At 52.6% G+C, this 143,799-nt stretch overlaps 2 protein-coding genes and 2 long non-coding RNA genes across 4 annotated transcripts; all 4 read right to left on the bottom strand.

The window, feature by feature from the left end:
• Nucleotides 1–567: 567 nt before the first annotated feature.
• Nucleotides 568–5,755, bottom strand: LOC129206113 (uncharacterized). The gene is made up of 5 exons (XR_008577001.1): nucleotides 5,619–5,755; nucleotides 4,529–4,612; nucleotides 4,156–4,335; nucleotides 3,733–3,858; nucleotides 568–854 (listed from the first exon to the last, which is right to left on the bottom strand). It is a non-coding gene; the product is annotated as an uncharacterized LOC129206113 (long non-coding RNA).
• A 3,333-nt stretch (nucleotides 5,756–9,088) lies between these two features.
• Nucleotides 9,089–11,644, bottom strand: LOC129205565 (uncharacterized). Its single transcript, XR_008576777.1, has 3 exons — nucleotides 11,556–11,644; nucleotides 9,399–9,568; nucleotides 9,089–9,152 (listed from the first exon to the last, which is right to left on the bottom strand). It is a non-coding gene; the product is annotated as an uncharacterized LOC129205565 (long non-coding RNA).
• A 45,588-nt stretch (nucleotides 11,645–57,232) lies between these two features.
• Nucleotides 57,233–66,031, bottom strand: BMP3 (bone morphogenetic protein 3). The gene is given in 4 exon segments (XM_054825308.1): nucleotides 57,233–57,423; nucleotides 58,444–59,352; nucleotides 65,745–65,791; nucleotides 65,793–66,031. Coding segments are annotated over 4 exon segments (1,386 nt in total).
• A 16,714-nt stretch (nucleotides 66,032–82,745) lies between these two features.
• Nucleotides 82,746–141,202, bottom strand: CFAP299 (cilia and flagella associated protein 299). The gene is given in 6 exon segments (XM_054825307.1): nucleotides 82,746–82,795; nucleotides 84,966–85,066; nucleotides 138,597–138,703; nucleotides 138,705–138,725; nucleotides 140,615–140,872; nucleotides 141,113–141,202. Coding segments are annotated over 6 exon segments (627 nt in total).
• Nucleotides 141,203–143,799: the final 2,597 nt, after the last annotated feature.

The raw sequence follows: 143,799 nt of genomic DNA, 5'->3' as shown, positions 1-143,799 counted from the left end.
TAACCCTAACCCTAACCCAACCCTAACCCCTAACCCTAAACCCTAACCCTAACCCAACCCTAACCCCAACCCCAACCCTAACCCCAACCCTAACCCCAACCCCAACCCCTAACCCTAACCCCTAACCCTAACCCCTAACCCCTAACCCCTAACCCTAACCCCTAACCCCTAACCCTAACCCTAACCCTAAACCCTAACGGCCCTAACCCTAACGGCCCTAACCCTAACCCCTATGACCCTAACCCCTAACCTCCCAACCCCTAACCTCCCAACCCCCTAACCCTCAACTGTAAACCCTAATAGCTGCTGTAACCCTAACTCTAGACTGTAATGGGTGCTGTAACCCTAGGCCCTGCTCTAGGGTCCTCCCCTAACCCTGGGCCCCGCCTAGGGGTCTGGTCGCAACCCTAGGCTCCGCGCTGTAAGGTCAGTTTTTCAAAATGGCCGACTTCCGGGTTATGGCGGGGGCTTCCCGTCGCTGGGCGGGCTGTTTCTAGGCGGAATTGGCGGACTTCCGGTGTGTCTGGAGGACTTTCGGTGGCGGGGAGTGGTTTTATTGGGGTTTTGGGGCACTTCCGGGTTCTCGGGACAATGTTTCCCGTCGGAGTTGGCGGACTTCAGTGGTCCGTTGGAGGACTTCCGGTCATGGAGACGGGGGTTCCGGCGGATTTGGAGGACTTCCTGGTGCCCTGGAGGACTTCCGGCCATAGAGTTGCCCTTCCGGTCATGGAGATTTTCAAAATGGAGGGCTTGGAGGACCGGGGATCATCGAGACTGCGAGGGGATTGCTGGACGGGACGGGTTTTAGTTCCTGTGTGTGGTGGCTGCCGGTAAGTCGATGGTAGTTTTAGGTCCTGGAAGAGAGGTATATGGTACAAGTTTTAATAAAAATTTTATCTTGAAAATTATATAGTTTCTTTACAGACAAACAATATATTTTATTGCTGTATAGGATGCCATTATTTTCTATATTTTTATTTATAAATAAAAAGTTAAAAATAATAAGTCTGGTGCAGCAGTAGAAATTTTTTGTTTGCTCCCTGGGAGTAATTTCTTTTTTTTTTTTTCTTATTTATATATTTATTTTTATTTTTTTATTTGGAAATTTAATGGGAATTACTCCCAGGGAGCAATTTTTTTTTTTCCATTGCTGCTAGATTCAAAACCAGCACACAACAAAACCAAAGACAAAAAACCCACAAGGAACAAACACACAACAGGCACACCAAACACACCCTCCCCACACACACACACACCGTGACAGACAACTAAAAGAAAACACAGAACGCAGCAAAGTAACAAAACACAAACACGCTACACACCTAAACAAAGACCAGACATTCAGAGCCTAAAGGACAACACCGGCAAGAACAGAATCACATCCCATAACCAATAAACCTACTCCACACAAGCCCAAATACACAAACACAAGACAAACGCAGACTAGACACACTACATGCCCGCAAATACAATACACTAACAGAAAACACACCCCACAACAAACTAAAGCGTCTCGCACCGAGCACACCACACACCCAACGCACAGACACCAAATTGCACCCTACAACACAAACATAGCCCACACACACCCCAATACTCACACTCACACACACACAGATACACATACCCCTAGAACACTACGCACCCAAACACGCTACATATCCAAACCTCAAAGACGTAGACACACCCAACACACGGGCCCAAACACACACCACACGAGCAACAAATCGCACCGAACAGGTACAGACAACGCTCACACACCCCAAACTCACCACAAAAACTCAAAGCCAAACAGGCATGTAACAAACCACACCCCCAAAACAAATGAACGCAAGACAAACGCACACAAGACACACTAGACACCCACAATACACAAACACTGAACAAATGCTCCCCTCAAACTACCTCAACGTAAACACCATGCTACACACCCGAACACCCACCCAAGACGCACAAAAACCAAATGGCACCCCACAACACCAACACACCCCCACATGGACCCACACACAGAAAACCAAAGACATGCACGTACACACAAATGCGCTACACACCCAAACAAACCGCAAAGACACAGACACGCCCAACACTCAAGCCCGAAGACAGACACACCACACGACACCAGATCGCAGCTAACAGCATTTACACAAGACACACTACACTCCGACCCAACCACAACATAAACAGACCCTGCCACGCAGTAACGCAACACAAACTTCCCGATGACACACTACACAGAACCAAACGCAAAGACGACACACACAACATAAACCCCACAACACAGACCTCAGAAACACTCAGACCCACACATACACTGCACGCACCCCACAACAAACACGATACACTCACGCACCCGAGACCACACCCGAGCACACGCTGAAAACACACCCCACGAGAAACGCAAAGACAACCTCACAACAAACACAACACCAAGACACAACACACCCAAACGCAAAACACGGACCCAGATGCACAATTACACACAAATCGAGGCACGCTCCACAACACACAAACACTAGTCACACACACCGCAAACAGACACCTCCCACGAGGGACACACACACAAAACAGACAGGCACGACAAGAAATAAACACTGCAGAAACACACACACCAAACACGCACCCCACAAAAAACAAAGACCCCCCACCACCACCACACACAAGACAAACAACCCGCACACGAAAGCCTAGACAAACCACACACAGACACACACCAAACCACATGACGTGCCCAACCACACACACAAACTCCCCCCACAACTGCAAACCTAACACGCTCCCAACCAGACACCCCTCAGAAAACAGAACAGAAAACTCTACCTGCAACCAATAACCAACCAACACATTTAACACACACACACACACACCCCCCCCCCCAAACACACACCACCACACCTAACACACCCAACACTCACACCCCCCCCGACAGACCCAACACACATAGAAAACAAACACATCCCACAACAAACACAAAACAGAGGACACACACACCCAACACCCCACCCAAAAACCTCACACAAAACACACAGATAAAACACAAGACACACACATACATACACTTCACACCCAAACACACACCATACCGACCCACAGATGCAACAAAAAAAAAAAAAAACACCCAACACAACCCCCACAACAAATGAACAGGATGGAAACGTGCTACCCCAACACACACCCCACATGAACTGCAGAAGACACACGCACACCACACGACAAACACACGGCACCCACGCCCAACACCAAACCCACACCAGGCACACACACCACCCACAGAAAACTAAACACACGGACCCCCCCAAACACAAACGCGGACCAAACACACCCCCCCCAAAAAACAAGAGGCAAACACACACACCCCCCCCCCCACACCAACCCCCCCACCTCTCCAAAAACACTCAAATACACACGCACTCTCTACAAAACGCTCTGCCACACAGGTGTGCAGCCTCAAATGCTCTCGGACACGCGCACGCTCCCAAGGACGCGCATACGCACGTTCTCAGACACTCTCCGCCGTACTCTCTCTCGCCAAACAGTAATAAATAACTCCATGACCCAAAAAAACCCCACACTGCACACAAGAGAGCAAAACCATTCTTTATTACTGTCCATGAAATGGTTGTTGTTGGGATTGTCAGGTCTAGCCATACCCTTGTTAATAAAGGTTTAATAAACTCACATGTGAAACAAATGATTAGGAATCGCCACGCCATCAGTCCCATGCTCTGTGCTCACCTTGATGATGTTCAGAGGATGCTACTCCGACATATCTGAGGCATACCATCCTGTTAACGTGCTCGTTGGCCTTAACTATCCTTGAGGCTCGATTAGTTATCTGGATTTATTCAGGATGACTGCGACCTATTAAAAAAAGAAAAAGAAGGTTGACAGAACTGCTACACATGGCCTGAGGACGCAACGAGAAACATGCTCCGTTTCACCCCCTACAGACATTCCTCTGCCTAGCTGAAACCACACCTCTCCCAACTACAGAGAACAGAAACCTTATTTTAGTACCGACAAGAGTTACTGTGGTTTGTACACCACATCTAAAAGCTACAACACTTTTAACCTGGAGGGGTTTTGTTTTTTTTTTTTTTCTTTGTTTCAACAGCTACGTACACCAACTGACACAACCTACGCCGGCTCGTGGCTTACCATCACGTCGGGGAGGACTTTCTGTGGCGATCCTGCCAGAGCTGTGATGTCGCTCGAGGATTTTAACAACGGTTCTGATGCAAAAAAAGCTCTGTCGTTCGCTTACGGAACGCATCCTTGCGCTGTTAGCGACGCTCCCGTTACGAGCTGTGCTCCCGCTATGACCTTAGGGACATATTACTGCCAAATAGAACAAACGCGCTGAGCCTGTAAGGAGCTCCCCTTTTCAAATGACACAGATTACAAACATGTAATTGCTGAAACCCCCTGGCTACCTTAAGAGGAAATACAACCACACTGCACGTGGCACACGCCACGGGGCACCGGACCTCTCGACAATGTCCCTCACCGACCTTATGTACGTGGTACGTACCATGAATGAATAAGGTTTCCTCGCAGACCGGACGTCCGGTTGTCGGGGCAGCAAGCTCCGCTCAATGCCCGCCTTGTTCGCAGGCTGAAAAACAAGATTAAAACATGGGATTTAGTATAACATCAAAAACCGCAACGGCCACAATACAAACATGGGGATCCCACCACAAAAGAGGAGAATCAGGCACACCTCCTTCACCAGCAGATCCCGGTCAACAATGGCAACAAACTGCAAGATCACCTACTGTCTTCCAAAAACCAGGCACTAAAAAAAAATACATGTCCCCACCAGGAAAAAACCCCACGGACCCAGAAATTCACCGAGTCTGAGCAAACCGAGGCCCTACCTGAGGTCCTTCCTAAAGACAGCAGATGAACATCAGCTATGGCAACTGTTCCAACTGCATAATCACCACAAAAGGGTCCAGCACCAATCTCTAGCAGAGGTGTTCATTTTGATGACAGTGTTTGGGATTTCCTGTGTCATTTTTCTTCTTCTTTTTTCTTTGAAAATACCTACATGTTACTGCAAATGACCTGAAAGGTACCAACATCAACTCCACACAGATGCATCCGTACAAAACACCTAGAACTAGCTGATACCAGGCCAAGATCTGTCATACCACGCCTCCCGTTCACATGCCACGGATCCACACATCGGCTCTGCTCGCACACGTTCCCCCGCGCCAGCGCCCCAACGGGCCGCGGTCCCCAATCCGCAGCGTTCCTCGGGAGCGCTTCGAATGGGTGCCGCGAAAAAAACGCTGTCCCTGCGAAAACCCCGGCCCTAGGCCGTCCCGGTCCAAACCTTGGCGATGAATGTCGCCTCACGGACCGGCCGGGACCGGGGAAAAAAAAACCCAGCCAGGGGAAAAAAAAAAAAAACCCCCGGCTGGGATTTTTTTATTATATTTTAAAAAAATTTATTCTATCTGAGCTGAAAGAAAATTTCACACACACGGTTAGATGCAATCAAACCTAACATTTGCCCAACACTCGCTCCCCCCACCCCCGCCCAAAACATGCCCAGCGCTGAACACACATGCCATGTGAATGCACACCTCACCCCAACTAATAAAAAATCCGCTCACCTTCAGCGACCGTCGGTCCTGGCGGGCTGGGGGTCCTGGGTTCTGACGAACCGCCCTCTGGAACAGGGTCCAGAAGTGCAATCTACACGCTGCACCTGCAAAATTCAATGAAACGACACTGCACCCTTGGGTCTGTACTTAACGGCCACCCCCAAAGCGGACATGGATGACCGTCACCTAAAAACATAGCCACCAGGGTAAAAGCGGCGGCGCCTCCTCTGATAGCATCTCCCCAAGTGGAATAGCCATACACCAGGAAGGCGTCCACATTGCCTTAAGGCTCTGCACACACGTACAGATTACCGAGACAGGCTGAGCGCTACCACGGCTAACCATCACCCCACGCTCAAGTGCGGGACCGGTCCGAGCTGAGCGCGGAGATGCAGCCAGACGTGCTGACAAATGGAACGTGGGACGCCATGCATGCCGATGCTCAAAAACGAGAGAAAAAGCTCTCGGCTACAATGAACGGCTTCCACAGCCAAAGGGCTGTCAGGACCCAGGCCTGCATTGCCAGGACATAGAGGCATAAAAGCTCTACTGCGGCCCCAAAAAAGACCAGAACATCCCATTAGAAAGACGTGCTGACGCATCGGAGACGACAGCCACCCAACGAGCCGGGCTCACACACCTAACAACGTGTCAACAGAAGGAATAACATCAGGCACATTGAAACATACAAGTAGACACCGAGCCACAACGTTGCCTGTAATGACAACACAAAAGATGACCAACTGAACATTTCCAAGATAAAAGACCGATGCACACCTGACAGGTGAAAGGTGAGTAAAGCAGCACCCCACTGGCAGCACTGGAACTACCAAGGGCCTTCCAAACAGTAAGGATGACGCCCACCACTCTCCTAGAGACCGAGGAAGGAGTAAGAGGGGCGACACCTACCGATGGTGCCGGACGGGGAACGCTCCGAGCATGGAACCTGGAACCGCCTCACCCACGCCAGACACGGGTCACACTGTGCAAAAAAAACTATGGACCGTCCTGGTAACAATCGACGCGTCTGCAACGGCGCTTCCCAGCGCCGCCTGTCCTTGCCATACAATGTTCCCGAAGACACGGTCTGGGCCACCTGGCTGGTGCTACTGCACCTAAGGTGACTCAGCAGGGTGTCAGGAAACACTCTAACAAGATGAACCTGCATATGGTGCGATCTTATGATCTGCTCCACCCACCCAAAACTCTGTACCGCCGAGCAGAGGGGCTCCGAGCCCGAGGCGTCCCTACGGGAAGCCAAGTAACAAAGCAACCGACAGGTTGACGCCAAGTGACACGAGAAGACTAGCGGCAAAGAGTATCGCTCCTACACGGCACAGGCCATCGCATCACGTAACCATAAAATGCCCGAGTATTACGCACCACCGCCGCACCTTCTCTGACCGCTCGGGAGCGCGTAGCTACGCCCCTAGAAATGCACGAGACTTGGCCCCCCCCACGACTCCCGGCATCTCCGGAGAACCCGCCAGAAACAACCGTTCACAGAGGCGGACTGCTTGATCTGCAGTGACTCTACAACAATTTCCTGAAAGGTGAGGGACAATAGACAGGGGAATGCCAAACGGCTACTGTACACAGCAAAAACCTCAGGTGCTACACATCCTGGCACAGCAGCTCCACACCAATCACGGAGACAGCAAAACACTGATGCTGAGTAAGACGCTGCAAACAGGCCCACTCCACACCACGACTAACGAAGGCTCTCAGAACAACGAACGTCTCCCACGCAACATAAGCCTTCAAAGACAGCAGCGTACATGGCTGCGACAGTGACGAGGCCTGACAGCAGCCCCAGAAAGAGACCCAAACGCAACCGCCCTTGATAAGAAGGAACCGTTGAGACAGAGATGATGGAGGCGCAAGACGACTGGTTTCCAGACCGGAAAACGTGAGAACGCAAGCGGCAAGTCCCACTCAGATGAAGCAGAGTAAGACAGAGCACAGCCGCCGATACGGCCCGGAACGACAATGCAAGATGCGATGGACCAAAAGCCTCCGACACGCGAGACCGAACCGTACTCGATGCTTCCAACTCGACGCAAGAAGCGCCCCGTCGCCCCATGCGGGCAAGTACGTGAATGCAAAAACCCTACCGACGGCAAGCGACACGCACGACACGCTCCGAGACGAATAAAGTCCAGCCACCTCAATATCCTAACACGATCCAACACGGAGGACGCCCCGAACAACGACACACACAGACACTGGCACTGCTCTGCCCGTACTAGACTCCTGCAGAAAGGTAAATATCTCCCTGGACCTGCCCAAAGTGGACCGCTCGTCGACAGGCCTCTCCCCAACATAAATTTGAAAAAGCCTCCTGGCCGTGCCCAACCTGATCCCCCTCAACCCCGCTTGTCCCCAGCACAATTCATTGAACTTAACTTTTACAGAGGGGCAAGTCCAAATTCATCCTCATCTAAAGACACTGGAACAGCAGTGGGGCCAGTAGGGTAGTCACCAAGTTCCTCGTCATCATCTACAATTAGTACAACTGCAACCAAGAAGGCAGAATGAGAACCCACCATACACCAGGGCAATGCAGAACGCCTCCCACAACACACCCCTCCCTCAGAAAAAACTATGGCAAGCAGCTCTCCTGCCTATTGCAAAAACCAAAGCCGTGGCCCTCGCGGCTGCACCGGCACCTAAGCCAAAGGCAATAAAGGGGCCAGAAGACTTAGGACACCTCAGGGGTGCTTTATTCCCACACCGTCTAGCCCAGGCACACCTAGACTGCACATCCCCTTGGCCCACAGGGCCCACGCACAGCCTGAAAAATCCAAGCGTAATTGCTCGACGAAGTTGGCATTTTCTACTTCGGAACTACGCTGCGAACGCTGGTCCTTAGCGAACCGCTCCCGGGCACGGGGCTTCGCTTCCCATGGACTAGCCAAAACCTTCTGTCAGTCACTTAGCTCTTCTTTATCACAGAGAAATGAAGAGACCCAAAAAGCAAAACACACCCACAAATGAGCCACCTGTGAGCATCTCACAGGTCAGAGGGGACCTCTGCCACAACACTCCCCTCCTCTGAAAGGCTGGGGCATTCCACTCACCTGCCCCTGCTCCGCACAGACCACGGTGACATCATGGGGGGGGGGGACACGACCGGACGGGACCACACAATGTTAATACAATGCAAGTGAAATGGCCCCAGCCCTGCGAGCCTCCTGACTTACCGCCCCAGCTCACCTCAGATGCTCGTCCGCACCCAAAAGGTCTCCCACAGCACCTGGTAAGACCAAAGGGCGCTCAATGGTCCAAGGGGCCATATCATACTTGCATATTAGACACAGGCAAGGCCACCGCACCTTCTCTCATCCCTCATCCATAGGCAGCTCGCAAGCTCCAAGGCGGGGGCCAAAAAGTGCAAAACGCTAAGCGAAACATGGGTTTTCCAAACCCTCCCCAGAGGGCAGGCAGTCTGCCAACATACCTAGCACCAGCTCCTTTACAGCAAGTGCTCTCTCACACGGACCCGGTGATTTAAGGCTGTGACAACCAAGCCTTGCTCACCCCCTAGAAAACACAAACAAGGGGCACCGGTAACTTCCACCATGTCTCCACACCTAAAAAGGTAACTAGGGCCACCGATCACCACTCACCTTGCCAGAGTCCGCTCGACAGCAACCCCCCCCCCCACCCCGAAGGTGCTCACTAGACAACTTCAACTTACCAATACCAACCACCACAAGGCAACCAGCCCTCAGGTTGTGGTACGGCCAAATAGATACATCTCGCCTCCGACAGGGCTGGGCGACCCACCTTGTCAGGGTTCCGCGCTTGCCGCCTCCATGGGTCCGTACTACACGTCCGGTCTCGCCGCACCTCAGCAGAAATCATCAAACCTGTCGGCTGGACCCACGGGGACACCTCGAGAACCCACAGGGGCTGTCTCTTCCATTTATGTACAGCACCCAGAAACCCATGGCACGCTGCCACAGAAAATACAAAGAACAAAACCAAGACACAACTGATTATTATCATGCAACACAGGCAAAGCTGCACCCCCTTTGCGATTCCATCACCCCCACCGCAACTGGACCGCACCACACACCCGGTGCCTCCTGACATTTCCAGAGAACCCGCTGGAAATGACCTTCTGTGCAGCCTTACCGTGGCCGGTCCATCTGAAGTCCCTCTACAACTTGTCCCCAAACACTCAGGCATCATCAAGCAATCAATGCCACACTCTTAGCATCTAAGCCACCCACCCCTGACACTACACCCCCGGGCTAAGCAGCTCCACGCCAAAAACCAACACAACAGGAACACAGCAAGAGTGAACAAAACACCACAAACGGGTCAACTCAATGACAAGACTAATAGAGACTCTCAGACTGCCCGACATGTCCCGGACAATATAAGCCATCCAATAAGACGGAGAACGCAACAGCGACGGGGCGCAACGGTAGCCCCAGAAAGACAGCCAAACACGACCGCTCATGTTAAAAATCAACCGGCAACACAGATATGACGGCGAGGCAAGACGACTGCATTCCAGACCAGAAAATGTCAGAAGGCTGGCATCAAGTCCCGCTCCCAGGAGGCGGAGGAAGACAGAGCAGAGCCAGCAATACGGCCCAGAACAACTATGCAAGATGCAATAGACCAAAAGCTTCCGAGATCTTAGACCCATCCACGCTCGACGCTTCCAATGCAACACAAGACACACCCTGACGCCCCTACGCCGGCAAGTAGGTGAATTCAAAAACCCTACCGACAGCACGCAACACGCGCAACACGCTGCGAGAGCAATAAAGTCCAAGCACCTCAATAGCCTAACACGATCCAACACGGAGAACACCCCAAACAAATACACAGATGGAGGCTGTAACTGCTCTGCCCATACTAGACTCCTTCAAAACGGTAAATATCGCCCTAGACCTGGTCAAATGTGAACACTCCTGGACAGTCCACGCCCCAACAGAAATTCAAAAACCACTCCCTGAGATGCCCAGCCTTATCCCCCTCTACCCTGCTGGTCCCCAGCACGAGCCACTGAACTTCACTTCTACAGACAGGCAGGTCTACATCCATCTTCATCTAAAGACACCGGAGCAGCAGTAGGGCCACTAGGGTAGTCACCAAGTTCCTCTTCTTCATCACCAAATCAGTACAACTGCAAACAAGAATTCAGACTGAGAAGCAAGAACAGAGGAGGCCCATGGGGTACCACGCCCACAAGACCCCCCCTCCTCAGAAACACTAGGGCAGGCTACGGACCCACCCCTTGCAGAAACCCGAGCTGCAGTCCTCATCCCTACGGGAGCACCTAAAAAGCCAAAAGACATAAAGGCAGCACAAAGCTTAGGACAACTGGGAGGACCGTTATTCACACGCCGTGTCACCCTGGCTCATCTCCACTGCTCATCCTTTGGCAAACGGGGCCCGCACAGCACCTGAAAAGTCAATGGCTACATACTGAACCAAGTCGCCATTTTGCGCTTTGGAACTAGACACCAAACACCACTCCTTCATGAACCGCTGCCAGTCACGGTGCTTCACTGCGCATGGGCTACCGGCAAGCTCTCTGCCATCACCTAGTTCGTCGTCATCACTACCAACTGAACAAACCTAAAGGCAAACACAGCCAGGAATGAGCAGAGCATATGTCAACGGCTGCCTCAACCTGTAACTCCCCGTCCTCACAAAGGCTGTACCAGTGCACCCACATGACCGTGACCTAGACAGCCTTCGCAGCCATCCGAGCTTCTGCACAAAATAGACCGATGGAGGAAGAAGTTACTGTTATGCTCCGGAGCATCCAACAACCTTCTATTCCTCCCATGTACTGCCCCAGCTCACCTCAAATGTGGATCCTGGTCCAAACGTGACCTCAGGGAACCTCAAAAAACCCCAATAGGACATCTGAACCAACTTCCCAATTAACACTTTGTAATGACAAAAGCACAGCCTCACCTTCTCAGGCGGCTCGTGAGCACGCCGCTCGGCCCCTCGCAGGCTAACTGGAATGGTCCCCGAGTCGCCGGGTTCCTCTTCATCACTGACAATAAACCCGAGAAACAGAAGACGAGACAGAGCCAGCAGCGAGCATCGCCCGGGTCAACGGCAGACTCCAGGACAACACCGCCCTCCGTCAGAAAGGCCCGAGCAGGTCGCTCACCCGCCCCTTGCAGAAACCCTAACCCGCGGCCCTCAGAGCTTGCGGGACCGCACCAGCCCGGACAGACAAAGCCGCTCTTACGCTCCTGACAGCTCACTCGTCCCTTCGGGGATCCTCCGTAGCGTCCCAGCTACGCCTCAAGTGTCCGTCCAAAGGGCAAACGGAAGTCAGACTTACCTTAAAAAAAAAAAAAAAAGAAAACCCAAAAATATTAACTCCTGAACCAGGTCGCCATTTAATACTGGCCTCCTCAGCACCAACAACTCACCTGGACAAACAGCTAACAGGCACAGGGCTGCGCCCCTCAAGGGCCGCCTGAGACATGCCTGTGGTCCCCGGGTTCCCCTTCATCAGCAGGAACTGAAAAAGACCCAACAAAACCCAGGAGCAGGCATCACACAGGGCAAGGGTGCCCTCTACCACAACACCCCCTCCGCAGAAAGACCTTACCAATCCACTCACCTCTGCCTTCTAGACACTGACGCCGCAGGCATCATCGCTTCGGGCACCTCGGAAGCCTAAACAGACAAAGCTCCAGTTAAGCTAGTGAAAAGGCACCAGCCCCACGATCCTACTGGGTACCGCCCCACCTCGCCTCCGGGGTTCCTCCCGAGCCAAAAGGAGCATCGCACCACCTAAAAAAAACACACCCCAAAACTGAAACTGGATGACCAGACTTATAATATTGGCTATTACACACCACCACCAGCACCACCCCACCTGATCAGACTTCGGGTGGTTATGTACCTTCACCCCACCCAGACTAACAGGGAGCTTCCTGTAGTCACCAGGTGCCCCTTCATCAGCACCAATTACAACACAAACTAGCCAACCACAGCCACCTGTGAGCATCTCACAGGTCAGAGGGGACCTCTGCCACAACACTCCCCTCCTCTGAAAGGCTGGGGCATTCCACTCACCTGCCCCTGCTCCGCACAGACCCTGGTGACATCATGGGGGGGGGGGGACACGACGGGGGACACCTAAGAAGGCAAGAACACAAAGTTAATACAATGCAAGTGAAATGGCCCCAGCCCTGCGAGCCTCCTGACTTACCGCCCCAGCTCACCTCAGATGCTCGTCCGCACCCAAAAGGTCTCCCACAGCACCTGGTAAAACCAAAGGGCACTTGATGAACCAAGGGGCCACACCATTCTTTCCTAGCAGGCACCAACAAGGCCACCTCACCTTCTCACACCCCTCGTCCACGGTCGGCTGGCACTCTCCAAGTGGGGGGCCGGAAACTGCAAAACACAAAGCCGAACGCTGGTTTGAGAAACCTCCCCAAAGGACAGGCAGTCTGCAGGCATTGCCGTATCCCCCTCTACCTCAACCGCTCTCTCCCCAAACCCTGGTTGTTTCAGGAGGCCAGGGCCAATGATTAGGCTCACCACCCATAAAACACAAACAAAGGACAGCAGTCACCACCCCTGTGACTACACACCAGGAAAAAATAACCACGGATCACCCCTCACCTTGCCCGAGTCCGCTCCGACGGCGACGTCCGCCAGAGCTGCTCGCTTCACAGCTTCAAGTGGACAATACAAACCGCCACAACGCAACCAAGCCTCACGTTGCCACAAAGCCAAATGCGCGCCTCTGGACTCCGACGGGGCTTCCCGACCCACCTGCCGGGGCTCTCGGCTCGCCTCCTCCGGGGGTCTCTAGTACGCGTCCGGTCTCGCCGCATCTCAGCGGAAGTGATCCGACCCGTCGGCCGCACCCACGACGACACCTCGAGAATCTCCGAGGGCTTTCTCTTCCCTTTAGGTATAGCACCCGCAATCCGATGGCGCGCCGCCACTGAAAAAAAAAAAAAAAACCACAAACAACAAAACCCAAGACGCAACTGAGCATCACAGTCCCACACGTACCAACCTCCAACCCCTTAGAGATTCAGTCTGCTGCACCCCCCACTTAATAGCACCATGCCCAGGGGACCCCCCCGGCATCTCCGGACAACCCGCCGGACATGACCGCCTATGCGGCCTGACCACGGCCATTCCGTCAAAGTCGCTCTACAAGCTGTCCCCGAACACTTGGACATCATCAACTTATTAATGCCAGACTCTTAGCGTACATGCCACGCACCCCGGACCCTATGCCCCCGGGCGGAGCGGCTCCACGCCAAAAGCACAAAGACACGAGAACACCAACGGCGCACACAACCTCACGAAAGGGTCGACTCATGGACGAGAGGAGCAAAGCCTCTCGGAAGAAGGAACATCTCCCAGACAAGATCAACCATCAAGTAACACGGCGGACGGAACGGCGACGAGGCTCGACGGCAGCCCCGGAAAGACGTGCGACCGCCCGAGATCAGAAGGAGCCGACGAGACCGAGAAGAGGGATGCGGAGGAAGCCTGGCTCCAAGACCCAAGAACATAAGGATGCAGGGATTAAGTCCTGCAGGGTGGAAGCAGAGGGGCAGAAGAACCCCTGACACCGCCAGAAGCGATCCTGCAAGACAGCACGGACCGAAAGCTTCCCACATGCGAGACCGACGGGCGCTCCACGGTCGTAACGCAAGACGAGAGCGCTGTCGCCGCTACGCCCGCAAATAGGGGCATTTCGGACCCTACAGACGATGGCCGAGAGGCACGACGCATTGCCTGAGAGCAAAGAAGCACGACAGAGACCCTAACGGGACGCGACGCTCAGACGACGCCCCGGACAAGGACACAGACCCGGGCCGGAACCGCTCCGCCCGTACCGGACTCTTGCAAAAGGGGAAACAGCTCCCCCGACCTGCCCAAAGGGGACCCGTCCTGGACAGGCCTCTCCCCAACACAGAGTTTATAACCACTCCCTGCGACGCCCAACCTTCTCCCCCTCTAGCCTGCTAGTTCCTAGCACTGGTCACCGCACTTAACTTCTACAGAGGTGCACGTCCAAATCCATCCTCGTCCAAAATCATCACGGCAGCTTTTCGGTGGTGCCCGTAGTCACCAGGTTCTTCACCGTCGATAAACACTACAACTGCAAACAAGAAAACCGAGTGAGAAGCGAGCATCGCACAGGTTGACGGGATCCCCTCCCCAGAAAGACTACAGCAGAACACTGACTTGCCCCTGGCAGAAACCAAAACCGTGGCCCTAATCGCTGCTGGCACCAAAGACGAGGAGAGAGACAAAGTGGCCAGGACAATTGGGAAGAACTCAGCTGAGCCTTATTTCTCCCCTGGACCGCCCCAGCTCACCTCAAACAAACACCCGGGTCCAAAGGTGACCTCACGGAACCTCAAAAAACCCACAGACGAGCGCTGAACCAACTGGCCGGTAAGACTTTGCTAATGCAAAGCCACCGCCTTACCTTCTCAGGCGGCTCGTGAGCACGCCGCTCGGCCCCTCGCAGGCTAACTGGAACGGTCCCCGAGTCGCCGGGTTCCTCTTCATCACTGACAATAAACCCGAGAAACAGAAGACGAGACAGAGCCAGCAGCGAGCATCGCCCGGGTCAACGGCAGACTCCAGGACAACACCGCCCTCCGTCAGAAAGGCCCGAGCAGGTCGCTCACCCGCCCCTTGCAGAAACCCTAACCCGCGGCCCTCAGAGCTTGCGGGACCGCACCAGCCCGGACAGACAAAGCCGCTCTTACGCTCCTGACAGCTCACTCGTCCCTTCGGGGATCCTCCGTAGCGTCCCAGCTACGCCTCAAGTGTCCGTCCAAAGGGCAAACGGAAGTCAGACTTACCTTAAAAAAAAAAAAAAAGAAAACCCGAAAATATTAACTCCTGAACCAGGTCGCCATTTAATACTGGCCTCCTCAGCACCAACAACTCACCTGGACAAACAGCTAACAGGCACAGGGCTGCGCCCCTCAAGGGCCGCCTGAGACATGCCTGTGGTCCCCGGGTTCCCCTTCATCAGCAGGAACTGAAAAAGACCCAACAAAAGCCAGGAGCAGGCATCACACAGGGCAAGGGTGCCCTCTACCACAACACCCCCTCCGCAGAAAGACCTTACCAATCCACTCACCTCTGCCTTCTAGACACTGACGCCGCAGGCATCATCGCTTCGGGCACCTCGGAAGCCTAAACAGACAAAGCTCCAGTTAAGCTAGTGAAAAGGCACCAGCCCCACGATCCTACTGGGTACCGCCCCACCTCGCCTCCGGGGTTCCTCCCGAGCCAAAAGGAGCATCGCACCACCTAAAAAAAACACACCCCAAAACTGAAACTGGATGACCAGACTTATAATATTGGCTATTACACACCACCACCAGCACCACCCCACCTGATCAGACTTCGGGTGGTTATGTACCTTCACCCCACCCAGACTAACAGGGAGCTTCCTGTAGTCACCAGGTGCCCCTTCATCAGCACCAATTACAACACTAACTAGCCAACCAGAGCCACCTGTGAGCATCTCACAGGTCAGAGGGGACCTCTGCCACAACACTCCCCTCCTCTGAAAGGCTGGGGCATTCCACTCACCTGCCCCTGCTCCGCACAGACCCTGGTGACATCATGGGGGGGGGGGACACGACGGGGGACACCTAAGAAGGCAAGAACACAAAGTTAATACAATGCAAGTGAAATGGCCCCAGCCCTGCGAGCCTCCTGACTTACCGCCCCAGCTCACCTCAGATGCTCGTCCGCACCCAAAAGGTCTCCCACAGCACCTGGTAAAACCAAAGGGCACTTGATGAACCAAGGGGCCACACCATTCTTTCCTAGCAGGCACCAACAAGGCCACCTCACCTTCTCACACCCCTCGTCCACGGTCGGCTGGCACTCTCCAAGTGGGGGGCCGGAAACTGCAAAACACAAAGCCGAACGCTGGTTTGAGAAACCTCCCCAAAGGACAGGCAGTCTGCAGGCATTGCCGTATCCCCCTCTACCTCAACCGCTCTCTCCCCAAACCCTGGTTGTTTCAGGAGGCCAGGGCCAATGATTAGGCTCACCACCCATAAAACACAAACAAAGGACAGCAGTCACCACCCCTGTGACTACACACCAGGAAAAAATAACCACGGATCACCCCTCACCTTGCCCGAGTCCGCTCCGACGGCGACGTCCGCCAGAGCTGCTCGCTTCACAGCTTCAAGTGGACAATACAAACCGCCACAACGCAACCAAGCCTCACGTTGCCACAAAGCCAAATGCGCGCCTCTGGACTCCGACGGGGCTTCCCGACCCACCTGCCGGGGCTCTCGGCTCGCCTCCTCCGGGGGTCTCTAGTACGCGTCCGGTCTCGCCGCATCTCAGCGGAAGTGATCCGACCCGTCGGCCGCACCCACGACGACACCTCGAGAATCTCCGAGGGCTTTCTCTTCCCTTTAGGTATAGCACCCGCAATCCGATGGCGCGCCGCCACTGAAAAAAAAAACAAAAAACCACAAACAACAAAACCCAAGACGCAACTGAGCATCACAGTCCCACACGTACCAACCTCCAACCCCTTAGAGATTCAGTCTGCTGCACCCCCACTTAATAGCACCATGCCCAGGGGACCCCCCCGGCATCTCCGGACAACCCGCCGGACATGACCGCCTATGCGGCCTGACCACGGCCATTCCGTCAAAGTCGCTCTACAAGCTGTCCCCGAACACTTGGACATCATCAACTTATTAATGCCAGACTCTTAGCGTACATGCCACGCACCCCGGACCCTATGCCCCCGGGCGGAGCGGCTCCACGCCAAAAGCACAAAGACACGAGAACACCAACGGCGCACACAACCTCACGAAAGGGTCGACTCATGGACGAGAGGAGCAAAGCCTCTCGGAAGAGGGAACATCTCCCAGACAAGATCAACCATCAAGTAACACGGCGGACGGAACGGCGACGAGGCTCGACGGCAGCCCCGGAAAGACGTGCGACCGCCCGAGATCAGAAGGAGCCGACGAGACCGAGAAGAGGGATGCGGAGGAAGCCTGGCTCCAAGACCCAAGAACATAAGGATGCAGGGATTAAGTCCTGCAGGGTGGAAGCAGAGGGGCAGAAGAACCCCTGACACCGCCAGAAGCGATCCTGCAAGACAGCACGGACCGAAAGCTTCCCACATGCGAGACCGACGGGCGCTCCACGGTCGTAACGCAAGACGAGAGCGCTGTCGCCGCTACGCCCGCAAATAGGGGCATTTCGGACCCTACAGACGATGGCCGAGAGGCACGACGCATTGCCTGAGAGCAAAGAAGCACGACAGAGACCCTAACGGGACGCGACGCTCAGACGACGCCCCGGACAAGGACACAGACCCGGGCCGGAACCGCTCCGCCCGTACCGGACTCTTGCAAAAGGGGAAACAGCTCCCCCGACCTGCCCAAAGGGGACCCGTCCTGGACAGGCCTCTCCCCAACACAGAGTTTATAACCACTCCCTGCGACGCCCAACCTTCTCCCCCTCTAGCCTGCTAGTTCCTAGCACTGGTCACCGCACTTAACTTCTACAGAGGTGCACGTCCAAATCCATCCTCGTCCAAAATCATCACGGCAGCTTTTCGGTGGTGCCCGTAGTCACCAGGTTCTTCACCGTCGATAAACACTACAACTGCAAACAAGAAAACCGAGTGAGAAGCGAGCATCGCACAGGTTGACGGGATCCCCTCCCCAGAAAGACTACAGCAGAACACTGACTTGCCCCTGGCAGAAACCAAAACCGTGGCCCTAATCGCTGCTGGCACCAAAGACGAGGAGAGAGACAAAGTGGCCAGGACAATTGGGAAGAACTCAGCTGAGCCTTATTTCTCCCCTGGACCGCCCCAGCTCACCTCAAACAAACACCCGGGTCCAAAGGTGACCTCACGGAACCTCAAAAAACCCACAGACGAGCGCTGAACCAACTGGCCGGTAAGACTTTGCTAATGCAAAGCCACCGCCTTACCTTCTCAGGCGGCTCGTCAGCACGCCGCTCGGCCCCTCGCAGGCTAACTGGAACGGTCCCCGAGTCGCCGGGTTCCTCTTCATCACTGACAATAAACCCGAGAAACAAAAGACGAGACAGAGCCAGCAGCGAGCATCGCCCGGGTCAACGGCAGACTCCAGGACAACACCGCCCTCCGTCAGAAAGGCCCGAGCAGGTCGCTCACCCGCCCCTTGCAGAAACCCTAACCCGCGGCCCTCAGAGCTTGCGGGACCGCACCAGCCCGGACAGACAAAGCCGCTCTTACGCTCCTGACAGCTCACTCGTCCCTTCGGGGATCCTCCGTAGCGTCCCAGCTACGCCTCAAGTGCCCGTCCAAAGGGCAAACGGAAGTCAGACTTACCTTAAAAAAAAAAAAAAAGAAAACCCGAAAATATTAACTCCTGAACCAGGTCGCCATTTAATACTGGCCTCCTCAGCACCAACAACTCACCTGGACAAACAGCTAACAGGCACAGGGCTGCGCCCCTCAAGGGCCGCCTGAGACATGCCTGTGGTCCCCGGGTTCCCCTTCATCAGCAGGAACTGAAAAAGACCCAACAAAAGCCAGGAGCAGGCATCACACAGGGCAAGGGTGCCCTCTACCACAACACCCCCTCCGCAGAAAGACCTTACCAATCCACTCACCTCTGCCTTCTAGACACTGACGCCGCAGGCATCATCGCTTCGGGCACCTCGGAAGCCTAAACAGACAAAGCTCCAGTTAAGCTAGTGAAAAGGCACCAGCCCCACGATCCTACTGGGTACCGCCCCACCTCGCCTCCGGGGTTCCTCCCGAGCCAAAAGGAGCATCGCACCACCTAAAAAAAACACACCCCAAAACTGAAACTGGATGACCAGACTTATAATATTGGCTATTACACACCACCACCAGCACCACCCCACCTGATCAGACTTCGGGTGGTTATGTACCTTCACCCCACCCAGACTAACAGGGAGCTTCCTGTAGTCACCAGGTGCCCCTTCATCAGCACCAATTACAACACTAACTAGCCAACCAGAGCCACCTGTGAGCATCTCACAGGTCAGAGGGGACCTCTGCCACAACACTCCCCTCCTCTGAAAGGCTGGGGCATTCCACTCACCTGCCCCTGCTCCGCACAGACCCTGGTGACATCATGGGGGGGGGGGACACGACGGGGGACACCTAAGAAGGCAAGAACACAAAGTTAATACAATGCAAGTGAAATGGCCCCAGCCCTGCGAGCCTCCTGACTTACCGCCCCAGCTCACCTCAGATGCTCGTCCGCACCCAAAAGGTCTCCCACAGCACCTGGTAAAACCAAAGGGCACTTGATGAACCAAGGGGCCACACCATTCTTTCCTAGCAGGCACCAACAAGGCCACCTCACCTTCTCACACCCCTCGTCCACGGTCGGCTGGCACTCTCCAAGTGGGGGGCCGGAAACTGCAAAACACAAAGCCGAACGCTGGTTTGAGAAACCTCCCCAAAGGACAGGCAGTCTGCAGGCATTGCCGTATCCCCCTCTACCTCAACCGCTCTCTCCCCAAACCCTGGTTGTTTCAGGAGGCCAGGGCCAATGATTAGGCTCACCACCCATAAAACACAAACAAAGGACAGCAGTCACCACCCCTGTGACTACACACCAGGAAAAAATAACCACGGATCACCCCTCACCTTGCCCGAGTCCGCTCCGACGGCGACGTCCGCCAGAGCTGCTCGCTTCACAGCTTCAAGTGGACAATACAAACCGCCACAACGCAACCAAGCCTCACGTTGCCACAAAGCCAAATGCGCGCCTCTGGACTCCGACGGGGCTTCCCGACCCACCTGCCGGGGCTCTCGGCTCGCCTCCTCCGGGGGTCTCTAGTACGCGTCCGGTCTCGCCGCATCTCAGCGGAAGTGATCCGACCCGTCGGCCGCACCCACGACGACACCTCGAGAATCTCCGAGGGCTTTCTCTTCCCTTTAGGTATAGCACCCGCAATCCGATGGCGCGCCGCCACTGAAAAAAAAAAAAAAACCACAAACAACAAAACCCAAGACGCAACTGAGCATCACAGTCCCACACGTACCAACCTCCAACCCCTTAGAGATTCAGTCTGCTGCACCCCCCACTTAATAGCACCATGCCCAGGGGACCCCCCCGGCATCTCCGGACAACCCGCCGGACATGACCGCCTATGCGGCCTGACCACGGCCATTCCGTCAAAGTCGCTCTACAAGCTGTCCCCGAACACTTGGACATCATCAACTTATTAATGCCAGACTCTTAGCGTACATGCCACGCACCCCGGACCCTATGCCCCCGGGCGGAGCGGCTCCACGCCAAAAGCACAAAGACACGAGAACACCAACGGCGCACACAACCTCACGAAAGGGTCGACTCATGGACGAGAGGAGCAAAGCCTCTCGGAAGAAGGAACATCTCCCAGACAAGATCAACCATCAAGTAACACGGCGGACGGAACGGCGACGAGGCTCGACGGCAGCCCCGGAAAGACGTGCGACCGCCCGAGATCAGAAGGAGCCGACGAGACCGAGAAGAGGGATGCGGAGGAAGCCTGGCTCCAAGACCCAAGAACATAAGGATGCAGGGATTAAGTCCTGCAGCGTGGAAGCAGAGGGGCAGAAGAACCCCTGACACCGCCAGAAGCGATCCTGCAAGACAGCACGGACCGAAAGCTTCCCACATGCGAGACCGACGGGCGCTCCACGGTCGTAACGCAAGACGAGAGCGCTGTCGCCGCTACGCCCGCAAATAGGGGCATTTCGGACCCTACAGACGATGGCCGAGAGGCACGACGCATTGCCTGAGAGCAAAGAAGCACGACAGAGACCCTAACGGGACGCGACGCTCAGACGACGCCCCGGACAAGGACACAGACCCGGGCCGGAACCGCTCCGCCCGTACCGGACTCTTGCAAAAGGGGAAACAGCTCCCCCGACCTGCCCAAAGGGGACCCGTCCTGGACAGGCCTCTCCCCAACACAGAGTTTATAACCACTCCCTGCGACGCCCAACCTTCTCCCCCTCTAGCCTGCTAGTTCCTAGCACTGGTCACCGCACTTAACTTCTACAGAGGTGCACGTCCAAATCCATCCTCGTCCAAAATCATCACGGCAGCTTTTCGGTGGTGCCCGTAGTCACCAGGTTCTTCACCGTCGATAAACACTACAACTGCAAACAAGAAAACCGAGTGAGAAGCGAGCATCGCACAGGTTGACGGGATCCCCTCCCCAGAAAGACTACAGCAGAACACTGACTTGCCCCTGGCAGAAACCAAAACCGTGGCCCTAATCGCTGCTGGCACCAAAGACGAGGAGAGAGACAAAGTGGCCAGGACAATTGGGAAGAACTCAGCTGAGCCTTATTTCTCCCCTGGACCGCCCCAGCTCACCTCAAACAAACACCCGGGTCCAAAGGTGACCTCACGGAACCTCAAAAAACCCACAGACGAGCGCTGAACCAACTGGCCGGTAAGACTTTGCTAATGCAAAGCCACCGCCTTACCTTCTCAGGCGGCTCGTGAGCACGCCGCTCGGCCCCTCGCAGGCTAACTGGAACGGTCCCCGAGTCGCCGGGTTCCTCTTCATCACTGACAATAAACCCGAGAAACAAAAGACGAGACAGAGCCAGCAGCGAGCATCGCCCGGGTCAACGGCAGACTCCAGGACAACACCGCCCTCCGTCAGAAAGGCCCGAGCAGGTCGCTCACCCGCCCCTTGCAGAAACCCTAACCCGCGGCCCTCAGAGCTTGCGGGACCGCACCAGCCCGGACAGACAAAGCCGCTCTTACGCTCCTGACAGCTCACTCGTCCCTTCGGGGATCCTCCGTAGCGTCCCAGCTACGCCTCAAGTGTCCGTCCAAAGGGCAAACGGAAGTCAGACTTACCTTAAAAAAAAAAAAAAAGAAAACCCGAAAATATTAACTCCTGAACCAGGTTGCCATTTAATACTGGCCTCCTCAGCACCAACAACTCACCTGGACAAACAGCTAACAGGCACAGGGCTGCGCCCCTCAAGGGCCGCCTGAGACATGCCTGTGGTCCCCGGGTTCCCCTTCATCAGCAGGAACTGAAAAAGACCCAACAAAAGCCAGGAGCAGGCATCACACAGGGCAAGGGTGCCCTCTACCACAACACCCCCTCCGCAGAAAGACCTTACCAATCCACTCACCTCTGCCTTCTAGACACTGACGCCGCAGGCATCATCGCTTCGGGCACCTCGGAAGCCTAAACAGACAAAGCTCCAGTTAAGCTAGTGAAAAGGCACCAGCCCCACGATCCTACTGGGTACCGCCCCACCTCGCCTCCGGGGTTCCTCCCGAGCCAAAAGGAGCATCGCACCACCTAAAAAAAACACACCCCAAAACTGAAACTGGATGACCAGACTTATAATATTGGCTATTACACACCACCACCAGCACCACCCCACCTGATCAGACTTCGGGTGGTTATGTACCTTCACCCCACCCAGACTAACAGGGAGCTTCCTGTAGTCACCAGGTGCCCCTTCATCAGCACCAATTACAACACTAACTAGCCAACCAGAGCCACCTGTGAGCATCTCACAGGTCAGAGGGGACCTCTGCCACAACACTCCCCTCCTCTGAAAGGCTGGGGCATTCCACTCACCTGCCCCTGCTCCGCACAGACCCTGGTGACATCATGGGGGGGGGGGACACGACGGGGGACACCTAAGAAGGCAAGAACACAAAGTTAATACAATGCAAGTGAAATGGCCCCAGCCCTGCGAGCCTCCTGACTTACCGCCCCAGCTCACCTCAGATGCTCGTCCGCACCCAAAAGGTCTCCCACAGCACCTGGTAAAACCAAAGGGCACTTGATGAACCAAGGGGCCACACCATTCTTTCCTAGCAGGCACCAACAAGGCCACCTCACCTTCTCACACCCCTCGTCCACGGTCGGCTGGCACTCTCCAAGTGGGGGGCCGGAAACTGCAAAACACAAAGCCGAACGCTGGTTTGAGAAACCTCCCCAAAGGACAGGCAGTCTGCAGGCATTGCCGTATCCCCCTCTACCTCAACCGCTCTCTCCCCAAACCCTGGTTGTTTCAGGAGGCCAGGGCCAATGATTAGGCTCACCACCCATAAAACACAAACAAAGGACAGCAGTCACCACCCCTGTGACTACACACCAGGAAAAAATAACCACGGATCACCCCTCACCTTGCCCGAGTCCGCTCCGACGGCGACGTCCGCCAGAGCTGCTCGCTTCACAGCTTCAAGTGGACAATACAAACCGCCACAACGCAACCAAGCCTCACGTTGCCACAAAGCCAAATGCGCGCCTCTGGACTCCGACGGGGCTTCCCGACCCACCTGCCGGGGCTCTCGGCTCGCCTCCTCCGGGGGTCTCTAGTACGCGTCCGGTCTCGCCGCATCTCAGCGGAAGTGATCCGACCCGTCGGCCGCACCCACGACGACACCTCGAGAATCTCCGAGGGCTTTCTCTTCCCTTTAGGTATAGCACCCGCAATCCGATGGCGCGCCGCCACTGAAAAAAAAAAAAAAACCACAAACAACAAAACCCAAGACGCAACTGAGCATCACAGTCCCACACGTACCAACCTCCAACCCCTTAGAGATTCAGTCTGCTGCACCCCCCACTTAATAGCACCATGCCCAGGGGACCCCCCCGGCATCTCCGGACAACCCGCCGGACATGACCGCCTATGCGGCCTGACCACGGCCATTCCGTCAAAGTCGCTCTACAAGCTGTCCCCGAACACTTGGACATCATCAACTTATTAATGCCAGACTCTTAGCGTACATGCCACGCACCCCGGACCCTATGCCCCCGGGCGGAGCGGCTCCACGCCAAAAGCACAAAGACACGAGAACACCAACGGCGCACACAACCTCACGAAAGGGTCGACTCATGGACGAGAGGAGCAAAGCCTCTCGGAAGAGGGAACATCTCCCAGACAAGATCAACCATCAAGTAACACGGCGGACGGAACGGCGACGAGGCTCGACGGCAGCCCCGGAAAGACGTGCGACCGCCCGAGATCAGAAGGAGCCGACGAGACCGAGAAGAGGGATGCGGAGGAAGCCTGGCTCCAAGACCCAAGAACATAAGGATGCAGGGATTAAGTCCTGCAGCGTGGAAGCAGAGGGGCAGAAGAACCCCTGACACCGCCAGAAGCGATCCTGCAAGACAGCACGGACCGAAAGCTTCCCACATGCGAGACCGACGGGCGCTCCACGGTCGTAACGCAAGACGAGAGCGCTGTCGCCGCTACGCCCGCAAATAGGGGCATTTCGGACCCTACAGACGATGGCCGAGAGGCACGACGCATTGCCTGAGAGCAAAGAAGCACGACAGAGACCCTAACGGGACGCGACGCTCAGACGACGCCCCGGACAAGGACACAGACCCGGGCCGGAACCGCTCCGCCCGTACCGGACTCTTGCAAAAGGGGAAACAGCTCCCCCGACCTGCCCAAAGGGGACCCGTCCTGGACAGGCCTCTCCCCAACACAGAGTTTATAACCACTCCCTGCGACGCCCAACCTTCTCCCCCTCTAGCCTGCTAGTTCCTAGCACTGGTCACCGCACTTAACTTCTACAGAGGTGCACGTCCAAATCCATCCTCGTCCAAAATCATCACGGCAGCTTTTCGGTGGTGCCCGTAGTCACCAGGTTCTTCACCGTCGATAAACACTACAACTGCAAACAAGAAAACCGAGTGAGAAGCGAGCATCGCACAGGTTGACGGGATCCCCTCCCCAGAAAGACTACAGCAGAACACTGACTTGCCCCTGGCAGAAACCAAAACCGTGGCCCTAATCGCTGCTGGCACCAAAGACGAGGAGAGAGACAAAGTGGCCAGGACAATTGGGAAGAACTCAGCTGAGCCTTATTTCTCCCCTGGACCGCCCCAGCTCACCTCAAACAAACACCCGGGTCCAAAGGTGACCTCACGGAACCTCAAAAAACCCACAGACGAGCGCTGAACCAACTGGCCGGTAAGACTTTGCTAATGCAAAGCCACCGCCTTACCTTCTCAGGCGGCTCGTGAGCACGCCGCTCGGCCCCTCGCAGGCTAACTGGAACGGTCCCCGAGTCGCCGGGTTCCTCTTCATCACTGACAATAAACCCGAGAAACAAAAGACGAGACAGAGCCAGCAGCGAGCATCGCCCGGGTCAACGGCAGACTCCAGGACAACACCGCCCTCCGTCAGAAAGGCCCGAGCAGGTCGCTCACCCGCCCCTTGCAGAAACCCTAACCCGCGGCCCTCAGAGCTTGCGGGACCGCACCAGCCCGGACAGACAAAGCCGCTCTTACGCTCCTGACAGCTCACTCGTCCCTTCGGGGATCCTCCGTAGCGTCCCAGCTACGCCTCAAGTGCCCGTCCAAAGGGCAAACGGAAGTCAGACTTACCTTAAAAAAAAAAAAAAAGAAAACCCGAAAATATTAACTCCTGAACCAGGTCGCCATTTAATACTGGCCTCCTCAGCACCAACAACTCACCTGGACAAACAGCTAACAGGCACAGGGCTGCGCCCCTCAAGGGCCGCCTGAGACATGCCTGTGGTCCCCGGGTTCCCCTTCATCAGCAGGAACTGAAAAAGACCCAACAAAAGCCAGGAGCAGGCATCACACAGGGCAAGGGTGCCCTCTACCACAACACCCCCTCCGCAGAAAGACCTTACCAATCCACTCACCTCTGCCTTCTAGACACTGACGCCGCAGGCATCATCGCTTCGGGCACCTCGGAAGCCTAAACAGACAAAGCTCCAGTTAAGCTAGTGAAAAGGCACCAGCCCCACGATCCTACTGGGTACCGCCCCACCTCGCCTCCGGGGTTCCTCCCGAGCCAAAAGGAGCATCGCACCACCTAAAAAAAACACACCCCAAAACTGAAACTGGATGACCAGACTTATAATATTGGCTATTACACACCACCACCAGCACCACCCCACCTGATCAGACTTCGGGTGGTTATGTACCTTCACCCCACCCAGACTAACAGGGAGCTTCCTGTAGTCACCAGGTGCCCCTTCATCAGCACCAATTACAACACTAACTAGCCAACCAGAGCCACCTGTGAGCATCTCACAGGTCAGAGGGGACCTCTGCCACAACACTCCCCTCCTCTGAAAGGCTGGGGCATTCCACTCACCTGCCCCTGCTCCGCACAGACCCTGGTGACATCATGGGGGGGGGGGACACGACGGGGGACACCTAAGAAGGCAAGAACACAAAGTTAATACAATGCAAGTGAAATGGCCCCAGCCCTGCGAGCCTCCTGACTTACCGCCCCAGCTCACCTCAGATGCTCGTCCGCACCCAAAAGGTCTCCCACAGCACCTGGTAAAACCAAAGGGCACTTGATGAACCAAGGGGCCACACCATTCTTTCCTAGCAGGCACCAACAAGGCCACCTCACCTTCTCACACCCCTCGTCCACGGTCGGCTGGCACTCTCCAAGTGGGGGGCCGGAAACTGCAAAACACAAAGCCGAACGCTGGTTTGAGAAACCTCCCCAAAGGACAGGCAGTCTGCAGGCATTGCCGTATCCCCCTCTACCTCAACCGCTCTCTCCCCAAACCCTGGTTGTTTCAGGAGGCCAGGGCCAATGATTAGGCTCACCACCCATAAAACACAAACAAAGGACAGCAGTCACCACCCCTGTGACTACACACCAGGAAAAAATAACCACGGATCACCCCTCACCTTGCCCGAGTCCGCTCCGACGGCGACGTCCGCCAGAGCTGCTCGCTTCACAGCTTCAAGTGGACAATACAAACCGCCACAACGCAACCAAGCCTCACGTTGCCACAAAGCCAAATGCGCGCCTCTGGACTCCGACGGGGCTTCCCGACCCACCTGCCGGGGCTCTCGGCTCGCCTCCTCCGGGGGTCTCTAGTACGCGTCCGGTCTCGCCGCATCTCAGCGGAAGTGATCCGACCCGTCGGCCGCACCCACGACGACACCTCGAGAATCTCCGAGGGCTTTCTCTTCCCTTTAGGTATAGCACCCGCAATCCGATGGCGCGCCGCCACTGAAAAAAAAAAAAAAAACCACAAACAACAAAACCCAAGACGCAACTGAGCATCACAGTCCCACACGTACCAACCTCCAACCCCTTAGAGATTCAGTCTGCTGCACCCCCCACTTAATAGCACCATGCCCAGGGGACCCCCCCGGCATCTCCGGACAACCCGCCGGACATGACCGCCTATGCGGCCTGACCACGGCCATTCCGTCAAAGTCGCTCTACAAGCTGTCCCCGAACACTTGGACATCATCAACTTATTAATGCCAGACTCTTAGCGTACATGCCACGCACCCCGGACCCTATGCCCCCGGGCGGAGCGGCTCCACGCCAAAAGCACAAAGACACGAGAACACCAACGGCGCACACAACCTCACGAAAGGGTCGACTCATGGACGAGAGGAGCAAAGCCTCTCGGAAGAGGGAACATCTCCCAGACAAGATCAACCATCAAGTAACACGGCGGACGGAACGGCGACGAGGCTCGACGGCAGCCCCGGAAAGACGTGCGACCGCCCGAGATCAGAAGGAGCCGACGAGACCGAGAAGAGGGATGCGGAGGAAGCCTGGCTCCAAGACCCAAGAACATAAGGATGCAGGGATTAAGTCCTGCAGCGTGGAAGCAGAGGGGCAGAAGAACCCCTGACACCGCCAGAAGCGATCCTGCAAGACAGCACGGACCGAAAGCTTCCCACATGCGAGACCGACGGGCGCTCCACGGTCGTAACGCAAGACGAGAGCGCTGTCGCCGCTACGCCCGCAAATAGGGGCATTTCGGACCCTACAGACGATGGCCGAGAGGCACGACGCATTGCCTGAGAGCAAAGAAGCACGACAGAGACCCTAACGGGACGCGACGCTCAGACGACGCCCCGGACAAGGACACAGACCCGGGCCGGAACCGCTCCGCCCGTACCGGACTCTTGCAAAAGGGGAAACAGCTCCCCCGACCTGCCCAAAGGGGACCCGTCCTGGACAGGCCTCTCCCCAACACAGAGTTTATAACCACTCCCTGCGACGCCCAACCTTCTCCCCCTCTAGCCTGCTAGTTCCTAGCACTGGTCACCGCACTTAACTTCTACAGAGGTGCACGTCCAAATCCATCCTCGTCCAAAATCATCACGGCAGCTTTTCGGTGGTGCCCGTAGTCACCAGGTTCTTCACCGTCGATAAACACTACAACTGCAAACAAGAAAACCGAGTGAGAAGCGAGCATCGCACAGGTTGACGGGATCCCCTCCCCAGAAAGACTACAGCAGAACACTGACTTGCCCCTGGCAGAAACCAAAACCGTGGCCCTAATCGCTGCTGGCACCAAAGACGAGGAGAGAGACAAAGTGGCCAGGACAATTGGGAAGAACTCAGCTGAGCCTTATTTCTCCCCTGGACCGCCCCAGCTCACCTCAAACAAACACCCGGGTCCAAAGGTGACCTCACGGAACCTCAAAAAACCCACAGACGAGCGCTGAACCAACTGGCCGGTAAGACTTTGCTAATGCAAAGCCACCGCCTTACCTTCTCAGGCGGCTCGTCAGCACGCCGCTCGGCCCCTCGCAGGCTAACTGGAACGGTCCCCGAGTCGCCGGGTTCCTCTTCATCACTGACAATAAACCCGAGAAACAGAAGACGAGACAGAGCCAGCAGCGAGCATCGCCCGGGTCAACGGCAGACTCCAGGACAACACCGCCCTCCGTCAGAAAGGCCCGAGCAGGTCGCTCACCCGCCCCTTGCAGAAACCCTAACCCGCGGCCCTCAGAGCTTGCGGGACCGCACCAGCCCGGACAGACAAAGCCGCTCTTACGCTCCTGACAGCTCACTCGTCCCTTCGGGGATCCTCCGTAGCGTCCCAGCTACGCCTCAAGTGTCCATCCAAAGGGCAAACGGAAGTCAGACTTACCTTAAAAAAAAAAAAAAAGAAAACCCGAAAATATTAACTCCTGAACCAGGTCGCCATTTAATACTGGCCTCCTCAGCACCAACAACTCACCTGGACAAACAGCTAACAGGCACAGGGCTGCGCCCCTCAAGGGCCGCCTGAGACATGCCTGTGGTCCCCGGGTTCCCCTTCATCAGCAGGAACTGAAAAAGACCCAACAAAAGCCAGGAGCAGGCATCACACAGGGCAAGGGTGCCCTCTACCACAACACCCCCTCCGCAGAAAGACCTTACCAATCCACTCACCTCTGCCTTCTAGACACTGACGCCGCAGGCATCATCGCTTCGGGCACCTCGGAAGCCTAAACAGACAAAGCTCCAGTTAAGCTAGTGAAAAGGCACCAGCCCCACGATCCTACTGGGTACCGCCCCACCTCGCCTCCGGGGTTCCTCCCGAGCCAAAAGGAGCATCGCAGCACCTAAAAAAAACACACCCCAAAACTGAAACTGGATGACCAGACTTATAATATTGGCTATTACACACCACCACCAGCACCACCCCACCTGATCAGACTTCGGGTGGTTATGTACCTTCACCCCACCCAGACTAACAGGGAGCTTCCTGTAGTCACCAGGTGCCCCTTCATCAGCACCAATTACAACACTAACTAGCCAACCAGAGCCACCTGTGAGCATCTCACAGGTCAGAGGGGACCTCTGCCACAACACTCCCCTCCTCTGAAAGGCTGGGGCATTCCACTCACCTGCCCCTGCTCCGCACAGACCCTGGTGACATCATGGGGGGGGGGGACACGACGGGGGACACCTAAGAAGGCAAGAACACAAAGTTAATACAATGCAAGTGAAATGGCCCCAGCCCTGCGAGCCTCCTGACTTACCGCCCCAGCTCACCTCAGATGCTCGTCCGCACCCAAAAGGTCTCCCACAGCACCTGGTAAAACCAAAGGGCACTTGATGAACCAAGGGGCCACACCATTCTTTCCTAGCAGGCACCAACAAGGCCACCTCACCTTCTCACACCCCTCGTCCACGGTCGGCTGGCACTCTCCAAGTGGGGGGCCGGAAACTGCAAAACACAAAGCCGAACGCTGGTTTGAGAAACCTCCCCAAAGGACAGGCAGTCTGCAGGCATTGCCGTATCCCCCTCTACCTCAACCGCTCTCTCCCCAAACCCTGGTTGTTTCAGGAGGCCAGGGCCAATGATTAGGCTCACCACCCATAAAACACAAACAAAGGACAGCAGTCACCACCCCTGTGACTACACACCAGGAAAAAATAACCACGGATCACCCCTCACCTTGCCCGAGTCCGCTCCGACGGCGACGTCCGCCAGAGCTGCTCGCTTCACAGCTTCAAGTGGACAATACAAACCGCCACAACGCAACCAAGCCTCACGTTGCCACAAAGCCAAATGCGCGCCTCTGGACTCCGACGGGGCTTCCCGACCCACCTGCCGGGGCTCTCGGCTCGCCTCCTCCGGGGGTCTCTAGTACGCGTCCGGTCTCGCCGCATCTCAGCGGAAGTGATCCGACCCGTCGGCCGCACCCACGACGACACCTCGAGAATCTCCGAGGGCTTTCTCTTCCCTTTAGGTATAGCACCCGCAATCCGATGGCGCGCCGCCACTGAAAAAAAAAAAAAAACCACAAACAACAAAACCCAAGACGCAACTGAGCATCACAGTCCCACACGTACCAACCTCCAACCCCTTAGAGATTCAGTCTGCTGCACCCCCCACTTAATAGCACCATGCCCAGGGGACCCCCCCGGCATCTCCGGACAACCCGCCGGACATGACCGCCTATGCGGCCTGACCACGGCCATTCCGTCAAAGTCGCTCTACAAGCTGTCCCCGAACACTTGGACATCATCAACTTATTAATGCCAGACTCTTAGCGTACATGCCACGCACCCCGGACCCTATGCCCCCGGGCGGAGCGGCTCCACGCCAAAAGCACAAAGACACGAGAACACCAACGGCGCACACAACCTCACGAAAGGGTCGACTCATGGACGAGAGGAGCAAAGCCTCTCGGAAGAGGGAACATCTCCCAGACAAGATCAACCATCAAGTAACACGGCGGACGGAACGGCGACGAGGCTCGACGGCAGCCCCGGAAAGACGTGCGACCGCCCGAGATCAGAAGGAGCCGACGAGACCGAGAAGAGGGATGCGGAGGAAGCCTGGCTCCAAGACCCAAGAACATAAGGATGCAGGGATTAAGTCCTGCAGCGTGGAAGCAGAGGGGCAGAAGAACCCCTGACACCGCCAGAAGCGATCCTGCAAGACAGCACGGACCGAAAGCTTCCCACATGCGAGACCGACGGGCGCTCCACGGTCGTAACGCAAGACGAGAGCGCTGTCGCCGCTACGCCCGCAAATAGGGGCATTTCGGACCCTACAGACGATGGCCGAGAGGCACGACGCATTGCCTGAGAGCAAAGAAGCACGACAGAGACCCTAACGGGACGCGACGCTCAGACGACGCCCCGGACAAGGACACAGACCCGGGCCGGAACCGCTCCGCCCGTACCGGACTCTTGCAAAAGGGGAAACAGCTCCCCCGACCTGCCCAAAGGGGACCCGTCCTGGACAGGCCTCTCCCCAACACAGAGTTTATAACCACTCCCTGCGACGCCCAACCTTCTCCCCCTCTAGCCTGCTAGTTCCTAGCACTGGTCACCGCACTTAACTTCTACAGAGGTGCACGTCCAAATCCATCCTCGTCCAAAATCATCACGGCAGCTTTTCGGTGGTGCCCGTAGTCACCAGGTTCTTCACCGTCGATAAACACTACAACTGCAAACAAGAAAACCGAGTGAGAAGCGAGCATCGCACAGGTTGACGGGATCCCCTCCCCAGAAAGACTACAGCAGAACACTGACTTGCCCCTGGCAGAAACCAAAACCGTGGCCCTAATCGCTGCTGGCACCAAAGACGAGGAGAGAGACAAAGTGGCCAGGACAATTGGGAAGAACTCAGCTGAGCCTTATTTCTCCCCTGGACCGCCCCAGCTCACCTCAAACAAACACCCGGGTCCAAAGGTGACCTCACGGAACCTCAAAAAACCCACAGACGAGCGCTGAACCAACTGGCCGGTAAGACTTTGCTAATGCAAAGCCACCGCCTTACCTTCTCAGGCGGCTCGTCAGCACGCCGCTCGGCCCCTCGCAGGCTAACTGGAACGGTCCCCGAGTCGCCGGGTTCCTCTTCATCACTGACAATAAACCCGAGAAACAAAAGACGAGACAGAGCCAGCAGCGAGCATCGCCCGGGTCAACGGCAGACTCCAGGACAACACCGCCCTCCGTCAGAAAGGCCCGAGCAGGTCGCTCACCCGCCCCTTGCAGAAACCCTAACCCGCGGCCCTCAGAGCTTGCGGGACCGCACCAGCCCGGACAGACAAAGCCGCTCTTACGCTCCTGACAGCTCACTCGTCCCTTCGGGGATCCTCCGTAGCGTCCCAGCTACGCCTCAAGTGCCCGTCCAAAGGGCAAACGGAAGTCAGACTTACCTTAAAAAAAAAAAAAAAGAAAACCCGAAAATATTAACTCCTGAACCAGGTCGCCATTTAATACTGGCCTCCTCAGCACCAACAACTCACCTGGACAAACAGCTAACAGGCACAGGGCTGCGCCCCTCAAGGGCCGCCTGAGACATGCCTGTGGTCCCCGGGTTCCCCTTCATCAGCAGGAACTGAAAAAGACCCAACAAAAGCCAGGAGCAGGCATCACACAGGGCAAGGGTGCCCTCTACCACAACACCCCCTCCGCAGAAAGACCTTACCAATCCACTCACCTCTGCCTTCTAGACACTGACGCCGCAGGCATCATCGCTTCGGGCACCTCGGAAGCCTAAACAGACAAAGCTCCAGTTAAGCTAGTGAAAAGGCACCAGCCCCACGATCCTACTGGGTACCGCCCCACCTCGCCTCCGGGGTTCCTCCCGAGCCAAAAGGAGCATCGCACCACCTAAAAAAAACACACCCCAAAACTGAAACTGGATAACCAGACTTATAATATTGGCTATTACACACCACCACCAGCACCACCCCACCTGATCAGACTTCGGGTGGTTATGTACCTTCACCCCACCCAGACTAACAGGGAGCTTCCTGTAGTCACCAGGTGCCCCTTCATCAGCACCAATTACAACACAAACTAGCCAACCAGAGCCACCTGTGAGCATCTCACAGGTCAGAGGGGACCTCTGCCACAACACTCCCCTCCTCTGAAAGGCTGGGGCATTCCACTCACCTGCCCCTGCTCCGCACAGACCCTGGTGACATCATGGGGGGGGGGGACACGACGGGGGACACCTAAGAAGGCAAGAACACAAAGTTAATACAATGCAAGTGAAATGGCCCCAGCCCTGCGAGCCTCCTGACTTACCGCCCCAGCTCACCTCAGATGCTCGTCCGCACCCAAAAGGTCTCCCACAGCACCTAGTAAAACCAAAGGGCACTTGATGAACCAAGGGGCCACACCATTCTTTCCTAGCAGGCACCAACAAGGCCACCTCACCTTCTCACACCCCTCGTCCACGGTCGGCTGGCACTCTCCAAGTGGGGGGCCGGAAACTGCAAAACACAAAGCCGAACGCTGGTTTGAGAAACCTCCCCAAAGGACAGGCAGTCTGCAGGCATTGCCGTATCCCCCTCTACCTCAACCGCTCTCTCCCCAAACCCTGGTTGTTTCAGGAGGCCAGGGCCAATGATTAGGCTCACCACCCATAAAACACAAACAAAGGACAGCAGTCACCACCCCTGTGACTACACACCAGGAAAAAATAACCACGGATCACCCCTCACCTTGCCCGAGTCCGCTCCGACGGCGACGTCCGCCAGAGCTGCTCGCTTCACAGCTTCAAGTGGACAATACAAACCGCCACAACGCAACCAAGCCTCACGTTGCCACAAAGCCAAATGCGCGCCTCTGGACTCCGACGGGGCTTCCCGACCCACCTGCCGGGGCTCTCGGCTCGCCTCCTCCGGGGGTCTCTAGTACGCGTCCGGTCTCGCCGCATCTCAGCGGAAGTGATCCGACCCGTCGGCCGCACCCACGACGACACCTCGAGAATCTCCGAGGGCTTTCTCTTCCCTTTAGGTATAGCACCCGCAATCCGATGGCGCGCCGCCATCTAAAAAAAAAAAAAAAAACACACAACAAAACCCAAGACGCAACTGAGCATCACAGTCCCACACGTACCAACCTCCAACCCCTTAGAGATTCAGTCTGCTGCACCCCCCACTTAATAGCACCATGCCCAGGGGACCCCCCCGGCATCTCCGGACAACCCGCCGGACATGACCGCCTATGCGGCCTGACCACGGCCATTCCGTCAAAGTCGCTCTACAAGCTGTCCCCGAACACTTGGACATCATCAACTTATTAATGCCAGACTCTTAGCGTACATGCCACGCACCCCGGACCCTATGCCCCCGGGCGGAGCGGCTCCACGCCAAAAGCACAAAGACACGAGAACACCAACGGCGCACACACCCTCACGAAAGGGTCGACTCATGGACGAGAGGAGCAAAGCCTCTCGGAAGAAGGAACATCTCCCAGACAAGATCAACCATCAAGTAACACGGCGGACGGAACGGCGACGAGGCTCGACGGCAGCCCCGGAAAGACGTGCGACCGCCCGAGATCAGAAGGAGCCGACGAGACCGAGAAGAGGGATGCGGAGGAAGCCTGGCTCCAAGACCCAAGAACATAAGGATGCAGGGATTAAGTCCTGCAGCGTGGAAGCAGAGGGGCAGAAGAACCCCTGACACCGCCAGAAGCGATCCTGCAAGACAGCACGGACCGAAAGCTTCCCACATGCGAGACCGACGGGCGCTCCACGGTCGTAACGCAAGACGAGAGCGCTGTCGCCGCTACGCCCGCAAATAGGGGCATTTCGGACCCTACAGACGATGGCCGAGAGGCACGACGCATTGCCTGAGAGCAAAGAAGCACGACAGAGACCCTAACGGGACGCGACGCTCAGACGACGCCCCGGACAAGGACACAGACCCGGGCCGGAACCGCTCCGCCCGTACCGGACTCTTGCAAAAGGGGAAACAGCTCCCCCGACCTGCCCAAAGGGGACCCGTCCTGGACAGGCCTCTCTCCAACACAGAGTTTATAACCACTCCCTGCGACGCCCAACCTTCTCCCCCTCTAGCCTGCTAGTTCCTAGCACTGGTCACCGCACTTAACTTCTACAGAGGTGCACGTCCAAATCCATCCTCGTCCAAAATCATCACGGCAGCTTTTCGGTGGTGCCCGTAGTCACCAGGTTCTTCACCGTCGATAAACACTACAACTGCAAACAAGAAAACCGAGTGAGAAGCGAGCATCGCACAGGTTGACGGGATCCCCTCCCCAGAAAGACTACAGCAGAACACTGACTTGCCCCTGGCAGAAACCAAAACCGTGGCCCTAATCGCTGCTGGCACCAAAGACGAGGAGAGAGACAAAGTGGCCAGGACAATTGGGAAGAACTCAGCTGAGCCTTATTTCTCCCCTGGACCGCCCCAGCTCACCTCAAACAAACACCCGGGTCCAAAGGTGACCTCACGGAACCTCAAAAAACCCACAGACGAGCGCTGAACCAACTGGCCGGTAAGACTTTGCTAATGCAAAGCCACCGCCTTACCTTCTCAGGCGGCTCGTCAGCACGCCGCTCGGCCCCTCGCAGGCTAACTGGAACGGTCCCCGAGTCGCCGGGTTCCTCTTCATCACTGACAATAAACCCGAGAAACAGAAGACGAGACAGAGCCAGCAGCGAGCATCGCCCGGGTCAACGGCAGACTCCAGGACAACACCGCCCTCCGTCAGAAAGGCCCGAGCAGGTCGCTCACCCGCCCCTTGCAGAAACCCTAACCCGCGGCCCTCAGAGCTTGCGGGACCGCACCAGCCCGGACAGACAAAGCCGCTCTTACGCTCCTGACAGCTCACTCGTCCCTTCGGGGATCCTCCATAGCGTCCCAGCTACGCCTCAAGTGTCCGTCCAAAGGGCAAACGGAAGTCAGACTTACCTTAAAAAAAAAAAAAAGAAAACCCGAAAATATTAACTCCTGAACCAGGTCGCCATTTAATACTGGCCTCCTCAGCACCAACAACTCACCTGGACAAACAGCTAACAGGCACAGGGCTGCGCCCCTCAAGGGCCGCCTGAGACATGCCTGTGGTCCCCGGGTTCCCCTTCATCAGCAGGAACTGAAAAAGACCCAACAAAAGCCAGGAGCAGGCATCACACAGGGCAAGGGTGCCCTCTACCACAACACCCCCTCCGCAGAAAGACCTTACCAATCCACTCACCTCTGCCTTCTAGACACTGACGCCGCAGGCATCATCGCTTCGGGCACCTCGGAAGCCTAAACAGACAAAGCTCCAGTTAAGCTAGTGAAAAGGCACCAGCCCCACGATCCTACTGGGTACCGCCCCACCTCGCCTCCGGGGTTCCTCCCGAGCCAAAAGGAGCATCGCACCACCTAAAAAAAACACACCCCAAAACTGAAACTGGATGACCAGACTTATAATATTGGCTATTACACACCACCACCAGCACCACCCCACCTGATCAGACTTCGGGTGGTTATGTACCTTCACCCCACCCAGACTAACAGGGAGCTTCCTGTAGTCACCAGGTGCCCCTTCATCAGCACCAATTACAACACAAAGTAGCCAACCAGAGCCACCTGTGAGCATCTCACAGGTCAGAGGGGACCTCTGCCACAACACTCCCCTCCTCTGAAAGGCTGGGGCATTCCACTCACCTGCCCCTGCTCCGCACAGACCCTGGTGACATCATGGGGGGGGGGGACACGACGGGGGACACCTAAGAAGGCAAGAACACAAAGTTAATACAATGCAAGTGAAATGGCCCCAGCCCTGCGAGCCTCCTGACTTACCGCCCCAGCTCACCTCAGATGCTCGTCCGCACCCAAAAGGTCTCCCACAGCACCTGGTAAAACCAAAGGGCACTTGATGAACCAAGGGGCCACACCATTCTTTCCTAGCAGGCACCAACAAGGCCACCTCACCTTCTCACACCCCTCGTCCACGGTCGGCTGGCACTCTCCAAGTGGGGGGCCGGAAACTGCAAAACACAAAGCCGAACGCTGGTTTGAGAAACCTCCCCAAAGGACAGGCAGTCTGCAGGCATTGCCGTATCCCCCTCTACCTCAACCGCTCTCTCCCCAAACCCTGGTTGTTTCAGGAGGCCAGGGCCAATGATTAGGCTCACCACCCATAAAACACAAACAAAGGACAGCAGTCACCACCCCTGTGACTACACACCAGGAAAAAATAACCACGGATCACCCCTCACCTTGCCCGAGTCCGCTCCGACGGCGACGTCCGCCAGAGCTGCTCGCTTCACAGCTTCAAGTGGACAATACAAACCGCCACAACGCAACCAAGCCTCACGTTGCCACAAAGCCAAATGCGCGCCTCTGGACTCCGACGGGGCTTCCCGACCCACCTGCCGGGGCTCTCGGCTCGCCTCCTCCGGGGGTCTCTAGTACGCGTCCGGTCTCGCCGCATCTCAGCGGAAGTGATCCGACCCGTCGGCCGCACCCACGACGACACCTCGAGAATCTCCGAGGGCTTTCTCTTCCCTTTAGGTATAGCACCCGCAATCCGATGGCGCGCCGCCACTGAAAAAAAAAAAAAACCACAAACAACAAAACCCAAGACGCAACTGAGCATCACAGTCCCACACGTACCAACCTCCAACCCCTTAGAGATTCAGTCTGCTGCACCCCCCACTTAATAGCACCATGCCCAGGGGACCCCCCCGGCATCTCCGGACAACCCGCCGGACATGACCGCCTATGCGGCCTGACCACGGCCATTCCGTCAAAGTCGCTCTACAAGCTGTCCCCGAACACTTGGACATCATCAACTTATTAATGCCAGACTCTTAGCGTACATGCCACGCACCCCGGACCCTATGCCCCCGGGCGGAGCGGCTCCACGCCAAAAGCACAAAGACACGAGAACACCAACGGCGCACACAACCTCACGAAAGGGTCGACTCATGGATGAGAGGAGCAAAGCCTCTCGGAAGAGGGAACATCTCCCAGACAAGATCAACCATCAAGTAACACGGCGGACGGAACGGCGACGAGGCTCGACGGCAGCCCCGGAAAGACGTGCGACCGCCCGAGATCAGAAGGAGCCGACGAGACCGAGAAGAGGGATGCGGAGGAAGCCTGGCTCCAAGACCCAAGAACATAAGGATGCAGGGATTAAGTCCTGCAGCGTGGAAGCAGAGGGGCAGAAGAACCCCTGACACCGCCAGAAGCGATCCTGCAAGACAGCACGGACCGAAAGCTTCCCACATGCGAGACCGACGGGCGCTCCACGGTCGTAACGAAGACGAGAGCGCTGTCGCCGCTACGCCCGCAAATAGGGGCATTTCGGACCCTACAGACGATGGCCGAGAGGCACGACGCATTGCCTGAGAGCAAAGAAGCACGACAGAGACCCTAACGGGACGCGACGCTCAGACGACGCCCCGGACAAGGACACAGACCCGGGCCGGAACCGCTCCGCCCGTACCGGACTCTTGCAAAAGGGGAAACAGCTCCCCCGACCTGCCCAAAGGGGACCCGTCCTGGACAGGCCTCTCCCCAACACAGAGTTTATAACCACTCCCTGCGACGCCCAACCTTCTCCCCCTCTAGCCTGCTAGTTCCTAGCACTGGTCACCGCACTTAACTTCTACAGAGGTGCACGTCCAAATCCATCCTCGTCCAAAATCATCACGGCAGCTTTTCGGTGGTGCCCGTAGTCACCAGGTTCTTCACCGTCGATAAACACTACAACTGCAAACAAGAAAACCGAGTGAGAAGCGAGCATCGCACAGGTTGACGGGATCCCCTCCCCAGAAAGACTACAGCAGAACACTGACTTGCCCCTGGCAGAAACCAAAACCGTGGCCCTAATCGCTGCTGGCACCAAAGACGAGGAGAGAGACAAAGTGGCCAGGACAATTGGGAAGAACTCAGCTGAGCCTTATTTCTCCCCTGGACCGCCCCAGCTCACCTCAAACAAACACCCGGGTCCAAAGGTGACCTCACGGAACCTCAAAAAACCCACAGACGAGCGCTGAACCAACTGGCCGGTAAGACTTTGCTAATGCAAAGCCACCGCCTTACCTTCTCAGGCGGCTCGTGAGCACGCCGCTCGGCCCCTCGCAGGCTAACTGGAACGGTCCCCGAGTCGCCGGGTTCCTCTTCATCACTGACAATAAACCCGAGAAACAAAAGACGAGACAGAGCCAGCAGCGAGCATCGCCCGGGTCAACGGCAGACTCCAGGACAACACCGCCCTCCGTCAGAAAGGCCCGAGCAGGTCGCTCACCCGCCCCTTGCAGAAACCCTAACCCGCGGCCCTCAGAGCTTGCGGGACCGCACCAGCCCGGACAGACAAAGCCGCTCTTACGCTCCTGACAGCTCACTCGTCCCTTCGGGGATCCTCCGTAGCGTCCCAGCTACGCCTCAAGTGTCCGTCCAAAGGGCAAACGGAAGTCAGACTTACCTTAAAAAAAAAAAAAAAGAAAACCCGAAAATATTAACTCCTGAACCAGGTCGCCATTTAATACTGGCCTCCTCAGCACCAACAACTCACCTGGACAAACAGCTAACAGGCACAGGGCTGCGCCCCTCAAGGGCCGCCTGAGACATGCCTGTGGTCCCCGGGTTCCCCTTCATCAGCAGGAACTGAAAAAGACCCAACAAAAGCCAGGAGCAGGCATCACACAGGGCAAGGGTGCCCTCTACCACAACACCCCCTCCGCAGAAAGACCTTACCAATCCACTCACCTCTGCCTTCTAGACACTGACGCCGCAGGCATCATCGCTTCGGGCACCTCGGAAGCCTAAACAGACAAAGCTCCAGTTAAGCTAGTGAAAAGGCACCAGCCCCACGATCCTACTGGGTACCGCCCCACCTCGCCTCCGGGGCTCCTCCCGAGCCAAAAGGAGCATCGCACCACCTAAAAAAAACACACCCCAAAACTGAAACTGGATGACCAGACTTATAATATTGGCTATTACACACCACCACCAGCACCACCCCACCTGATCAGACTTCGGGTGGTTATGTACCTTCACCCCACCCAGACTAACAGGGAGCTTCCTGTAGTCACCAGGTGCCCCTTCATCAGCACCAATTACAACACAAACTAGCCAACCAGAGCCACCTGTGAGCATCTCACAGGTCAGAGGGGACCTCTGCCACAACACTCCCCTCCTCTGAAAGGCTGGGGCATTCCACTCACCTGCCCCTGCTCCGCACAGACCCTGGTGACATCATGGGGGGGGGGACACAACGGGGGACACCTAAGAAGGCAAGAACACAAAGTTAATACAATGCAAGTGAAATGGCCCCAGCCCTGCGAGCCTCCTGACTTACCGCCCCAGCTCACCTCAGATGCTCGTCCGCACCCAAAAGGTCTCCCACAGCACCTGGTAAAACCAAAGGGCACTTGATGAACCAAGGGGCCACACCATTCTTTCCTAGCAGGCACCAACAAGGCCACCTCACCTTCTCACACCCCTCGTCCACGGTCGGCTGGCACTCTCCAAGTGGGGGGCCGGAAACTGCAAAACACAAAGCCGAACGCTGGTTTGAGAAACCTCCCCAAAGGACAGGCAGTCTGCAGGCATTGCCGTATCCCCCTCTACCTCAACCGCTCTCTCCCCAAACCCTGGTTGTTTCAGGAGGCCAGGGCCAATGATTAGGCTCACCACCCATAAAACACAAACAAAGGACAGCAGTCACCACCCCTGTGACTACACACCAGGAAAAAATAACCACGGATCACCCCTCACCTTGCCCGAGTCCGCTCCGACGGCGACGTCCGCCAGAGCTGCTCGCTTCACAGCTTCAAGTGGACAATACAAACCGCCACAACGCAACCAAGCCTCACGTTGCCACAAAGCCAAATGCGCGCCTCTGGACTCCGACGGGGCTTCCCGACCCACCTGCCGGGGCTCTCGGCTCGCCTCCTCCGGGGGTCTCTAGTACGCGTCCGGTCTCGCCGCATCTCAGCGGAAGTGATCCGACCCGTCGGCCGCACCCACGACGACACCTCGAGAATCTCCGAGGGCTTTCTCTTCCCTTTAGGTATAGCACCCGCAATCCGATGGCGCGCCGCCACTGAAAAAAAAAAAAAAACCACAAACAACAAAAGCCAAGACGCAACTGAGCATCACAGTCCCACACGTACCAACCTCCAACCCCTTAGAGATTCAGTCTGCTGCACCCCCCACTTAATAGCACCATGCCCAGGGGACCCCCCCGGCATCTCCGGACAACCCGCCGGACATGACCGCCTATGTGGCCTGACCACGGCCATTCCGTCAAAGTCGCTCTACAAGCTGTCCCCGAACACTTGGACATCATCAACTTATTAATGCCAGACTCTTAGCGTACATGCCACGCACCCCGGACCCTATGCCCCCGGGCGGAGCGGCTCCACGCCAAAAGCACAAAGACACGAGAACACCAACGGCGCACACAACCTCACGAAAGGGTCGACTCATGGACGAGAGGAGCAAAGCCTCTCGGAAGAAGGAACATCTCCCAGACAAGATCAACCATCAAGTAACACGGCGGACGGAACGGCGACGAGGCTCGACGGCAGCCCCGGAAAGACGTGCGACCGCCCGAGATCAGAAGGAGCCGACGAGACCGAGAAGAGGGATGCGGAGGAAGCCTGGCTCCAAGACCCAAGAACATAAGGATGCAGGGATTAAGTCCTGCAGCGTGGAAGCAGAGGGGCAGAAGAACCCCTGACACCGCCAGAAGCGATCCTGCAAGACAGCACGGACCGAAAGCTTCCCACATGCGAGACCGACGGGCGCTCCACGGTCGTAACGCAAGACGAGAGCGCTGTCGCCGCTACGCCCGCAAATAGGGGCATTTCGGACCCTACAGACGATGGCCGAGAGGCACGACGCATTGCCTGAGAGCAAAGAAGCACGACAGAGACCCTAACGGGACGCGACGCTCAGACGACGCCCCGGACAAGGACACAGACCCGGGCCGGAACCGCTCCGCCCGTACCGGACTCTTGCAAAAGGGGAAACAGCTCCCCCGACCTGCCCAAAGGGGACCCGTCCTGGACAGGCCTCTCCCCAACACAGAGTTTATAACCACTCCCTGCGACGCCCAACCTTCTCCCCCTCTAGCCTGCTAGTTCCTAGCACTGGTCACCGCACTTAACTTCTACAGAGGTGCACGTCCAAATCCATCCTCGTCCAAAATCATCACGGCAGCTTTTCGGTGGTGCCCGTAGTCACCAGGTTCTTCACCGTCGATAAACACTACAACTGCAAACAAGAAAACCGAGTGAGAAGCGAGCATCGCACAGGTTGACGGGATCCCCTCCCCAGAAAGACTACAGCAGAACACTGACTTGCCCCTGGCAGAAACCAAAACCGTGGCCCTAATCGCTGCTGGCACCAAAGACGAGGAGAGAGACAAAGTGGCCAGGACAATTGGGAAGAACTCAGCTGAGCCTTATTTCTCCCCTGGACCGCCCCAGCTCACCTCAAACAAACACCCGGGTCCAAAGGTGACCTCACGGAACCTCAAAAAACCCACAGACGAGCGCTGAACCAACTGGCCGGTAAGACTTTGCTAATGCAAAGCCACCGCCTTACCTTCTCAGGCGGCTCGTCAGCACGCCGCTCGGCCCCTCGCAGGCTAACTGGAACGGTCCCCGAGTCGCCGGGTTCCTCTTCATCACTGACAATAAACCCGAGAAACAGAAGACGAGACAGAGCCAGCAGCGAGCATCGCCCGGGTCAACGGCAGACTCCAGGACAACACCGCCCTCCGTCAGAAAGGCCCGAGCAGGTCGCTCACCCGCCCCTTGCAGAAACCCTAACCCGCGGCCCTCAGAGCTTGCGGGACCGCACCAGCCCGGACAGACAAAGCCGCTCTTACGCTCCTGACAGCTCACTCGTCCCTTCGGGGATCCTCCGTAGCGTCCCAGCTACGCCTCAAGTGTCCGTCCAAAGGGCAAACGGAAGTCAGACTTACCTTAAAAAAAAAAAAAAAAGAAAACCCGAAAATATTAACTCCTGAACCAGGTCGCCATTTAATACTGGCCTCCTCAGCACCAACAACTCACCTGGACAAACAGCTAACAGGCACAGGGCTGCGCCCCTCAAGGGCCGCCTGAGACATGCCTGTGGTCCTCGGGTTCCCCTTCATCAGCAGGAACTGAAAAAGACCCAACAAAAGCCAGGAGCAGGCATCACACAGGGCAAGGGTGCCCTCTACCACAACACCCCCTCCGCAGAAAGACCTTACCAATCCACTCACCTCTGCCTTCTAGACACTGACGCCGCAGGCATCATCGCTTCGGGCACCTCGGAAGCCTAAACAGACAAAGCTCCAGTTAAGCTAGTGAAAAGGCACCAGCCCCACGATCCTACTGGGTACCGCCCCACCTCGCCTCCGGGGTTCCTCCCGAGCCAAAAGGAGCATCGCACCACCTAAAAAAAACACACCCCAAAACTGAAACTGGATAACCAGACTTATAATATTGGCTATTACACACCACCACCAGCACCACCCCACCTGATCAGACTTCGGGTGGTTATGTACCTTCACCCCACCCAGACTAACAGGGAGCTTCCTGTAGTCACCAGGTGCCCCTTCATCAGCACCAATTACAACACTAACTAGCCAACCAGAGCCACCTGTGAGCATCTCACAGGTCAGAGGGGACCTCTGCCACAACACTCCCCTCCTCTGAAAGGCTGGGGCATTCCACTCACCTGCCCCTGCTCCGCACAGACCCTGGTGACATCATGGGGGGGGGGGACACGACGGGGGACACCTAAGAAGGCAAGAACACAAAGTTAATACAATGCAAGTGAAATGGCCCCAGCCCTGCGAGCCTCCTGACTTACCGCCCCAGCTCACCTCAGATGCTCGTCCGCACCCAAAAGGTCTCCCACAGCACCTGGTAAAACCAAAGGGCACTTGATGAACCAAGGGGCCACACCATTCTTTCCTAGCAGGCACCAACAAGGCCACCTCACCTTCTCACACCCCTCGTCCACGGTCGGCTGGCACTCTCCAAGTGGGGGGCCGGAAACTGCAAAACACAAAGCCGAACGCTGGTTTGAGAAACCTCCCCAAAGGACAGGCAGTCTGCAGGCATTGCCGTATCCCCCTCTACCTCAACCGCTCTCTCCCCAAACCCTGGTTGTTTCAGGAGGCCAGGGCCAATGATTAGGCTCACCACCCATAAAACACAAACAAAGGACAGCAGTCACCACCCCTGTGACTACACACCAGGAAAAAATAACCACGGATCACCCCTCACCTTGCCCGAGTCCGCTCCGACGGCGACGTCCGCCAGAGCTGCTCGCTTCACAGCTTCAAGTGGACAATACAAACCGCCACAACGCAACCAAGCCTCACGTTGCCACAAAGCCAAATGCGCGCCTCTGGACTCCGACGGGGCTTCCCGACCCACCTGCCGGGGCTCTCGGCTCGCCTCCTCCGGGGGTCTCTAGTACGCGTCCGGTCTCGCCGCATCTCAGCGGAAGTGATCCGACCCGTCGGCCGCACCCACGACGACACCTCGAGAATCTCCGAGGGCTTTCTCTTCCCTTTAGGTATAGCACCCGCAATCCGATGGCGCGCCGCCACTGAAAAAAAAAAAAAAACCACAAACAACAAAACCCAAGACGCAACTGAGCATCACAGTCCCACACGTACCAACCTCCAACCCCTTAGAGATTCAGTCTGCTGCACCCCCCACTTAATAGCACCATGCCCAGGGGACCCCCCCGGCATCTCCGGACAACCCGCCGGAAATGACCGCCTATGCGGCCTGACCACGGCCATTCCGTCAAAGTCGCTCTACAAGCTGTCCCCGAACACTTGGACATCATCAACTTATTAATGCCAGACTCTTAGCGTACATGCCACGCACCCCGGACCCTATGCCCCCGGGCGGAGCGGCTCCACGCCAAAAGCACAAAGACACGAGAACACCAACGGCGCACACAACCTCACGAAAGGGTCGACTCATGGACGAGAGGAGCAAAGCCTCTCGGAAGAAGGAACATCTCCCAGACAAGATCAACCATCAAGTAACACGGCGGACGGAACGGCGACGAGGCTCGACGGCAGCCCCGGAAAGACGTGCGACCGCCCGAGATCAGAAGGAGCCGACGAGACCGAGAAGAGGGATGCGGAGGAAGCCTGGCTCCAAGACCCAAGAACATAAGGATGCAGGGATTAAGTCCTGCAGCGTGGAAGCAGAGGGGCAGAAGAACCCCTGACACCGCCAGAAGCGATCCTGCAAGACAGCACGGACCGAAAGCTTCCCACATGCGAGACCGACGGGCGCTCCACGGTCGTAACGCAAGACGAGAGCGCTGTCGCCGCTACGCCCGCAAATAGGGGCATTTCGGACCCTACAGACGATGGCCGAGAGGCACGACGCATTGCCTGAGAGCAAAGAAGCACGACAGAGACCCTAACGGGACGCGACGCTCAGACGACGCCCCGGACAAGGACACAGACCCGGGCCGGAACCGCTCCGCCCGTACCGGACTCTTGCAAAAGGGGAAACAGCTCCCCCGACCTGCCCAAAGGGGACCCGTCCTGGACAGGCCTCTCCCCAACACAGAGTTTATAACCACTCCCTGCGACGCCCAACCTTCTCCCCCTCTAGCCTGCTAGTTCCTAGCACTGGTCACCGCACTTAACTTCTACAGAGGTGCACGTCCAAATCCATCCTCGTCCAAAATCATCACGGCAGCTTTTCGGTGGTGCCCGTAGTCACCAGGTTCTTCACCGTCGATAAACACTACAACTGCAAACAAGAAAACCGAGTGAGAAGCGAGCATCGCACAGGTTGACGGGATCCCCTCCCCAGAAAGACTACAGCAGAACACTGACTTGCCCCTGGCAGAAACCAAAACCGTGGCCCTAATCGCTGCTGGCACCAAAGACGAGGAGAGAGACAAAGTGGCCAGGACAATTGGGAAGAACTCAGCTGAGCCTTATTTCTCCCCTGGACCGCCCCAGCTCACCTCAAACAAACACCCGGGTCCAAAGGTGACCTCACGGAACCTCAAAAAACCCACAGACGAGCGCTGAACCAACTGGCCGGTAAGACTTTGCTAATGCAAAGCCACCGCCTTACCTTCTCAGGCGGCTCGTCAGCACGCCGCTCGGCCCCTCGCAGGCTAACTGGAACGGTCCCCGAGTCGCCGGGTTCCTCTTCATCACTGACAATAAACCCGAGAAACAAAAGACGAGACAGAGCCAGCAGCGAGCATCGCCCGGGTCAACGGCAGACTCCAGGACAACACCGCCCTCCGTCAGAAAGGCCCGAGCAGGTCGCTCACCCGCCCCTTGCAGAAACCCTAACCCGCGGCCCTCAGAGCTTGCGGGACCGCACCAGCCCGGACAGACAAAGCCGCTCTTACGCTCCTGACAGCTCACTCGTCCCTTCGGGGATCCTCCGTAGCGTCCCAGCTACGCCTCAAGTGTCCGTCCAAAGGGCAAACGGAAGTCAGACTTACCTAAAAAAAAAAAAAGAAAACCCGAAAATATTAACTCCTGAACCAGGTCGCCATTTAATACTGGCCTCCTCAGCACCAACAACTCACCTGGACAAACAGCTAACAGGCACAGGGCTGCGCCCCTCAAGGGCCGCCTGAGACATGCCTGTGGTCCCCGGGTTCCCCTTCATCAGCAGGAACTGAAAAAGACCCAACAAAAGCCAGGAGCAGGCATCACACAGGGCAAGGGTGCCCTCTACCACAACACCCCCTCCGCAGAAAGACCTTACCAATCCACTCACCTCTGCCTTCTAGACACTGACGCCGCAGGCATCATCGCTTCGGGCACCTCGGAAGCCTAAACAGACAAAGCTCCAGTTAAGCTAGTGAAAAGGCACCAGCCCCACGATCCTACTGGGTACCACCCCACCTCGCCTCCGGGGTTCCTCCCGAGCCAAAAGGAGCATCGCACCACCTAAAAAAAAAACACACCCCAAAACTGAAACTGGATGACCAGACTTATAATATTGGCTATTACACACCACCACCAGCACCACCCCACCTGATCAGACTTCGGGTGGTTATGTACCTTCACCCCACCCAGACTAACAGGGAGCTTCCTGTAGTCACCAGGTGCCCCTTCATCAGCACCAATTACAACACTAACTAGCCAACCAGAGCCACCTGTGAGCATCTCACAGGTCAGAGGGGACCTCTGCCACAACACTCCCCTCCTCTGAAAGGCTGGGGCATTCCACTCACCTGCCCCTGCTCCGCACAGACCCTGGTGACATCATGGGGGGGGGGGGGGAACCTGAGGGGACCACACCATGTTAATAAAATACTAGTCAAACATCTCCAGCCCTGTGAGCCTCCTCACTTACTGCCCCAGCTCACCTCAGATGCTCGTCCACACCCAAAAGGTCTCCCACAGCACCTGTAAAACCAAAAGGCACATCATCAACCCAAGGGCCATATCACAGTTTCCTATTAGACACCAACACGACCAACCTTACCTTCTCAGACCCCTTGTGCATGGGCAGCTCGCACCCTCCGAGGCGTGGGCCAAAACCTGCAAGACAAAGCCAAATGCCGGTTTCGAGCAACCACCCGAAAGGACAGCCCGTCTGCAGTTGTTAAGGTCAACTGCTCCGTTACATCTAACACTCACCTGCCGAGCCTCAGTCATTTCAGACTGCCACAGCCAAGGCTTGCTCACCACCTATTTAACAGAAACAAGGGACACCGGTAACTTCCCCTATGACTCCACACCAGAAAAAACTAACCGCTGCCCGGGCCCAAAGGTCACCACTTACATTGCCCGAGTCCGCTCCTACAGCAACATGCCCCTCCGCTGCTCGCTTCACAACTTTAACTTAATACAAACGACCAGAACACAACCAACCCTCAGGCTGTCATACAGCCACATAGTGCCATCTCAGCTTCGACAGGGCTTGCCGACCCTCCTTCTCAGGGTACTCCGCTCGCCTCCTGTGGGGCTCTGTAGTACACATCCTGTCTCGCCGCAGCTCAACAGAAGCGAGCGAACTTGTCAGCTGCATCCACAACAACACGTCGAGAATCCCCGAGGGCTTTCTCTTCCATTTAGGTATAGCCCCCAGAATCCAATGGCACACTGCCACTTAAAAAAACACAAACAAAAAATTCCAGCCAACTAAACATGAGAGTCCCAGGCATTCCCATCTCCACCCCGTTTGCGAGTCAATCTGCCGCACCGCAACTGAACTGCGCCCGTCCCCCCTGTGTCTCCCGGCATCTCCAGATAACCCACTAGAAATGACCTCCTATGCAGCCTGACCACAGCTGCTCAATGTAAAGCAACTCTACAACTTTTCCCTAAACCATCAGGCATCATTGACCTATTGATCATGGACTCTTAGTGTATACACCATCCACCCCTGACTCTGCAGGCGCGGGCAGGGCAGCTCCACACCAAAGGTACAAACACATGGAAACACCAACCTTGCACAAAACAGCGCAAACGCATTGCCTCGACAACAACACGAACGAAGCCTCGGAAACGTGAACATCTCCCAGACGAGGTAAGCTCTCAAATAAGATGGCCCGTGTGGCCGCAACGGGGAGGAAGCTCTAGGGCAGCCCCGAAAGCGACCCGAACACGATGGCCCGCGATAAGAAGGAGCCATAAAAACCGAAATGATGGACACACAGTCATCCTGGCTTTGAGACATGATAACGTAAGGATGCGGGGATCATATCCCACTCTGAGGAAGCAGAGGTAAACAGAACAGAGCCACCGACACATCCGGAAATGACACAGCAAAACACGAGAGACCGGAAGCTTGCAAGACGCCAGACCTATCCGCGCTCGATGCTCATAACTAGAGCGAAGAAGCACCCAGTCGCCACTACCTACGAGGAAGCGCATCGGAGACCCTACAGACATCGCCCTGGAGCATGACGTGCTCCTCGAAAGCAAAGAAGCTCAAGGATGTCGAGACCGCAACAAGATCCATGACACAGAAAATGCCTTATTCAAGGATCTAGACAGAGGCTAGAACCACACTGTCAGTACTGGACTCCCGCAGAAGGGCCAACAACTCCCCTGACCCACCCCAAGAGGACCTCTCCCAGAGAGCCCCCTCCCCAACATCGACTTTAAAACCTCTCCCCGCAATGCCCTACCTTATCCCCTCTATCCTGCTGCTCCCCAGCACAGGTCATTAACTTACCTTTGAGACCATAGGTCCAAAGCCATCCTTGCGAAAAAATTGCCTTATCAGCTGCCGTGACCTTCCCATAGTCACCACTTTACTCGTCAGCGTCGAGGATCAAGACAACAGAGATAACCAAGCGAGGAGCCTGCGTCACGCATGTCGATAGGCACCTCCCGCTCCACGAACCACACGGATCACGGCACGACGCTCGCCCGTCGCTTTCGCAAAATGCACCTGCGGCCATCGTCGCTACCGGCGTACGAGAAGCCGAAACAGACCAAGTTGCCGTCACGCCCGTGAGAAGCCCCGGGCCTCGGGTTCCTCCGTACCGCCACAGCTCGTCTCGAGTGTTCATCAAGGGGGAAACAGGATCCACGCGACTCATAGTAAAGCCAAAAGGCAAGCGCTTAATGAAGTTGCTGTTTTGTACTTTGCCATTAAATGCTAACAGCTCACCTTCTAGAGCCTGCTTCTGGAAACGTGGCTTATGCCCCACAAAGGCTGGCCGGGACCTTCCCGTAGCCATCCGGTTCCTCTTCATCATCTGCAAAAAAATAAAGAAAGAGCAAACCGTGCCCAAAGTGACCACCACACAGGTCAATGGCAACCTGTCCTACAACACGCCCCTCCTCCTAAGGGCCATGCACGACCGCACCCCCACCCATTCCCTACAGGCACCCGTCCCTTGTCACATCCGGACGCCACAAGAAACCAAGCTGCCGTCACGCTCGTGAAAAATCACAGTCCTCCTCGTTACCGCCCCTGCTCATTTCAAATGTTTGTCCGGAGCCCCGGGGTGGCCCACACAACACCTGAAAAACCAAAACCTAAGCACTTAATCAAGTTGCCGTTTCAGACTTTCCATTAGACGCCGACACCTCGCCATTTCAGTCCGCTCGTAGGCACGTGGCTTCGCCCCACGAGGGCTAGCCAAGACCCTTCCGTAATTGCCAGGATCCTCCTCGTCATCAGCTATCAAAAAAACAAACCAAAGACAAAATAGAGGCTGCAGTCAGCATCACACCAGTTTTCAGGTTCCTCTTCTCAACACAAACACGACTAAGGCTTGAGAAAGCTTCCTCTATTTCCCGAGCATCCCGCAGCCCCAGAACTTAAGGAACCCCTCAGCCCTTCTCCCGACCTGTCGGGAAAGGCGCCTCGCTCCTTCTCCGCTTTCGAGCCCCCGAACTCCCCCACGTCCACCGCTCCCCACCTTCCACCAGCAACCCCCATCTTCCATCTTACCTCCAACCTGGGAATCCTCTACAGGCCCATGAAAAAAAGCCAATCTGGACACTTACGACAGGCCCGCGACGAACCGCCGACATTCCCAGAATGACGCGGCCCTCCGCGAGCGACAGGCCGTCCCTTCCCCTAAAAGACTTGACGCCTTACGTTGCCGCTACTTCCTTGAGAAGGGCTCAAACTCCTTTACTTATGTGCACGGAGCTCTCACCCTAACTCCAACTAGATAACGTCTCTATCCCACCTATTAAGAGAGATGATAGCGGCAGCTTGCATGGCAAGCAGCCAATCTGTCACCGAAATCCGGGAATAAACCTCCTAACACCAATGTGGTGTTTAAACGCAGGCATTCTTTATTGCAGCGCTGGATGCACGGGGGATAGCTTCACCCAACGTGCATGCCAAGTGATCGCCAACACACAGGGTATGTAGGATCAAAACATACATATTCATTGTTTTTCTCAGAAAGGACAGTCCTACGATAAACATTTCTTAGAGTCCATTTCCATATTCTCCTCCCCATCACGCATGCTCAGTGATTTGAGTCCGTGGTCCTCAAGGGTGTCTGGCGATCATCAGTGGTCTCGCACCCGTGCCCGCCGCATGACCCTCTTCTTGCGGGTGTGTGCTGTATCATTCCTGTGAATGCACCTGTCCATAACAACTTACTTTGTAAGATTAACATCTCCAAACCTATTGTTCAGTTTGGTAGGGACTGTACATGAAACATAGCAGCATTGTACCTTGCCATGGTCAGTTAGCTTCATTACCTATTACTTGAGCTACAAACTAATTATCTCAACCTGATTCTATAGTTTCTGTTTCACAGCCCCTATTCCACAGTTACTTATCTAGTGAAAAACCCAAAGGTTCTATCTACCTTGAAATCAGGTGTTTAAGTAAAATACTCTGTGCCTGAAATAAAAAACCATGCTATTTAACTAGCTCACAAGCCCCTAAACCTTGCTGCAGGTTGACACACCACTGCTGCCTGGCACCCCCCAAAGTCACTCTATCACCCCATCCTCAGCCGGACGGAGGACAAGAAATATCACAAGAGACATGCAGGCCAAGATAACAATGGGAAAGAGATGGCTCGCCTATTACCATCATGGACAAAAAACAGTCAACTCAGGGCAATTGCCTTCATTTGTCACCAATCCAATCAGAAACAGTAAAACAAAAAACTAAATCTACATCTTAAAACACCTTCCCCACACCCCTCCCTTCTTCCTACACGCAACTCTACTCTTAATTTCCCTTCCTCCTCCTCCCAGCAACATCAATGAACAGAGATCACTATCACCTCAGCAGACATCTTTGCCCCAGCTCTTACCTGTTTGGGGGCACAGACTCCACATGCTCTTCCCATGCTCCAGTGCGGGGTCTCTGACCAAAAGTAACACTCTGAAAAATTTTTCCATGTAACTCCTTCCCATAAGCCGTAGTTTTTCTCCAAACACTCCAGCATCAGCACATCATACAGGATACAAAACTCACCAACCCTACTGTTCCAGCCCCCTGAGAGTAACGAATACCACCAAACAAACCTGGTCTAGCATAGACTCTACTGTGCAAGAAGCCACACATCCTGCCTGGGGCTCCTTCGGGGAGAAGTTTGTAACTCTTTCTTTGGGTATCTGCAGCAGCTCTGACTGGGATACTCCACATCCAAAACCAAAAGCGCTACTCTCGTATTCTCATTTAAACATCACAATGTTAATGCAAAAAACTAAAGCTTTTCTAAAACTATGCTAAACAAAAGAACCAGTGGAAAACCAACACCCAAAGCAGGCAGACAGGCAGAAGAATGAACTCCCCCTTCCCACGCCTGGAGCTCATATACCCTGGGCCCCACCCACCACCCTTCCCCACGATCACCTGGAAAGGGGAGGGGCTGACCATCAGAACACATAAAAGCGGCCAGAGCAGAACTCTAGAGTTTTCCTGCATGCCTTAAGTTTAGGCTGTATGGGGCCCCGCTCAGACTAATGGACCCGGTCCGGAAGAGCTGTTAAGGCATGTATCGCGTGGGTGATGTCACCAAGTAAGTAAGTAAACTTAATTCTTCAAAGATGTAGATAGAACAAGATAAGTATCATGCTAAGTTACGTAAGAAAAGGAGCCACTTAGGAAAACTGTTTGTTAAATACAATATAGATGCTATTATCAAAAAAAAAGGTGCCTTTGCTTACTATTTAAGAAAAATCAAAAAAAGTCTAGGCATCGTTTCTAGTGAGACCGTGCGTACCGCCTGCCTTATACCTGAAATATGTCCCCGGTAATATTAAAGACAAAAAAAAAGGACATAGAAACACCCATAGGAACTTCTTTTTTAAATAAGTTTAGGTTGCCAAGTAAATTGTTGCCGCTAAACAGCACGGGATTTTGGGGGACTTGGACGGCCTCTCCGACACGCTCCCGCCATAGGTCCGAAAAGGAACTCTCCGTTGCCCGGCGCGCCGAGGGCCCATCGACGCACGGGGCGGAGACGGGCGGCAACTCGGCGAAGGCGGCGCGCCTCGGTTGTGCGCACTGCCCGTTTACGCCTTTCAGAATAGGAGGTTGACTTCGCGGAAGATCGCGACGGGACGTCTCGCGGCCACACGTAGGGTGCGCGCGAGGGCTCAGCAGGGCGCGTCTCAATCCTTTAACGTATCGAGGGGCATCTCTTCTCACAATATAATTGTATTTTAATGAAGGCAGGTTAGGTTTGGGCAGCTAGTTTTGGCAGCTGGCGGGTAAGCAGACGTTTGCCTCGCCTCATCTCCTCGTTTTCGTTACAACGGCGAATCCTCGGGGCCCCCGCAATAGCCCTGATGAGTTCCCGGCAAACTGCTGCTCTTCGAGGGCCCTTCGTCAGCCCCTATCCATTGCTAACATTGCGTTACAGTCCTCTTTTGAACGTCGGTCGTCTCCTCGATGGGACCGGGTGAGTCGTGAAGAACGGAAAAGGCCAAAAAGCCACGGAAATAAAAGCAACGTATCAGAAACTCTATGAAGGAGCCTAATTAAACCTCGAGCAGCTACAACGACAGTCGAATTGCAGCATGCGGCAAAAAGCGTCACAGGAGAGCCATCAACAGAAATGGACGGAGGCCGTAGACGCCTCCAAAAAATGCCAGACGAGATCCGGACCAAAACCAGAGATCTTTAGGGTACCGGGTACCAAAGAGAAACACGCCGTAAGACAGAAAAAGAAAAGATCGCTCCAGAGCACGACGACGTCTGCGGAAAAGGCTGTGACCGAACGAGAGGCGCGGTCACGGGGGGCGAGAGCGGCGCCTAAGGAGTCTCGGGGACGCGACGAACTCAAAAGGGAATCGAGCGAAGCCCGGACATCCTCGGGGGACGCGAGGGAGGCACACCGAAAGGAAGGACCGGGGCGACGGGCGCGGCCTCAAAGGGTTTTGAGGTGAAAAAAGGGGCGCGAAGCACCCTTGCTAGCTGAAACGCGCCTCCGGGGCACAAAGGACCCATATACTAGCTTGCGCGGAGGACGGGGTCGGAAAAGGCTCTCAGGGAAGGAGAAGCAGCCAGAGAGATGGGACGCACCCGGGATGGCCTGCGGCCGGGGAGGAGGAACCGCCACGACCGAATGGCGTCGCGTTTCGCTCGCCACGTACGATTGGTTGTAAGTCTCGTTGTTGTCGTTTTTCTTTCCCTTTGCCGTCTCAATAAACTGTTCTTATGCAAACCCACGAGTTCTACCTGTTTCTTCCGATTCTCTTCCTCGTTCCGCCGGGAGGGGGCGGGGGGAGAAAAGAGCGGCCCAGGTGAAACTGCGACGCCCTGATGAAAGTAGACCTCGAAAGGAAATTTAAAAAAGCAACAAGATACGGGACGCACGGGGCAGGGGGACGGTAAGGAAGAAGGGCAACAGGAAACGCGATAAAAAGACACGGAGAAACAAAATTTTGACCTGTAAAGAAGTACGAGAGAACGCCAAAAAACAGGGACGCTACTGCCCCGACAGGAGAGGAGGGAAGGTTCGATAAAGGCGCCCAGGAGAAGACACGCCGTTTCTCACGGACAAGCTCTATAGGAGCCGTACGGTTCGGTGCAAGGAAGGCTTCGGTTCCCACCGCTGCCGCCCTCTACTCAATCAACGACGCGACGGGAAGAGCCGATGGGCACGTGACGAGGTAATGGGCTCGGTCTCTCTGCGCTGGGAGTACAAATTGAGCGTGTAGAATCGTCGGTTTGGAGGACTAAAATTCTGACTGTACGGACGAGTCGATGGGCCAGGACCCTGCTCCTGCACGAGCGCGTATGACTCTTCGATAAGACTCGCACCCATCACCATGTCAGACATCGTCCCAGAAAAGTATAGTTAGCAAAAGCTTTGAACCGTCGAGAGGGGCTCAACGTTTGCGGCAAGTGCAGTTATAGACAGCGATTCCAAACTTGTCGCTTTAACAAACGACCTACCTAGGCTGACGGGGCAAAACCATCTCGGCGCAAGTCCCTCAGAGGCCTCTCACGGGCGAATGTCGGCGCTGACGAACGGCTTCACGCACACCCCTTCGATAGTAAACCGTCGAGCGAGTCCGCAACTAAGACCGGACCTGGCCGCGAATAGGCTCCTCTCCGAGACTGACTCGGGAAAGCGCAGGGGGCCCTTCAATAACCTCACGATGCGATAGGAGCGCCTCCCTCAGCTCCGAAGGCGACACGCGTCCCGCGAAGGAATCGCCGGCTGTCGGGACGCCTCTGCAACGGGTCCACGCGGGCAAACAGCAATAGGCAGAAAAGGTGCCCCGGGCGCCTCCGCATGTCGCTCAGTAAATGCGCCGGCGACCCAATGCGTAAACCGACACCCAAGCGTTTTTACGCCAGCCTGGAATAGCTATGAAGGTGTGAAAAGGGACGCGTGCGTGCAAGGGAAAGGCGGTCGTCTCCAAAGGCGAGAATGGAACTCTTTCTGATAACTCGATTCACTCGGAGGAGTTGCCCTTATCATACGATACATCAGAGAACCCATTACAAAGTTAACTTAACGGAAAGGGCAGTCGACGCGTGCTCTCCGTGCAAATCGCGACATCCCTCCCGCAGGCCAAAAGCGCTTTAAAAAGCATGGCCCTGCTGTAGATTGCGCCACAGGAAGCCGTTCCGCGAAGGTTTGCTCGGGCACGGAATGAGCCTTTCCTGACCGCGCCCGAGGTTCATTAAACAGTTCATTTCCCACTCGTAGCTTCTCTGCTGAAGGTTTTAGAGGGCAAAGTCACCAAAAGAAGGTTTTGCGTTTTTATTGTGCAAAACCCGCTAGCGAGACATCTTAAATGGACTGCGCAGGTACAAAAAATTTCATTTTCAGAGTAAAAGCAAACAGATGTGAGGAAAAAAAAAAATAATATATCAACAACAACAACAAGATCTACTATCTAAATAACACGTAACGATCAAAACTCACCCACCGGAGGCGGTTTTGAGCCGATAATCACATCGAAGGCCATACGGCTAAGCATCACGCGACAAATAATCGCGACGTTCGAGTCCCAACATGAAATTCGCTCGCGGACGACAGGCGAGTACATTTCCGTTTGACTACGCGCTCGGGGCCTGACGAGTTTCCACGGCGGCACAGACGAAAAGCCTTCGCCTCGGACGTACCTCAATGCCGGGCGCGACGGCAACGCGTTCCGGGTTCTCGCCGCCGAGGGCGCCGACGTCCGGCACGCAGAATCTCTAAGCGCGCTTCGGTGAAAACAGAGGCAGGCGCACAGTCCGCAACGCATCGTGCCGAGGAGACGCGCGTCTAAGTAGGATCGACCGAGGCTCTCGGTACTTCAGGTTTATTTTTCTCTCTCGTCATGGTCCTCAATAACCCAAAGCAGAAAAGCCGTGGTTTGAACCAAAAACCAGCACGTTCCTCGTCTGCCTCACCGTCGCTTGCCCGAAGAAAGGAGACAAAAAAGAACGGCCGGTGCTTCCCCAATTTCATACAAAAATAGACCGGCGCATCCATCCGGCAGCCTCGATGAGTCGCCCGCAAATTCCCCTTTGGTCTCGTGATCTCGACGGAACCGGTTCCTCCCAGTGGCCGAGACTCGCGTTCTTCTTCCTTGGAATCGCGGCGTGAAATCCATGCCGTTGGTTGGATTTCTTAAGGCTTTTTTTTTTTCTATCCAAACACAGCAGCAGCGCAAACAAAAACAGTCGGTATCATGCAACACTTTCCCCCCGACAGCAAGCGATCGCCTCAGCGTTTCAAAAGGGTCTCCGGAGACGTTATCTGCACGCGCAGGACTCTGCTGTCATGTGGGGGTACACTTTAAGAGCGACGTTTTTATTTTTGTCGAAGAATAAAATACTAAGACAAGAAGTTTTGTCCGGAATGCAGCAAGGCTCAGGAATGCCCGGGATGACCCCGACAGCTCTCGTTATGCTCTGGATAGTGGCGTGGTTACATGGCTTCAAGGTCCGCAAGACAAACGTACAGCAGAAAAGGTAACCGCGCCCACGTTGCAACAGACCCGCGTCCTCTAAAACAAAACCAGTTTTTTGGGGAAGAGCCCTGCAGAGACCCCGCCACGGACTAGCCGTAAAAATCCATCTTCCGCTCCGAGCCGGCAGCGGCAAACACTTGTAGGGTCAGGTCCGCTCGGCGGCCGGACGTGAGCGTCGCTCTGCCATTTCGGCTCTAGCGTCCAGTTGAGGACAGCCCCGGGCTCTCCGCAGGACGCGCCATCCCGGGAAAACACCCCGGGCAATGGAGCTGGCAGTGAGGCGTGCCCACGGGACGAGGCAGACTCCTTCCGAGCGAATCAAGCTGCGCGCGGGCTGCGATTAAGCCGTAAAACTCCTTTGGCCAGAGGGAGATCGACACGCCGGCAGGAGACCGGGGTCGTCAGGGTAGCGTGACAAACGTAATCGGTATGCCGGGAAGGTCGACCAGGGAAGGCGGCAGGCTCACCTTTTGAAAGTATTTTACGGGACGAGCCGAGACGGAGAGGCCTCTTTTTCCGCGCTCCTTTCGACCTAGGCGCTCGAATTCTGCCGGCTCGACAACCGTGTACTGTGTTCGCGCAAAAAAAAAAAAAAAACCTCGTAAAAACCAGAGAACAGCACAAGAGAATCTCCAGCGGCGGAGGCTCCTTTGAGGACGAACAGCAGCCGCCTATCAAGCGGTTTTCCAGAACCAACTCGCATGGTGCGCATCCAGCTGGGCAAATGACACATTTGTGTGCTGTAAAGGCCGGTCTCGAAACATATAGCGGCGACTTGGGTTCCAGACAAAAACCGGACACCGCGCGACCTTTCTTTGATTGCCTTTACGAGCCCGTCTTTTCACAGGCCGCCGCTCGCATCACGAGACAGAGACAGCCCTTATTTGCTAGGCGCGAACGCAGACGGGTCGACCGGCCGCCTTTTACCGACGCGGGATAGAAAACGCGTAGCTTACGGTGACGGACGGCGCAAAAGAAACGATCAAGATGGTACCTTTGGAATCGGGAACCGGCATTCCCCCGAGCAGTAATGGGTGTCGAAGGACTCGGGGAAAATAATCCACTCGCTCCAGCCGACGTCTACAAAACCCACCTTGAGGTAGCGCCGGGTGCAATGCCGCGGCTCGTTCCCCTGCCGCCTCCTCGCCTTCTTCAGCGTTCGCTCGTCAAACCGGAGCGCCCGGCTCTCACGGCGACGATTCTTCCTCGGCTTTTTCTTACTCTTCGCTCTCTCCACTAACCGCAGCCTAAAGGTTTCATTGGATTTGCCGTCTTCCTGCCTCTCGTCCTCATCGTGTGGGTGCTAGGCTCCCGGAAGCTCCTTCCACAATGGCAAGAGAACGTTTGCGGAGCGTTTTGGCCACTGCGGCCGCTTCCTGAGGCCGCTCGCCCTGTGGTCTTCCGGCCAGGGGGAGAGCCTCGCCGGAGGACGACGGCGCCCTCGCGACCCGGAGACGATGCCGCCCGGCTCCAAAATAGCAGAATCGTCGGCATAAATCAGGAGGTAGCGTTCGTAGCGAAAAGGCGTCCTTTTCCAGGCACGACCGCCAGTCGGATCCGTTTTGACAGCGATCACGAGTTCGTGGTTCCGTTTCGCTTCGCGCAAGAGCCGAGTGATATCCTTCCGCCGCCAGAAAAGGACGTTCCGATAAGCAGTGGAGACGTTTACAAGGAAACATCCCGGGGTCCGAGTCCAGGTCCCACCAGAAGGAAAGGTCCAAACCGAAAGATGCATTCGAAAGTCAGGTTTCCTGCGTCCGGAACAGCTTCCGGATCGGGAACGGTTCCGCTCGGCACGTGGCAGACGGCCAACGTAGTAATACACCCAAGCCGACAAGACGTTTTCGGACTCGGCGAGCGACGTCAAGTTAAAAACATACATCTCCTGGCTGTCGGGGCTCCCTGGAAGAAGCAGCACTTAGATAAAAACATGGGCGTTTCAAAACGTTACAGAGGAAGGACCGAACAGGCAGCTATCGAGGTTATACCCTAAGCTCAGCACAAGTCCTTTCGGGGGCTCCGACGGGTACGCGTCAACTCTGATAAGCGGCTACGGGCCAAGTCCTTTAGATGTAAACTGTCACCTGAGTCCGGGGGACCGAGACCTGGCCACGCCTAGGCTCCTCCACAGGGAGGAGTTTAGAATTTGAGGGGGTCCTTTGCGAACCTCGAGAGTTGACGGGAGGGCCCCCCCGTGGCTGCACGGGCGCCCTCATACGTGATGGCCGCCATCGGGCAAAATAACTGAGCCGGTCAACCGGCAACCGCGAATCACGCGCTTTCCATCCGGTTTCCCTGCGATACCCGTCTCTGGCCAGAAATGCTGGCGCGTTCCCCACCGCTGCTCCAACTCGGGGAAACAAACTATCTGGCGGGAATGCGGCTCAACAACGGAGGCGCCGACGACTTTGTTACCCGTCATCCAGAAATTTGAGCAATGCCGTGGTAAGGTCTTCCCGCTCTCCTGTTGCCGAGACGGTTCCGACCCCCTCCCTCTCCGAACGCACTTAAACAACTACCGCCGCCCGGTCCCGACCAGAGGATCGGCCGTCTTCGTCCGAGATCGTCAGGATGCCGATGGCGCCGAACGCGGCCCGGGACCGCCCAAAGCCCGAGAAAGGTTCCCGCTGGCTTTGCGAGGCATCGGATGGTCCGGAAACTTCCACGATCGTGCTATGCCGTAGGCTTGGCTGGAAGGACAAGATCGTGTGCCCTAGTCACCTAGGCCATCCGAGGCGGAACTCGGCGGCGAGGAAAAGCCCGGATGCGAATGGGGCGCGATTCTCGGCGTCGCCGCCGGCTTTCCGGCTGAAAAAGCGGCTTAAGCTCCGATCGCCAGGCCGTTGGGCACAAAAAAGGCCCGACCGGCTCCTTTACGCCCTCCGCTGCGCCACAATCTGGGCCTCGTCTGCGACACAGGGACTTTGGGGCCGGCGCAGCATTTACTTTTAACTTCAAAGACGTCAAAGAGACCGTTAAAGAGAGATCCAAAACCACATAACGTCGGGTACGGCTACCTACGTGCGTCGGGACGCCAAACAGATAAGCGAACGTACGAAGCGTGACGTATTTCAAAAGCAAAACGAAAAGACGGCCGGAAACACCGCGTTACGCAGGACGCTTCTTCTCACTACTAATGGTTCCTCTGTTGCCGTAAGATCAAGTTATCGGCCTCTCGAACAGTCAGAGACCTCCACCGCCGCGACCGGGTCTTCGCGACGGCGAGGTCAGAATCAGGCACGCGAGGAAGCATTAAGTCGCCGACGAGCGGCCCGGCACAGGAAGAAGGAACGGGGCTCGTCCCTAAAGATGCGGGCAGAACAAACGGCAGGATAGAAACTCCATTTCGCGGTTCTTAAGGCTCAGATGTCACCTCTGGAGAAAGAGATGACGCACTGTTTATAACGACTAAAGACGCGTGCGAGCCAGCCCTACAGCCTTCCGGCCAAGTCAGACGCTGAGCGCGACCAAAATTTCCCTCTAGAACAGTCAGGCCCGGGACCGTGTCGATTACGCCGCGTAACTTGCGTTGTTCGACTCAGGACGTCTTGTTGATTTTCAAGCCAAAGAGAAATAGAAAGCATTTACTAGTATACCTGAAAGTAGGCGGACAGTACTAGAGCAACGCCCATAACCGTAAGAAAGATGACCCAACGGGTCTCGAGTCATTGAGGGTTTTTTGCTGGGGGTGGGAGGTGGGCGGCAGCAGAAAGCACCCTCCCGCCTCTACGCCGAGTGAAACAACCCAAGGACAAAGCTTCTTTGCGGTCGGGACGTCGCCGTATCGATCGCGACGGACATGGGAGACGGCCGGGTTTCCGTGGCGGGGGAAACGGGCAAAGTCGACCCGACCGCAGGTATCTCGCGGAAACCCAAAGGCACGCTCCTAACACGGGCCGATCTGCAGAAGGGGACGGCCGACCGCTTTAATGCCACGGTAGGGCGCAACAGAAAGGACCGGGGGCAAGGCGTAATGTTTGTTTTAAAATTTCTGGCTCGGACCGCCGACACACCCATCTTTCAGAGACAAGAGAAAATGGCATCAAACGTTAATGTGCTATCGAGGGCTATAAAACCAAGCTGTATGGAAAAATCTAACATAGCAAAGCACAGGTAGGGTCCGCAGCCCCCCCTCGAAGCCCTGAAACGACCCGACCCGTTAAGAAAACAAGGGAACCGGGAGTCAAACGCGCTTCTTGGAAATTGCGGCACGTCAAATCCCTCTCCGGAGGTGGAAGAGAAGTTATAGCTTATGGAATTTGAGAAGAGTTTCAGGGGGTTTCTTAAGGGTTTTCTCCCCACGTTGTGGGGGTTTTTTTTTTTCCCCCAGCACCGGCACCTCAAAGATTTTTGACGGCCTCACGGTCTGCGCTTCTGGCCTGCGAAGTCCCGACCGCGGACACCATTCGGGTGAGTCTGGCGAAAGACCATACTCTCCCTCCGCGTCCCATCCCCTACGATCCGAGCGGCTGCTTCCTCTGAAGGTTTTTCCCTTGTCGATGATCTAACTGACACGTTAAGGCAAACAGCGATCGGGATTCAGGACAAACACAAAACCCTTCTTCCCGATAAGTCACGCGCGTCGCTTTGTGAAATTAGGGGAAAAAAATGGGGTCGGGGAGAGGGAGAGAGGGGGGATGGCCGAATCACGTACGGAAGCCGGCTTCCTTGACGCGCGCCGGACCAGACAACGGATCGGTGGGCTGAGTTCCTGATAGCTGAAAGGCGACATACCGAACCCATGCGATTTTTAGCTATCGCTTATGCCCGGGGAACCGGATTTTCCATGGATTCAATCACGTTTTTAAGGCCCCGAGCCAAAACCAGCCGTTCCTTACATTGGCGCAAAGGGCGCGGGACGGCCCGACCCGTGCTCGGTTTGCGAGCGCCAGTATCTTAAGGGTAGCGTGGAATTTGGCGGCGCGCAAAGCACATCAGTCTCGGGAACCGGAATTTAGGACACCTCGCAAGCACCTCTTGAAGAAATTATTACTTAAAACCGCTGCTCTACGACAAACGACGAGTTTTGATTTTAATAATGTCTAACGGAATAAGGATTCCGCTTAAGCGACACCATCTGTTCTAAACCAGCATGTCATAGCACAACGCAAAACTTAGCTGCTTTAGTGCACAAAGAAAGGTGAGGTAGCGTGAAACGGACACGGGAGGAATAGATAGCTCGATTGAAGGCCAGAACTTGAGAAGCAGCTATCGGTATTTAACCGGACACCCGAAACCGAGCGCTAGCAGTAGGTGGCAGTATTTCCTCACCGGATGACCTGCAACTAGCACGAACGGCTCTGAACAGCGTTTCGATCGCTCGGTCCACAAAAGCGCCTCGAAACCCGTCGCCACCGGCCGGCGCGGGCATCTGGGGATCGGCCGGATCCCGGCTCGGAAAAACCAAGCGCGCGACCTGGGTCGCTGTTGCGGCTTAGGAAGGCCGTGTCAAATAGGTCCGTCGCACTTTACAAGGGGCCTTTCCAGACGCACACAAGCGGGAACAAGTCTGCTGATGTGCGGCGGGTTCGCCTTCGTAGGGAATGCCCCAATGGCTTTACAGAGCGCCAAATCTATCCCCCGGGGCAAGAAAGGATGCATTAACGAAGACCATTTATAGCAACACGTTCATCGGCGTGCCAGCACGCGGTTAAGAACCGGTCAGCGTTTCCGCCATAAAGCTTAGTTTTCAGAGGTAGGTAGCCTAGCCGCAAAAAGTCGCTCGGAGCGGGGAACCACTTGCAAGACGGGAACATTACTTCTGAAGCGACTTCTTTTTAATTTTCTCCTGCCTTTGTTCTTACTCAACAACCGCTTCCCCCCCCCCTTGTCAGAGTATTTTGCAAAAGACAACTATGGGATCCGGTGCTCCCTTTTTAAAGACAGTAGGGCTCAGCACCGAAGCGGCCGTACGGATTCTTTCGGCAAACCGGGTAAGGACGTAGCACCTAGTACCTCGACGTAAAAGACCGGAAAGCCCACCATTCCGATTAAAGCCGTTGTCCGCTGAAACAAAGAACTCGAAGTAGCGGCCATGGCACGCTCAGGATCTCTCGCGCGCATTTTATGAAACAAAAACCACGACTACGCATCGTCAGGCATGGTAAACGTGCCACGCGGAGGTCAAGTTGTGTCTCCGTTTCTTATTTTAAGCAGAAAGACCCCCGCGGGTCCGAAAACTAAACGCAACGTGGAAGGTAGCCAAAGTTAAGCGAGCGAGGAGGTCGCGTCCATCAAGCACACGCAAATCTGCAAAGGGAACGCAAAAAGCCGACTCCGCTCCTCCTCGCGACCACCGTTCCTTCCAGTAGACCAGCCGTACGAAAACCAAATTGCGCACGGTCTGTGCCCCAGAGGCCGGAACTCTTTGCCGGTGAAGCGTCGGGCTCTAGAACCCACGACCGACCGGGGACCGCGAGCACAGGTCATCCGCGCGCAAGACACCGCGGTGACACAGGCAGTAACGGAAGCCATAGAATTGAAATTCCGGGTCCGATCCCGAGAGGCCAAACCTACGATCCCGCCCGTTCGCCTTAGAGATGGTTTCCCGATTTCAGTGCGGATCACCCAAATCTTAAGTCAAGGAGAGCGAACGGGTGAGGAAACATAACCGCGTATACCGTGAATGACGTACATCCCTTACTTTGCTCCTAAGGGACGCGGGGCCCGGGGTTTCTCTCAGCTTTGTCACAGTCATCGATGAAGGTTCCCTTCTCGAGCGACTCAAACCAAGCAGTTTCCTCATGAGGTAATCTAGCGAGGTTAACGCAAAACAAATTCGCCTGAGTAGACGATCGCACGAATGTTCATCAAAACAGAAGGCCAAAACACCCGGCCCGAATGACACACCGCTAATAAACCAGCGGGGCGGATAAGGAAACTTCAGAGGAACCCGCACAGGCCCGAGGCTCTCGTCCAATCCACCCGGAGAAACAAGTCACCAAAAATGAGAAACTCGCCTTTAATGGCTCCTAGAATACTCCTTTCCAATTACAATCACGCCCTAGTTTTGTTCTCACAGGCCGTCCCTCCCAAGACTGCCGCCATACAGGACACCGCTTCGCTCGGACTGGAAACAGGGACAAGTTTCGACAAACCCCCCCGCCCCGGGTCTGGAACTCATCGCGCAACGCTCTGTATCTTACAGGGTCTCAAAAATTTGCCCGGTGGCTTACGCGGGAGAGCCAGGAAAGGCCGTTCCCGCGTGCCGGAGGAGAGCCCAAAGCCCTCCGGGGAAAAACCCAGATGGAAAGGTTTCAAGGCTGCGTTTGAGAGTCACGCATCGGAAAAGAAACGGCTCTTTCTCAGGAAAATATACAAACGAGTCGCAAAGCGTACAGTTAAACCACATACGAAATCGCCGCAGATTTCCTACGAGGCCCGTGGCTGCAGACACGGGAGAAACGGGCCCATTCGAGGAAGCTGCGCTCAAAGCGGAGAAAAAGCCATCTCCCGAAGGTGACGGTGGCGGGGATGGTACGACGCATAATCTATTACGGCAACATAACGTATCACGGCAACGTAATGTATTAATGTAACGGACATGGCCACATTAAGAACAAAAGGAAGCCCACCAGAGATGGAAATCAGCAGGCGAGGAGCGTGACGGTCGTAGGAGGGGATCCGGAAACAAACGACCTCGAAAGGAAAATACTGTGCGCAGCCACGGCGTTTCTCTCCCGAGGCCGGGCAGTCAGGTGTGAGTCAGAAACCAGACAAAACGCCTTATCCTGAAACATCATATCCCAAAACGTGCACGGGTTGCTGCAGGAAGCATTACTTTCCCAACCCTTTACTCATCATCTTCCTCACGTCTAGTTCCCCAGGCACGAAAACAGATACGCGGCACACTATGCGGAACGAGAGAGCTGCCACACGGGGCTAGCTCCATGCACAGGAGTACGAACAGTCCGTTACCTTTGTTTTTGCTGAACGGACGACACTCTGCCCGCACGCCGCTAAGGCAACTAGTTTCGTCTGCGCAGCAGCTAAGACCTCCCCACCAAGAGCCCTTCCTCTCGCTCTGCGGTGCCACCGCACCGGCCCCACGCTGCGCCCACCGCAACCCGCCCAGTGCCTCTGTGTGCCGGCTAGAGCTGGCAGCCCCAGCCTCACTGCCGGCCAGGCTCTGCGGCCGGGGGCGGCCGCTGACCCCGCTGTGCCACCCTCGCAGCAGGCTCGCACGCCCGGGGCGAAGCGAGCGGCAGTGCAGGCGCTCCCCAAGGGGCTGGGGTCCCGCCGCATGCTCTTCTTCACCCATGGGATCCCACGCAGCCCAGCGCCGCGGGACTCACCTGTTGCCAGCGGGCGGAAGCCACGCACTGTGTTGCCCGCCAAGACAGCCAGCGTACTGGTTGTAGAACCGCAGCATGTGCTTCGACACCTCGTCCCCCGACTGCAGGCACTCTGGCCAGCACCGCTCCTCCGGCTGCTGCCGCTGCCCCGGGCCGTAGTCACCTACCGCGGCTCTCTCCCACTCGCCCCCCTGGGCAGCGCGCTGCCGCAGCCCCATCCGGCAAGGCTTCGGCACGTCCCCCAGCGCCAGACACAGGCACAGCACCCAGCGGGTTGACGGGGCCATCCCGGCCCTCTAACCCGGTCAGGCTGTGCAGTGCCCCTCGTCCTAGCTGCCCCCGCAAGCGAGAGAAACCATGAGCCCCAGCGGAGTTCGTTTCAGGTAGCTGCAGCTACCAGCGGCAACACGTGGGGCTGTGGTAAAAATCATAGAGGAGGTTTCCTCTTTTGGGGAAAGAAAAAAAAAAAAAAACAAAAAACAAAAAACAAAAAAACCCCAAACACACACAGAAAAAAGCCGCGGGGAGGAAAGCGCTGCGGCATACACCGCCGGTCCTGCCCTGTGCCGGCAGCGAAGCTATTTATTCCCCCTGCGGCGCAGGTTGCTGTTTGGCGAGAGGCGGAGGCATAGTTCTCCCCACTTTGACCGGCGCTATGGTGGACCAGCAGAGTTTTTATGGGCTGCGGGCGCGCGTCTGTGCAAGGGCCAGCGCTCGCGGCTGATCTGTGTGATCAGCAGCCAATCGCACCGCCTCCTCATTTAGCTGCAGGCAAGAGGTAAAGCAAAGTGGAAACCGCCACCCAAAGAAAAGAGCGCGTGTGCGCAGGCAGAAACAGAGGGGGAGACATTGGGTCACCAGCGCCAACCGCGTCCCCAAGGGCAGGCGGGGAACGCGGCGGCGGGACGTTCCCCTTGCCACCTCCGCCCAGTCTCTTCCAAAGGCAGTAAAATAGCACTGTCGCGACAATGAAACAAAAATCACAAGTCAAACCGCGCTCAGACTTCGCCCCTTGAGAATCTTGAGGCTCGGCCGGACTCGGCGCGCGGTCTGGGGCGGGCGGAAGGAACGCTGACCCGTCCGTGCCACGGTTCAGCCCGCCTTTCCCGAGGGCCGGCCGCGCCCGGCACCCTCTGCTTCCTCCCTGGTCACCATCCGACACGGCCGGCGCGGGCAGAGGCGTCCCCGGCCAGCCAGAGCCCGTGGGAAGAAATGAGCACTGGGGCGAAAAGAGCACGAGGCGTTTCAGGCCAAGAGCATCCCATGCTTTGCCCCTACGACGACGCGAAGGCCTCGCCCCTCTTGCCAGCGCCACGGCATCGGATACCGCCGTGTTACCTCGTACGTCCGGAGGCAGGAAGAGAAGCCTCGTGGCGTTTTCACGGTTTGTAAACGCGTCGGTTCGCAAAAATGACTTCGTTTCCAACCCCAAGGACAGAAATTAGAAAAATCAGATCGCCGTACAGCACCCAGCGCGCGTCATTTTCCGGCACGGGGCGTTCACGTTTTCCACAAACTACGCATGGCGTATCGTTATCAAGCTCTAAACATAACGCTAAAATGCATCTCATATCAGAGCACAAGCTCACCTTTCCAACGCCGCCGAATTCGGGATCGGTAACAAATACCATTACGCGATTCGAATACGCCCATCTGTCAACACGAGAGGCGAGCACCTAGCGGCAGGTACGAAGGAATGACAAGATTGGCAAAAGCAAAGTTACGATTTTTATACGGTTCTATATCCAAGCACTCGAACACGACTCAAGTCAACATCTCATTTTCAAACGCTTCTCGGGCATCGAGTTTGCCGTATATGTCTGACAGTACTGCCCGCGTGCGTACTAACGCCACAGAATTTCAGTATCGACACCAGCCGCAAGAGTAACTATGCTTTTCGCTTCACTCCGTAAGAAACTCACACAAGCGCGCAGAAGTAAAAGGTTAAGGTGCGATCGAGCATTTGGACGCCTATCGTAAAACCGACACGCATCTCTGCTGGAAGAATAGGACAGCACGATTCGAACCAACAGAAGCTTTAGGCGAGCGAAATACGGGAACTGCTATTTCAACTCCAGTGGTGTTATTCCTCTACTGGCGAGAAATGAGGTTTTTTTTAAAAACCCAAACCAACCAAACAAAAAAAACCCTTCCCAACGATGCGCCGCAACTCCAAATAAAATAAGTGTAACCGAATCCTCTTTTAAACCTACGCCGCCTAGTAACAGCCCGTAAGAATCCCACAGTTTGCATATCTTCCAAATTGGAGCCTGACTCTCGATATTAGATCGCTGTAAATCAAGAATAACCTCCGTTAAAAAAAAAAAAAAAAAAAAGGCAAACCAACAACCCAAACCAAAAACCACCCAGAGACAGCACATGCCTAATGCCATACCTGACGAGACAAAGGAGGATTAGATAAGAACAAAGAAGTTTAACATCGGAGCTCGAGCACCCGATTGCTGAGCTCTTATTCAAACTCTTTTAAGCATCAACAGAAAGTCGATGCAAACCTAATTCGGAATGCGGCTCCCAGAGCCTCGCCGCACCGCTCAACAGCAGTCGCCCCAGTTAAGCGTCGAACACATCGAACGCCCGGGCAAAAGGAGCGCGTGACAGGTCCCGCCGCCGGCGGGTAGGTTAGTCCGTCGCCCCACCCGACGTACTGAATGGCCTCGCTTCAGTCTCCGGGAAAATCACAGAGCGCGTCCTCTCGGGACGCGTTTCTGGACACGCGAGGGAGAAAAAAGCGCTCGGGAACGGTGTGCGGGGATTCGCCCAAATGTAGCAGGTCAAAGGCATCGTCATCAAAGCGAGTGCGGAATAACAGACCTTACCTGCCTTTCCCCACGCTTCTTAAAACGAGGCAAACGTTTCAGGACGATACGCCCAGAAGCTTCGTGTCCTCCTCCTCCTCCCCTGACATTGTCCGACTTCGTACATCGCTTCTTTGGAACATGCGAATAAACTCATCCGCCTTTCCACATGGCATACGAATCGCTTCGGTACGAACACGCAAACGGAGTCTCGGGTCAGTGCCGAGGGCGCACCCAGTAACTTCATGTTACTTCTTGCCTCCACGCAAGCGTTCGGAGGAAGCCCCAGAGAAGAGAAAACCGGAAACGCTCCTTCTAGGAGAAAAAAATAATTACAGGTTTATGTAACAAAGCAGCATGAGCAAAGTCCGGTCAGCACACAAAGGCCCGTCCCACACCGGCGCTTACCGGTTGCCCGGCTTTCGAGCTTTCTGGAATTTACTCACAAAAGCGACCTCCGCCACCGCGGCTCCTACCTCGGGTTCTCCTCACCGTCGTCCGGCAAACGTTCGCGCCGGCCGGCCGTCTCGGACGGGGCTCCCGCGGTGGTGCTCGCGGCAGCACGTCTCCTACCCCGCAAGGTCTCCCCTACCCTTACTGGAGTCGTGACGCCTCCGGCTCGGGTGTGTCTTCCCGCCCGCCCAGAAGCCACCGCGCCAGAGACAGCAGGAACAGACACATGCACGCGGTACTTAAACGAGTCGTTCTAGCAGAATTCAAAGTCCCCTCCGCTAACCCGATTACAGACAGCTCCAACTACATTTCTCGGCACAAAATTAGGCAAAAGCTACAGGTTAAAATGCTAAGCTTGATAAAAACCAAGCGCTTTAACACAGTATTTCAGAACAGGCGTTATGTGCAGGACTGCTAAGACTAAAAATTCTTTGAAGGCAAATAGATGAGCTTTCAGAAAGCGCAGCGGTCCCTCGAAGCATACCAAAATGCTACGGACAGGTCTGACGGATAAAGGAAGAGAGCGAAAAGTGAAAAGCAAAAAGCAAAGCGGGCGCTAGCCTGGAAACCACACCACCAGCAAGCATCGAGGCAAGCCAGAGTCATCGCGGAGAAGCATAACGCAGAAGGCAACAAGGACTGCTAAAACGATACGGGAAGAGGCAAGACTACGGAAAGTTGCCGAGATCGTCGGCGCGTCTAAAACTCGGCTCACCGTTGCTTCGCCGCTGCCTTTTTCTAAGGAATCACGCTGACGACGGGAAAACCTAGCTAAATAAAAACAGTTTTGATTTTCGGAGCATCGCCCGTCTTCCAAAACGAAAAACTGTTTTGCACGCATCCAAGTGGAGGAAGAGGCGCCCCTCGTCCGAAACGACTTCCGCGCTCGGCAGGCAAACCAAGACAGGGTGAGACTAAACACACAGAACAAAGCGTCCCCGAGGTGCTTTCTGAGGCTGTGGCAGTCTCGTCACCAGAAATAACCTTTAACGCAGCTTTCTATCCGCTCGCTTAAGAGAGTAAGGCCTGAGTCCTATCCACATATAAGATGAAAAGGGGAGGGGAAAAGCAAGAAGCAAAGAAGCAAAGAAGCAAAGAAGCAAAGAAGCAAAGAAGCAAAGAAGCAAAGAAGCAAAGAAGCAAAGAAGCAAAGAAGCAAAGAAGCAAAGAAGCAAAGAAGCAAAGAAGCAAAGAAGCAAAGAAGCAAAGAAGCAAAGATTCTCCGGCTTAAGAGGCAGGGGCCTTATATCTTTCAGCACGTTCCTTCGCCAGACCCCAAAGCAAAGGGCATCAAGACTACGCCTCGCTCTGGCAAAAAAAGCCGATAAACAATGATTTACTTTGGACGACACAGCACCGCCCAACTCCCAGACCCACGCAGTGAGTTTGCGTGCATAAATATTAGGATGATCTTTGACGCGTCCCCCAGCACCTACGCCTCGGCAATTTCTATTCCTTACTTAGCGCTTCTCTCCCAACGTTGCAGTTTTTTCTCTTCAGATCTCCGCTTCACGGAACACCGGCGCCGCGTCACAGGCTAACATAAACTCACGTACATAGTCCGTTAACCATTTTTGCCACTCCATCCCCCTCCTCCTTGTGAAAATCGGCATACAGTTATTACGCCGCAGGGACTACGTCTCCTCCCGACGCAGACTTCCCACGCAGGGAAGCGAAAGTCCTCTGCTCCACGACCGACCGTTACAGACGCACCCAAAAACCCGTCGGCCAGTCCTTCAGGCGCGCGTGACCACGGACCCAACCGACACCAGCACAGACCTCGAGGTAAAAGCGACGCGTCTCTTTACGTGTTCTTTGCAGGCTTCGCGCTGCAGCTTCTCCGCGGATTTTCAGGGGAAATGGGTATTTCCACGAGGAACCTCGTCCAGTTTTTTTGGCTTCGTTTTGCCAGTAAACCAAAAAGAGTATCGAGAACGCTCTATTGACATCGCTCTCTTTTGGTCAACCGCATACACAAGCGTGTACTAAGAGAGATCGTTACGAGGGTGACAACGTAAGTTATTGGGAGTATTAATTTATGGAGAATGAAACAAAAACATTGCTACACGATAACTGAAGGAACGACTATCAAGTCAGGCTTTTGCTTTGCTCAAAAACTATCGCATATCTGTTTCCTTTTTCATTTCGGAGCACCAGCGCTCCATCTCGCGCCTGGTTTGCCTCCCACGTGCGACAACCACGCGGCAGCTGACGTTTACTACCATTCAAAGTACGGATGCTACATATTCATTCAGAAAACACCTTATAAATACACATTTCCAGGAACTTCCCGTAACAGCGATTAGAACACAGGCTTGCTGGGTCTGCAGATTTCGTTCAACTCTACTCACGCACGCCGTGTTCGTAAACCAACCTAAAAGCTACGTTAAACGATTCCGTTAAACGGCGATACGCTCGGATATCCAGCAGGTAAGTCGACGGACGCCTGTAAGTTCAGATCAGGTTTCCCACGGTCTCCGTTCTACCTCGGCAACGCGCTACATTAAAGCAAACGCTTCGGAATAGGGCGAGTACTTGTGACGCATCGGTGCCGACCGAGAGGTTTTGCATCCTCCCGGCGACGCGGGCTCGACTCGGTCGGTCCCCATACCGCCAAGCAGCACCCTTCGGACTTACGGTGGGGCTGAAGTCTCCCAACGCCTGCGCTCCCACAAGCCGGCAGGTGACAGAGAGGGGAGGCAAGGAGCCGTCCCACAGCGGGCCCTGCCGGGCTTCCGGCCGGAGCCGGGCTCTCGGGCTGCCGCCCTCCCGCTGCGCCGTCCCGAACCTTGACCGTCTTCCTGAGTCCCAGCGCAGGTGCGGACCGCACCCGGTAAAGCGTTAACTTCGTCCTCCGCGTTAACAAAACGGGCCGCGCGGCTGCGCCCATTTGCACGAGGTTACAGGCGCCCCGAGGCTATCGGAGTACGCCCGAGAGAAAGGCCAACTACGCTACGGGGCAAATTCTCAGCCAGCACGGCAGTTAAGTGAAATAATAGAGTGTGCAATTTCCTCACTTCAGTTAGCCTTCGTTGCGATGGATTTCTTCTCACGACACCTGAGGGCTCTCGCTCAGTTCAATTTGCAGTCCCTGATGTAACGTGTTACCTATTAGACTTTTAAAATTAACATTTCTACTCCTTTTGAGGCTTAAACCTTTCCAGGTTTTATCTAACGTCCTCTTATACGCTGTCATGGTTTAGGCCCAGCCGGTAGCTGGGTGCCACACGGCCGCTCACTCACCCCTCCCCCAACGGGACGGGGAGGAGAACGCGAAAACAACAGCAAAGCCTCGAGGGCTTTGTCCAGTTTACTGGGACAACAAGGAGAGGGAAACAATCAACAACAGTACTGATAACAGATATTAACAATGGGTAATAACAGAGAACAATTTACCGAGCCAACGACCGCCCGCACACTCAGCCCATCCCAGAACGGCACCGAAAAAACCGCGCCGCCCCCGCTCTGCCCGACTAGCCCCCTTTCATGGTGAGCATGATGTCACATGGTATGGAATAGCACCCCGGGCAGGTTGGGTCACCTGTCCTGGCTCCTTGTGAAATTAACTCTGTCCTTGCCAGAACCAGGACGTACGCAAAGTGCGGCCCCATCTCCCAAGCATTTTCGAGTCCTCAGGAATCGATCCCGAGTTCGGCACGCCGCCCGAGTAGTCAACGAAATACCTGCCGCCGCCTCGTCTCGGAAAGCCAGAAGTTACCTGACGGCTCCCTACCTGTTCTTCACCGAAGCAAAACCTGGGTATATTTCAGCTCGAGCCCAAAACAAATCTGAACAACGGGCATAAAGCAGGGACTCGGGTCAAAAAAAAAAAAAAAAAAAGCAACCGTTCCTCCTCGCATTTTCTACGGCCTCTCCATTGCCACCCCGGGGGCGGGAGACAGACCCAAACAGCAGCAGCAGAACACAACGGCGAGGTATCGCCAACGATGACGTAGTGGCGCTACGCGACCGCGCGGAAGACGCACGTGTCCCGGAGGGGGTTTAGTGCCGCACGGAGATGCGATTAATCATTCCCGCAAACCAGATCTGAAGGTGGAATTAACAACTCCCATCTCAAGTGGTGGAATTTCTGGTTCTCCTTATCACACGCAGGAAGAAAGGATAGTTCGGAAAGATTCTAAAGAAATGCTATAGATGATGTCCCTGCTCCATGACAGGGGCTTGGACTCAATGACCTTCAAAGGTCATCTCCAACCCAAACTCTTCTATAATTCTATGATCTACGATTCTGTAGACTTCGCTTGTATTGTCCAGATTCAAAATAATTCTGTTACTATAAAAAGATATCTCGATAGGCCAAACTACAAAAACTTCAACCCAAATGTTACTTACGCCTTAAACCGTAGAGACATAAACCACAGCAATCTATCAAAGATGCAGGCACTTCATAGGAAATCTAACCTTTTCTATTAAATCGACGCACATCAAAAATTCAGCATCATCCAGGAAAAAAGCCGCAAATATTCCCAGCCTACGTTAATAAGAAAGCCAGATCCTCGGCAAGAGCGCTCCTAGGCAATCGGCGGGATGTATTTAAAACAAAAACAAAAAAAAACCCCAAAAAAACCCCAAACCCAACACGTAAGCGTTTCCATCCCACGCTCTTCAAAAGGAGAACACTACAGCTTTTGACCAATGCCAAAAACAAGCAAAGAAGGGTCCGGGACCAACAGGAACCACATAGCCTCGCTCGCGCCTCAAATCGCATCCGACAGCGCGGGAAAGGTTCCGACGCAACTTTTAGTCTTCGCATTCGAGCGCGGGTAGAGAGACGAGATATTGCCGCGCGCCTAATTACGCAAGCGCGCGCATCGCTCCCGCCCAGTCTTCCGATACGAGTGACGACTCCCATTTTTACAAGGGATAACAAAAAAGAAGATACTGAATTTAGCTCAAAAGAAACCGAGAGCGTCGGCCGGTTTACGTAGCAGGACGTACTTCCTTTCATAAAAGTAACAGCACGACGGAGTATAAGGAGAACACACGTTACCGACAGGTGTAATTTCACCCCTGCCGGAAAGGCCGTCGCTTAAAAGAGAGACGAAAACCTCAAACTGCCAAATGGGGATGAAAAAAGAGTCGGACAGAAATAACATCCAGGGTCTCCAGGGAGCAGAGTCATGCGGTTCACGCGGTTTTCTGTTCGGCTCCGGAGTCGTACCGATTTACGACACGCTCCGAAAGGACCCGATCGAAATTACTTTCACCTGCCTCCGGCCAGCTCCCAGAACGCGTCGGGGCAGTCATAAACGCTACCGGAAACGGTTCCAGAGGGCTCCGCGGGAACGGCACGCCCCCCTCACGTCAGCAGCCATAACTACAATTCTTTTTAATTCATCCAATGTTAACAAGCGTAAACCGGATCTCACCACGGTCAGCGACGGCTTCACAAAACCGACTCCGATAGCACCAAAATTCAACCACCCACAAACACGGACTTTTCAATGTTATTAACTATGGTCCGTACGGTAATGACTGTCAGCTCCCGCTAGGGCCCTGCCACGACAGATGTTACACAGTTACCTCACAGCAAAGTCAACGCCCAATTTGAAGGGAAAGGCGGAAATCAAAGGCAGGTGAGCAGGTTTCCACTCGGGAACCTAAGGTAGCCCGGGTCACAGCGAAAGAAGGGGAGAAAAGGACCGAGGGAGGAACGCAGAGGGAGGAAGAGCCGCCGTACTGGGTAACAGTAACGGGCAAGGGCAGGAGACGGAAAGCGGAAAGGCTACCCGATTCAGATCGCGCATTCGTCGTTCCCGTCGGACAAAGCCCAAGAGCCGGAGCATCTCACGATCGTCATTCAGAGCACCCAGGGACCGAATAGAGGCGGGGGGGAGAGGCAAAAAGGAAAAAAAAAAAAACCCAGGGGGAGATAGCTTTCTAGAGGCAAGACAAAAGGTTCACAGCATGAGGCTCACGCTCCCCAGACACGAGATATAAACAAGAAGTACTCCTTAGAGCTCTACTTGCCATTAAACAACCACTTTGACCTATAGAACGCACCCTACTATTTTTTTCTATTCCTGATTAACGACACAATTACGTCTGTCTGTCGAGATTATATTCTTTGCCCAGAGTCGTTTACGCGATCGTCTACCGGTGTAAACTTACAGCGCAGATAGCACCTCACCACTGTAGATTACCACAGCGAGAACTTTTGCCGGAGACATCGGTACGTATCAGCTCCTAGGCAGATTTTTTTTTTTTTTTTTCAACCTTCCGGAGCAAGCCCATTACCGCACTACAGAACACGAGTTAATGGCCGGTCGTCTTCTCGCGCGAGCAATTATGGAATACAAAGGAAGGGCCCACCCCTAATTTTAAGAATGTTGGTTTTACCAGAAATGCTAAAAGATTATTTTTATTGACAAAAACCAAAAGATGTAAAAGACAAAACCAAGGTCACCGACGGTACGTTTCAGTACGCGACTTTGCGCAACGACCGGATCCCAGGCCTCGCACATTCACGAGCCCGCAAGCCGATACTCGTTAAACGCTACCGGACGCTTTCCAGACAAGTTAACGCTCGCAACATTTTAACGGCGTGCACCGTGACCCTTCCGGCTGCAGCGATGGGAAAAACAGCTAACTTAAACGTCAAGGAACGTACGTACGCTACGCGAGAAAAACGGCCAACTCCACGAAAAAGATCCGGTATCCGGTCCTCTCCTTCGGCTTATTTTCGAGGCGACGAGGAGGGAGGAGGACCCGTTTACCTTTGGCGTTTCAGCGCGCTTTAGGTTAACGACCTTTTTTCTCTTGTGTCGTTTTAACTGGCTTTTGTGGGACGCTTTCGTAGTCGTTAGGAGCGCGTACGCTTAGAAGAATCTCAGTAAGGCAGACGTGACTCTCAATCGTTCGTTTTTCGTACGTTGCGGTTTACAATCCGGGACGGCCAAACCGAAAAAGGTTATGACAACAACAACGCTGACTAAAAGCCATAACAAAAGACAATTAAACAACTAAGCACGAGAGGGCTACATCTACATAAGAAATAGTCTACAGGCTCTGCGAAAGCAAAGCAGGCCAGAGTTTCTCGCACGCTGTCAAGAGCTGTAACTCAAGCCCTGCAGAAACACAGCGATCCCACGATCGACACTTCTGAGGAGAAGCTCGTTCCCAGCAGCGCTGCAAACTGCTTCTGGCACGATGCGAAATAATTTTCTCTGTCTCTTAGGGGGGGAAAATGGATCCCTTCTCCTTGCCAACAGGATGCCCGTCAGAGGTCGTTACGATCTCTTCCAACTGCGCGATACTTAGTAAAAAGGGCTTCCGTTTGGGTTCTGCGATGCCCTTTTAAGTACAAATAGGCAGATATTTACAAGTAATATTTCTTGAAATTTAGTTTAGCTTCCTTTAAAAGTTTATCTGTAAACGATCACCTTTCTCATAGTTCTCTCCCAGGCAGCTCGTCGCGCTACGCAGGTTCTACGATTTTGCTGTTCGCAGTGAAAACTCGTTTGGCAGATAAAGGCGCCGAAGTAGAGATTTGAAAAGCATGATCTTTTTTTGTTGTTTGGTTTTTCTGGGGGGGTGGCGGCGTGCGCGTGATGTTCCTCCCCACAGGAGCTGTTCAAAACTTACGCAGCGGTGAACAAACAGGCTCTGCTTACTAGCAAGAACATCAGTTTAAATAAGTTTCAAACGGTTGGAATGAAATTTGTAACTCGCCCGCTTTTCAGATCTAACGCACCAATATAGCCCAATTTATCTACAAGCGAGGCTAACTCCACTTCAAAACAACCGTGGATCAAAGCAAACTTCTAAAATACCCACCGATGCTAATCTCTCTCTCACCCTTGCTTTTTCACTCATATCGAGATATATACTCAGTACTCTCCCACATTATCAAAGGGAAATCGTTTCAATTTTTACACAACAGCATCCTGCCTGACAGACACAATTTTCTGGACCGCCTGCCTTAATATGAGTTTTCAGCTTCGAGAAAAACACACGCAGAACGTAGATTTCACAAAACACATATCTACGTTTTCACCCCCACCCCCCCCCAAAGACGGTTCGTCCGCTACGACCAGCTTTTGTCCTAGAGCGCGTTCCCCGATCTCACAAGCCGACCCTCGGAGGAGCCCCGGGGGCGAGAGCTTCCTTCGGAGAAAAGAGCGGCGGAACCAAACAGGCACGACGACAGTCCGAAGCTCTTGAAAAACAGGCAGCTAGCTGGAAGATGCTCCTCAAGAGTCATTCGGGCGTCGCAAAACTTTGACAGTTAGCAAATCTGCTAGAAAAGGGGTTCTGCCGTGCTGGAAGACCCTCTGCCGAGAACCCTCTCCGCACCGAGATTTTGGCTAAGTAGGAAGGTTGGCTACCGTGTAAGGCAGCGCGCTCGTATTCCAGGAGAGTTCTCGACTAAGCGCAGCGCGTTATAAATAATGTCCTCTACAGCAACCGCCTCCGTGCGATTTCCCCGTGAAACAGAACATCTCCCACGTATCGCGGCGTCACCGCGTCTCGAGCTCCCGCGAGGTAAAACCAACACGCGTTGTCTTTATCGTTCTCCTAGGGTTTCGAGCGATGCACGCGGTCGACCTCGATCGTCGCACAGGTCTACGAGAAACTACCCGTAGGCATACTTCACGCGCGTGCTGGGATCGTCGTTCGTTCCTCTAGAATTCAAAAAGCGTACGTCGTAACGGAAACGTACACCGTATCGACAAGTTCTGTAACGGTTTGAATTAGGAGGTCGCCGGGTACTCTGCAAGAATCCGTATCGATTCGTCGATTCCGCGGCGCGCTCAGTAAACGTTCCATCGCGGGGAACGGCTTTGCGCCCAAAGAGCGACCCTTTCCCCTCGTAACAAACTCCGTTCTCGGCAAGGTCCGACGGTCCGCAATCGCGTACGGAGTACAGCTATAAAGTTGTTCCCCTTAACGGACGAGGCGGCCCAGAACATCGCTCGAACGCTACGGAGAGCAATATTTACAAATATTGCGTACGACATACAGAACACCCTTAAAGCCCGTTAATTCTCGTTCCAGCTGTCTCACCAGGCTTCTTTCACTAAGGCTTCCCACGTCTGTTCTTACAGCTGGTTTTCACCAAATCTCACTTATTAGACCATTAGTTCATTTTAGCAAATGACACAGTCTGTTAACAGAATTACTGTTTCTTTCATTCCTTTCACTAAAAGCTGGCACGCATCGGTTCTTTCCTCCTTTCTCCGTCGCTTCCTCGAGAAGTAACAACTTACAATGTGCAAGTCATCACGTTCGGTAACATTAGGAAGCCAGACAGCCGGGTTTTGTTTTCTATAGCTAGGAAGAGAGAAATACCCTTTCATAAAGGTTCAAGAGCTGAAAATACTAATAAACCAACGTGGGCATAATGACATTTAAAAGTCAGTAACCAAAAAAGAAAAAAAGATACCAGTTTTGAAAACACCACCGTCTTTCTTCCAGTACCATCGCATTTCACGGAGCTTACCCACGCCGCGTCTTTGTACCACACCAACCAAGTTTGTTTTAACTAACGTTCGGGGGCATCGGCAGACGAGAAGCACGACGGGACCCAGCGACGCGCGCTCTCTGCCGACGGAGCCGACCGCGTCCCGGGCCGCGTCGAAAGCGGCGTGACCGGCGGGTCGAGGGCAGCGATTCTGCCCCTGTGCTACGCTCTCGCGAGACACTCCCCCGCCGCAATACCGCATCTGGCTGTGGGGTCCCCGTTACAACAAGGACATGGACCCGTCGGAGCGAGTGCAGAGCAGGCCGCAAAGACGATGAGCGGGCTGGAGCGCCGCTCCCACGATGACAGGCTGACAGAGTTGGGGCTGTTCGGCCTGGAGAAGAGCAGGCTCCAGAGAGACCTCGTAGCAGGCTGCCGGTACCTAAAAGGGCCTACAGGAAAGCTGGAGAGGGACTGTTTACAAGGGCATGTAATGGTAGGATGAGGAGTAACGGGCCTCAGGCTAAATGACGGTCGATGTAGATCGAGGGGGTGGTAGAACTAGATCATAGACTCACAGAACAGTTTGGGTCAGAAGGGACCTCAGAGATCCTCTAGTTCCAACCCCCACGCCGTGGGCAGGGACACCCTCCGCTAGACCGGGTTGCCCAAAGCCCCATCCAACCTGGCCTTCAACGCTTCCAGGGATGGGGCCTCCGCAGCCTCTCTGGGCACCCCGTTCCAGTGCCTCACCGCTCTCACAATGAATAATTTCTTTCTAACACCTAATCTAAATCAACCCTCCTTCAGCTTAAACCCATTCCCCCTTGTCCTGTCACTACACTCCCCGATAAACAGGCCCTCACCATCTTTCCTGTAGGCCCCCTTCAGGTACTGGAAGTCCACAATTAGATCGCCCCCGAGCCGCCTTTTCTCCAGGCTGAACAATCCCAACTCTCTGAGCCTGTCCTCGTAGAAGAGGTGCTCCAGTCTTCCCATCAGCTTCATGGCCATCCTCTGAACACTCTCCAACAGTTCGATGTCTCTCCTGTACTGGGGCCCCCAGAGCCTGACGCGGTACTCCAGGTGGGGTCTCACAACAGCAGAGTAGAGGGGCGGGCTCACCTCCCTCGACCTGCCCGTCTCGCTTCTTCGGACGCCGCCCCGGACGCAGTCGGCTCTCCAGGCTGCAAGCGCACGCCTCCGGTTGAGCTTCTCGTCAATCCGTACCCCCAAGTCCTTCTCCTCGGGGCTGCTTTCAACCCATTCCCCGCCCAGCCTATAGCCACGCTCGGGATCGCGCCGACTCGCACGCAGGACCTCGCGCTCGGCCTCGTTGAACTTTACGCGGTTCGCACGGGCCCGCCTCTCAAGCCTGTCGAGGTTCCTCTGGACGGCATCCCTTCCCTCCGGCGTGTCGACCGCACCCCGCAGCTGGGTGTCGTCGGCAAACTCGCCGAGGGCGCGCTCGATCCCGCCGTCCCCGTCGCCTACAAAGACGTTAAACGGCGCCGGTCCTGACCCCCGAGGAACGCCGCTCGTCGCCGCGCTACGCTCGGACGTCGAGCCGTCGACCGCGACTCTTCGAGCGCGACCATCCAGCCGATTCCTCGTCCGCCTAGCGGTCCGTCCATCGAATCCACGTCTTTCCATTTTAGAGACAAAGATGCCGTGCGGGGTGGCGTCAAATGCCTCGCACAAGTCCGGGTAGATGACATCAGTTGCTCTTCCGTCATCCACCAACGCTGTCACCCCGTCACAGAAGACCACCAAATTTGTCGGGCACGATTCGCCCTTCGCGAAGCCGCGTCGGCTGTCACCGCTCACCTCCTCGTTTTCCACGTGCCCGAGCGCAGTCTGCAGGAGGATCCGCTCCGTCATCTTGCCAGGCACGGAGGTGAGACCAACCGGCCCGTAGGTTCCCCAGACCTTCCTTTTCTCCCTTCTTAAAAACAGGGGTTACGTTTCCCCTTTTCCAGTCGGCGGGAACTTCGCCAGACCACTGGGACTTCTCAAATACGATGGAGAGCGGCCCGGCCGCTTCATCCGCCGGTTCCCTCGAGACCCACGTGGGCATCGCATCGGGTCCCGCGGACTCGCGCGCCTTCGGGTTCCTTAGATATTCTCGAACCCGATCTTCGCCTACGGTGGGCGGTTCTTCATTCTCCCCAGTCCCCGTCCGTGCCTTCCGCAACCCGGGCAGCGCGGCTCAAGCGCTTGCCAGCAAAGATCGAGGCAAAGAAGTCGGCGAGTACCTCGGCCTTCTCCGTATCCCGGGTAACCAGGTCGCCCGCTTCATTCCGGAGGGGAACCCGCTTTTTCCCTCGTCCTCCTTTTATCGCTAACATACCTACAGAAGCTTTTCTTGTCGTCCTTAACATCCCTGGCCCGATTTAATTCTATCGGGGCTTTGGCTTTCCTAACCTGATGCCTGGCTGCTCAGACAGTTTCTCCGTCTTACTCTCAGGCTACCCATCCTCACTTTAAGGTCCCTTCCCACCCAAACCGTTCTGTGATTACACGACACTATAAAAAGCGTACGACCTGCAATACGACGCCCAAAAACAAACACCGGAAGACTCGCAAAACACGTACGCGCCGTGTGAGAAAACAGGTTTTCCGGTTCGGTCGCAAGTTATTACTTATTTACCGAGAACCACAAGGCGTTTCGCGAAGGCGTTTCGCGAGGGCATTCGCACAAAGGTTCGTTTCGTGCGTGCCGAGGAGCGAGAAAGAAGCATTTCCAGAGTCACGCATACCGACTTCCCGTCGACATCTCGCGCGTAACCGGTTTTAACTCCTCCAATGCCCGCGGGGCTTCCGTTTACACCTACGAGAAGCTACCGCCGGGAGCACGAAGCAAACTAAAAAGCAAGTTCACCTTGCAGTTCAATAGAGGAGGAACCCACTCGACAGCCACAGAGAAATACCGAGATCGATGCGGAACCCGAGGTCCTTATTCACACCGAAGATTTCCCGCCCTCCTCCCCACCCCGTAAAATAGCTTCTCGAGAAAGACTATAACCTAGCAGCGCACATACAAGGAGATGGGGTTCCGGCTCTGTTTAGCTCAACGGTGTCAAAATAGCCACTGACTTCTGCAGGTGCGTGACTTCGACCCGCATGTCCGAGTAGACAAAACGCTATAGCTACAGATGCGGCGAGCAGCCAGCTAGCACACGTGCTCTGCTTCGTACGAGGATCCTACGGAAAAATATCCCAGAAAACACGCGCGCATCCTTAAGGTAACCTTGCAATTTACAATCCGAACCAAAAGTTTCCAAACTGCTGTCTTCTGACTTTAAACATTTTTTTTCCGGCATAGTTAATAAGCACAGGGCTGCCGCAGAAAGCAATTTCAGGTCAAAGCAACAAATTTGTGAGCAAGTCAACGTCAGAGACCGAGAAAGTCAGCTTTGAAAACAAGACAGACTAGCCCCGGGAAGAACATTTAAGCCTATCGGACAGAAAGCCACAGCGATTCATCCGGCAGCAGCCACGCTGCCATTCCTCGTGCTGCGGGAAGAAGTCGAGAGACCTCCACGCACGTCCTATAACGCGTTCCGATCGCCTCCAAATCCAAGCTTACGTCTTCAGATACATCAGCGCAGCCGTAGTCCTCCTCTCCGCTCTCAAAAGATCGGCCTCCACGTATTTGCGCAGCAACAGAGAGATTCACTCTGGGACGCAAAAAGGAGTTCCCGAGTACCGCATATTTTGCTAAGGCTTTCGTAAATACCAGCGCCGATACCCACGGAGCCCTTTATCGACTTCCATACACAAGTCATATTTAATGCATATCAGAGTACAGGCGAGGGCCGGGTAAGGTAAACGTACACCCATGTACAGAAGCCAAGACCTGTGCGCCCGCCAAGTTTGTCCGACCGCAAGACTCGCATTGGATTTCAGGCGAGTTCTCCTTCACAAGAACGTAGAGAGTTCACCAACGTCGACAAAACGCGCCAGCGGCCCGCCGTCAATTTGAGCCTCAAATCGCACGCTCGATATACTTCATTATACCTAAGTACGTACCGAACAGCTAGTAATAGCACTCGCCGTTACAAAAACTTTTGTTACGTAACCAGAGGCTGTTTTGGGGACCTAGAAATTGTATCGCTGCAGGAGGTCTGGCAACTTGGGAACTGAGACCAGCTGTCTTCACTTTAATGGGACACTTAGTATTTCTTTTTTATTTTCATTTTAAAAGCTAGCCCATAATTTCTCTACCTCCATTTTTCAGTGCTCCCCACGTAACTCACCAGACAGAGCGCTGAAACCTTACCCGTGCTTTCCAAATCCCAGATCCGCTTAACGCGGCGGCGGCTCCCGCCCGCTCGTTTCCACATCCTCTGCGACGGCTGTATAAGGATACAGAGCGCAAGAGAGGGGAACCCAACTACCTCCGTCCTATAAAGACACACCACAGAGCATCAGAAAAAGGCAGAAAACAAAAATGTCACCACAAAACCTCTTTTGGTTTAGTAAACCCAAGCAGTGTAAAAAAAAAAAAAAAAAAAGACAAAAAAAAAATGTAAGCACACGAACCTATTCTACCTTTTTCTGTCCAGGTTTCTCAGCGTTGAGTTTCACCCAAGGAGGGGCGTCTCTAGTGCAACTTTCCAGGACTTCCCAGACCGCGCCGGATGCCGTTTCGGGCGCTCGATGACCGCCACTGTGCTGCGTCCACGAGACTGAGAAGCCTAGTAGTGACTTCAACTCTTTCCAGCACCCTCTTTCCTTAGGCCTTCTACCGCAACAGAAAAGCACTTTTCATTTCCCACCCCCGGATCCACGCAGCACCCAGCCGGCACGGCGAGGGGCCGGGATGCGATCCGCAGGGAGGTCTCCGCCAGTCCAAAGCGCCGCGCTCGGCAGCCCCGCCGCCTTTACCGAAAGCCAGAAATACCCGTCGTATGAACCGACGGGCGTTTTGTGCACCGAAAGGGTTCTGCCTAACTCAGTAGTGCCCCCATCTGTTAAAATGAAGAAATTACATGTCCTTTATAGGATGCTCTGAAAACTACACACAGAAAGGAAACTACCAGAGCAAGGTGCTACAATGAGCATTTGCTTTTTTTTTTTTTTTTTTTTTAAACATTGCGGTAAATACGTAGACTAAGTCACAGAGCACTTCCATTCGCAAGGCTAAACCATCACAGCGTCGTTCCACCCTATCTCTTTTCTGCGGTACGTTTAACCTTTTGCGTCCTATTTCTCCCGTAGAAATCGCCAAATATCCCAAGCGGCGCGGTTCCCAGGATATCGGTCGGACAGCTGAAACCACGAGGCGTTTCGAGCTTCATGACAAAGCTTGCTCACGTACGTTGCGGAACCACGCTTCAGGCAGCATTTCCTCTGCAAACTCTAAAGATTAATTAGCTAGCCATAAAAGAATAACTCTCGACCCTAGAATTATGGGAGGGACGGAAGTTAGGATTTTTCTTCAATTAGGAGAGTAGAAGGAAAGGGAAAAAAAAAATCATTAGCATAAGCCTAATGAACTTCCTAAGCAAGCAGAAGCAGAAAATAAGATCGCTAGCACTTTGGACTTCAAGAACACCCGTCGCTGCCTTTGCCGTCACTTTTATTATTTTTCTTTAACCTGAGAGGCAACCTAACAGACCGAAATCGAAGGGCTCCCACGACCCCACAAAGAAGGTCGGAAACAACACCGTTCGATCTAAACACAGCAAGAAAACCAGGACGACCGTTCCGGGCTCATTCGCAGTCGTACCGCAAAGTCGAAACGGAAGCAGATCGAACTTCAGTCGCGAAACTCAAAACATCCCTCCTCGTACAGAACGCAGGCACAAACTCTTCCTCGTGCAAAACTAAAGCTATTAAAAAGCCAAGGACGTAGGACCACCCACCCTTTAAATTGAAGGCTATTAATATAGCTACATTTACAAGCGGCAAATTCGACTTCAGCAACGCCGTCCCCCCGTGCCTACCTAGGCGAACGCAGGGGAGCGACACGCAAAGCAGGAGAGATTCCCAAGCGACCTCCACCGGGATTATCCCGGTCGATCGAAGCGCCGGCAAGCGCAGCGCGCGGACGGCTTTGCTAGCGTGTCCGAGCCGGGAGACGCACGGCCACGTTCGTAACGCTTTCCTACGTTAGGCCCCACGTACCAAGCGCCCCGCCAAAACTCGGCAGGGGAACTCCGACAGCGCCGACGTGAATGAGTTTCAAAGAGAATCTCCCGACAACCAGGCTGCACCTTCCTCTATTTAAAGCACACGTGGAAACCTATCTCGCAAGTACAGTTCGCTAGATGTTTTTCCTCTCGCATCCTTCAGCTCATCGCTTACCTTTCGCAGACCCCCGGGCACCGTTTTTGCGTGCTTTGCTTATTTAAGGGGGGGGAAAAAAAAAAAAAAATCAACGTCCACAAACTCGCAGGTTTCAAGAAATCTCTCCCGAATCAAATCATCTTCTGCAAATGCTCCACCTGAAATTTTCCTGTCAAATACCTCGTTTTCCTATTCAGATTCATTTTTAGGCTGTTAAGAAAAGCGTGGTCTCACAGGTACTCACAGAAACTTTTCCGGTACGATCGGCTTCCCCTCTCTCTGCCAGAGCCCGCGAAAAGTTATCCTTCAGTTCTTTTCCCACGCTTGCTACTGACCTTGGAAAAAAACCGGTACAATTATTACTATTAATTATCGCCACAGACTTAGGGTTCACTGTCGGGTTAAGCGTTCCGTAAATATAAGGAGACAGTCCTCACCTGAGCGTAGGTCATTCGTCTATTGCCTGTTCTGCATTTACAAACCCTTAAAGCGCTCTTCAAACTCCATCGCTGCTGCAGACGTACGATACAATAGTAGTTCCTCAAAAGGCGTCTTCTACTAACACGCATTTTCAGTTATGCACCCAGAGTCATCTAAGCGCTTATTTGATATGTCCAGAATTACAGCCAAAGTCACGTTCGCGTAAAAACACCGAATCTTCACAGCGTGCCAAGATCGACTTAGACCTTATTCTGCAGCCAGCAACTAATCGAATGAACTACCACATACTTTGACCGCTCGCTGCAGTAGGGTCAATATAGTTTCCATATCCTTGAGAACAAAACACGACAAGAGAAACCAATTTTGCTCCACCTAAAGGGGGGGGCGGGGGGAGAATCACAAGAAAGGAAGGATACCGTACGCTATAAATTACTCATAAGCCATCGAACAGGGTGCCCTAGAACTCCAGCAGTCATTAAAAAGAGAAAACGCGCATCAGATGAACAAAAGCGCTGAATATCGGACAAACCCTTCAACCAAAACGCGATTGCTGAAAACAGTTTCCGCAAGTGTCTTTGCCTAATCTAAAGGCCCCGTCCGTCCGGAGGTGTCGTGGTTTAGGCCCAGCCGGCAGCTGAGTGCCACACGGCCGCTCACTCACCCCTCCCCCCAGCGGGATGGGGAGGAGAAGTATAACAAAAGGCTTGGGTCGAGATAAGGACAGGGAGAGATCGCTCACTAATTATCGTCACGAGCAAAACAGAGTGAAACATAGAGAGGAGATTCATCTGATTTATTACTAGGCAAAACACAGTAGAGCAATGAGAAAATAAAATTGAGTCTTAAAACACCTCCCCCCTACCCCTCCCATCTTCCCAGGCTCAACTTCACTCCCGGCTTCAACCTCTGCCCCCCTCAGCGGCACAGGGGGGCGGGGAATGGGGTTTGCGGTCAGTTCAGCACACGTTGTGTCTGCCGCTTCTTGGTCCTCAGGGGGAGGACTCCTCTCAATGTTCCCCTGCTCCAACATGGAGTCTCTCCCACGGGCTACAGTCCTTCACAAACTGCTCCAGCATGGAGTCCCTCTCACGGGGTGCAGACCTTCAGGAGCAAACTGCTCCAGCGTGGGGTCCCCCACGGGATCACAAGTCCTGCCGGCAAACCTGCCCTGGCGTGGGCTCCCCTCTTCACGGGTCCACCGGTCCGGCCAGGAACTTGCTCCAACGCGGGGCTTCCCACGGTCCACAGCCTCCTTCAGGTGCCCCCACCTGCTCCGGCGTGGGGTCCTCCACGGGCTGCAGGTGGAATCTCTACACCCCCTCATCCTTCCTCCATGGGCTGCAGGGGGACAGCCCGCTTCACCATGGCCTTCACCGCAGGCTGCAGGGGGATCTCTGCTCCGGTGCCTGGAGCACCTCCTCCCCCTCCTTCTGCACTGACCTTGGTCTCTGCAGAGTTTCTTACATCTTCTCACTCCTCTCTCCGGTTGCAAAAGCTCCTCCAACTGTTTTGTTTTCCTTCTTAAATATGTTATCACAGAGGCGCCGATTGGCTTGGCCTTGCCCGGGGGCGGGTCCACCTTGGAGCCGGCTGGCATTGGCTCTGTCAGACACAGGGGAAGCTTCTAGCAACTTCTCACAGAAGCCACCCCTGTAGCCCCTCCCGCTACCAACACCTCGCCACACAAACCCAACACAGGAGGGGTCGTCGCGCTCGCTCCGGTCTACTCGGCACCAAGCGGGGGCTTCCTAAATCCTGCGCTAAAGCGGCTTCGCTGGGAGCTTTTCTCCTTTTTCTCTCGTGTAAAGTAACGAACGCTGACCGGAAACCACGCTCTCGGGCGACCCAAGGCAAACCAGCGCCTCCGAGCTCAGCACAGACCAACCCGAAAGGGGAAGGATTATTGCATCCCCCCCGCTATCTCGACGTAAATATTTCAATAGAAAGCAGTAGCATTTGCCAATCTAAGCAGACAGAATACAGCATCAATACAGATCTTTCAATCGAGTACGTAACGTATCGAATTTCAAATAAAAGAGCGCCGCAAAAACGGAAAAATTTGCCTCCGCACGTTTTTAACTATAAACATGCAGAGTCACGTCCTTACACTGACTGAAAAGCCCACCCGGAAGCTTCAAAACTCCGATGTAGAGCTACCAGGTCGATCTCCGGCCGCTTTACCGGCTGTTACCCAGAAGCACGTTAACGCGAAGCCACGTCGGAAACGCATCTGCTGCACCGTACAAAGAAATAAAACACTAACATACGGCTTAAAACACCTCAATTAATTCGATGCAAAAGAGACATAAGAAGCGGAGCATCAATTTTTCCTTTTCCTTTCCAGTTAAGAATTCTAGATCGCCAAAGTCTTCCTTTCTCTGGCACAGGCCGATACTAAATCCACAGTACATCCACGTTTAACAAATATTCTAGCCAACTTCACTTCAAGCTGGTGGCTGCTATTTTGCATTGCAAGAAGGGTGCGGGTGCCGGAAAGATTACGCGTGTTTTTCCGCTTACATCTTACGTTCCGATAAGAGACTGCACCTTTCCTTGAAACAACCTGTCTTCCTCCCCTCCTTCGATCACCAGCAAAATAATCGCTGGCACGCAGGCGGAACCCTCAGATGCATAAAACTTCTTTTTTTTTTGTCAACATTGTTACTTCTGCCTTAGGACGCACTGAGCCGTGCCTGAAATCGAGCTGCACCGTTTCTGAAAAATAAGCAGTATCACCGGGTGGCCCCGTCTACATCAACATTCACGGTGCATTAAAAGGCGGCACTACGATATCACGGGTGCATCACAGGCGCGAGGCAGCAGCTTTTCACAATCCGCGGGATAATTCCGAAAGGGCGTCGTCGCGCCCAGCTCGCCACGTCGACTGCTTGGGGTCTAGTTCAGCAAGACTAACTTCTGAAAGGTGTGAGATGACAAAAGGCATCGTCCGGTAGAGGTGTATTTTCTATATGCTATTCTCGGTGACAAAGCGCCCCCTTCCTCTACGGAAGAGGCTTCAACATATACGAGAAGGAAAAGAAAACAAAGAGAAGTCCGGATTGCGCTAAAATAAATTCATTCTCCTGTGGCCCACGAGACAAAAACATCAACAACAATACTACGGCTGAATAAAACATTAGAAAAGCAACACATCACGGTCAAAGTGACTCAGAGGCAAGATCACTCGGAGCACAGCTTAGTATTAACCGGCTGCTTTTTTGTAAGAAAGAGGGCGACGGGACAGAAGACGCCCACGCACACCGCGCACGCGCTCGCCCTCCCCCCCCAATAAAAAAAAAAAAATCAAGCAAAGTTAATCTTGAGGCATAGCTGAGAAACGTACACAACATTTGTTCGCTTAGAGAAACATTTACAGAAATATATCAACATCCCTCACGACAACATCCCTAATGGCCTAAAAGCATAGAAAAAGTAGTTCTCGGGACCAGCGAACGCAGAAACAAAACATAAGGTGCGTCCTCCGTGCCAGGCTCTCCGCCTCTTTGAAATCCCCCCGTTTTAAATATATACTACTACGATATACGCGATTACCGGATCTAGAATAACGGAAGGTACACCGTTAACTTTGAATCGCAAAGGAAGCGGAAATAGGCTCAGGCTATTCACAGGTAAACCCTTATAAATTTAGACAACAAGAGTGTTAGACAGAACGAGGAGCTTAACGCTGAAAGCCTGAATTCTAAACCTCCAGTATCTGCAAGCGTCCCCCAGCATCTAATGCAAGTATTTCCTAAAGTAGGGACAAAGAGCTACTTGGCAGACCTTCCGCTTTTTTAACTGGCAAGAATTTACCCCTTTATTTGCTGTTTGAATGCTAAGTTATTTCTTTGAGTCTCCGTCTTTTTCACTTCTTTGTCCCTTGGGACGCGCATTCCCCTCCGAGAGCCATCTTTCCTGTCACGCCGAGAGCCATCTTTCCTCTCACGCAGGAAAAGCGTGCCCGTTTACCTTAAGTGAGTTCTTCGGCCACGGTAGCTAAAACAGTACAAAAGGTCGGATGAATATTCTTTAGACCGGCTTAAACCAGGCTCATTTCATCATCAAACGTAATCGGTTAGTAAGTGACCCGACTTAATCCTGTCCACAACGAATTGCAAGGTTCTGCAAACGTATATTTGCATTGAACTGGTTTAAAAACAAAAAGAAAATCAAACCACAAAACAGCGTGACTTTAACAAACCGAACAGAAAGAATTGCAAGCTTCCGGAGACAAAAGCGTGCACCGAATCGGTTTTAAGAGTTCCAATTATACACGGTTCTCACCTGAGTAAGGCCACTTATTCCCTAGGAAGATACGGCACTTATGGGAACATCCACACTATCTTGTTCCTTCCAAGCCGCTCCCCCTCCTTCCCAGAGCTCCTAGTGCCTTCCACCATCCCAGACGCCCTTCTGACATTCCCAGTTCGGACGCCTTCTGCTCGCGGCATGCTTTTTCGGTCCTCACTGAGAAGTTTTGGTGAAGCAGAAAGGAGAGCTCTTTCTGAACTCCGATGAGGGCTCCTCGATTCCTATTTTGACAGGCCACGCTGCTTCCCCCCCCCCGCCCCCCATTTTGTTACGGTTCCCTAGGGCTTCATTTACTTTCTTTTCCTACATCTTCTACCACACGGGCTTTTCCCTAGAGCGCCAGAGTCACAGTTGGAAACACAACAGCGTAGTTGAACTTTGAGAGCGCCCCGTTGACCCGAGGCACGCTTTTTATCAAACTGAGATAATGGGAAGAACATCTAACAGTCACAGCGTTATTCTTTCAAAAGTACGCTCCGTGTTCCAGTTCAGCAGAAAGCAGCACTGGAACACACGTTCTCGCCTAACGTCTGCAAAGCAGCTGCGTTTGGCCAACACCTGCCCCGGGATTAGCGGCAAGACAGGCCCAAGAACCGAGTACCAAAGTTTCTCCGTCACCTAGAGATGCGTACGTTTTATTTTAAAACACGGGAGGTTTCAACCTCCCAGCGCCACGCAGTTACGGCGTCGCGTCCCGAGGCAGGACTATTACTCGAGCTCCGTTCCAAGACATCGGACACGTACTTGTTTTCCCTACGCAAGGTACGCACGCCTTCAAAAGAAGGGAGAGGCTACGGTACAAGATTATACCTTAGAGATAAGGGTGTAAGGCTGGGACCGGAACGATCCCGGTTCATCATGTCGCTCCGTCACAAATACGCGGCGCAAGCTCGGCGATTTGCTCGGTTTTCTCGCGCCTCAGGTTCCAGCCTGAAAAGCCGGGATGACTCCGCTTCTCCAGCTCAAGCGGGCCAGACACGGTAAGGCCGCGTGCGACCCCGCAGGAGGCACAGCGCCTAAAAAGGCGCCACGAAGCATTCAGATGCCGTTGTAACGCGGGCAACTACTCGCTCGTTTACGTTCGGTCACACGTATCGGAACCTCGGTCAACCCGCTCGTCACGACCGATTCTTCCCCGCAAGGATGAGAAAACGCACCGTCTCCACAGTAAAACGTAACTTTCATCGAACGTCAGCGTGGCTCTGCAGGCTGCCTCGGGGGAACGTCAAACTGGCTCGAGACCTACCAATTAGCCTTCTCGGGCCTTCCTCCCCGACAGACGTCACACTGCAACCGTACTCGCCCCTTTTAGCTAACTCTCCTCAAACAGGATGCGAGGTTCAAAAAAAAAAACAAACAAACAAAAAAAAAAAACCCACCAACCAAAAAACCCCACCGCACACACACAAGGGGAACCAACAACCATCAAAATCCTAGTAAAGATTAGCAAAGTAACAAAGCGGTCTCTCGCCCACCTACCGCAAGCAGCGTTGCCGAGACCGATACGCAAAGACATACGCATGGCCGATTTTTACGGCACGGTACCGTTGTTGTTCTTATTTTAACGAAATAATACACAGAGCATCCTCAAACTGCAATGACACGAGATAGTGAAAACCATGACCCTTTAAACGGCGGTTACCCGAATCCATCTACGGGTTCGCCTCCCTTTTGAAAAGGAAAAATGAAACAGGAAAAAAAAAATCAGCGACGCACAACGAGCCACGCGAGTCTGACCCTCACGGTCCAGTCCTCTACTCTCCGGCAGTACCTCCACCGCATTCGAGCCGTAAGGCGCTCAAAACGTCAACCGAAACCACGCGCCAGATTTTGACTACCGCACGCACGCAGACGCGTCTACCTAGAGATAAAGGGAAAGCACTTCATTTCTAAATAACTGTGATACGGGGCTGCTTAAAGGGGAGGTCTACATTTAAAAAATAACACAAACAAAAACAACCCCAACACACGAAAAAAAACCCCAAAAAAACCAAGACACCAAATTTTTTTTCGGTTCAGCTTCGAAAAATAAAGCCCGCCAATCCTACTATCCCATTCCACGTCTCGCGTTAACTCGCGCTTCCACGGAGCTTCTATAAGCAACGCCCGTAGGTAAAACCGTCGCGTGATCTTTCTTACATTTTACAAAGACAACGATGCAAGGAGAAGACCATTATTTAACTTCGAACCTAAACTAACAGCATCAGAAGTCACTAGGCGACAGCATTTGCCCAAGGAACCTCTGCCCGTGAGTTCGCGATTGAACTTCTCGAGGCGCGTAGCGTCGCGAGAGCGGAGGACCTAAGCGGGAAGGCACAGCTAAGAGTAAAATGCACGTGAACTTAAAATCCGTCGCATCCGTGTTCGTGACCTAGCATACCGCAGAAGCGTCACACCTCTGAAACAGAGTCAACGCTTCTCAAGTACAGCTCCGGCCGGAAGGGCGCGGGAAACGAGGAGGTTAACGCCAACCTCGAGAAAAGGGAGCGTGTATGCGGGCAGAACCGGGTCCGGCGGGACCGTGCCCCGTTTCACGAAGTCCTTTTAACTGTTTCGGAGGTCTCGGCGGCCTAAACGTACTCCCGGAAAAGCCCTCCGCAAAGCTCTCGCCGAGCTTCCCAACCCCAAGATCTCGATATGAACAGTTCGGGGCATACCGACGCCGAGGATCACAGAAGGTACTATTTCGTCACTCGCGCAACTTAGTTTTAAAAATACTTTAACCGCGCACGCGTCCGTTAAAAAAGAACCGTTCCTGGCATCGAGGCATTAGATTAGGAACGCTACAGGAAAGATGAAACTTTCAACTATTTGGACCTTTTGGGGCACGTACGCATTTGTAAACGTTCGCTGCTATAAAATGTTTGATGGCCTGTTACATAATCGAAGACACAGGAAGCATCTTTTCCAAGGACCTTAATACCATATGTTTCATTGTTTAATAAAATGAACAAGGAACCGTCACAACTACGCTTGCTACGTGATATCTGAACCTCCGCGGAAGAGATGATTTTTTTTAAAAAACAAAAACACGCGAGTCGCTTACGCACGTCTCTGGAACGCTTTCCAGAGCTATCGCAGAGTTGGCTCGCGGTGAGAAGCTCGCACCTGCCAGAACACCGGCACCGATACTTCTAACGGTTCGAGCTCCCGGTAACACGGTCCTGTCGCTTAGCCAACGTTCACAAACTTTTTAAAAAAAAAAAAAGGTTCCTTCATCAGCTCCGGTTAAGGCCCTAGAACGAACGCAGAGCGCTGCCTAAAACAAGGGAGGGAAGAAATTCAGAGATTTTTCCTAGCGCCGCCGTCATAGCTCACCATCTACGAGAAAAGAGAACTACGCGTCCTACGTGTTGCGCCTTTTGCGTGACATCATCGGAGTTGCGGCCTTCAACTCGAGACAAAAGCTCAGCTGACTTCCCTCTTGTAATAATTCCCTCTTGTAATAAGCAAGATGGGAATTACGTATGGCGTCGCACAGAATGACTCTGTCAAGTGGGAAAATATGTAGAGTTAAGAAAAACCATCTCTTCTTCCAAGCCGACCTAAAATTTATGTAACATTGCAGGGCTGCAGAACTTTTCGAGGGCGCCTACGTCAAAAGCAGACTCAGACTGCAGAGGCTACTCGTACCGTAACGCTGTACTCTCGTGCCATACGGACGCTACAGCTACCGCTACAGGAAAAAGGAGCGCTTAAGGCTCCAAGTCTTCCGCTTATCAAAGCAAAGACCCAGCTGCCTCAAAAACGCACAGAAATAATTATATTCCCCCAAGAGAAAAATGTTTCTTTCTGACTTCGTGTTTAACGAGTAAGATAAAAGCGAGGGAGAATGTCCATATATACCCTTACGTCACGCCCGCAAGCTACCAGAAAAAGAGTTTTGCTTAAGGTATGACTGATTCGGGTTTTCATTTTTCCAGGGGTTTTGCGGGGGGTTTTTTTTAATAGTGTCGAGACGATGACCCCGAGGATTCTGCAATAGGTAGCGCAGCCTCCAGGCCAAGTAGAGCCCTTCATAGGATGCCAATTTCTAATCGATAGTTCCAAGATAAAAGCGGCTGACGATTTCTCAGCAAAAAAACTCTCACACCTAAGCTTCAAGCCCAATCCGTAGCTAACTAAGTACTCGTACATCCGTACCAATTTTCAATACCTTTGCCATTCGAAGGACAACCCGAGCACCAAGCGAGCCCGGAGGTCGCACGGAGTAGCCGGGCGACGGCTCCAGCCACGACAGAAAACGCCCGAGGGGCGCGCGGGAGCCGGGGACGACCGCGGCACGCTCGCGTGCCGTTCACACGCCGTTCTACCGAGACGCTTCCGGAGCTCCCGGCGTCACTGCACGTGAATTTTCCTTGCCTACGCTACAGGGAAGACCGAGACCGCAGCAGTACAGCGGCTAGCTCAGAGATGCCCAACGCTTGACGATTCCCCCTATGCCGTCAGAATTCGTCAGAAGCCAGAAAACGGCAGTGCCTCCCACAGAGAAAGGGAGGAGCTCCCGGGACGCTCCCAGGCGTTGGAAAAATAGTTATCGAAGCGCGCAGATGGATCTGGGTCACAGCGGTCAAGACGCGCTAGCCGTTTGCTAAAAAGAGGTGGCTTTTACAATTGATTTCGTGAGAATATATTAACGTTTTACTAACAGGTGCAAGAGCACGGGCGAAAGTCAGATAATCTCCTTTTCCAGTACAACACAGAACTTGCGGTAACAACCAAATGAAAAAGCTGCTGTTGGACAAAGCAACGACAGAGAAATCGCCTTTCGAGAAACCGCTTCCTCTCCGCGCCCGGCCCCACGGTCCGTCCAACTTTTGCTGCCGACTACCGTTGCGTTACAATACCCAAACATCAGGCGTGATTCTCATCTTATTTACGCTCTTTCACCGGACGCGTTCTCCACACCTACTCTAGTAACGGAGAATAAAAGTATCCCTCTCGGCTTTTCCCACGGTCTAAATCAGCTCCTCTGTATTTGCCACTTTTAAATAAACGCTAATAGCCTCGGAGTTTCAATCGGTTCCCGCCAGAGCCAACCGGGGCTTTAACATCGCACGGAGCGAAGACCGCTTCTTGCTCCCCTTCTTCCTTCGCTTCCTGACCACAAAACAGCTGCTTTAGACAGAGCAACGTCACGCCGGGGAGGCCGACGCAGGAGGGACGAGAACGGATCGAGAAACACGCTCGACAGCCGGACCACCCCCGGTTTCCTCAAAATAACCGACAAAAATGGAGCCTGCCGCCGGGAATAAGGCCGGAGCGACGGCCGACAGACTCAAATACTTGGCAAACGCACGTTCAGGCGGAACGGGGAAAGCCGGCGCGCGCCCGCTCGCTCCGCCTCACAAACGCCTCCGTTTTCGACGTCCGATTTTTACCGAGGGGGAGAAAAAAAAAATCTACTTCTAAAGCAAAAAGATTTAAGGCAGCACGCTTCAAGGAGGTGCTCTTATCTTCTCGGCGCTCGGCTGCCTGACCCTTCTCCGCTTCAGTTACTTGGCTGCTATTATGCAAATGACAAAGAAGCCGCAAGTTACGCACCTGCGTTTGCCCCTGTATTCAATATTCCTATTAACTCCTAAAGCCTTATTACGTCAAAGATGGGCATGCAGGATTGCTCAACTCAGGTTACAGCAAGGCAGGCGAAGGGCTTTTCGAGCTCAGACAACGGTTCCAAAGAATTCAACACAACATGGCGGTTAGACTCGGTCTTACGGCCGAGAAGAACTAAAACATCGAACGTTACCGAAAACACGGCATTTATTACAGCCGCTACTACGCTCCCAGATACTTCACGTGCGAGCAACAAATAATAAGCAAGGTACGAACCCAGCAGGCCTACCGTCAAACCGAACAAACGAGTCCGACTCGGACATAAAGCCGAGCTTACGTACAGTACAGTTTGCAGTACGGAGGCTTTACACGTTTTCTCTTACCATTCGTAGGGTCAAGATGATTCTTGGAGCGGACGTCTCCCATTCCGAGACAGCTTCTTCACCACCAATCACATCCGATATTACAGGAGACAACGTGGCAGCGTCTATCGCTCGAAGGGACTACAGATCGTTACCTCAAGCCATTTCTTTTCGAGCAACCCCGATTTTTGACGGGCGCCGAGCCTCCACCAGGTAAAAATCAAAACCCGTGGCCCAAGCCGTAAAATAGTTCTGGTCGTTTTCAGAAGAATTTAGGTTGCCGAGCCCGGTCACAAAAACGCATTCGACGCATCCGTCTCCACGGCTTCTCGAGGCAAAGTTCCGTACAACCGAGCTAGCGTAGCCAAAAAGAAAACATGCAGCTGCTATTTTTTTTTCCAACCAGCACCAGGCACATCAATCCTCATTATTTCACAAAATGGGTATTTAGGACGGGGTTCACGCCAATCGCTAGGCTATCTCCGGACTCGAGCACCGAAACCTCGCGCTTCTGCCGCCTTATTTCTCTCATCCATCGACGCCGCACAAAATCCGTCTCGTGTACCGAAAACGGTCAGAAGCCATCGAACCACCTTGAAACAATTTGCCGTTTGGAAACCCGCTCCCCACCAAAGCGACAGAAAAAAAATCTGACATTTTATTATTTGGATCAGTAGCCGACATAGTTGCAAACGGCTTCGTAAGAAAATACAGCTCCAGGGACCGTCTCCTCCACCGACAACGAAGCAGCGTTGGGCAAGTCTGCTTCCCGAGATCGGTAGCACTGTCCGTATAAGCAAAACGAGAGACCGCTGACAACATACAAAAAGGCTCGAGCCACTCCTATCCTCTGTCCCCTTTCCTCCCAACGTGTCCGGTTTTTTCCCTCCTTCTTGGAAAAGACAAGCTTTCACATTAAAAAAAATATTCACATTATCATTCCAAGACAGATAAGGAAAGCACAGCGGCCTAGTCACCAAGAGGCTTAAATAGAAAAGTCACGACCCAAGAAGACGCAGAGTTGAAACAGGCTCAAGCTCTGTAACAAGCTATCAAGAAAGCTGCCCAAAGCAGCAAGCCTAAAACAGCTCCCAGGACCTCGTATCGAGTTCTCGCCCAGGGTGGGGAGCAAGGGGGAGAAAAAGGACATAAAGACCAACAGGCGCTATCCGTAGCAGTAAACAAAACGGTTCCAGCAGCGAACCCGTACGGCGACAGATAGTACCGCCGAGTCCGCGCGGCATTAAGGAACGGGGCGTCGCATCCAAGCTGCCTACCGGGACTCGTTCCGGGATCAGCTTAACTCCAGGGTGGCAACCGATAGGTCTTCGGGCCGAGGACCAAAGTACCGGTACCAAGGACCGGTGTAGTATTTTTCACTACAAGGTGACCAAACGTCTACGCCGGCACGCAGGCTTTGGCACCGCTCGACGGCTTAAGCGCAGAGATAACAAAACGGAGACCGGGCCGAAAGCAACATCCCGAGGACGCTAACGCAAGGTCGGGCAGCCAAAAACGCAGCAGAGCTAGACCAAAGCAGAAGGATCCGTTCCCCTTGCCCAGAAGTCCCAGGTCCCCAAAACGGGCCGCCACGCCTCTAATGAGCGGGCAGCATCTCAAAACACCGAAGCTGCTCGGAGAAGCCCACAGCCATCTGAAAGCCTTGACTCCCTATTTGGGTGTTTTCCAGAACAATAGTTTATTTGATGAATTCCGACCCACCCAAATTTCTTCCAAGGGCAGCGGACACGCTGACGTAGATAAGTTACGGCAGTCAGGCAGGAGCAAGCGAAAGCATCCGGAGCTTGTCCAGAAACGCTCGGGACCACTACGAAGGGTGGGATACGCGCCTGAGACTTCCAAGAGAAAAAGTTATGGCTATCTGCAATCCGCCAAGTGGGAAAAGCACAGACATCCTCAGCACGTGGACTTAACACCATACCAGCAAAACAGAGTAGTTATTTCAGATAGCGGGCCGAATCCTGACCCCACGTACAAATAATTCCGTGGTACATTCACATTTTAGGGCTACAGGAGCAACAAGAGATTTTTCAAGCAGTGCATCAGTTAACAGCCAAACAACAAAAAAAAAAACAGAAAAACCAACACACACACACACACACACACACCCCCAAAAAAAAAAGAAAAAAGAATAAAAAAAAAAAAAACGCTCGAGGCCTTTTGTGCCAGGAGAACGGACCGAGAAGTAATTGAAAATTGCAAGCTACGACTCGATATCATCGCCACCGCTACTCGAGGCTCACAGGTGCTGCCCAACACGTTCCAGAAATTTCTGAAAGCTTTGAGACCGCTGCCAAAACAAATGCCATACGCCGCAAGGCTCCAGAGTGGACTTCTAGGCAGGATACCTATCATTACAAGGGAATTCAGAGCAGCTCGAGGTTTTTTGGTTCATCTTTTTGCTTACATCTGAATTCCAAGGCACAACAGAAAAAGCTTTCGGCACAAAACGACCGAAGAAAATATTTCTGCGCACATATTTGAGTCAGTAAGCTCTCGGCCAATTATAGTTACTTGGCTATCGCGGAAAACCTTTTGCTCCGATGGCCAGAGAATGCTTTGCTTACAGTAAAATAAGGCTTTGTATTTTCTTTTCTGCTGAGCTATCGAATCGCTCCTTCCGGTTAACTCCGCCACGTTCCCAAGGGATAAAAATCTCGTTACTCGAAAAGCATTCTAAAGTTACACCGAGTCAGAAGCGTCACGCTAAAGCTTTGTACGACCTACGGACCCGTCAAAGCAAACAAACGAGCTGGTATCCTACCTGTACGAGAGCCTACGGGTGTTACCTTTCTCAAGATACAAAAGCCATTGAATTCCTTGTTAATTTTAAGTTTTCAGCAGGAAGAAAGACTGATTTTTTTTTTTTTTTTTACTTGCTGGAAAACTGGAGTTAAAGGTAAGAAAATAAATATACATTAGCTGAACTGACAAGGTAGGAAGACAAGGCGAGCATCGCTACGGCCGTATTTGAAGAAATACGGAGGAACCGTTTTTGAAAACACGTCCGCACGTACCGAACAAGATCTTTAGTAGCTAACAGAGGAGGACGGAGAGCATGAGTATAATCGTTTCAAAAAAATTACCAGTGTGCTCTTAAATATGGTAACATCTTTATCCCAGGATAATCAACTCCTTAACCTTTGGCACTCGAGTTTATTTAACTCAAGATACTATAGTCATTTCGTTAACAGAAAACGCTCGCGTTGTGACTTACGATTATTAAAATGCTTTTAGTCCTAACTGCACGCACAGGGAGGAGGGTGAGCTGTGCTTATGGGGGGTGGGGGGAGCGGGGGGAAGCAAACCACATTTCCAGCTCACACGCACACATAGAGAGAGAGATGTCACGCAGCTCGGTAGAGCTTCGTTAACTTCAGCAGAGCTACTCGCTACACAGATGACAACATTTGCGGCTCTGGCCCAACATCTTCAATAAATAACAATAAAAAAAACAGACATTAAACTGAAAATCTATTATTAGGAGTTAACATGCCGCGACGTGCGCGCTTGCAAGTATAAAATAGTCGGTTTGTTACGTTCGAGGAAAGGTAGCACGGTACTCGGCTTCCGTACATATCCCCAAAGAAGCTCACTTGCAATTGGTTAATCCAGGAAAAACTGAAATTTTGCCAAGAGGTAAATCTTGCCCTAATATAATAGGTCATACCTCATCCATCTTACTATGACCATAGTTCTGAATTACTAAATAGTAGTAACAAGTGCTGTGTAATTTAGAAAACCTGCCGCATTTTTAAAAAGGAAAATGAAAGTTGTAAGCTACGGTTTTGCAGCATATGGTTCCTGTTTACAGTTCTTTGGCCTTCCCGGACCCATTTACGAGAACCATAACGAGGCTAAAAAGTTTAAGCAGAAAACAAACAAGTCAGCATCGCCCGGACAGGCGCTGTTCTGCTTTGTTTAACTCTTAGGTTACCCTTTCCTTCAAAACCTAACCCGATATTAGGAATTGCACAATTTTATCATGAAATCAGGGAAATTCACGCTCCGGGAGCCACACGCCACTGCCCGTTCATTCGTTCGTGCAATTTCCACAAGCTTCTCGAAGGGCCGCTTGAAAAGAAAAGACAGGTTTCCACTGCGACGGAACTAAAGGAGGCAACAACGAGACAGTTACGCTCGTACAGCCTCGCCGATTGCCGCAAAGCACGAGACGGGTTGTCCCGGCACAACGCAACTCCCGCGGTCGCGGGACTTCCGTAGCACGAGGCGTACGCCAACGTCTCCTCGTCGTGCCCGGGCACGACGTGATGATTTTTAAAAAGAGAGGTTTAAGCGTCACAGCCCAAAAAACAGCAGCTGGAAGTAAGATCCGGGGTTAGGAACGACAGCTTCGGCTGGGCCCGCGAGAGGACGAGTCGAACGACGGCTTTACGACTTTCCGTCTTCGTCCGTAAGGGCTAGCTAAAAAACCGGTTCTGTACGCCAGCTACCCGTAACAGCCTGATCAATTAGCCCTTCAAAGCAGGTTACCGACGCGCGCGTTGGAACTTGACATCGACAAATAAATTCATAACAGGATTACCTGTTGAAAACAGACCGGCATCCCGCCCGTTACCGTCTCAAATGTCTGAATGCCAGGAGTCCTACAAGCTGTAACCTCGGAAGCAGGAAACGACGTCTGCCCTGCAAATTCCAGAGATGAGAACTGCATTCGATTATTTCTTCTCTACGAAAAATAACGTGAAAACGTAGACGTAAGCTCGTTACTTTACAGGGGGTTTGTCCTAGAAAGCGTCACGCGAGCTCTCAACATACCTTAGAAACTCTCGTTCCCTGTTAAGTGGAAAAACCGTCCGCAAAAATCACCCAAGCGAAAGATGTAATTTGAAGGCAACAAAGTCCTTTCTCACATCTCACCGATAATCATGGCGTGCGGTTTGTGCTTCCTAAACTACTTTTGAAAATTATATCAAAATCAACTCAATTACTTTGTTTACTTCCATTATGTCATTATTTATGACAAAAAGATGAAGGATTTTTGAAGGTTCCGAGTAACGCGGTTAAGATTTTCCTTTGTATAGCTTTTGAAGTAAGCCTCTTACTTGCTTTTGCTAAGCGTTTAAACGTTTTGGTAACGCGCAGCTCTTTTTTTCCATCCATTTTAAAGTAAGTTTACGTTAAAACGAGCAACACCGCAACCGAGGTTGCGGAGTCGTATCCATTAACGCATTTAGTTACACGAGAGTTAAGGCCGCAGAGACGCGCGCGTATTTTTTTTATAAAACGCGCTATACGGCTAGAAGCGCGCGACTACAAAGAGCCCGCATTTCAACGGGAGTCGCTAACGTAATTCAAGTGGCGAACCTCGACCCTCGAGCGTGAGTATCGGTTCAGAAAAAGGTTCATCGGGTCATAAATAATTGGAGGGACATTTAATTCTACGTGGAATAATGTTAATTGCATTCCTTCGAGAAGTACCATTGCAGATGTTAATATCAGCAAATCGGCTACAGAGGACTCTAAATGTTTTGAAGGAAATGAAAAGAATAATCTGCCAGTTCTACACGTACGGTTTGTTTACCACAGAAGACGGCTCGAAATCAGACCTAGAACAAAACCCCCACAAATTCCAGGATGTTCCAAAGTTCAGTTAACTTGCTTAAGAAATTACGAGCCAGGCATACATTTGGATTTTAATATTGCCCCAACGCAGAAGGTCATGGAGCGACAGTATCCGAGTTTACGTTTCTGTAGCCCGTCTCTAGCTTTCACGCTCAGCCTCGTAAGAGCTTACACCGCAGAAAGGACCGGTTCGCGCACAAAAACGGTCTCAACGGTTTCGTGCTTCGGTACGAGGAGGTTTGTGCACTTAATCGCCCCTCTCCTCCCCTGTTTGTTGGGGTTTTTTTTCCTTTAAATCGTGGGAGTTATACCTTGCACGATTAAAAAAAAGCATTATAAGAGTAAGAGCTCTTGAACTGTACAGCATCCTTAGATGCGTATTTCAAACTTTACAAATCTAAATAAAAATCCTAACAAGTAATAATAATAATAATATTTCCGAATAGCTCCTAATATTTTCATACATTCAGATATTTTAAGGCGCTATAGCGCACGCTGACAGTACTTAGTTACGCCCAGCACTTCCTAACGCGTGCCTTCTTTTCGGCAGCGTAAACGTTTCACAAACAACATCGATAGCTGTATATATGTTCTCCCTCAAGATTATTTTTTCAGCGTGCCCGATTTGAAGCGCTTCGGTTGTTTTCAAGAGAGCAGTTAGCGAAAAGACAAAACCTGTTCCTGGTCGGAGTTTTGCTCATGGAAAACAAACACAGAGAGGGTCCCAGGGAGGGGGAAACGCTATCAGCATAATTGCTTTGTACAGCATTCAGCATTCAGATAATTACTACTTTGAGGTGTATTGCACTTACAAGACTGTAAGATGCCCTACAGTAAGCTTCTGAAAGAGAATTTCAGGCCTAAGCCCTTCAATCCTCGCAATTCATCACAAAGCGACAAACGCTCGCTCGTTCAAAAGCCGCACCGGAAGAGGAAAAGAGGGAGGGATCGCCGCCGTCAAATGCACGCGTAGGCAGCCTTCACGTATCTCGAGCGGAAAAAGAGTTTGAAGCGCGCCTAGATTACGCAGACCCGCGCATCCGGTCAGAGAGAGGACCGCCTCCCCTCCTTACCGTTGCTTATGGTCGTCAGAAGCTCAATCTTATAATTGAATAAGCAAAAAAAAAAGAGGCGCTCGACATTAACATAGCCCCCGAACGCCGGGCCTGACAATTCGTCATCGTTACCGAGAACCCGTTTTGTTCCCGCTGGCTGCTCCCCTCCCCCGGCACGTGCGCCGACTCTCAACGTCCGGCTGTGTCTTACGATAACCTGGAGCCTCGCATCAGTAAAGGAGCGGGGCACGGCAGCAAACCCTCCCCAACGAGGAAAAGGGAGTCTGTTTAACAGAGGGCGTTCCCTAGCTCCGCAAGAAGGTGCCCGCGTTATCCGTTCCTTCCAGTTACGCAACCGTCGGGGTTACTGCCCGCGCGGAGTTTTACACGAGGAAGCGCGAAAGGGACCGCGCGAGCCAGAAGCGACACGAGGAAATTTTCAACCCGAATCGCAATACACAGCAAGCCTAGCACGGATCGATAAGACGTCAACGGGCCCACCGGCGGCCTCCACGCTAACTTGCAAAACCCTCACCTCATCTAGAGGTGAAAAACGGTTCGCCTCACACCGGAGCTCCGTTGAGCACTTCTATCGAATAGACGGCGCCAGTCTTATTGAACCGTGCCGAGCCACAAGCGATGGCTTTGGGACAGCTTCTAGAGATGGCTAAGACCAAGTCCTGGCAGAACTATATTTCCAGTAAAATTGCAGCAATTTTGTTACGCTTCGCATTCCGAAATTTCACGCAATGAGATGTATAAAACAGAAAGCCTGAAAACCACGAAGAAACTAGTCAGATTTTGATCCTGAGACTACTATCAGAAACCCAGCTCAGGAAAGTATTTAGATTGAAGCGCACACTAAATTAACTGTTTTCCTAAAGTGAAACCGCAGCGCTGGAAATGCCATAATCGAACAAATAGCAGCACACAGTTCTGGCGGGGAAGAACACGATTCAGTTTCTGTTGCGCTCGCTTGACCAAAAAGCAGCGTCTCTGGACCAGATTCACTCAGCCTGGCTGAACACACTCAATTCCCCTGCAAGCACTCACTCTTCCCTGCTTTTTAACACCACATTTTCTACATAAAACTATTTGGAACAGTCACCATACAAGTTAAAACCTTTTCTAAAAAAAAAGATAAAAATACAGTTCTCCGACAAATAGGCGCTGGATCCAACATCTCTCACGCTTTCAGTACTCGAAACTTTTTCTAACGCTGAGCAGGAGTCCAGAAACCCCCCAAAACACCCACAACAGAAAAGCACAAAACGAGGCAGAAATCCTCTTCCCCTCCTCCCCGCTCAATATCCTCATTCGCTAAGTCGACAGAACTCAACAGTTCCGAGGGCGAGAAACCACGTATAGGTTTAGCTGGCATACAGGAATAGCTTTTTCTTCCCGCTTTTTGGAAAACACCATCTAAACAGTAGATATGCTACGTCGGCCGAATCACCTTAATTTACGTGGTCGCAGTTTTCTTCGAACGACTCCGACCAACACACGCGGCAGGGCTTCCCGGTACAAATGCCGCGCTTGCTGTTCCCCAGCACGCCACGCTTATCCGTACCCGCTAATTCCATTCTTCGTTACCATTTCTAACCAGGTGCCTCGCACAGTTGTCACGGCCTTACTAGCGAATAGTTTACCGACTCTCCCCTGGAATCCGTTTTTATAACTGTTGTCGTATTTAACACTGCGGAGTGCTCGGGTACTAAGGCAGTTTAAGCAAAAACATTCCCAGCAATCTAAGCAAGCTAACGGTACCGTTAACCGTTTCCTTGAAAAAGTCCACGAGAATATCATTTTCAACTGCTTATCACACAAAACCAAAAACCAAACACAGCATCTTTGGGAAATCCAGCAACAGCTATCACTAAAACTACATCGGAAATACCATTTAGGCCGAGCCTAAATCATTCACGACCCCGCGGAGTAAAAAGAGAAAGAAATCAAACCGAACCAAAAAAATCCCTATCTCTGATAACAAAACAAGAACAAAGAAAGACGAGACGGCGTCGACTCACAAATATTTGCGGTAGCGCGTCTCTCCAGTCACCGCATTCCAAATCGATTTTACTTTAAGATTACACTATAAGCCCCCAAGCAAAATTTTTATCCGAAACTTACAGAAGAAACCACCACGGCAGCCTGAAACACACCAGGAGGAAACACACACGGTGGCCTGCAACCGAGCAAATGGAGGAAAGCTGCTCTGGTCTCCCATTTTAGCTAATCTTTGAGCAGCAGGTGAGATTGATCTCTAAATCATGAGGGCTGCTAGGGGGCAAACGTGTTCACCTGTACCCAGCCGGTGACCAGAGAATTGCTACAGAGTTAAGGAACCCAATTGTTACCTTCAGAGGGTTTTGAACAAGACCCACCCTTTTAATAACACATCTAGCATCCTACTTCGCACAGGTAATAAGAAATAACTCCTACATACCACGTCAGTGGTTTACTGAAAGTTCACGTACCACTAAGACAGCCAGGCTCGATGTAAATCGTGCAAGTTAACCGCATATACTGCATTATTAAGCCACTAAAAGGTCCACTAATCTCATTAAAAACTTGTCAGGGTTAAAATAAATTCCTCCCGTAGTCTAGTCACCCAGATACAACGCTCAGAAGCCTATCGACAACAGCTGCATATAACGTGCGTTATCTAAGCATACCGTCATCTACCATTTCGATTGAACTGAACTTTTAGTAAACTTCTTTGATCTGTCCCACACAGTAGGAAATTCACAGAGACCGTCCTATTTTTCAGCAGTTGAAGAAGCAGCAGAACTCCACAGGGCATTTTCCACTGTTTCCATTTACCTTCTCCTCGCCATTTTCCCAGCGGTCTGACCATCGCATACGGCTACATCTTACGCGTAGTCACAGGGCTAAAAAGTCAAGGCTGACCAGTCCGATAAAGCTGGCATAGAGCAGCTAAAAATAAAAACAGACCCCACGCAGCCGGGTGCCCCCCCCCCCCCCGCACACACACACACACGGCTTAAGCCATAACCACCGGCGTGGGTCGAGACGGCCGCGTCCTGCTTGCGGGGGACTCAGGGGGATGCACAGCGACACGGTAGCCAAGGGCTGTCTGGAACAGCAATCCAGGCGTCTCGCTGGTACGCAAATACGACTCCAAGTCAATCATCTCACTCTCTAAAGAGCGAACAGCCCAGAACCCGTCGTGCTTTCCTGCACCGCAGCACGCTGCACACCGGGATCCCCCCTCGAGCAGAGACGTCCCTCGACATCGCTCCTCGAGGCTGAGAGATTCCTTGCCGCCACAGATTCTCACTGAGCGACTAATAGCGTGCTAAACTTTGAAATCTTAGCTAGGCAATATAAAGGATTGACCACACACATACAATCCTTTAGACGTAAACCGTTGACCAAGTCTGGGACTAGGAGTGGACCCAGCCACGCCTAGACCCCTCTCTCTGGGAAGGAGCTTAGAAATTAAGGGGGTCCTTTCTGAACCCCGTGACTCCACGCGAGGGTCTCCCCGAGAGATTTGTCTGACAACGTCCTCTACGCAGTTAATAATCCAGCGTGCCTCGCCATCGAATCTCGTTAAACCGCTGCCGCATTTACTATCAACCTTCGTAAAATTGCTCTTTTACATCAATAAGCATAGTTTCGCTTCTCTCGCGCGACTCCATCTGCAACAGGAAAGGCTGCAAATGTCCTGTCTTACATTAGCTACAGACGCGGTCGCGACTTCTATCGGCTCAGTCGCATCCCTTCCTATCACCCAAGGAACTAATAGCGATGACTACCGCAACGTCAATAGTCAGGCTCCGATCGCAGGGATCTGTGAATTCCAGGCCTATTAAAGAAGTGAGCCAAGTAGGGTCCGGTGCATGTAAGTTATAGAGGGGGGGGAAAAAAACCCAAAAAAACCCAAACACAAGCACGATAAAGCTTTGGCACTTGAAACATCCCGAGAACGTATCAACGTACGTATCTTTTCACCGAGGCTTCTCTGAGCAGAAACTTAGAAGAAAATTCCGGGGCAGGAATCTTACAAATTAAGAGCCGTGGGTTACGAAAGACCATCTGACTCGACGAACCGGCTCAAGAGACCAAAACGAGTGGGGGCTGCGGCGGTAGACCAAGCAGCCGTCACCCCTCGGTCGCGGTGGCACGCCAAGCTGCAGAACGCTCCCCGGCACTCCTCCGTCAGGCAGCAGTCGGTCTCCGTCTAAGAAGCCCGTCCCGCCTTTGCGCGGCAGGTGGAGGATGACGACGCCCTCTCTCCAGTTCCCCGCCGCTAAAAAGGGTCGGGGAATTAGATAACACGAACCATCGGTAAGCCCCGAGAGCCGACAGCGTGGGGCCAAAAAATTCCTCTCTCTCGTAGAACTCTATCACTGCCATTTCCAAAACCGAGCGATTGCAGTAAAACCTGCACAAATAGGGGCGGTAGCTTCAAGGACATCAGCTACTGCAAGTTACAGATAATCACCTTCACAGAGCAAACATAAAGAACCAAGGGACAAAAAACCCGGATTGAATAAGGACCGGCTAAGGCACTTCCTCAAGAAATACCTCCTCCAAGTTTAACAACCAAGTCGCTGCGTCGGAGGAAGGAGGGCGGGACTACCTGTCTAACATCAGGAACTTCACCAAGAGGCTCGGTACCGTCAAAGAACGACGCTTACAAACCAAGCGAAGATAACGCGGCAACCTCACGAGCAATACCGCGGTGAAATCCAGCGTCCCTAAAATGGTTTGGGGACTAGGGGCCGGACACGCTACCGAACCGCCTTTCGTCTCCTCCCATCCCTTCAAACGCAGGCTGAGAATCAGATTGAGCCTTCACGGCAGATCAGCCTCTGCGCTCCGCTCGCTCGCAATCGGTGCCGGCTCATTCATACGCCGCCCCATCTAAGCCAGGCCCAGAGCACGACTCGGACGCGCGTTAACGTACGCGGCCGGCACAACCCGAGGAGAACCTGTAGTACTTAATCGCATTGACGACCAAGAATTATGCGAGCGGAAGGAAATAACTTTAAATCAGTAGCCCAAAAAGCAGTAAGGGGCTTAACAAAAATAACGCCCTCCCAGAAAGAGAGCGACTTAGATTATACCGCACAAAATGTCCGTAAAGGCCCAGAGCGTTTAGGGGTTAAAATGTTAAATAAGGAACCCAAGTCCTCACAATAATACATAAAAACTTACCACCCCCTCTCGAACATGAGGACCGAGGAAGCAAACCTCGTCTTACGGGTAATTCTCTGCCAGACGCTATTCAAGTCTCCAACTTAAAGTTCCACAGAAGCTTTACTTCCTCATTTATAAAGGGAGCCACATTATCAACAAAGTACAAAATACCGGTTCGCGTTTCTCACCGCGCGTTACGGAACCAATTTCGTCAGCTTGTTTTCCCAAAAACATAGCGAAAATTTACGCTATGTTTTCAAAGTTGTGCACCGACACAAAACAAGGAGCCGAGCTGCTCTGTATTTCAGCCTACTGCAGCCAAAGGAATTCCCAACCGACCTTTAATTCAGGGAACTGTATTTATTTGCTGGAGAAGACCATCCAGGAGAGATGTACTGCAAAGCCCCGGTACGTGGGTACGGTTGGAACCGCTTATCAAAAAGATGAAGAGGTGACAGAGTTATAAGTATCTTCAAGTGGAGAAAATACCGGATATTACCAAGCTTATTAATTCAGCACGGAAGGACCGGCCAAAACCAACGGCTAGCAGCCGAAGCCAAAGCCAACAGAGCTTCAACAGCACACCGCGACATCTCACCAAAGCCACTCTAGTCGCTTCCATTTACCAATTTAGATGCAGAGTCAGTTGTTCTAGTACGCTGTAGTTAGCTATGTTTTTTTAGAAGGTAAATTGACAACATCCCATTGAAAAACCTCAAATTTTCTTCTAAGAAAGACAGGGTTCAAATGCCCCGAGACAGCGGACAGCCGATCCTCGGAACACTGAGAGTGTTTTTCAATGACAGAGAAAAGGATTCCTGAACTTATCGGGTAGAACGAAACTCAACTTCTCCAGGCTTAATGAAAACGTCATACCATTGCAGTCACCAGTAGCGAGGTCAGACTGCGTTTGGTGCAACGATAACCGAAACTCTTTGTGACAGAGACAGTTAGCATGTAACGGCATCGATACCGAACGACGAACTACTCGGGCTGACGACAGAATCCAAATTTATGTCGTTCGGCCGTTCAGATAGTAGTACCCTCCGGGCTGTGAATCCAACCGAGAACTCAAAAAAGCGACTTGCAGTATTGCTGAAAAAGCAAAATGCATTCCTAATGCAACGAAAAGTAAACGTCAAAACTCCCCGTGTCCAAACATCCCTCGGTTTTACATCTCGTCTATAAATCAGTCCTTCCTATTCTGCTAGACCGACGTACCGCGTGCTCTGCGGAACCGGACGGAAAGAAATCACGTGTCAAGTCTAATTATCAAAACAACAAGTTTACGGCCATGAAGCCTACGTGAAAATAAACCTGGTTACTTTGTCGCCGTTTTGTTTACCATTCTGGCCGAAATGTTTCAAGAAAAAAGAAAAAACTCATATTTTCAGCGGGACTCTTTTTCCCGTGCAGAAAGAGTGGCAAAAGGACCGTATTTCCTTCACGGTTGCTTTTTCTTCTTCTACCTAATTATTTCCTCCTAGCAAAAAAAAAAAATGGGAAAAAGTTAAAAAGACAAAGTAACACTTAATCGAGTGGTATTTTTCGCTTCTTAAAAGTAACTTTGCGCCTTTAAGCACTAACCGAACGCTCCAAAGCTAAACGAAGACCTCCCCCCCACGGCGCTTGCAGCGCGACAAAGCGGACCGCTGTTAAAAACGCGTGACTCCCGTGGCAAAGTCACGAAGGAAAAGCAGCCGACTCGAGTAACCCGAACGGTACGTCACGAAATCCTCACAAATAAGGCACGGTAGTCAAGCGAGGACTTTTCCTAGGCTTACGAGGGTAAAAATTGAAATCCAAACCACTGTAACTTGGAAACGCTGAAAGACTTGTTTCAAAATTCAAGATGATGTTTACGGAGAGAGCTAATTCAGAATCAGAAAGAGATTTATCGCAACCTGAAAGCGGACGATCCAGTCATCTGCTCTTATCGGATTAAGCCACGGGGGTCGGGGGGGGGGGGGGGGGGGGAGGGAGCGGGGAAACACTAAACTACGGTAACTCGGCTCGCTGCAAGCTATCTCGTCTTCCATCTTATTTGCATCTCACGGACATACCTCCCAAAACAACGAATCCAGAAGGAGCGCGCTCAGAGGAACCCCCAGGCCCAGCCCTCACGAGGGAGTACGCCGAGAGCTCTCGGTGTCGGAAAGCTTGCGCACAAGGACGCTGACGGGCGCCCCGGGGCCCCTAAAGGCCAAGTCGTTAACGTGCGCGAACCAGAGCGCGAAAGCCCCCAGAGCGCATAGGCAGTCCGAGGCCTCGTGGCCCGAGATGCTCTCTGTAATTACGATAAGCTCATCGTCGCGTTGCCTGTTCCTACATTTAATAGCGGTCCTCGGTCCGGAAGATCACGTTATTTCCCAGGAGGGCAAGCGTAGCGCAACGCGTACTATTGCGGCTATCGTTGTGCCATTAAAACTGAACTCGGAAAAAGCGCGCGGCACGTCTGAATTTAACTTTACATAAAAATTGTCTTATGCGTTATGTTATAGCCCGCTTAGAAAAACCGAGCCAAACCCAGTAACGTAAATGCTTTAAACAAGGTGTCAGGTGTCGCGGTCACTAACTAAGCCTTCTCGGTAGAGAGGAAGCAGGCCTTTTGATCAGAGCCGAAACCTATCAAAAGCAAACGTTAGAACGCGAATAAAATTTTAATATTTTTACATCGCCTTTAAGCTTCTGCGACGCAAAGAGCGAAACCTCCGATTTAGCGAAGCCGTTTGGGGGATCGCACCGCAACGCTGAGCGGCCGTACTTACACACGGTATACCGTTATCTATCCAGTTTTGGACGTTTGCCGCCGCAAGAATCCAAATCCAAGCCACCCGGCTATAAAGCACAAGTGCAAACCTCTTGAAATTCAAATATTTAGTCTTTGTCTCCTAATAAACGCAACACAAATGCTGAGGGAATGCGCAACCATCCTTTCGTCTCTTATCGTCACTGTGAAATCTTTGGATCAAAGATTTGCTTTGCTGAGGTTTTCGGATAGCGCGCTCAATAACTCGTCTCTCGACTTCCCGCAATCGCCTAGCTATACGCACGATGCGACGTAACTGAAAACTGAGAAAGGGACATTCTAGGGATAAGCTGAAAGAAAAAACTGTTCAACAGTTCCCTAGAACTAAGCAGCAAAAGGGAAGACTGAACATTATGACAAAGACAGTTGTATATCTGACATTACCAGACAAGAGGAGATGACACCTAAGAGCCAACTGACACAGATGCTGACCCTTCACAGACAAGTCAAGGACAGGAGACAAAAAAGACCTCAGCGAAGGAAAATCCTTCACCTTCTCTCACGGTGAAATCCTTTGCCGACCCTAAGATTTGCACAAGAAACAACGGAAGATACTTCCCATGTCTGCGGCCAGCTCAGGGCGGGGGGAACAAAAAAAAAAATCCCCACCAAACAACCACACAACACCAAAACAAAACCAACCGCACAGTAATCACAAGTTTGCACGAGCAGCGCTCGCAGACTTGGAATTTCCCCAGTAAACTTGCATAACGCTGGTCTCTCACAGTGGACAAAGTAAAACGATGCACGTACAGAATATTTCATGGCTATACCCTATCTCCTTTGTACTAATACAGATGACTGAGGGCCAGGAGGCAAAAGCGGGACAGGACATCTGCTGGCAAATTTCCGCCTCCAGAAGCTTAGGGCCCGGTACCCGGAGCGGCGCGTGCACGTTGGTACCCGTTCACCCTGTCAGCAGTAAGCGACAAATGCTCCAAACGCAGCAAGGAATTCCCAAGTCAGTAACCAGGAGCGTCCTGAGCTTTAACCCGGCAGGCAGCTACAGGAATCGACACCTTCGACCCGCAGACCGTGGGCACCGGCCGCGCCACACACGCCAGCCGCGACCTCCGGATGCTGCGTGCCACAATCCAACAGCACGCGCCATCGCTCCTGCCCCGAGAGACCGTCATGACAGATGGAGCCCACGCTCACGGATTAAATGAACTCAACAGACAGTTTAGAGGGACGGCCCATAGACTAAAAGAACGATATCTACCTGCGTGCGCGTCTGTCTATCTGTATCTTCCTGTCTCAAAGATAGGAAGAATGGCGGCGATGAATCGGAAAGCATAGGATCTGGGCGTGACGTAGACGGTATAGAAAAAGGGGCGGATAACATCCTGGTTTTTGGCTGGGATAGAGTTAATTTTCACAAGAGGCTGGGAGAGGACACAGCCAGGACAGGCAACCCAAACTAGCAAAGGGCGTACGCCACACCGTATAGCGTCACGCCCGGTATATGAAGGGGGCTGGCCGGGGCGGAGGGGCCGCTGCTCAGGTAGCGGCGGGGCACCGGGTCGGGCGAGCAAATTGCCTCGTCTATCACCCGCTTTGTATAGTTTGTTGGAAGTATTGTTGCTGTTATTTGCCTTTCCCTTCGCTGTCCCAGTAAACCGTCCTTATCCCAGCCCACGAGTTTTACCTTTTTCTTCCGTTTCTCCTCCCTGTCCCACCGGAGGGAAGGGGGCGGGGGGGAGGGTCACGAGCAAGCGGCCACACGGTACTTAGCTGCCGGCTGGGGCTAAACCGCAACACCTCTAAAACCCTGCCAAAGTTTGAGCATAATCCGCTCAGGCTGCCTCACGGCCGCTTACCCATTTGCAGCTTAGGCTGGTTTTTTAGTACTTCTGGACAACGGCCGAAAGCTTTAAAGCTAATGATTTCTAACTGCATGTTCGTCATTTTTTCAAAAGAAAAAAAAAACCTGATGTCATCTTCAAAGATGCGAAGATAGGAACTTTTGTGGTAGGCTTAATGTTAATATATGGATTTCTGCCACCGAAACCAAGGCAATCGTAAAAGCAAACAATCCCCGGTAATATCGGAAATACAGAGGGGAAAAAAACAACGTATATATTTGCAGCCACCCACCCAACACCACAAGCGCAAAGGATGTCGTTAAGTTTATCGCCTAGCTCGTAAGAAAATCATCGAGTCCAGTCTGGCCAAAAGGTTTTGACAGCGGTACAAAAAGAAGCAAACAACCAACCAGCAGCTTGAGCGATGAGGTATACTAAAGTGCAGAGTACCGTTTCCACTGGAGATCAAAAGGTTCCTTAAATGCTTAAGGCACGCTCAAAGAGCCATGCAACGCACGAGGCCTTTGGTTAAAAGGTCTTCGTGAGACTTCTCGCCCACACTCTCAAGCTGTACCACCAAACGACCTATTTTCGCGTAAGCCGCCGTCATCCCGAAACAGCTTCTAAAAGCCTGTCCTTAACATGCTCGCAGCCCCAGAAAAGAGAGGTTGTCTTATTACGCTGCCTGTCTTCGGTCTAAGAAACCCTCACGCGCGTTACAGCGTCAGCTGATTTCGCAGGAGTGCCGATAGAGCCCACAACAAGGGGGGTCTCTCTCAAATGCCCCGAGATGAACCTTCGACCGTCAGCGAGAGGGAAATTTACCACGTCTGCCGTACTTGCAGCTCTCAACGCGCTAACGGCCAGCGAAGACCAGAAAAATCCTAGGACTGCGGCGACACAATGTACGTTTAACACCCCAGCACTCCTCTTCGTTTCTTTCAAGGAACTACCATTCATAGCAAAGATTAATTGACAGTCCACGCGACGAACGGCAAGAGCCTCGTTAGATGGCTATCTCAACCGGAGACGCAATACCGGATCCGCTTTAGCCTGCCTTTAATCGAAGTGCTGCGTAAAGAACTTCATTGCTGAAAATTCCGAATTCTTCCATCTAGTGAAAATGTCACCGAAACAGCAAAAAAAAAACCCCACCCCATAACAACATCTTGTTCACTTTTCATAATCGTTTCATAATAAGTGAACTGACAGAAAAGCTCTTACACAATTGATAGTAACCAGCAATTTTTCCTTATATTTTCATTGTTGCCCTTACACATTAGGTCTCAAGTAACACGGGACCTGTTCTTCAGCCATATCGTCTTAGTTCACACGAGCATGCCTAGATAATCACACATACAGAGAGCTTATACGAAGAGATTCAGAGCTCCACAAAACCTCCTATGCACAAGAGAAAGTCACCCAAGCGGGGAGTAAGGAAACCTCTGGACATTTCTTAGGTTCAGATACTTCTTAAATTTCCACAGGCTTCGGTACCCTTCTTCTTGCCTACGACCTAACGCACGCAAAAACAGCATAAACAGGCCTGTACGCCGGGCCGCTGCTCCACGCGACGCCACGGATGTCACCGTTTTGCATCAGTTCCCTGGTTTACCCCCACAGCAGCTGGAACCAGCTTGCTTTTAAGTCAGCTTCTCTCAAGTTCTCCAGAAGATCTTCGCTTCAGCTGCGGACCCCGCTCCACCTCGGTCACCCCTGGATTAGTTCGACCTAGCGGGCTTTTCACGAACAACCTACCGAGCCGCCTCGCCTCGCGGCCTCCCGTATAGCGAGCAAACAAAACGAGATTTGTCTGAAGCGAACGCGAAGCTCACATCATCGAGTGAAATCCGACCCCGGTGAAAAATCAACGAGGTCATCGTTTCACTTCAGAAACTTAAAACCGATCCCAGGATTCATTCCTGAAAGCTGTGTCAGGGACACATGAGAAGAAAGGTAGTGGGATTACAATAAAAAAATACAAGACGGACTTCAAAAAACTATGCGGACTCTTAAAAACGACAAAAACGCTCGCCGGCTGCAGAAAACACGACCGCTTACCAAACTGTCGCATCTGCTAGCCTCAGGATCTTGCCGTACAGCTATGAAAAAAATAAAAATCAAGTAATAATAATCTGCCCTCGTTTCTTTAAAGATGATGCAGGTAATTTACAAGCTTGAAGAATCTGTACAGCGTTGACTTTGCACGTGACAAAGGCCCATACCTATACGCTGTTTCCTAAAAAGGGATCTAGGGCCTTTTCAAAAATTGTTTTCCTATTTCGAATTTCATCTGAAGACTACGCAGGAAGCTTAATTTTACCGACCCGAAAATATCTCGAACGACGACGTCCGTACGGATGAACCTCGCTCTTTGAGACAGACTAATAACCAATTACTTCAACAATCGCCGAGTTAGTAAAACAAGAAGAAACGGGTCCATTCTAACAAACGATAAACCAGTCACATAGAAAACTCATCTTTCTCACGGATGCAAACTGAAATACGCCTTTTTCCGTAAAGTTCAGTAGCGCAACCAGACTCAGCTTTCAAGTCCTTCAGGTGAGAACTACTAGGCTCTCTTAAGGCCTCCAGGATGAAACGCGTCTTTGCATGGTAAAAGGGAAAATAAACAGACTCGCGAGGAGTTTCGCGGACATCAAAAACCCTTTCCCGTAGGCGCGTGACTAAAATCAGGGAACAGAAAGAGTCTTCTCTTCATTTTCCTTATTTAGAGCAACATATCGACGACGCCACTCTTCTACAATTCATACGGTACAACAGAGCATAAAGCCACAATACCGCCATCTGCGCCCTCAGAAAGGACGTTTGCGCTATTTTTGGCAACTACTCCAGAGCCAAGAACCAGATCCGCAATAGCTGGGACAACGGTTTTCTATTCCCGTCCGGACTTTCTGTACCCACAAGAGCTACATTTAGTGGACGCCACAGGATGCAATTATGCCCTTGGCCAACCGCATTCACACACAGGCGTACGCCTGGCACGTTTCAGCAGCAACAACTTAACTAGTCGCTGCTTCAGTTCACCGCAGGCCGGTGCAGACTCACCAACCACATAGCAGCTCAACACACGTGTGTCTGAGTAGAAAGGGAAGAAAAAAAAAAAAAAAAATCATTCTCAGCATTACAAGTCCTCCAGAGTCCTTCTAGACACCACAGCAAGACCCGGCTAGCATTAAGCAGAGAGGCCCATGTGCGAGTTCATCTAAAGACTAATTAAATGGCAAGTTGATAAAGACATAGTTTGCTTCTCTCGAAAATAACAGAAACCTAGAAATCTGTAAGAGAGAACAGGGAAAAAATAACACACGACCATTCTCTGTGCGTTCCTTCTGCCTGCAGCTTGTCCCTAAGTGGGAACATTTAGAAAGAAATCAACTGGTTTCCATCTGCGGGTAGACCGTAAATACAAATAGACTGGCACAGCTGGCTGCAGCCGCGAGAGCAAAGAGCCCGGAACAACCGCCGACGGATGGTCGGCAAGGACCCACGGCCCACGCAGTCTTCCACTCAGAGGCCGCCCACCGCTGCCCGCGGCCCTTCCCGGTTTACTCACGTCAACGGCGCGTGTTCTGCTGACGGTCCGACGCCTACGTTCAAAGCGGGCCGATCGAGGGGCTGTTTCTACCGAAACCACAGCTAGGTTCCGCAACAATGAACCGCACGCTTCGATTCTGATCCGTTCTGCCAGAACACCTGTACAGATCCAGGCTCCCAAACATCCGTCTCACCACCCGCTCACACGACGCCCTGCAGCAATGGCAAACCAGCGCCACGCAAACATCTTCAAGCTCGTTCGTGGCACCGTATCTGAGAGAGAAGGGCGAACATAGGTTATTAAATGCTTAAACCCCTACTCTGTTGATGAGCGAGTGAAAAAGCTACGCAGCTCACGGAACAGCTATGCATCAAAGTAATTTTTGCATGGTTTGTCTCACTTATCAAGCTCCATGTGGCGGTAACACAAAAAACAGGGACTCGGATCATGAAAACCTCAGAGCCAGACGGCCAAGTCAAAAAGATCAACCTGGCTGTCCTGTCCAAAGACCTTGGAACGCCAAAGGAAAGAGACCCTGGAATAGTACAAACGGTAAAGTAAAAACATTGATTACGGAAAACAAGGACAAATACGGCCACTACTTGTGTTACGTAAAGGTAGTTTCTTTTTCTCACGTTCTCACCGTAAATCTGTCAGGTAGCCATGCCTCATCCGTGCTGGAGACACAGAGGCTTTTCACCCATACTTTCCAATTGCCCTTCCCGTGGACTAAAGGAGCCTGCGGAGCGGCCAGAGCCAAAGCAAGCCGCGCTCCTCAGAGCAACTCCACAAGCAAGGAAGCGCCACTCCGCTTCTTAAAGGGCCTCAAAGCCTACCGGGTCTGAAAACCCTAACGCGGGCTACTCCCGCGACGAAGCCGGTACCCCCCCCAACGCGCGAAAGCAAGGAGAGCGGGGCACCTCATCCACTCGAGTCCCCCGTTTCAGTTAGCCGTTCTTTCAGTTATTTCCCCCCGCCACCGGCACACGCCAGCTTCCACCAAAAATAGTGATTTTGACAGATTAACATAAGCAATCTTACTGCCCAGTAAGGAACAGTGCTCCTCAAAACTACGCTTTAAAGTCCCGTCCCACCCCAAATAATTGTTATTTACTTTCCATAATTGCCATATTCCGGCATTGCATAACGTACACACAGCCTTCGCCCCAAATCCAGAACGGTTTTGCCCAGTCGCTGCCAAAATAAGACTTGAAGTTATATATTGCATAGGCATAGCTGGACAGCGCTTTTTAGCCTCGGTCGGATTTGATTTATGGACAAGAGGCCCAAATCCGTTCTGGTTTTGTTTTTGCATTTAACAAAAAAAAAATCCCACTGCTTTCCATTGCGAGCTGTCAGATTTCAAGAAAAAAATACGTAGTTATTCCCCAATAGTTCTCCAGTTATTTTTCTGAAGATGATGTTTCTTAGCTCACATATTACACGAACATTGTTGTGACATAAATCTAAAAACACAACCGCAAAAAAACCCCGCAGACCCGGGAGTTCTCGTCAAGTATTACTGCATTTCTTACCACAAAATTAACCGGTACCTTCCCGCTATAAGGAAGCATACGCTCGGTCCTCCTCGACTATTTTATATTTTTGCTTTTAACCCACAGACTCATTTGTATACCTGAGAAACTTAGCATCTTCTCGATATACATGAATTTCTTTTACCGTTCCAATATTAACTCATCGCTACAGAAATTCTGCGCACGCTTCCTTTTCCCGTGTTCCCCCAAAGACTGCCGCTTTTTAAGGTAAGATAGACTAATTTTACACCTCCTGTGTCTCATCTCGTCACGAGATTATTTATTCAGGTATCTTCCGCAAGACGTCCTCAAGCGGAGGAAAAGAAGGTGTTAGATCTACGGACTTTCACCAAAACTCATTTTAAACAACAGAAAAGTTGCAGAAAGTTTGCCACTTCTTTAACTTCCGCACGCGCAGAAATGCGGCCTCTTAAATTCTACAGGACTTTTCAAGAGGTATTGAAAACAGTACCATAACCTATCCAGGGGCAACGGGCCGACAACACGCTCTCCTTCCGTGCGCCGCGGTGCAAAAATTACAGGTTTTTTCCACCTACGCTGGGGAGGCAGAGGGAGACAATTCGTTTAGGTTCCCGTTCTATCGTGACAGGAGCCAGAAACATGCTTCCAACTTTGTTGGTTTTTAAGGGAACCGCTCCCTCGGGAATCGATTCTAATCCTCTATTTTCAAACGTCAAGTCCTCGAACCTGACGAGGCAATCTAGTCTCTGAACGCACCTCTCGTGACAAGTCACGCACATTTATAAAGGCAGAAAGCAAGCTACAAGCGCTAACGCCTCGTAGATGCGTTGTCAATACTTCCTGAATGAAGAAAATTTGTCGCCTGGGTCTCACAGACTCCTACACAGTCTCACACGCCGTAGCCTCCACATCGTACATCTGAAACTTTCACAGACTCTTCCATGAGCTTCTCAACTTAGCAGCTGGGAAACCGTGTCCTTTTCCCCTTAATTCTGGGGAAAAGAAAAAAAGAAAAGCGGGGGGGAGGGGGGAGGAGGGAAGCTGCTGAAGTCTCACACATCGTCGCCCACAATCCTTTTGCATCTGCAGCGATGCCTTCACAGGGAAACAAACAGCTTCCTGACGGTCTACTGCCTCCTGCCGTCTTTTTTTGCTATTGCACACGCAAACTATCCCACTACTAAAACCTTTACCTGTCCAGTTCCCCCATCCCTTGGACCGTTTTCACGCTACTCGGAACAATAAGCAATACATACTTTGCGCACAACTGCACCGAAGCTTCCCGTTAACTCAAGCGCTTCTGGGCGTACCGGCCTGTAATTCAGTGGCCAGGACTCTACGTGCACCGCTAGCGATTTCTGAGATCATTTTCCGTAACAGAGCAGGACCGTTAGACATCATGCGCTCGATTCATTACGCACGATGAAAAAAACCAAAAAAAACCCCACCAAAAACAAACAAACAAAAACCCCAAAACCAAAACAAACAAAAAAAAAACCCCAAAAAAGCCCATACTATTGCTCAAGAGTTCAGCTCACGGTACCTCCAAGTTTTCCCCACAGCTCCGTGTGCCGTTGCGAGCAAATACCAATTTAACAAATAAGAGCGCTTTTTCCACAATTGTATTCTGTAACGGTGTTGTTTCTGTACAGAAGACACGATCACCCCAAACCGTCGGCGTGTCTTTCCGGCATATCCGGAATAGATCCGTGCCGACTTTGAACTGCGATCTCAAATTTCTGTAACTGCCTGACAACCTCCACCTTGTCAAGTTTCACGATCCCGAGTTATTTCCGCGGGTTTCTGCGTTCTTTCAGGACCAACACAAATCAGTCATAGGTCATTTTTTGCAGATCCCAGTTCCTAGGGACCTTCACGGAAATAGTTTCACACCGCTGGCTTCAAAAGCTACAGGAATAACAAATCCTGCTGCTTGTTTCAATTCGGTTCTAGAAAGGGCACGTACAGTCTCACGCTTCCTTTGAAAACTAACTCCTCCACCTCGTAAGGTGCATCGACCAGCAAGGGCGACGCATTTGGAGATAAGGCAGTTTAAAACTCTAAGCTTGTAGGTCCGCAAGCCATTTTACCAAAACACAGAGGGAGGAGGAGTTCTCAAAAGCACGCAGCTAAAAAGCTCCCCTCGATATACGTCGGTTCGCTGCCCGTGGTATTTTCAAAGCCTTGTTTCACAAGTCCCACGAAGTTTCTGCCTCATTAGACATTAGGCCGCTTTTAAATCGTAGGGCTCCCGCAGCGTACAAAGCAAAATTCCAATTTGCCCTCTCAACTCAGATTCAAGATGAACAGAAACTCTTCCCCCGGCGCATCGCTCCAGAAGCGAGGAGCGCCACAGAAAGGACGCTTCCGCGGCCACCGTGAGTTCGTTAACGCGGCAAAGACCGGAACGAGATAGTTTTGTCCCACTAGGAGGAGGCGGCAGCCCTGAGGAACACAGGTAATCTAGTCACAGAGCTCCCTCTGGCTAGAAGTACTGCCAAAGAACTCGGTCACCGTTCCTCGGATACAGCTTTATTACGTCCTGCGCTACAGTACTACAGATTTACATGCACATCAAGATTCACCCCTAAGAACTGTCACACCAATATCCTCGAATGCTCCGACTTTAAGGTAAATAATGCATTAACCTTCTCGATTTCTTTCTGTAGTGCAATGACAAGACAAATCACTCGACCGCCCCGTATATTTATAAAATAGAGCGCAACGTTTCAAACAAGCCTCCCGGTTTGACCTGCATTGTTTGTCCCAAGAGAGTAACTTTGCGCCCAGGAATCCAAAACAGACGTGCAGACTGTCGTCAGCTTGTACCTGCAATTGACTGTATTTCGGGCGCGTTATTAGCAATCGAAAAGTCTGGGGCAAACATCCCATTTAAAGAGCGCAAAATCTATTTAACGCCGTTTCTAGAAGACTTCAATGTCATTATTTCAAGGCGTGGCTCAAATAAAAAGTAAAACCAATAAAGCCCACAGATTAAAAGCTTGGGGTTTGGTTCCTTGGGTTGTTTTGGGTTTTTTTCTTTTTGTTTAAAAATACTCCGCTATCTGAAATACATTTCTGTAACTCAGGTGAGTTCAATCTGCCCACTTCCCTTGAAAATTAACCAAGTAAGTCTACGTTCTACAAAATAAAGAACAAGATATTAAGGAGACGGGCCACAGACAATCTTTTTCAAGATAGGTTTCAGGCAGAAGATCAGCAAAATTTTAAAACAAAACAAGGAAGTCATTCCAAACGTTGCTTAGAAATAACAGCTGACCAGACCCTTCCATCACGTACACACTAAGTACCGGCACAGTAATCGACAGCTTAGCTACCTCAAATTTTCCACGCGTAGATCCACTTGTGTTTTGGACTCCAGAGCACCGAAGTACTTGAAGCTGCAGTACGAAACGTCTCTAAGCACAGGCCAGCACCCAGGCCTCGCTGCGGTACCTAGACCCGTTCAGCTCCCCGTCGCTGCGTTTCTTGTAGCTAAACAGAAAAGGCAGTTGTAAATTCAAAATACTTGAATCCCTTGCGGATGGCAGACTGTAAAAATAAATTCGACATAAGACCTATTTTTCTTTCAGAAGTATTTCATTAATTTTTGAGACTGATAAAGGGTCGCATCAAAAACAAGCCGTGTTTGATCCATTGGCAAATAATAATCCTGCACCTTGCCTTCGTTCTTCTACATTGACAACATACAGCTTCGATACCCCAATTGCAAAATTAGGCAACTCTCTCCAACTTTTGTTAAAATATCTTTAACCTTTAACGTGGCAAACTTGCTGTGTTTTAACAAAACAAAACAAAAGAAACCACCACCACAAACACCCACAGGTCAAAAGGTACACAAAGATACTCAAAGTCCCACGAGGAAACACAACGACCGTTCGAAGTTTTAAGCAAAAGCCAGATATCCGCACAACCAGTCGCACCGTTTTCCTCCTTTGCGCGGAAGCCGGTAACAAATGCCTCGCGGCGGCTCTCGTAAACAGCATCTTCCAAAGACCCGCTCATCCTCTACGCCGCTTCCTAGATCTAACCCACTCACGGGCATTTGGCCGACAGCGGATAGCACCGTATCATCGCCACCCCCTCAATCGAAAGCATCAAAGCCACGAACGACCGCTGCTCCAGTAACCGCAGCCGTAGATTTTCGCGGCCGTCGATGCAAAACGTGGCGGCTAAACAGTGGCATCTCTGTCTTGTCAGACAAGATCCTCTTCTCTCTAAAAACAGCAACTCAGCATGCAACGACTGCTCCTTCTCAGATGCAGGCTTAATTTAAGCACTAAATCAACTCTTAAGCGCCGAAGTCTGCCCGAGTACTTACAAGGCCTGAAGTCTAACGCTGTAGTGTGGCACACGTACAGTATCTCGCTTTGTGTCTACAGAAACCAGTATGCTGCCACGGAACGTCTCCTTCTACCAAAGCCGTCCATTACGCTAGTTACGCATCCGACAAAAATGCAGCAAGTTACCTCAAATCCCATAAATTATCTCCCGCATCCTACCACGTCCTTAACCTTTCCAGAACAATAAATAAATAAATAACAAGTCTACAGCTGCTGGAGCAGTGCCTCAAAATACACCACCACACCCGTTCCACGGTACCGAGGGCACAACGCAGCTCCCGCCCAAAGCATCGCGTCACAGCTCTTAAAAGAGCACAGCGTTCAAACCAGGTAATCACGGCCAACGCCACCTCCGCGAACCGCTGCGCGCAGCAGAGGACTCGCGCCGCTCGCTCCCGACAATTCGTCAACTGCGGCGCCTCGGCATCGACGCGACTTCCGACCACGCCGGCCAGGAGGAGGACCGGCCTCTTCCGCACGCAGGGTATCGCTGTGGCTTTAGCGCGTCTCCACGACAGAGCTGACAGGAGAACTTCCACGGGCCGGTCGGCGAGACCGTTGGCAAACGATCAACGTTAATGCCACGCGCAACACTTCTGCTCTCTCTTCATTAAGAGCTGCCTGATCACCGCAATCAAAACAGCCCCTCGAGTTCAGCAGAGCCGAATCAACCTCCGCTGCTGTGGATGTTTCTCTGTAAACATCCTTTAAATACCTTCCACACCCACAGCCTTGGGGTAACAATCGAGTTGTTCTAAGAACCACTCGTACCCTTCCGCAATATTTGCCCCAAGCGAGCGATTAATTTACGACGACGTCGGCTCGCTCGGAGCCTTTTCCTTGATTCTTCTCTCTGGCATCCTCTACGGAGGCGCAGGATCTTTCGTGAGTGCAGGTGTACAAATAGAATAGCTTCAATTAATCACTACGTTGCCAACAGCACGTCCCTGATCAGCGGCTGTTGTGCGCCTGCAGTAATCAAATACCAAAAGAGATAACGTACTGAATTTTAATCGCATGTGGCCGTGTTACGTATTACGCTGTTTAAAAACATTTCCTTTACTCCTGAGCTGTTTATGAACAAGGGTGTTACCAATTAAGCACGAATAGCCCGGGGAGCGACGTTACAGTTCACGCCATTTGGCTACAGTGACTAAGGGGAGAAAAGCAGCTTGATAGCAGCTGGTATTTTTCTTAAATGGCTAACAACAACAGGACGTTTTCTCACGAGCCCTCGCCAGGGGAAGGGAGCCGGGGCAGTTCAAAAACCTCTTGCCGCATCGTAATAGGATGTTATTGCGTAGCCCAAAACGATTCGCGGTTCGATACAGAAGCTACAATGAAAACAATCCACGCGCAAGGAAAACAAAATTAAGAAGCGCATCAGCAGCAAGACGTTCCCAGAAAAACGACGAGAAATGCAGTCCTGCTTCTTCGTACGTTCAGGGAGACGGCCTGTGCCGCTGCCCACAGACACGTAATCCGAAAGAACGCGTCGAGAGGAAAACTACGCGCTGGCTTTAAAGGCATTTCTTCTAAAATACCGCCCCATTTCTGCCAAACTTTTCTCCTATCGACACCAAGCACAGGGACTGAATTTAGTGAAATTTGAGCGTGCCCTAAAGGCCTTTACTAAAGGTAAAGTACAGAAGGAAATAAGAAGAACACGCTTTAGCATCTGGCCGTATATAACAGAGATCCCAAGCTCCGCACATCCCGTCGGCATCTCGGTTCGCTTACGAAACCCCAGCGCGCCCCTGAGGAACGGTACGGCCGATTTTGTCGTGCTCCGTCAACTTTGCTGACCGGTATCGGAGGCTGGCATCGCAGCAGACCTAGCGCCAGCTCCCCAACGGAGGGAGAAAACGCTCTTGCCAACAGCCTGTGCGGGAAGATACTCGAGAACAAACTCCCGGCATCCCATTTTACTCCTTCAGCGGCACAAAACGAAGACCTTTACCTATCGCTCTTCCGTTCGGTTAACCCGCGACCCAGAGCGTGAAATGAAACACGCCGTGCTTCTCTCACTTTCCCGCAGGTATACGGCGAGCAGCTATGGGTTGTTCATCCGCAAATGGATCCACGCAGAACTTCACATAGGCCCTGAAGAAAAATCCAGATGAAATGATCCAAAACGAGAGATACTCTAACGCTTGTGAGACTAGAACGCCATAAACAGCAGCCAAATTGCACAAGAAGCGTCTTCAACCATCACAGCGCCAAACGGAACACAAATCCAGTAAGGCGCCCGTCTCTCTCGCATCTTCCTCCGCCGCAACGTCACTGCTAAATGTAGTGTTACTTCTAAACCTGCAACAGCCCTTCAAAGGGCTTTCCCTTCAATAAACTGGGTCATACATGCAAAAATTAAGAGTCGTTCGATGGGAACAATCTTTTCGGACTCGAACCGCCTACGTCACTCATTACAAAGTACGGTAAGCAAAAGGGCACGTTCACGGGCGCGCGCTTCCCCCGCGCACGGGGACGGACGCGAAAACAACCTATCGCCGTGCACTTCCTTACGCCGTTGCCAAAATACAATCAGCAGGACAAAGCGACTAAGAACGCCGTTAAATTTATAGCGTACCCTATTTCCTCTGTTAGGGGCTTCACAAGAGGCAAACCCAAAGCGATCAACTAGGAAAGCACGTTAACCACGAGCACCTAAGTGAAAAAGGACAACGAATAGCGGCAGCCACGAAAGCAAACGCTTTGGGAAACGGCAGAGAAAATAGGAAGAGATTACAAAAACAAATCGGCAGAGAGAAAAACCACAGAATCCCGGTGCCAAGTCCGAGCAAACGCATTCGTTCCCAACACGATTACTCGGGCAATAATGGTCAAAGACACTCAAGAACACATTTCCAAGAAACGACTTTCTTAACCGCTTCCACAGCCCAGTGACAACTCGGAGGAAAAAGAAAAGAAAAAAAGAAGTAAAAAAAAAAAAAGCACTCGCACACTAGCAGCCTGCTTTATTAACACCGATTCGGACGGAATCGGAGCTCCCAACGGAAATCTCCTGACGCGTCTAGCGGTGCTGTAGAAATAGCCGCTAACAATAAATCACAAGCTCGCATTCATCAGAAAATCGGAAACTCGTCCAGCCGTAAGGTTTCACTAGACGCCTGCAATGCGTGATACGTCCTCGTAACAAAAGGCAGACCCGACCTCCCTCAGTTCAGTTCGCTCCGGATAGCACGCAAGGCCACGTAACTGCGAGGACACCCGCATCGGAAACACTGACGAGCGTTCGGCCCGACGTGCTAAGAGGGATCACGAAATACGGTATCACGTACGTCCAAGCGAGCTCTTCACTTTTACAGTCGCTCTCGCCCTTACGTTTACCGGGTTTCTCTTCTTATTTCCCCGGCCGGAGCGCACACGATTATTGTTCGTTTACTTCCAAACTGTGATCCAATCTCTTCATATACATGTACTACAACAACTCTAAGTTAGCTGCTACAGACAGTTACCCTTCCCTTCATACAAAAGACTTAACGCCGTTCCGCACGCGCTCTTTAGACCCAACTGCGCCCTAGAGGCTTTAAGGTTAACTTCGACACAGGGTAGCAAAACCAACTCGCTTTACAAACAAAGGTTGTAACTTTTGATTATTGTTATTCTCATCATAGTTACTTTTAATCAACAACCTAGAACTTACTCCTTTGAAGGCCACGTAACGTATGGCCCATCACGTTACTCCGCAATATGCAAAATCATCGTCTTAACAGCACGACGACTCTCCCAAACGATGTCTTTTTACTCCTGTCGTCGGTGCGACAACAGCGCGTCATTTCTTGATTTCGGTCAGCGCCCGGACGGCCTATTAAGGAACTTAAATCTATAAAAACTACCCAGACCTCACACGATACAGAGGATCACGCCATCCAGCGCATCTACCGACAACTCGCTCCTTCGGCAAGGGCTGAGGGATACGCGTGGCAATTGAAGCTATCTTTAACATTACTATCCTTCTCCTTTTCTTTTCCTTTCGGGACTTGAGAAATATTTCGGCCGCTGCCCGCAACTTAGCATTTTTCAGCGCTGAATTTCACCAGTCAGATCCACATAGTCTAGTTAAATCCCTCAGAAGTATTTTAACCTTCACAGCAATTAAGACGCATAAATAACATCAATCCGAAGAAGAGGGACCGAGCCACCGTGCCGTTTATCTTTTGCCAAGATGAACGATTCTTACGCTCCGGGGGTTTTTTAAGCTGGTTTAACGCATACCGAGACAGTCGCTTACTTTACTAACCCAGGGGAGAATTACCGTCAAAGGCATCCGGAAAGTTTAAGCGCGCTCTGTCAGACCATTTCTCTTCCTTCCCTCACAGTAACGCGTTCGAAGAGCGGCAAGAGATTAAGGAAACGCAACTTGTCGCAGAATCGCAGAACCGTTTGGGTCGGAAGGGACAGCCTTACATCTAGGTCCACCCCCCTGCCACAGGCAGGGACGGCCTCCGCGAGACCAGGTTGCCCAAAGCCCCGTCCGACCCGGCCTCAAACCCCGCCAGGACGGGGCATCCACAGCTTCCCCGGAGAACCTGTGCCAGTGCCTCACCGCCCCCAAAGTAAAGAATTTCTTCCTAATATCTAATCTAAATCTACCCTCCTTCGGCTTGAGGCCATTCCCCCTCGTCCTGTCACTCCCTGCCCTCGTGAACAGTCCCCCTCCAGCTTTCCTGTAGGCCCCTTTCGGCTGCTACGAGGTCTCCCCGGAGCCTTCTGTTCTCCAGGCTCAACAACCCCAACTCTCTCAGCCTGTCTTCCTAAGAGAGGTGCTCCAGCCCTCTCGTCGTCTTTGCGGCCTCCTCCGGACTCGCTCTAACAGGTCCGGGTCCTTTGCCAAAACCACGTTACCCTGATTTTCCAGGTGTTTTATTATTTATTCTGTGTCCAATTAAACACGTTCCTCTGTTAAACGCTCGCTCTACTGCAATTCTCTGCCTCTCCCTTAAAGTATCATTTCTGAAAACCGGAATATTTACTCTTCCTTCACGGAGGCCGGATAGCAGCAGCTTCTAACGATGGGTGCCATAAGCTCAATCGCTTCATTACTGACTACTCTTGGACTCCACGGAATGCATGGATTGGACTTCGCGATGCTGCTTGTTTCCAGCGCCTACCGACTACTACAATTAAAGCTTCCGCTCACCGGCTTCACGTGCCCGACTTCAGATGATTCTGCCCGTACTGAAGAAGTCCTCAGATAACAAAACAAGCCAATTTTGCAGCCGCTTCAAGCCAGCACGCCGCGAGGGGCTTCGACCGAGTCCGGGTCCTCTCTAGCTGCCGGTAGTACTGACAATTCCCCGATCCCAAAGCGTTTCCAAATATTCCCCAAGCTCCCGTAACTTCTCCTCGCTGTCGAGCGCGTTCCAAAGGTGGGTTATCGCCGGTAAGCGGAGCAGTAGATTTCTCCTTAGCAAAAAGGTCAACCGCAAAGCAGGTCTTTCTGATGCCTGCTGCAGAGTAAAGACACGTAAAAGCTTAAGTACTAAGTTTCTAAGTCTGAGGTTACCGTGCAAATTAACCGTACGTGTAAAAACACTCCAAAACCTTCTCATGGCGCTTCATATGAAGATATGTACTCAGGAAGCTCCTGAAATACTTGATTACATAGCATAAATTATGAGCTCGCCGCGCTGTCAATATACACGAATAATCTACGTTAACCAACCGCCACAACAATACTCCTGCTGTTTGAAAGGAAATATTTCATTATTAATACCAGCGCGTTAACTCTGAGCTCCCAGACCACCGGGAAAGACAGCCGGCACCGCGCGTGGTCCGTTCATATTGTAATTTTTGGGACTCAAAGCTAGATTTCAGGTCTTTGGGGGAGGGGGGAGAAAAAAAGAAAGAAAAACAAAAAAGGGAGCTACTCCAGCTAGCTAGTCACCGACTAGTTCCCTCAGGCAAATGTTTCCAACGCAGCTGTTTCGATCACAGCGGAACAGAAGCAACATCACAGAATTCCAAGCAGTACGTGAAATTCACGTGACTTCTCGTGGACAGCAGATAGCGTTTAACAATACGTACGCGGATTGACATATCTCTCAAGAGGCAGCCATCATAAATGGGAATAGACGGGGTTTCCCAACACCGAAACATTAGATCCACGAGCAGGCTTTCACATAAGTTAGCCACAACGAGACTATCTCGCCCTGACTTTTGCATAGGACCTTCCTTAGTCATTATGCGTAGCTCATGAGATTATCTACCGCTTGCAAAGAAATACCGTCAAGAGCCGAGAAAGAGAAGGAAAAATGCTTCAAGATACCTACGCGCAACGGAATTCAGGGCACGCAAACACCGAGCTACAGAAAAGACTTCTCGCCAGCGTCCCTGACTCCACATCGCGGCAGAAAGCATAGCGAAGTCCGAGCGTGACGGGTATCTGTACAAGTTACCTCTAGGAAGACGCTTCGCGAAAAGCCTGAAGACGGATGCCCGTCGCTCCACAACGTACACGGCTGCTATTAAGAAACCGCTCTCACCGAATATCAACAAGACAAAATTAAATATAAAGAGGCACCTCCTCTAGGCTAAGTAGCACTCGAAATTTCAGGCTAACAAGCACTTCCTCAGGTTTTGAAAACCTGCTACACAAGTAAAGCACGTGACAAGTGCTTTTCAAAACTGTACTAACTGAGCGGACCTTGCTGTAAAGGTGACAGAAAGCCAGCGTTTACAGCCAGGTGCCACACCACAGAAAAGCAGGCAAACATCTCTACCTAAGAGTCAGATCGGTACAGACTCAAGTAAAGAGCGTGCGAACGAGCGCGCAAATAGGGTCTATTCGAAAGGAACCAAAGCAGCTTCTGCGAGGGGAATCCTGCCTTACAAACCTCAGAGTTCTGAACGACACGGTCCGCTTGGATTTTTGGAAGCTCATCACTGAAGGCTTCTAAGGAAGCAAACTAAGAGCGGAGTACAATCAAAGGCCCTTTCTAGGATAAACGTTTCAAAAATCTATCGTTTACTTCTGTCCTCTAATTTCTATTTTTTGAACCAAGGGACAACAGTAGACCGCCGGCCAGAGGTGTGCTGTTAAACCTAGGGAAAAAGGAAAGAACAATTAAGAGAAAAAAGCTTGATGACGATCAGAAGTTATCCACCGTAGCAGTGAGTTTGAAACCCTAACAAGAAGCTACAGAACCACCTCACGAAACTTTGCGACCGGATAATAAAAGGCCAAAGGACAATCAACGCGGAAAAATATCAACAGATGTCTATGGTGAGGAGAAAAAAAAAAAAAAAAAAAAAAAAGTAAAATCCTACCTTCACAGATGAAACGCTAAGCTTCAAACGGACTATTAGCATTCAGCAGAGACATCTCTGTTATGATACACAGTCCGGTCTGTTGCAACTACTTCCAAGTCAGTTCTGTTTGTTTGGGTTTTTTTGTTTTCATACAACTTTTAGACAGTTATTTCAAAGCCAACCTAAAACAAAGAACTCACCGGCCGCTGGGTACCACATCCCTAGGAGTCCAAAGAACGTGCAACTCGGCTATTTACAAATTTATTATCCTGATGTAACGGGGACATTCACGCCTCGTTGCTTTCCAGTTACCAAGCTGAACTGTAATTCAAAAAAAGTACAATTTTAGCCTGCAAATACCATGACTAAAAAAAATATTACGAACACAAAAGAAATAAGTTAGAAATGTTTTGCAATGTAAGTTGTCGCACTAGAAGAGAAGCGGAGCATTAATGCTACAGGCAGCTTCCCACCTTTAGCAAAAAAGGTAGCAGGGAACATGGCTTGTCTACAGCAATCTTTTGCGACGTGATTCCAAAAAAAAAAGTTTAAAGCGTTTGGAAACGCCAGATTTATTCCCTAAACCCCAAAGACTTAAATCCCTCAATTACCTCCCGTCTTCATGGAAAAGGGCACGCTGAGTTCTCGGGCTTTTAACACCACACCAGACAAAAACCCTAACACAGTCCTCGCCTGGCTTCAAAGAGAACAACAACAACAGCAGCAGCGACAAGACAACTGAAAGCAACGTGACTAGGCAAGATTCAGTCGGGGCACGGGAACGCCTAAGGAGGAAGAACCCAGCTACAATAAACGCCCCGCCGCCGAGACCTCTCCCTCGACTCGCGAGGAAGCCGACGGCCGTTATCACCGTTCAGCTAGCGCCCAAACAGCAGCAAATGCCCTGCAAGAGCATTACAGAGGATCTAAGCTTAAAGTTCAGAATCCAGACGCTCGCTTCGGAGAACCTCGCACACGGCTAAATCTCGGGTACGCAGACAACTATTACCATTTGCCTTTTAGAAACTAACGTACTGAATTCTGTAACTATTCAGGTATTTCAGAGCACAGCAAACCCAACACAGTCAAAATTTGCATTAGGCATCTGTTCAGCTACTTAGCTTTTTCAGAAGCCTGTGCCACAGTCCGTATTGTCAAGGCTGGAAATCCTTACTTATTCTTTCCACATCATCTTTCGGTTTGCTAGAAAGCATATACGTACGCCTATTTCTTTGAAATGTCAGTTGGAAATCACGTGACCCATCAACTTGTTCCTGTAACCGTACCACTTAAAAATAAAATAAACCAAACAATCAACCAAACGCCACGCCAGAAAAAAAAAAATTAACCAAAAAAAAAAAAATCACAAAATCAAGAGCTTACTGCAAGCCCACTCTAAAATTCTCCCCAGTGATAGACAGAAAGATGGAGAAAACTCGTTCTTCCAGTCTTCCCAGTTCCGAACTGAACAATTTGTAACAGACAACATACGGTCCTCGGCTGCAGCCATCGAGGCTTCTCTCCTTCCTTCGGCCTCGCCGCCTGACTTCTGAAGGACCACGGCACTAAGCAACCCAAAACTTTCAGCATTCGCGCGCTCGGCATTAGTACGCACGCCTTAACGCTACATCTTCGGCCAAACATATCTGCGTACGTGTTTTTGTTTCCCCGCCGGGTTTAGGAAATTTCATTTACGTTTCTCAACGCATCCGACTTCGTACGACTTGTACGCAAGCGGAAGTCTGTCGAGGGAAATAGAAATTCATCCTTTTATTCCTCGTGAGGACCCAAACATCTCCTAGGCCCACCCTCCGGAAAGGAAGTTTCTGCTTTATCTGCTCAAAAGGCTTATGCCGAAGACGACGACGCTCAGCACACCGATTTCCTACGGTGTCAGGCACACGAGGGGAAGCAGAAAGAAAACGGTCACCAAACTGATCTCTACGGTCTCAGAATGCCTTCTAGATCTTTCTCATTCGAGTAGGTAAGCATCGCAGGTTTGAGGAAAGCCCAGAAAGAACGGCCGGAGCTAATTTGTCTATTCATGCCCGTGGAACCCCCGAGCAGCTTACGGATGCGTGCCCTATCCCACTCAACCTGAGGCTAACTAAACCAAAATAAGGACAGTCAATAAAGCGTCAGCAATTATTTCTTTCCTTAGCAGAAAACACACGAAAAGGAAAAAGCGGCATTAAGGTTACACGACCGTTTACAGATTTTGAGTTGCTACTGGCACAAAAGCTAAGACTGGAGGTAAGCGAAGGAATTTTTTTTTTTCTACAGACAGACCGAGTTGCTAAGAACATGGAAAAACGCTAACCGAGAGGCAGGCCTAGTGGCAAGATGTAACAGGAAATGCAAAAGCGTTTTAAGTATCAGGAGGGAAAGAGTCCGGGATTATCAGCACCTAGCGCTGATGCCGCCATCTAGTACAAATCTAAAACATGATCGACTAACTCATCTCCTAGCATTTCCCGCAAAACATCGCTTTGCGGGCGAGAAGCAATTCTCAAGCCCGCTCCTTTCCATGGCCGGATCTCGGGAGTTTCAAATCATGACAGAAGCGGAAAGAGCTACCAGATGTCCGTATCGTCAGCAGGAGACTGTCAACGAGTCACTCTTGCAAGGAGAGCGGAACTTGCATTTGTCTCCTTTCTTCAGCAGTTTGACAAAGCTCCACTCGACGCCGAATTGTTGAGAAAAACACGCTGCTATTTTAACAGCAAAACAAGCAATAATAATAGAGAGAGGGGAGAAACCCTGTCTCAAGCCCGCTATTAGGTTTCAGGTCAAGAGTGGATCATCCCGCCCCTTCCCGCTAAGGCACCGGTTTAAAAAACTCCAAGGGAGGGTGTGGAGAAGGAGCAAATAAACACAGGGAGAACAGGAAGATGTCCAAAAAAACCTATTTTGCTGTGCCAGAAGGGCTACCATGAAACATTCTCAAAGCTGCTCCAGTTCGCTCCGTTTACCCAATCTTGAATTACCGAAAGACGTGCAAGCTGCAAAAAATTCAGCTCAGAGAAGCCTTCCAACACTAATATCAATCTAAACATTATCTACACATCATGAGCTTCTTAACAGGGGGAAGAGAAGAAAAGCTCTAAGATATTCCTGCCGTGGATTTTTCTTGCACATTGTCCAATTCTTACTCATTCTGGTTGAGCCAAAAAGCAGACCGTCAACCGCACGACTCAAGCCGCCTGGCCGCTAGTCCTCGCAAGTGCTACGAGCGCAGAGGCACGTTGACATGAAACATAATTAACCGTACTTTTTCCATAACATCACACAAAAAAATTCTATCGGAGCTTAGTAATAGCTCTGGGGGAGATTGGGCGGGGGACAAAACCGGAGCGGCTCCGCCGCATCCGCAGGGACTCGGTTCTTCAAAGCCTCGGAGAAAGTTAGCAGGTTAATTCACCGGAAACCGGGCGCCCAGCTGCCCTCAGCGCCTTTCGGCATTTCAGTCTAGGAATGAGTAGGTTCACTCCGCATTTTTAATGTTACCTAACAAGCCGCAAGGCTCTAAAGCGGCTATCCCTCGATCTAACCTTGACCGTAAGACAGCGGCCCACCCAGCAAACCAAGAGCATCCCACGCTCCCCACATCCTTCCACTGAAGCAGTTTTTTGATGCGCTCGCTAATACAGGCTGTACCTTTCCCCCTTCTCTCCTTAGGCAAGGAACAGTCTGTGCCAAAGCAGCAATTAATTTTTGAGCCAAAATGGGAAAAGCAGGGACTAAAATCACGCCGCTTTCCTCCAAGATCCTTAGGTATATTAAAAGAAGGTCGCTTCTTACATTCCTCCTTCAAGAGGAAACAGATTCACCCCTTCCTACACCCTCCCGCTGAAGGAGTATCCACGTAATACTCAGCCACAACTTGATTCATACAAAAAAGTACTCGCAAAGAAACGTCAAGCCATAGGTTATCATTTAACTGTCGAAAGCCTTCCCTGCAGTCACAGCAGAGTCCGTGAGGCCTCCACTCAGTTCGGAACCCGGTGCAGGCACAAGAACCAGGGAGAAGATTCGAAGGAAGAATCAGACCGCAAGTTCAAATCCTAGATACCGAACGAAGGGCTGCTTTCGGCAGATTTCTTTTTTTCTTTCTGAACACAAGAAAAGCCTTTAGACCGTACGCACGCACACGTGTGACAAACCCTAACCAACGATTTTGTTTTCGAGATGTTGCACTTAACGTTATAGACGTACAGCTGCCTCGGGATTTGGCGTTCCCCGCACCTCGTATCACTGCAATACATTAAAAAGAATTGGCTACCGTTAAGCGTCGAGTCCTCAAGTTTAATTCTTTCCATTATATTTCAGTGGGATCACTTACAGTACCAAAACTCTAAAGCAATACTTCAAAAAAAAAAAAGCGAGGGAGGGAACATTGCCGCTAACGTGTCGTTTTAGCGGCCTGCTTAAGAGCACGTTAAAGAGAGGGCAGCCAAAGACCTACTACTGACCCACGTACCAAAATACCTGTTTTCCATACGGTTTATAAAAGGCATACATTTTACTTAGACCCGATTGCTTTTCTAAGAGAAAGATATGTACACATAAAGACACGTCCAGCAGATGAAAGCCCTTCTGAGCCAACGCCTCCCAGGTAAAGGATCGGAGGAGGAGGAGGAGCACAAAAGGATCTAGCACCAAAGAGAGGCAGGGTAAAGTTAACCGCGTTCGGCAGCACACCGAGGGAACGTTTGAAAACCAACCGCTCCGCAACTGCCACGAGCCTAGAAATGAGCTCCCTCTTCTGCTTAATCTTCTGCTGCCTCCGATAAGGGAGCGGTCCGTACGGTACCCCCCAAATCACGTTACGCAAAAGACAAAAGCGAAGATGGTAACATCTGACAGCGCCTTAACACACGCTCCCAGAACGGCCGGCACCAGGGCTTCGTTCCCTCCCCTAACCGGTGAAACTTCAATCTAGGTTTTCTACCAGTCAGGAGCAAAGCCCAGCTTCGCCAGCAGCTGCTCCGCTCCCACCCGCATTCGCGCAGGAGGAATATTTCTGGGTTCCCGTCCCTGCTTCCAAGGCCAGCGCGGCCGTCTTAAGTCACAGAAAAGCAGCCCCTACGAGCGATGCCGTATGCCCTCCCCTTCTCAGGCACGCATCACGACCGATGGGCTTACCGGTCGCCCTCGTGCTCCTCCTAGGCCAAAAAAAACCCCCAAAAATCCACTGGTTATTGTACGCGTTAAATGGACCGATTTCAGAGGACAAAGACCGAGCGCTCCATTCCAGAGCAGCTCGGAGCCGGACACGATTCTCGCATTTCTGGGACATGGCCGTAAACATCCCCGTACAGCGGCGCCTACGCAGCATTTCTAACACCTGCCCAAGTGATACGGCCCTGATACTCTGAACGAAGTAGCAGCCTTTCCTCCAGAGGAAAGCCTTAACAAGGGTGGTTCCAGTTCTTTGGGGTGTTTTTTCCCTTATCATAGCCTACTCATACCACTAAGCAATCAAAAGAGAGCGCAAGGGCCGTGATTCTTAAGTAGAGGGAGACCTCTCCTGGTTACGTCCGGTAAGGCACCAAGACCCAGAAGCAGAAAAAGGTAGTAAGATCCCTATCCTAAACACACACACACACACACACACACACACACACCCACCCCAGTCACACCCCCGTTTCGGTCACCGCTCTTTTGACTGCAGCCTTTAGCAACTCCCTGCACAGGGGGCAGGGACAACTCATGGCTACAGAAACCGTGCCAGTGACCGGGGCACTACCAAAGACACCCGTTCAACACGGGCAGCAGCAGAGCAGGAATTGAAATGGAAGCGATTTACGGGGTTAGTGGTGTTGCTTAGTACTACATCTGGTGGGTAGGAAATACTCGCGTGGCATTCAGAAGTCGCTTCAAATGCATGGGAAAGTAGTTCCCTGGTAAGCAGAGGCCACAGTAATCCCACAGTAAAATACAGGTATAAGCGTCGTATAGGCGTTCGCTAAGTCCACGCGGCTCGGATCCCGGCTTTGAAATACAAAAGCAGTTACAAACCGCTGCTGCCTCGGATCGTTCGAGCAGAAGATGAGCTTAAAGCACCGTAAGGCGATACGGTATTTCCAGCTGAGACAACCGATAGCGAGTTGTTTCCCGTCCCGAGGTCAGCCAGGATTTTATTTATTTTGTGCACGCTCAGCTGAAGAAACACAGCTGCTCGTAAACATCAATGCTATGCAAGATACGGGACGCTTTTGAGGTACTCCCCTCTGTCGCTCTGCACAACGGAAAGAATAAACGATCTCGCACTTATTTACAGATGATCTAATACCAAAAAAAAAACCAACCCTCTTTATTTCCATTTTGCTTCTGTTAAAGAAAATAAAACACAACCCCGGGCTCAAGCCCCTTCATTTCAGATCCCAAAGAAACACGCGTACATTCGCATCGCAAGGAACAGACGGCGCGTCGTGCCTCTATCCGCCTCACCAAGTCTGCGGTTCGCCGCTGTTCATTATCGCGTTTCTTCGTTCTTACCGGGAAGCCCCCACGCGACTCTCCGACGGCGCCCCTTTTTTGTGGAAAAGTGCGAAGTATTGTGAAGGAACTAGTCTTACTTCTATTAACCTTCCCCTATCGATTTTCACTTGACTTCAGATGTGATGCCAAGATCAGAAAAGTTTAAGACCGCTTCACAAAGAGAAGAGAAATAAACGCACTGCCTCCGGCCCGCACAAATCCATTTTCTGCAACACGTACTCAAGTTATTTTTAGCATTTGTAAAGGAAATCCTACCAAGCCTACTAAGTACGGGTCTTAACTGATAACGTTATTTAACTAAGCGAGAGGCCTTCAGAAGGCGGAGGTAACGATTCAGAAGAAAGCCACCCTACCATTCCAGACATTGGAGGGAAAATATCGGCCCTCGCAATCGGAAGAAGCCTTGCAATGCGGCGTAATACGCGGCTACTCGGAAACCGATTTTTGAAGTATTAGTCAAGAGGAGCCTTCCTACGTACGAAGGCGACGACTTAGTTCTCGAGCAAATCGCGGTCATTACGCTTAAGCATACATAAACGGGGAAGCATTCTCAGAGCGACCACCTTCTTTGTGCTCACCTTTACCGCTGCTCTAAATCATCTACTGAGTTCCGTCTCGCCTATTTATCGCTGCTCCGCAGGAACTACGCTCGGCAGAATTTTGTGGCAGCTAAGAGGACGTCACCCAGTTACTAATCTTTGCGTAAGGCTTTACATTGCACTAAATCACAGGTTTCTGTGAAAACACTTGCGGCGGTAAAAGGTTGCCGACTAATACGGCCTGCGTAAATTAAGTGTTTCTGACCGCTGACAGGCGAACGCTAAAAATAAAATGGCAATTGTAGAAGCCTACAGCAAACGCAGCTGGTACGCGTAATACCCGGCGGCATGCCACGGAGCCGACGTGCAGCAGAGGCGACACATATTACGGCTATCGGTTTATTTTAGGACTTTTTGGCAACCGGAACTCGACGATGGTTTTGTGCAATACCAAAGGCGTACACCATTCCTTACGGCTTAGCGTGTTTGTAACAATGCTGCACGTGGGAAGCACTCCGGCTGTGGGAACCCCACGGCTACGAGTATCAGCCAGGTGCGGATATTTCCAAAACATTAAACACAAGTTTGTTTCCAAAAGAGAACGCGACGAGTCACTTAGGGCTAACTCCTGTGTTTTGATCCAAGTAACCCCTCTCCCTATGAACCTCCCGAGCCACATATCGCAACTTTGACTTCAAAGACATTTGTTTTTCTTTGATTGGGAAGATTGTTACGGTGCGGAAGTAGCCCTGTCAATCCTTTTGCGTGGGACAGCAGCAGGTCATGGCAGTAGGTGGGGGACGGGGAGGAGCACCGGAGCAGAAATCCTGAAGGCACCTGCCTAAGGAGTTTGCTCTCGTACGCAAAAATAATCCGGGCAGTCAAAATTAACAGTGACGGTTTCTGAAACGCGTGCAGCCGAGTCCAACTCGAGGAAATTTTTTTCTGCTCAGAGAAAACCACAGATATAATTTTGCCAGCAGACAATTCAGAAGCCGTGACAGCAGCAACTCCTGATGCAGACTTTTGGATCACCTGCTCAACAAAACAAGGTTAAAATAGGCCACTTAACCCCATGAGTCAGGCCTGACACATCCACCTGCAAACTAATGGGAAACTAAACAAAGAATAACCGAACAAAAAAGGACAGTAGGACAGGATACCCGCTTGAGACATCAAGGAGACGGACAACTGCACCGAGAGCTCTGGCTTTAGCTCATTTTCACTCATCTCCACACACGGAACCAGCGAAAGAATAATTAATAGCGATCAGCGGTTTAGAAACCTACCTTACAAGAACATTACAAGACCAACCGCTCGGCCATTTGAGTTCAGATCTTGTTCTACCCACATCCTCAGCACTATCACCGACAGCTTCGTCCGGCTGCAGAGTCCATCTGGACGAGAACCACAGAACGTTACAAACCTAAACACACATGATAAGAACCAATCCTTTTTGTCTTCATGGAAATAATTAAGCCTCTGGTTTTGCAAAATTAATTTCTCCATATAGTGACACGAACAGTTATTGCTTTAAATAAAAAAAAAAGAAGGAATAGAAGTTTGATACAGGATCGTACGTGAAGTACGACGACAGCTTAAGCACACGGCACGCGTTCTCGGCCCGCAAACGCTACGAAAGGCATACGATACGTGCCGTTAAAGCATTCAATAATTGCACTACAGCACAAAAAGGGAAAAGCACCACAGCAGAATAAGACTGCTCAGCGGCTCTACTATTCACCAACCGCGTTGGCAAAATAAGTATTGTGATAATGTTATTTAGCTTCTTGTAGCAAGGCAAAAAAAAAAAAAAAAAGTTCACTATTTACCAGGGTCACTCATTTATTTTTCCCAAGAGGCAAAGGAAAGAAGAAGCCAGAAAAGCAAACAGCTAAACGTTCTAAGACTTTCAGGCTGGTTAAACAGATCGTAGAAGGTTCAAAAACAGAAAAAGCAGGGAGAACCAGCCACAAAATACAATAAACCTTTTATCGCAAAGCACCGAATTCTCGGCGCGACGTTGAGTTTTTGTGCAAAGCGCGGGCCATAGCTACACACGCCGCAGCAAGCCGCAGAGACGGCAGAAGTCAAAACAAAAAAAAGCCTAAAAAAATTGCACGTACGCTGCTTGAACTTCTTTTGTCGGTGACTTTTGGAAAATAAATCAGCTCTCCTCTCAAAGGCTTTTGGAAATGGCAGTAAAATAGTTCACAGAAAAGAGCAGACACCTCGTAACAATATCCAAAGAGACCCTCATCCAGTCCGAGCCATTTAAATCTCTTCCCAAGCGCTAGTTATCCGCAGACCTTTGCGTTATTTGCTTCGGCTACCCCACGTAAAGCGACCCCTCCCACGGCAATCGGGGTCTCCCTGACCCACCGAAAGGCTCGCAAGGAACCAAATCGAGCTTACCCATCGCTGTTGACAGGCAAGGAACTCTAGACTACCTTACTCAATAACCTCGGTCCTCAAAGCCTAACAACTGATCAGCAAAAAAAGGATATTTTCCCTCCTCGTACGCCAACCCTTTTCCATCAGTCCGTTCCCTGTCTGGGAACCAGCAAACCCAGAAGTCTGAAGTGTTAGAAAACACACATTTCTCGGCTACAGCTTTCAAAGGGTGATCCAAGTATTAAAGCGCATAGTTTTGTAACCAAGCGGCAATATTTAGGTCTATCTCGCACATTTACAACCTAAGAAACGTCACTGTCTCACTTCCCTTACGCTGGTATTTGAGCCTCGGGGAAGGGCGAGAACAAAGAACAGCACAATCCCGCACAGCCCCCGAGTCACGAAGCAGCCCCGACAGCCAGGACTCAGCTTTTGGGGACGGGTAGCTGGTGCTACACCACCTGTTTGACCGGGGGAAGGAAATCAGGGGAGGCTGCCAGGTCGTGGTGCAGACACGGTCCGCGTTTAACAAAGTTGCGGGGCAGGTGCGTAGCGAGGTGCGCCCGAGGGCACGGAGGGCCTCGGGCGGGCAGGCACTTACTTCTGGAGGGGCGCCGCCGCCAGCCCGGCCGCCGCCGCCGCGCGGGCCTCGAACTCCTCCTCCCGCCGCGGCACGTCCCCGGAGCCGCGGAAGCCCAGCTCCACCAGCTACCCCCCCCACCTCCTCGCTCTGCGGGAAGGAAAAGACGGGCAGGGAGCCCGGCTGGCGCCGGTACACCAGAGACGAGTCCGCCGCCGCGGGCGGAGGGCACCACCCGGCGGCGCGACGGGAGTGCGCGCGGCTCCCGTGGGTCCGGGGCCGCCCCGCCGGGGCGGGCGGCGAACCTCCGCTCCTAGCCGCGGCTACGCGCCTCTCCGCAGGGGGCCGGTCCCGACTCGCCACGGCCAGCGGAGGTGCTCCCGGCTGCGGGGTCGCGCAGGCAGGGCGGCGCTAGCGGGACCCTCCTAGGCTCAGCGCCCGGAGAACGTAACTCAGGAAAAGGGAGGCGGTCTGCCTAACACCTCCCTGACATCAGCTGTGCTGAGTAGCCGGGAGCTGCTCATCAGGTGGGGCTGCAAACACCTGCGGGCTCTGCCTCGCTCCGGTCCGGTGTAATAAAGACTCACGACTACGGCCGTGCCAAGTGATGAACGAGCTCTGAGCACCAGCTCACCTGAGGCGCTCGGGTACTCGGGGCGGTTAACGCTACCATAGCCTCCGGCATCCCCACAGCATCCCAGGCAGCAGCACACAAATCTCAGTAGCTGAAACACTGCAGTTTCGTGCCCACCTTCCTCTGCCTGCACGGCACCTAGGCTGCAGGAAAGGAGGTGCACTGCTTTACATACCTCCAGCTGGAAAACAATTCCCACCTTTAAACTAACATCTCCACAGGAGAGTCACACCAACAAGTTGAGCACAGAGGCGGGAGGCGGCAGAGCTAGGAGTGAGGGAGTTCCTCCTGCCGCAGCTGGGGCACCTGATAAGCCCCGACAGGCAAAGCACCCCACAAAGTAAGCCCTGACAGGCAAAGCACCCCAGCCGGGCTCCCGGGCCACCTCTGCCCACGCTGCAGGCAGGCTGCCAAACTAAGTCCAGATTTCTTAAAGCCAAACGGGGATAGGCAGCTGCTTTCTGGGAGCAAACCCGTAAGCAATACCACCCGCCTTCTAAACCCGAGACAGAAAACCTTTTGCCACTTTCCCAAAAGCGTTTCCCACCGAGCAGTGTACGCTATTGGTTTCAGAGGTCAAACTTTCAGCAGTTGGCACCCTCCAAATATCACCGGAACACGAGTCGGTCGACCGGACGCATCCCTCGGAACGATTCAGCCTAAAAATCACGCTTTATAAGCAAGACCTTCTTCCCAGTTTTGGTTAAGAACTGGGCCAGCGCTATCTTGAAGCTGCCTTTGCACAGCAAAGCCAGCCCCAGTGCCTTCACCTCATCTCACACCTCTAGACAGATGGGATGTTTGTTACGCTTCGTTTCTCCGGGTGGATATCAAAAACAAACGCTACAAAACACGCAGCTGCTCACATGAAAGGCTTTCTGGTCCAGACCCGCAGTTTGAAACTTGCTTGTGAGCAGACCCGTTTCTGCCAGTCCCCCCGCACTTCTCAGGCGTACCAAGACACAAACACCACCTGCATGCCCCTTCCCCTGCTTCACAGCCACCCCGCTGCTGACTGACTTCAGCACAGTTTGGGAGCTTTCTCTGCACCCAAGACCTGCGCCACCTCCCCCGTGTGAGGAAACTTTGCACGGGGAAAAGCAGGACAGTTTATTCCCTGAGGATGCGCGTTTTACTCGTGAGACGCTCACACTGAACGGACACCAAAAGCTTCACCAGCCAACAACGTGCCTGACTCCCTTCAGGAGCTAAGTATTGACCTCCGGCCGCCACTCAGACCTCTCCCGCCGTGCCCGGTACCTCCCACAGCAAAAGCCCGAGAGCCACAGAGGGGACTTCCCCACCGCGGGCGAACCGAGGCAGGGCACGCTACCCCGCCTTCCCTGCCCGAAGGCGGCCGGGACCGGGCGGGGAGCCCCGGGGCGGCGTCCCGTCTCCCACTGACCTTCAGATAGTGCCGGTCCCGCGCCGTCACCCGCGACTCCAGGTACTCCTCATAGCTGCGGAACGGCAGCGAGCGGGAAGGAGAAGCAGCCGCAGCCATCCCGCGCGCGCCCGCATCTATGGAAACGGCGGGCGGCGGCGCGAGCGATGGCGCAACAGCTGCGGCGGCACGAGCCGCCCCGTCCCATCCAATCAGCGCGCGCGGGGCGAGAGCGGCGCGCGGCAGCCCCGTGTCCCGTGGGAGCTGCTTGGTTCTTTGCTTTTAGGTTTTTGGGGGGATTACGGGGGGGGGGGGGGGGAAGGAGAAGGTTGCGGGGGCCGCTCATCGCAGCGATGCAAACCAGGCACCGTGCTGGGCGCGAGAGCGCGCGGCTCGTCCGCAGCCCCCGGTGCAGGCGGCCGAAGGTCTGGGAAGGAGGCGCAAATGCCGAGCAGCGCGCTTGCGCAGATGCAGCCACCGCACGTGCAAAGGCAAACCCAAGCGGGAAAAACAACTTACCTTGCGCCCCCGCTTACCCCGCGCCGCGTCAATGCAAGCATCTGCAGCCTCCGCAGGAAGACACCACAGGATGGGCGCACTGCGCCTCATACGCTGGTTTCGTAAGACAGGTGGTTGCCTAACGTCTGGCCGCTGTTCCAGTGCGGGTTTTTTTGGCCATCCCACTTCGGAGAAGCAGAAATGAAGTCATAATGGGGCTCTGTGGGAAAGCAGGGAACAGCGAGGCGTCTGCAGCCGACTGCCCGACAGCTCCTACGCCCGTATCAATGGGCTCCGCCATGCTGCAGTGCGGGAGCGTAGGACCTAAGCAAATATTTCAGGGGATTTGGAAAACGATGTACCTCTGCTGCAGGGAGGGTTGTAGAGGTTAAAAACAAGATGCAGTGGGGAGAGGGGGAACGCGAGGGCTTTTTTTCATTTCAGAATTTTAACAAATGCACCCACCACGCGGAGCCGGGGCACGGCCAGCAGCTCAGTGCGCTCCGCCGTGCTCCCTGCAGCCCCTTTCTCAGTTGCGTGTGGATTTGCACCTCCTTTGAAGGCAGCAGTGGTTTGGAAAGGAATTTGGGAGCCCCCTTTGTTTCGTTTCCAGCTTTTTCTCCACAACACGACAGCGTTAAGTCAGAGATGGTAGAAGAGAACGAAAACAAGCCGCAAACCATGAAACGATACGCCATGCCAAGGCCCAACTTCTCAAAATATGCGGGGTTTAAGCCAACGTTTTCCCCATGGGGTGCTAAGTTCCATTTGCAGTTACTCCGTCACAGGGGGAACTCACCAACAGCGCAGCCCACGGCGGCCACCGGCCCGGCCTGCCTGGGGGAGCTCACGGCGAAGCGAGCTGGCTAGGGTAGAACACTAGCTTTACAGAGCAAAAAGGAAGGTCAGGCACTCCCGGGAGACTTCACGTTTGTTCCGACACTTGCTAATGTGGTGCTTTGAGCTGAGCTTCCGGAGGCACCGTGTCTCTCCCCATGCGGTACTTTGCCGAATCCATATCCGAGACTTTTTATATCTGCAAAGCCTGCAAGAAAAGATGACTCAGAAAGCAAATGGGAGAGAAAAAAGGGCAAATTTTAGGTATCGGTCCACATTGTGCCATCATGCCATTTTTAGCCTTGCCGACAAAGAGCTCGGAGACGTCGTGCTGGTGTCCTAGGACGGTTAACTTCGTACATCCACGTTATCTTCATACATCCTGGCTCCCTGCATGCCACTCGCTGCCGGGCTTATACCAGCCCTGCTCTCAGCCTGCTCCACGATTGAGGCCGCCGGTCCTTCACTGAAGGTCACCCAGCCGGCTGACCCACAATCCTACTCTCCCTGCTCGGTTCCCGCAGCCAGACCTCCCCATGGTCCCCAAATCCAGAACCCCTTCCCCAACACGCCCCCCTGCCCGCAGCACCCAAAAAAAAAAAAAAAAAAAAAGAAGGAAATCCCCCCCACCGCCTTGATTTTCCCAGAAGGTTTTTCCTCTGTGCGCAACAACATTTGAAGGCAATATGAAGAGCTTTTATGTAAAATAAGTACAAAAACCTGTTTAAGAGTGCAGCAATTAGTGCCATTGCTACTGAAGCCAAGGTGATAAATACACTTGAATAAAACAGCAGCGGCTGACAGGATAGTTTATATCAGAGTCGGAGCTGCAAAGCCGGAGCTGGAGCCTTTCTTCTTTTCTGGGACCGTCACAGCAGTTTTCCCTCCCTGAAGTCACAATACCGAACGGACTCTTGCTCCCATTGCTTCCGCAGAAGCGATGCTGCCACCGGCGTGGAAAACTAAGTGCTGCCGACAAGCAGAAAAGAGGAAGAGAAGTGTTTTGGTCTCATCTTTTCTCCCAGTAAATCGCTCCCTGGTGAAGGGCAAGGAGGCTCCCCCTTGCCTTCGGAACAGGACCCCAGGAGGCTCTGCGCTTCTGCTGCAGATTTTGGGCTTCTCATCCCGCTCGGGGAACAGTTGGCCAGCGCAACGTGGCCTCCGCTCCGCTTGCAAAAGCGGCGGCCAGAAAGTTTTAAATGCAATCGACAGCTGTAAATACAGCTAAGCCAACGCCAAAACCACTTCTGAAATGCAAGAAACGTAACACGCCGAAAAAGTTGCTTTTATTCCTTACAAGTCTCTCAAGTTGTCCACAGGCTATTTTTAAATGTAACAGAGATATTCACCCAATTTTTAATTGCCTTCGGTCTCCTCCCGATAAGCAAACCTATTTAATTTCCTCGCAGAATAATGGCCAGAAAGAAACAGGAAGGCTTCGTCAGCTCACGTCTCTTAGATTAACTCGCATCAGGTTCTCTGCCGAGGTTGCTAGCAGGCTGCCGTCTGCCACGGCACAGACCTCTTCGTCGCAATAGCGTGACCGCATTTTAATAATTACCGTAATACTACAGGACCGGCCTCCCCCTGCAGCTTCCCGCGCCTGCTGGCGCCCCTTAGCTGCGTGCCGAGGGGCTGCTCCCGACTACCAGAAACCCCAAGTAAAACGTCCGAGTTTCAGCAGCAGCCCTCGACGTGCAGCGTGGCAGCACCCACGCCCCTTGGGAAATGGCGAGCGAGGAGGGAAAGCACCTGCAACCCCTCAGGCCGCCCAATCCTCACCCACCGCAGGTAGGAGACCCCGGGTTTCACCGGCCCCCGGAGGGAGGAGACGCCCAGGCTGCTTCTTCAGCCAAATTTCATCCGACAGC

Source organism: Grus americana, chromosome 4 (assembly GCF_028858705.1).
Source record: "Grus americana isolate bGruAme1 chromosome 4, bGruAme1.mat, whole genome shotgun sequence".
Lineage (NCBI taxonomy): Eukaryota > Metazoa > Chordata > Aves > Gruiformes > Gruidae > Grus > Grus americana.
Note: the sequence above shows the minus strand (reverse complement) of the source record. Positions and strands in the feature narration are given on the sequence as shown.